This window comes from Erinaceus europaeus, chromosome 13 (genome assembly GCF_950295315.1).
Source record: "Erinaceus europaeus chromosome 13, mEriEur2.1, whole genome shotgun sequence".
Taxonomy (NCBI): Eukaryota; Metazoa; Chordata; class Mammalia; order Eulipotyphla; family Erinaceidae; genus Erinaceus; species Erinaceus europaeus.
In genome coordinates this window covers 53260019-53402171 of record NC_080174.1, presented here as the reverse complement: position 1 = coordinate 53402171, position 142153 = coordinate 53260019, and the positions used below count along the sequence as shown (strand labels likewise).

Here is a 142153-nt window from a genome sequence, read left to right as displayed (position 1 = left end):
TGGGGATTGAACTCAGGACCTCATGCTTGAGAGTCCAATGCTTTATCCACTGCACCATTTCCCAGACCACTCATTTTCCTTTTTAAAAAAAAATATTTTATTTATTTATTATTGGATAGAGACAGAGAGAAATTGAGAAGGGAGGAAGAGATAGAGGGAGAGAGACAGAGAGTCACCTACAGCCCTGCTTTACCACTTGTGAAACTTTCCTCCTGCAGGTGGGGTCCAGGGGCTTGAACCTGGGTCCTTGTGCACTATAATGTGTGTGCTCAATCAACCAGGTGCACCGCCACCTGCCCCCCCCCCTTTTTTTTTTTTTTTTTTTTTACCAGAGCACTACTTAGCTCTGGCATATGGTGGTGCAGGGGCTTGAACCTGGGACTCTGGAGCCTCAGGCATGAGAGTCTCTTCTCATAACCATTATGCTTTTTCCCCCTACCCTCTCCTTTTCTATTAAAAAGAAAGTCAGGGGGTCGGGCGGTGGCGCAGTGGGTTAAGCGCATGTGGCGCAAAGTGCAGGGACCGGAGTAAGGATCCTGGTTTGAGCCCCCGGCTCCCCACCTGCAGGGGAGTCGCTTCACAGGCGGTGAAGCAGGTCTGCAGGTGTCTATCTTTCTCTCCCCTTCTCTGTCTTCCCCTCCTCTCTCCATTTCTCTCTGTCCTATCCAACAACGAATTGCATCAACAAGGGCAATAATAATAACCACAATGAAGTTACAACAAGGGCAACAAAAAGGGAAAAAAAAAAATGGCCTCCAGGAGCGGTGGATTCTTGGTGCAGGCACCCGAGCCCAGCAATAACCCTGGAGGAGGAAAAAAAAAAAAAAAAAGAAAGTCAGCCTGGAGCAATAAAGCCTCAGTGGCAACCAAAAAATAATTTTTAATTAATTAATTAATTAATGAGAAAGATAGGAGAGAGAAAATGAACCAGACATCATTCTGGTACATGAGCTGCCCAGGATTGAGCTCAGGACCCCATGCTTGAGAGTTCACTGCTTTATCCACTGCACCACCTCCTTGACCAATATTTACATATTTGTTATTTATTTTTATTTGTTTATTATATATATATTACCAGAGCACTGCTCAGCTCTGGTTTATGGTGGTGTAGGGGACTGAACCTGGGACTATAAAGCCTCAGGCATGAGAGTCCCTTTGCATAATCATTATGCTATACCCCCTCCCCTTTATTTACTTTGTACATATTTTTTTATGAGAGAAAAACAGAATGAGACCAATGTACCACTTAGTTCTGGCTTATGGTGATGTAGGTGTTGTTTGAACTTGAGACCTCTAGCACCTCAGGCACACCAAGACCTGTACTCCAGCACACTGAGCTACCTACCTGGTTATGTGCCTTTGGACACGTGACGCCCTTTAAAAAAATTTTTTTTAAAAAACCTTTTTATTATCTTTACTTATTGGATAGAATGTCAGAAATGGAGAGAGTAGGGGAGGCAGAGAGGCAGAGAGACAGAAAGACACCTGTAACACTGCTTCACCACTTGCAAAGCTTTCCCCCTGCAGGAGGGGATGTGGGAGGGCTCCAACCTGGGTCCTTGCACACTAGGTGAGGATGGCGGTGGTGGTAGTGGGGCTAGAACCAGACATTGCTCTGGTACATGTGCTGCCAGGGATTGAACTCAGGACTTCATGCTTGAGAGTCCAATACTTTATCCACTACACCATCTCCCGGACCACAGTGATAGTCTTTCTGAACCTCAGGTTTCTCAACTGTGAAACAGCTCCTACCTTCTAAAGTCCAGGTCCTGAGCTATTAACATGACTTCATCCTGAGGAGGGAGGGAGCCATCAGGAAAGTGGTACAAGGTTGGGGAAGGCTTGTGGTGCTTGGGCAGCCTAGAGGTCTTGCCCCAGTGTTTGTGTTTAGTTCCCTGGAGGCAAGTCTCCTGGTCTTCTTAGAAGTCTAGAAGTCTCTCCTTCCCTAATCCAAATTCTTCCTTTTGTTGAGTTCAGAGCCTCAGCAGGTGGCTGTGACCCAGGTGGTCTGACAACCTACAGAGAAACTTATTGTGATTGTACTTCGCATTTAGGTCTCCTGGCAGTGCTTAGGTTTTCTTCTCTTTCGCCTGGAGAGGAGTCTGGCTGGTCGGGTTGCCTGGTCAAAAACAGAGGTTGCCAGGCACCACAAGAAAGCCCAGCCAGCTAGGGCTTTTGTTTACCCTGCAGCAGCTAGGAGACATGGAGCCGGTAATTCCACAGTCCAGGCATCCCAGGCTCACGAGGGCGGAGGTGAGCCCATCAGTCAGTCTCAAGAGCTTTTCCAAGCCTGGGAAAGTGTGCAAGATTGCAGTTGCTGTCTCTCCGAGACTAACAATGCCTTTGGCCAACTCTTCCTCAACTATCCCAGGACCTCCGCTGGACTTGCAGAGCAGCCATTTTTGGGGCAAGTGGAGGGCAGGGACCTAGGAGAGAGTTCAGGGGTCCTGTGGGAGTCACAACAAAAGACCAATTGTGTGACTGAGGCAAGCAGACCCAGGAGAACATATCTGACTTGACTGAAGTTCTTTGAACATCCTAGGTTAGATAAACATTCAAGATTATAGACAGTGCTTCAGAGCACTGCTCACCTCTAATTTATGGTGGTGTGGGGAGATTTAACATGGGACCTCAGAGCCTCAGGCACAAGAGTGTGTTTGCATAACATTTATGCTATCTTGCCCACTTCAGTGACATTAACTGGTTAATTTGGAATTGACCATGACTGGAATATATCTGATCCTTGAACAATTCAGGTTTGTACTGCATGGATATATATATAATTTTATTTTATTTTATTTTATTTTATTTTATTTTACCAGAGCACTGATCAGCTCTGGTTTATGGTGTTGTGGGGGATTGAACCTGGGACTTCGGAGCCTCAGGCATGAGAGTCTCTCTACGAAAACCTTATGCTATCTATCTGTGCTCTGGATATATTAGAGAGACAGTGAAAGAGACCATAGCACCAAAGTTTCTTTCAATGTAGTACGGGCTGGGCTCCAACCTGGATTGCATACATGGCAAAGCAGCACACTGTATAAATGAGCTATTTCATTGGTCTAATATTTCAATTTTTATTTATTATTATTATTTTTTAACCATAGCACTGTTGAGCTCTGGCATATGTTAGTATGTGGGGGGTGTTGAACCTGAGCCTTTGAGCCTCAGTCATAAAAATCTTTTCAATTAGCCATTATGCTATCTCCCCCACCCTGCAGATATATTTTTTAATATTTTATTTATTTTTCATAGTGACAGAAAGAAATTGAGAAGGAAGGGAGAGGAAGAGAGAGAGAGAGAGAGAGAAAGAGAGATACCTGCAGTTGTGCTTCAGCACTCATGAAGCTTCCTCCTTGCAGGTGGGGACAGTGGGCATGGGGAGGGTGGGCTTGAATCAGGGTCCTTGAGCATTGTAATATGTGTACTCAACTTGGTGTACTACCACTTAGCTTCCTGCAGATATTTTTTAAAATACTTTATTGATTTTATCTTAATGAAAGAGAGAGAGATACAGAGAGAAAAGGACTGAAGCACTACTCAGCTATGGTTTATGGTGGTGCTGGGGATTGAACCTGGGGTCTCAGAGCCTCAGGCATGAAAGTCCTTTGCATAACCATTATGTTGTCTCCTCAGCCCTTGTAGGTACTTTTAAAGACGTATTTGCTTATTACGTATGAGATGAAGATTTTTTTTTTTTCCTTCAGGGTTATCACTGGGGTTTGGTGTCTGCACTATAAGTCCACTGCTCCTGGTGGTCATCTTTTTTTCATTGTTGCTTATCATTGTTGTTATTGCTGTCATTGTTGGATAGGAAAGAGAGAAATCAAGAGAGGAATGGAAGACAGAGAGGGGGAGGGAAAGATAGACACTTGCTTCACTGCTTGTGAAGTAACCCCCCTGCAGGTGGGGAACCAGGAGCTCAAACCGGGATCCTTGCATTTCGTACTGTGTGTGTTTAACCCAGTGTGTTACTGCCCAGCTGCTGAGATGAAGATTTTAAAAAACATTTATTTATTTATTTATAGAGTTGGGGAGGGGGAGAGAACTAGGGCACCAGTTTTGCACATGTGATATTGGGGATTGAACTTAGGATTTTGTGCAGGAAGATCCAGTATTCTTTTTTATTTTATTTTACTTATTCCCTTTTGTTGCCCTGGTTTTATTGTTGTAGTTATTATTGTTGTTGTTATTAATGTTGTTGTTGGATAGGACAGAGAGAAATGAAGAGAGGAGGGGAAGACAGAGAGGGGGAGAGAGAGGTAGACACCTGCAGACCTGCTTCACCACTTGTGAAGTGACTCCCCTACAGGTGGGGAGCCGGGGGCTCGAACGGGGATCCTTCCGCTGGTCTTTGCTTAACCCACTGCAATACCGCCCGACTCCCAGGATCCAGTATTCTTTTTTTTTTTTAGTATTTATTTATTTATTCCCTTTTGTTGCCCTTGTTGTTTTATTGTTGTAGTTATTATTGTTGTTGTTATTGATGCTGTTGTTGGATAGGACAGAGAGAAGTGGAGAGAGGAGGAGAAGACAGAGTGGGAGAGAAAGATAGACACACCTGCAGCCCTGCTTCACAGGCAGTGAAGCTACTCCCCTACAAGTGGGGAGCCGGGGGGCTTGAACCAGGATCCTTAGGCGAGTCCTTGATCTTTGCACCATGTGCGCTTAACCCGCTGCACTACTACCTGACTCCCAGGATCCAGTATTCTATCTACTGTGCCTCTTCCCAGGACATATGAGAAAGATTTATTTTACTTTCTTCCTGCATTCAGGTACAATTTCACTGCTCCTAGATGACCTTTTCATTCTTCTTATTTCAGATATGTATAGTGGATATCACAACACCAGAGCTTTCCCAGATGTGATGATACTGCCATGTGGTGCTAGGGTTCATGCCCAAGCCATTCACATGACCAGGCAGGTGCCTTAATAGGTGCACTATCTCCTAGACCTTGAAGACATCTGATGGGAAGAGGTCAGGGATGCTGCTCAACATCTTGCAATGCAGAACACAATCCCCTTGGCAGAATGATCCTGTGGGGGCCAAGTGGTGGTGCACCTGGTTGAGCGCACATGTTACAATGCACAAGGACCCAGGTTCCAGCCTCCAGTGTCCACCTGTAGGGGGAAAAGCTATGCAACTGGTGAAGCAGTGTTGCAGGTATCATCCCCCCCGCCACCTGCTGCCCTCTCAATTTCTGGCTGTCTCTATCCAATAAATATAATTTAGGGCGAGGGGTAGATAGCATAATGATTATGCCAAGAGACTTTCATGCCTGAGGCTCTAAAGTCTCAGGTTCAGTCCCTCATACCAGCATCAGCCAGAGCTGAGCAGTGCTCTGGTTAAAAAAAAATAAATTAAAAAAAAAGTTTAAAGATAATTTTTTAAAATCTGAGAGAGGAGGTGGGGAACAATCCTGTGCAGAATATCAGGAGACCTTGGGACCGGGGACTCAAACCCTCCAGTGGCATCTATGAAAAGAGAAAGCAAAGGTCTGCCGCCTGTAGCTATGAGCCCTCCTTTCCCCAGAAGGCCCATTTCTCTGGGTGGACCCTCTATCTCTGATCCAGAGTCTCACCCAGCTTCTCCCAGATGGCCTCTGGTGCTGTTCCCATTTATCTGTTTATCTCTTGGACTATTTTTCTCCTTCTCAGTCCTGCCATCTGCTCTGGCTGTATCCCTGTGCTCTGAGACATGAGACATGAGACGAGACTTTGGCATCCGGACTCCCTAGGCCCACGCTAATCACTCCAGCTGCCCAGGTCTAGGCACTGGGCCAGGGAGTTGACAAAAGGGGAGGTGGCAAAGGAAGAAAGCTTAAAGGCCCCCACTATTCCTGCCACTCCTCCTGCTGCCAGCTTGTGAGAGGTTTGCTCTCATTCCTAGGGCGAGTTAGTCTGCCTACTGACCCCTCCTTCCTGCCCCACCCATAGCTGCTGAAATTACTCCTCTAGTCTGCTCCAGCAGCTATTGCGAAACAACAGGAGGCCTGACTGTTTCTCATCCCAGCCCCACCCTGGGCAATAAGTGATACCACACTCTGACTGTCCTTGCACCCTGTAGCCTCTACCCAGAGACCAGGAACTTGTGGCTTCTGCCCCTTGTGCTGGTTCTCAGGACTCTTGAGTCCTGCTCTCAGAGTGAGAACATGGTTCCTTGTGTCTGGAACCCAGTGCTCAGTGCCCAACCTTTGTCCAGTTCCTGTCAACAGGACTCAGTCCTCAGTACTTGTTGCCAGAGCTGCCCAGCTGCCCTCTTATCCATTTCTCTTAGTCAGCCCTGGCAATAGAGGTGACCATGTGCTGGACTAGTGGGTTGGCTACTGGGCAAGGCCAGGAATACTGCAGAAAGGTCTGGCAGTGATTTTGAAAACAAATGGAGTGGGCAGGGGAGACAGCATAATGGATATGCATATAAAGACTGTCATGCCTGAAGACCCAGGTTCAGTCCACCGACCAAAAGCCTTAACTGGGCAGTGCTCAGGTAAACAAAGAAACAAACAAAAACAAACCACAAATGGAGGGAGAGAGCATGATGTTATGCAGAAGATTTTCATGCCTGAGACTCTGAGGTCCCAGGTTCAATTCTCAGCACCTCTGGTGATAGGTCAGAGCTGAGCAGTGCTGTTGTCTCTCTCTCATTAAAAAATAAAACATGGGAGTCAGGCGGTAGCACAGAGGGTTAAGCACAGGTGGCGCAAAGCTCAAGGACTGGTGTAAGGATCCCTATTGTTTTATTATTGTAGTTATTGTTGTTGACATTGTCGTTGGATAGGACAGAGAGAAATGGAAAGAGAAGGGGAAGACAGAGAGGGGGAGAGAAGGATAGACACCTGCAGACCTGCTTCACCACTTGTGAAGTGACCCCCTTGCAGGTGGGGAGCTGGGGGCTTGAACCGGGATCCTTATGCCTATCCTTGCACTTTGTGCCATGTGTGCTTAACCCACTGCGCTACTGCCCAGCCCCCATGCTTTTTAAAGTTTAAGTCAGTCTGATTTATTAAAATAAGAAGATACATTATTTTTCTTTAAGACTGGAAATGCTCTGTTCCAGAAGAATGAAATATGAGAGGCAAGGAGGTGACAGAAAGGGAGAGAGACAGAGAAACATCTGCAATACTGCTTCACTCCTCCTAAAGTTTTCCCCCTGCAGGTGGGTACTAGGGGGTTGAACCTGGGTCCTTGCACAATGTAACATGTGTGCTCAACCAGGTGCACCACCACCCACTCCTGAACCAAAATTCTTTAAAAACATTTTTTTATTATTTTTATTTAGTTATTGGATAGAGACAGCCAGAAATTGAGAACGAATAGGGTAATAGAGAGGAAGAGAAACAGAGAGACACCTGTAGCACTGCTTCATCACATTTGAAGCTTCCCTCCTGCAGGTGGGGACTGGGGGCTTGAACCCGGGTCCTTGAACACAGTAGCATGAGCACTTAATCAGGTGCGCCACCACCCAGATCCCTTTTTTAAAATTTTTTAATTGTTATTTTGGATAGAGACAGTCAGAAATTGAGAGGGAATAGGGATATAGAGAGGAAGAGGAACAGAAAGATACCTACACCACTCACAAACCTTTCCCCCTGCAGGTGGAGACCAGGGGCTTGAACCTGAGTTGTTGCGCATTATAACAGGTGTGCTCAATTAGGTGTACAAACCATCTGGCCCCTGGCCCAAAATTCTTTATGAGGTGCAGAACAAGGGAGTTTTGGCTTCTGTAATTGCTTCTCCACTGGACATGGATGTTGGCAGGTCGATTCATATACACAGCTTGTTTCAATCTCTCTTTTAAAATTTTTTAAAAAAATATTTTCTTTCTTTTTTCTTTATTCATAAGAAAGAGAAGAAGAGAAAGAACCAGACATCACTCTGGTACATGTACTGCCAGGGATTGAGCTCAGGACCTCACTCCTGAGAGTCCAGTGCTTTATCCACTGCGCCACCTCCCAGATCACTAAATTTTTAAAAAATTATATTTATTTATTATTTATTGAATAAAGACAGCCAGAAATGGAGAGGGAAGAGGGTGATAGAGAGGGAGAGAGACAGAGAGGCACCCGCAGCACTGCTTCACCACTTGCAAAGCTTTCCCACGGCAGATGAGGTAAAGTGTGTTTTTTTAAAAAATTTATTTTCCCTTTTATTGCCCTTGTTTTTCATTGTTGTTATAGTTATTATTATTGTTGTTGTTACTGTACAGGACAGAGAGAAATGTAGAGAGGAGGGGAAGACAGAGAGGGGGAGGGAAAGATAGATACCTGCAGACCTGCTTCATCACCTGTGAAGGGACTCCCCTGCAGGTGGGGAGCCAGGGTCTCGAACGGGGATCTTTACACCGTTCTTCACGCTTGGCGCCATGTGTGCTTAACCTGCTGAGCTACCGCCCAACTCTCATGTTTTATTTATTTATTTATTTTTTAACCAGAGCACTGCTCAGCTCTGGTTTATGATGGTGTGGGGGATTAAACCTGGGACTTCAGAGTCTCAGGCATGAGAGTCTCTGTATAAATCTATCTCTCTCTCTCTCTCTGTCTCTCTCTGTCTGTTTCTGTCTCTCTGTCTTTCTCTCTCTCTTATACCAGAGCAAAGTCTGGTGGGACTGGGGTCAGTCTTTCTCTAGTCAGGTAAGGCTCTGAAGAGTTGAGGCTTTGGGACACATTGGTGAGGCCATCTGCATGGGAATTTATTTATTTATTTATTTTTTCTACTATTTCTCCTTTTGTGTGTCTTCCCATTTTCACTGTAAGTCAGCATTAGTTTACCACTAAAAAAAAAAAAAAAAAAGTTAGACCAGTGAAATAGCTCACTTGATAGTATGTTGCTTTGTCATGTGTACAATCCAGGTGGGAGCCTGGCCCCTACCACACTGAAGGAAGCTTCAGTACTCTGTTCTCTTCTTTCTCTGTCTCTATATGCTTCTTAGTTAAATAAATAAATAAAATGTTATAGACATTATGTTTTGATGCTTTGCCTAGAATACTGCAATGTACCCTTTTAAATTCTCTCTTAATTTGAAAATATTTCAGTTTGTGGGGCCAGGCAGTGGTGCACTTGGTTAAGCACACACAGCGCCGTGTGCAAGGACCCAGGTTCAGGCCTCTGGTCCCTAATTGCAAGAGGAAAGCTTCACAAGTGTTGCAGCAGGGCTGCAGGTGTCTCTTTTCCTCTCTACGTTCTCCTCCTCTCTCAATTTCTCTGTTTCTATGCAAAAATAAATAAATAAAATATAATAAAAATTTTTTAAAAAAGAAAAAAACTGTGTTTCCTAATGCAGTGTCAGGGATTAGTTCAGGGCTTTGCTCATGCTGAACATTACTGAATGGCTGTCCAGGCTCAACATTTTCATTTTGGTGTTGTGGTCTCTTTTACTCTCTGTGACTCTATCGAAAAACACAAAGAGCCCCAGTAGGTTAAAATAATTAATAAAGGCTTAAAAATTAATCTGGGGGGTAAGAAGATAACTCACCCGAATGTTCAAGTACCTGGGTTCAAATCCCTTCCTGGTCACTACACAGGAGCCTCCCATAAGGGGAAAGCTTCAAGAACAGTGGAATAGTGCTGTGATATCTCTCCTTTCTTTCTCTTCTTTTTAAAAATTTTTTTAAATAATTTTTATTTATTTACTTATTCCCCTTTTGTTGCCCTTGTTGTTTTGTTGTTGTAGTTATTATTGTTATTGTTATTAATGTCCTTTTTGGATAGACAGAGAGAAATGGAGAGAGGAGGAGAAGACAGAGAGGGGGAGAGAAAGAGAGACACCTGCAGACCTGCTTCACTGCCTGTAGGTAGGGAGCTGGGGGCTCAAACCGGGATCCTTACACCGGTCCTTGTGCTTTGCTCCACCTGCGCTTAACTTGCTGCACTACCGCTCGACTCCCCTTTCTTTCTCTTCTATCTCTCACACTCTACCTAAAGAAAGAAAGAGAGAGAGAAAGGGGGAAAAAAGAGAGAAAGAAAGAAGTTTAAAACGTCTTCTATAGGATTTGGTGGAATCAGAGCTCCAGCAATAGCCCCAGCAATATTCAGGTGGCATTTTTTTTCTTTTTAAACTAGATAATGCAATCATATGATTCTAAATTTCATAGGCACAAGAGTATATACAATAAAACATCACTTATGCCCCTGCCCCTTAGCCACCCAGCTCCCTTCCCCTCTGTGCTTGCTTTCAAAGACATTTTATTGCCTCAGTTTCCTGGCTGTCTTTCTGTCTTTAGTCTTTTTTTAAAAAATATTTATTTATTCCCTTTTGTTGCCCTTGTTTTATTGTTGTAGTTATTATTGTTGTTGTTGTTGGATAGGACAGAGAGAAATGGAGAGAGGAGGGGAAGACGGAGAGGGGGAGAGAAAGATAGACACCTGCTCCCCACCTGATTCACCGCTTGTGAAGCAACCTCCCTGCAAGTAGGGAGCCAGGGGCTTGAACTGGGATCCTTAGCCGGTCCTTGCACTTTGTGCCACTTGTGCTTAACCCGCAGCGCTACCGCCTGACTCCCTCTGTCTCTAGTCTTATCCGTGCTGTTATTTCACCTCCAATTATGTTCACTGCTAACTTAATCTCTTCAGATCTTACTTAAGACACTTCTGTAGTTCTTCCATACCGTGGGAGAAAGAACCAACTCCCCAGCTACTCAGCACGCAAGGTGCTCAGTGCCTGATTCCTGTCCAGTTTCAGGGAAAGTTGGTAGCACCGCTGCTTGCCTCACACAGCACCACAGAAACACAACCCACTTCATGTCCCAGCTTCCACACTCTTGCTCCTCTTTCTGTCTGTCAGAAGTGCACTGCATATTACTACTACTATTGTGTGCCAGGTGCTGGGGGCCAGGAAGGGCACAGTGGGGGGGCCAAGCTGAACTCTTTCTGCTCTGGGACTCAGGCTCTGGTGGAGGACATTTAGTGGATAAGGCGTTACAATAACACCTTTGTTGTGCCAGGGTTGGTACAGAGCTCTGGAGGGCCAAAGGATATTTCCTGAGAGAAGTGAGATGGAAGGTCTAGACAGTCCTAAATCATAGGACAGTGTCCCAGGCCTAGGAAAATAGTGACTATAAAGGCCCAGAGACACAGAGAAGAGTCACAAATCTAAGATGGTGGGCACATAGAGAAATGTGAAACAGGGTGGGAAGTACCTTGGAAACCACTCTGTAGAGTACCTTTCCTCTTTCTTCTCCTCTCCTCTCCTCTCCTCTCCTCTCCTCTCCTCTCCTCTCCTCTCCTCTCCTCTCCTCTCCTCTCTCTTATCCTCTCCTCTCTTCTCTCTTCTCTCCTCTCCTCTCCTCTCCTTTCCTCTCTTTCCCTTCCCTTCTCTCCCTTCTCCCCTCTCCCGTCTCCTCCCCTCTTTCCTCTTTTTTTGTCTTTATTGTCACCAGGGTTATCACTGGGGCTTGGTGCTGGCATAACGAATCCACTGTTTCCAGTGGTCATTTTTTACTTTTCTCTCTATCTTATTGGATAAGACAGACAGAAATTGAGAGAGGAGAGGAAGATAGAGAGAGAGGGGATAGGTGGTGGTACACCTGGATGAGCACATGTTACAATGCGCAAGGACTGAGGTTCAGAGCCCCTGGTCCTCACCTGTGGGGGGAAAGCTGTTTGAGTGGTGAAGCAGTGTTGCTTTTTTTAAAAATTTATTTCTTTATTGGGGAATTAATGTTTTACATTCAACAGTAAATACAATAGTTTGTACATGCATAACATTCCCCAGTTTCCCATTTAACAATACAACCCCCACTATGTCATTTATCATCCTTCATGGACCTGTATTCTCCCCACCCACCCACCCCAGAGTCTTTTACTTGGGGGCAATACGCCAATTCCATTTCAGGTTCTACTTGTGTTTTCTTTTCTGATCTTGCAGTGTTGCTTTTTTTATTTTAATTTATTTATTCACTTTTGTTGCCCTTGTTGTTTTATTGTTGTAGTTATTGATGTCATTGTTGTTGGATAGGACAGAAATGGAGAGAGAAGGGGAATACAGAGAGGGGGAGAGAAAGATAGACACCTGCAGACCTGCTTCACCGCCTGTGAAGCGACTCCCCTGCAGGTGGGGAATCAGAGGCTCGAACCGGGAGCAGTGTTGCTTTAAAGTACATTAAACACTTTTTTTTTTTTTTTTTTAAACCAGAGGACTGCTTAGTTCTGGCTTATGGTGGTGCGGAGGATTGAACCTGGGACTTCGAAACTTCAGGCATAAGACTCGGTTTGTATAACCATTATGCTATCTCTCCCACTCCACTGAAAAAAAATCTCAATATCCTGTGCCTGGTGCAGCCAGGGACCTCTTACATTGGTTGAATACTGGTCCCAAGGATCAGTTAGTGCTCAGTGTCTGGCCATGTCTTATGTGGCTGTGCACTGTGAAATGAGTTGAAGAGGCTAGTAAAATAGAGGAAGTGTTATTGAGCTGCCCCAGATGGCAAGGTCTCTCCAGGTGGGGAAGAGATTCTTACAAGTAACAAAGCTTCTTTATTCCTTTGTGTGAACTCAGGGAAATTTTTGCCCATATGGAAAGAATGCCTCACTCATATCAACAGTCCTAATTTGCAACTGAGGAAATTGAGGTTCACAGAGGTCAGGGGTCTGTTCACAGTTATAGAGTGAGTCACTGGCCAAGCCTGAACACACACTTCCGGACATACCAACCAGGACCCCCACCATAGTCCTGTTTCTAGTCCCGGCAGCTCCCATCACCTCCTACCAATTTGCTATCTCAGTCACGAGGGGGCGCTAAATCCCCGTTCACAGGAAAGCAGAGCTCAGCCTTAGGGGTGGAGCAAGATTCTTCCTGACCGGATCTGTGAATCTGAGGAGTCCTGGTAGAGAAAGGGTGCATAGTTGGGGAAGTGGTGAACAGTAGTTCTGAGCGTTGGTGGCTGAGATGCAGAGAAGAGGAGGGGAGGGCATTTCTGGCCTTTTTCTGGTTCCGCTGGGAGAGGGCAGAGTGGGAGAAAGGAAGGCCTGCGCAGAGGCCAGAGCCCAGCTTCCGCCTCCACTCTGTCTAGCTCAGAAATAGACCGGACATTCCTCAGTCTCCCATGGGAAACCAGGAAATCGACCAGGAGGACTGCCTCCCAGAAGCCTGGGCCAGTTCTTCCAACTTCGGCAGGGCCCCAGGATTTTCTGCAATAGCCCTGCTGCTCCAAAGCTACCTAGTGGTTCCTCAACACTGTTCCCCTCCTGGGACCCTCCTGCTTGTCCCCGGTTCAGGCTGTGGGGTCAGACCCATTTCCTGAGCACCAGAGCGCTGCAAGAAAATGTTATCCTCGGACAGATGGTTTTATTTATTTATTTATTTATTTATTTATTTTAATTTTAATGAGAAAGAGAGAGAGAGAGAGGAAGATTCACAGAGAGAGAGGAGACTACAGCACTGTTCAGTTCTGGCTTATTATTATTATTATTTTATATTTATTTTTATTTATTTATTCCCTTTTGTTGCCCTTGTTGTTTTATTGTTGTACTTATTATTGTTGTCATTGTTGTTGGATAGGACAGAGAGAAATGGAGAGGGGAGGAGGAAGACAGAGAGAGGGAGAGAAAGATAGACACCTGCAGACCTGCTTCACCGCCTGTGAAGTGACCACCCTGCAGGTGGGGAGCCAGGGATTGAACCAGGATCCTTATGCGGGTCCTTGTGCTTAGCTGGCTTATTATTAATAGTGCTGGGAATTGAATCTGGGACCTCAATCTCAGGCATGAAAGTCATTTGCATAACTATTATGCTGTCTCCCCAGCCCTATGATCTGTTCCTCTAAACCTGGTTTTCTTCCAGAAGCCCTTCTCAGCGAATGCCTCCAAGATCCATCCAGTTATTAATTCAGAGAGTTTGAGATTGGGTGGGAGTAAAGAGCATAATGGTTAAGCAAAAATACTCTCATACCTTAGACTTCAAAGTCTCGGGTTCAGTGGCCCCGCACCACCATAAGCCAGAGCTAAGCATCGCTCTGGTAGAAAAAAAAAAGGGGGGTTCGAGCGGTAGCGCACGGGTTAAGCGCACGTGGCTCAAAGCGCAAGGACCGGCCTGTAAGGATCCGGGTTCGAGCACCCGGCTCCCCACCTGCAGGGGCGTCGCTTCACAGGTCGTGAAGCAGGTCTGCAGGTGTCCATCTTTCTCTCCCCCTCTCTGTCTTCCCCTCCTCTCTCCATTTCTCTCTGTCCTATCCAACAACGAGCGATATCAACAACAACAACAATAACCACAAAAAGGCTATAACAAGGGCAACAAAAGGGAAAAAAAAAAAAAAAAAAGGCCTCCAGGAGCAGTGGATTCATGGTGCAGGCACTGAGTCCCAGCAATAACCCTGGAGGCAAAAAAAAAAAAAGTTTGAGATCATCCCTGACACATATTTTTTTACTCTTCATGTCCAACCCTGGTGGTTTCCTTTCCCTGTCTGTTCTGTCTACATCTGGGTTTGCACTATGCATTGTACCACATTTCTACCATCTCTTGTCTGGAACCCCCAACTATCATTTTAATCACCCCCCACCCATCCCCAGCTACTCTCCAGGTTAGTCCCAATAATTTTTCTCAAATCGTCTATCTTATCATGACAGTCACCTGCCGATTTTCTTTTCCCTTTTTAGATAGAGGTAGAGGTAGAGAAAGTGAAAAGATTACAGCACCCAAGCTTCCTGCAATGCAGTGGGGCCTAGGCTTAAACCTGAGTCTCTCACATGGCCTAGGCAGCACACTATCCAAATAAGCCATTTCCCTTGTTCCTGCTGAATTTTGGGGCCTGGTGATGGTGCATCTGGTAGAACATTCTAGGAATTGGGTTCAAGTCCCTAGTTCCTACTTGCAGGGGGTAAGCTTCATGAGTCAACAGTAGAGTAGTGCTGTAAGTAGCTTCTCTCTGTCTCTACTTGAAAGAAAAAAAAAAGTGGCTGAAATGGCCACTGTAGTAGGAACAGTGGAGTAATAGTGCAGGCATCAAGCCCCCCAGTCATACATAACCCTAGTGGCAAGAAAAATAAAACAAAAAACCAGGCAGGGGTAGATAGCACAATGGCTATGCAAACAGACTGTCATGCCTGAGGCTTCTAAGTCTCAGGTTCAATCCCCTGCACCACCATAAACCAGAGCTGATCAGTGCTCTGGTAAAAAATAAAAAACAAACAACAACAACAACAAAAAAAAAAACACAATAAAACAAAAAAACAAACTCAGCATGAGCCACAAGGCCCTGCGTGGTTCTGGTCCTTCTTACCTCTACCGCTCTTCCTCCATCTCACTATGTCCCAACCACATGTTCTGGCTGGTGTGATCACCGGACCTTTGCACAGTTTCCTTTGCTTGGAATCCCACCTGTCTACTGTTTCAGATCTCAGCCTTGCTTTCTGAGGGGTACCCTTACTTGCCTGGCACTGGGTAGTTCATATTTGTCACGGTTACAATTGTGCTTTTGCCTGTAACATTATATAATGAATTGGTCTCCCAGTAGACTATAAATTCTTAAAGGGAAGAACTCTGTCAATTTTTGCTCATTTAAGAACCCTCAGCATGGGTGGGGATAGATAGCATAACGGTTATGCAAAGAAACTCTCGTTCCTGAGGCTCCAAAGTCCCAGGTTCAATCCCCTGCACCACCATAAACCAGAGCTGAACAGTGCTCTGGTAAAAAGTAAATAAAAAAATAAAAATACCTCCAGCATCTACCTACAGTAAGTGTTCAATGCTTCTTGAATACCTAAGCCAATTAATAGTGTACATTTTTTCTCCATCTCTGTCTCCTGACCCTCTGTATGTCTTCTCCTTGGATCCAAGCACCTTCTAGTTTACAGTCAAGTACTTCAAGTACTCCTGCTTTCCCACACAACAGCCAGAGTGGCTTAATGAATACAAAGACCTGGCCATGTCATCCCCCCGCACCCCCTACCACCCACCCCAAAGGGCTTCCTACAGCCCTTTCAAGAAAATCCAAGGTCCTGCCCAGTCTTACAAGGCCTTATGTGGTTTGGCTCACTTCATGCAAACTCCACCTCCATAAAAGACTTTCCTTAATTCAAGAAATATTGAGGGCCTGCTGTACCAGGCCCTGAGGATACAGTGGTGAGCAAAACCAGGTTTGTTTGGATCCGTTTACGGTCTAGCCAGGCACTCAAGGCTTTCCAAGCAGGTCCTTTGCACATGTTTTTTCCCCCTTATCTGGACAGTGTTCCTCTCTCCTTTGTGCTCCTGACTTAGTCAATACCTACTTATCTATCAGATCTTGGACTAAACACTATTTATTTGGAGGAACCTTATCTGACCCCAAACCTACATCCTTGCTAAATACTATTAACTGCTCCTTACATGTCATCTTCATGCCATTCATATTTTTTGTCATTTCCCCCTGTGTTTGCATGGTTATTTGGGGAGTACCCATCTTCTCTACCAAGAAGCTCCAGGAGTCTCTGTGTCCAGTATTTACTTACTATTATATCATTCTGATGGCTAGTGGTGCCCCAGGATGTATAGACCAGATACATAAAAACAACAACAACAACAACAACAAAAACCCAACTATTCTGGAGCAGAAGTATTCAGAAGTGGCTGCCTTCAGGGAATTGTTGGAATCTCTGCCTCAGTCTGAACATGAGCTGCAGGCTCAGTTGAGCTTTGGAAGGGGTAACAAAGGCTCTCACCAAAAGCCTAGAAGCTGTACCCCTTCCCTGCCCCTTCTCATGCTAAGACTGCACCCCCACCCACCTCTGTCTATCTCTCTCTCTTTTTAATTGCCACCAGGGTTATTGCTGCTTACACAATGAACACACCACTCCCAGAAGCCATTTTTCCACTTATTTCTTTCTCTTATTAAATATTTTATTTTTATTGGACAGAGACAAAGAGAAATCAAGAGGGAAAGAGATGACAAACTACTAAATCAATGCTACCAGTTCTGCCATGCCACTTTATGCCACTACTGACTTGTTACTGTGGATTGTTGGTAGAGACACCAAGCCTGAGACATCGACCTTGTAAATCCTCTAATCTGGTGAGATCTTTCCAAACACATGGGAATACCTAATTCCATTTATATGGCACATTATCTAACAAAGTTACAGATACTAAATACAAGCTAGGGTCTAGGATAATGGGGACCTGTGTACATATACCCATAAGCAAGGGGGCAACCATATACCTCAAAGCAAAAATATATAATAGCCCTCTGTGATTAGATTTAGACCTAATAATAAGCCTGGGATTCTAGTAGAATGGCCTAAAGAAAGCATCATTAATTCTCTAACCAATTAAACTTAGACCTAATAAGCTTGGCAATTTAGTAGAAAGGCCCAAAGAAGCAGACCCCATAAACCTAATACTGATTTGAATACAACAAATGACACTCAAGGCTTGTCAGATAAAGAAAAATAAAGAACTACAAAAGCTGGATAAGAGCAAGAGACTGGCTCACTCAGTGATAGCCTTTTTGGTCAATACCAGATCATCCCATCATGTGGGGCCCTAGTCGGGGAATCCTAGACTTGTAATAGATCCCTGTCTTCACCACCACAGGTCACTTCTACCAGGAACATCATCCTAAGCTCTCTTCTGGGCCTCTCCAGAAACTCATCCTCATTATAAAGTAGCAATGGTAGGGATTCTCTGAAGGGAGGCTGGGTCATCCTATCCTGCCACTAGAGAAAGACTGGTCCTGAAATAAGAGCACATAGAATGTTCCCAGTTGTGACCATGAACTTTGAGTGCAGAAGTTACACAGGCTCCTCTACTCCTGCACTACAAATCCACTGCTCTTGGAGGCCATTTTTTCCCCCATTTAGTTGTCCTTGTTATTGTTGTTGGACAGGACAGAGAGAAATGGAGAGAGGAGGGGAAGACAGAGGGGGGTAGAGAAAGATAGACATCTGCAGACCTGTTTCACCACTTGTGAAGCGACCTCCCTGCAGGTGGGGACTGGGGTCTTGAACTGGGATCTTGAACCAGGATCCTTATGCTGATCCTTGCACATCACACCATGTATGCTTAACCCACTGTGCTACCACACGGGCCCCGTAAACTTCATCAAGTTTGGGAGCTACTCTCTGCCCTAATCCAAATTTCTAGCCCTATTCTCAACTCTGACACCATCTTCCCAGACACTATTTTTTTTTAAATATTTATTTTATTTATTTATTCCCTTTTGTTGCCCTTGTTTTTTTTTTTATTGTTGTAGTTATTATTGTTGTTGTCGTTGTTGGATAGGACAGAGAGAAATGGAGAGAGGAGGGGAAGACAGAGAGGAGGAGAGAAAGATAGACACCTGCAGACCTACTTCACCGCCTGTGAAGCGACTCCCCTGCAGGTGGGGAGCCGGGGTTTGAACCAGGATCCTTATGCCAGTCCTTGTGCTTTGCGCCACCTGTGCTTAACCCGCTGCGCTACAGCCCGACTCCCCCCCAGACACTATTTTTAGCCCACCTCCATGTTAGCTATTAAACTAAAGCAAAAACTAATAAAGCCATGGGCCCCTAGGAACAGATCTAATATTGATTTCCTAAATTATTTTATTTTTAAAACATTTATTTATTCCCTTTTGTTGTCCTTGTTGTTGTTGGATAGGACAGAGAGAAATGGAGAGGGGAGGGGAAGACAGAGAGGGGGAGAGAAAGATAGACACCTGCAGACCTGCTTCACTGTGAAGTGACTCCCTTGCAGGTGGGGAGCCAGGGGCTTGAACCAGGACCCTTACGCCAGTCCTTGCGCTTTGTACCACATGCGCTTAGCCCAATGCTCTACCGCCCGACTCCCAGATTTCCTAAATTCTTTCCACCCCTATGTCCCTATCCTCATCTGCTATATTCCTGTTTTTTGATTCCTGTTTATTAATCATTTTGTACTGCCTTATATCTTACTGCCTTTCAGCCACCAAGTTGCAGATGCTATCTTGATTCCATCCTGACTTCTCTGGGCAGATGACTTCACCAATGTGCCCTGAAGTCTTACCTCTCCAGAGTCCTACCCTACTAGGGGAAGACAGAAATCGACTGGGAGTATGGATCAACCTGCCAACATCCATGTCTAGTGGAGAAGCAATTACAGAAGTCAGGACTCCCACCTTCTGCACTCCATAAAGAATTTTGGTCCACACTCCCAGATGGGATCAATGTTAGGGGAAGATGACCAGAGGGCTCTGAGCTCCAATTCCATCAGGACTCAGGAAGAGGAAAAAAGGAAGGACATTCAGAAGTAATAATAGCTGTAGGTGTGATTTAGAAAGGGAAGACAGGATCATAGAAAAAGTGGGCAAATACATAAAAATATAGCTACAGAAATAATACTAAACCCATATCTATGACCTTGAGAGAACCATTACTTTTTTTTTGCCTGCAGGGTTATTGCTGGGGCTCGGTGCCTGCACCATGAATCCACTGCTCCTGGAGACTATTTTTTCCCCTTTTGTTGCCCTTGTTTTATTGTTGTGGTTATTATTATTATTGTTGTTGGATAGGACAGAGAGAAATGGAGAGAGGAGGGGAAGACAGAGAGGGGGAGAGAAAGACAGACACTTGCAGACCTGGCCCCTTCCCTGCAGGTGGGGAGCCAGGTGCTTGAACTGGGATCCTTATGCCAGTCCTTGCGCTTTGCACCTTGTGCGCTTAACCTGCTGCGAGACTGCCCAACCCCCCATTACAATTTTTCAATGGAGGGAATAGGGATACAGAACTCTGGTTGTGGGAATGGTGCAGAATTTTACTCGTTATCTCATAATTCTGTAAATCAATATTAAGTCACTAATAAAATTTAAAAATATTTTATAAATGTATACATAAGAAAGGGGAGATAAAGGAAGAGAGACACCTCCAGCACTACTTCACTGTAGGTAGGGACGAGGGGCTTGAACCCAGGTTCTTGAGCATGTGTGTTCAACCAGATGTGCCACTGCCTGACACCATTTTGTTCTCTTTTTAAATTTTTATATGACAGAGAGAAACTGAGAGGGGTGGAGGAGATAGAGATTCCTATAGCATTGTTTCACTGCTTGGTGAAGCTTCTTCCCTGCACGTGGGGACTGAGGACTTGAGCCAGGATCCTTGAGCATAGTAATGTGTACACTTAACCCAGTGTGCCACCACCCAATCCTTCCACTTGCCTTTCTTTCTTTTTAAAGTTTTTTTAATTATCTTTATTTATTGGATAGAGATAGCCAGAAATCAAGAGACAGGGGGCTGGTAGAGAGGGTGAGAGACAGAGAGACACCTGCAACCCTGCTTCACCACTCATAAAGCTTTCCCCCTGCAGGTGGGGACCGGGGGCTCAAACCTGGGTCCTTCCACATTGTAATACGTGCACTCAACCAGGTGCGCCACCACCCCGCCCCTCCACTCGCCTTTCTTACCCTACCTGGCTCTTCCCATTCTCCATGATGTCCCAACAATGCTGGGCCTGCTCCTGCTTCTGCTCCTTTAGGGTTTCCTGTTCAGTAACCCCTCTACCTGTTACACTCCTCCTAGCAATTTCCCTCTTAGTTGGCTCTTCCTCATCCTTCAGATTAAGAGTAGGTGCTGGGGCAGCTGGGGAGATGGCTCAATGGGTAGAGCATTGAACTTGCGTGCCTGAGGTTCCTGATGTAGTTCTGGGCACAGCACATGCTTGAATGATGTTTAGGCTTTCTTATTTCTCTCACTCCCTGCCCCCCTCCCTTTGTTATACAGAGTAGTAATATAAAACTTAAAAAAAAAGGGGGGAAGTCAGGTGGTAGCACAGCGGGTTAAGCACACGTGGTGCCAAGTACAAGGACGGGAGTAAGGATCCCGGTTCAAGCCCCTGGCTCCCCACCTGCAGGGGTGTCTCTTCACAGGTGGTGAAGTAGGTCTGCAGGTGTCTATCTTTCTCTCCCCCTCTGTCTTCTCCTCCTCTCTCCATTTCTCTCTGTCCTATCTAATAACGACGACATCAACAACAACAATAGTAACTACAATGAAAAAAAGATAACAAAAGGGAAAATAAATAAATATAAAAACTTAAAAAGAAGAAAAAATGCTGGGATGTGAAGATATCATGATGGTTATACAAAAGACATTCATGTTTCAGGCTCAGAGGTCCCAGGTCCAGTCCTTAACACTGCTATAAAGTAGAGCTAAGCAGTGCTCCACTTTTTAACAAATTAAGCAGTGGTGGCATAGTACATAGTGTTGGACTTTCTTTTTTTTTAATATTGATTTTTGTTTATTTATTCTTTTTTGTTGTTCTTGTTGTTTTATTATTGTAGTTATTATTGTTGTCGTTGTTGGATAGGACAGAGAGAAATGGAGAGAGAAAGGGAAGACAGAGAGGGGGAAAGTTGCTTCACCACTTGTAAAGCAACTCTCCTGCAGGTGGGGAGCCAGGGCTCGAACCGGGATCCTTTCACCGGTCCTTGTGCTTTGCGCCACCTGCGCTTGACCCCGCTGCGTTACAGCCCAACTCCCAGTGTTGAACTTTCAAACAGAGATCCTGAGTTTGGTCCCCTATCTGGTGACAGGACAACCTTGAGGGTTGGTTAATTCAGTGATGCTCTCTCAAGGACCTAGGTTCTCTGCCTTGTGTTCTGCCACCTTGATGCTAGTTCTATTTTTATTATCTTTATTTATTTGATAGAGACAGCCAGAAATTGAGAGGGGTGAGGGGAGTAGAGAGGAAGAGAGACAAAGAGACACCTGAAGACCTGCTTTACCATGTGCAGAACTTTCCCCTCGCAGGTGGGGACCGGGGGCTTGAACCCAGGTCCTTGTGCACCATAATGTGTGCACTCAGCCAGGTGCACCACGACTCAGCCCCCGATGTTAGTTCTGTTTTTAAGCTGGCTAGCAGCAGGGATGTAGCAATTCCATCCATCACATTTGAGCTGCATCCTTATCATAAAGCAGGGTTTCCTCTTCATTACATCTTAGTTAAGTGATCACAGAACTTTTTTCTAAATAGTATTTTTTAAATATTTGTTTATTTATTGGGTGGAGGGTAGATAGCATAGTGGTTATGCAAACAGACTCTCATGCCTGAGGCTCCAAAGTCCCAGGTTCAATCGCCTGCACCACCATATGCCAGAGTTGAAGGTGCTCTGGTTAAAAATAATAATAATAATAAATAATAATAATAATAATATATTTGTTTATTTATTTATTCCCTTTGGTTGCCCTTGTTGTTTTATTGTTGTAGTTATTATTATTATTGTCGTCATTGTTGGATAGGACAGAGAGAAATGGAGAGAGGAGAGGAAGACAGAGAGGGGGACAGAAAGACACCTGTAGACCTGCTTCACCACCTGTGAAGCGACCCCCCTGCAGGTGGGGAGCCAGGTGCTCGAACTGGGATCCTTAAGCCGGTCCTTGTGCTTGGTGCCATGTGCGCTTAACCTGCTGCGCTACCGCTCATCTTCCCAGGGCTGATGTCCTTCGAAGGCTTCTAAAGGGCTGGAGGGTCTGCTTCCAAGGCACCTGGATCACTTCACAAAACTGCAGTGTCACAGCTGTCTTCTCTCAAAGGGGGTGGTCCAAAAGCAAGAGAGGATAGAAGCTGCAGTGTTCTTTCTACTCACCAACACCTCTGCTCTCATCTATTGGTCACTCTACCCAGCCCAGGTGTACATGAAAAGGGACTACACCGGGTGTGAACACTTAGGGGGTTGGGACATTAAGAAGTTCAAAGTCTGGCTCCCATATAGCATCTCCCCCCACCCCCAAGAGTGAAGAAGTCTCCCCTAGAAGCCCCAGGGGGCTTTTATGCTTTTAAAAATTATTTTACTTACTATTTATTTTTATTGTCACCAGGTTATCTCTGGCCTTGGTGCCTGCACCATGAAGCCATCACTCCCAGTGGCAATTTTTTTTTTCTTTTCACTTGATAGGACAGAGAGAAATTGGGAGGAAATGGAGAGATAGAGAGGAGAAAAAGAGACACCTGCAGTCCTGCTTCACCCTGCAGGTGGGGACTGGGGGCTTGAATTTTTTAATTTTAATTTTTTTTATTTTTGTTGTATTTATTTAGTCTCTTTTGTTGCCCTTATTGTTTCGTTGTTGTAGTTATTATTTTTGTTGTTACCGATGTCGTTGTTGTTGGATAGGACAGAGAGAAATGGAGAGAGGAGGGGAAGACTGAGAGGGGGAGAGAAAGACAGACACCTGCAGACCCGCTTCACCGCCTGTGAAGTGACTCCCCTGCAGGTGGGGAGCCGGGGGCTCGAACCGGGATCCTTACGCTGGTCCTTGCGCTTTGCGCCACGTGCGCTTAATGGGGGCTTGAATTTAAGGGCTTTTCTTGACATCCATTGACTGGAATTGTGTCAGTGACTACACTGAAACCAGTCACTCACAAAGAGTTTGGGACCATCTTTTTTGGCTCATAAAAACCATGACCAGCCCCTGGGGAAGAGCATCTATATGATGGGAGACAGAGGGGAGACAGTCACCTGAGCCAAATTAGGGTTTAGTTTAGGACGAGGAAAGGGAGAGGGGAATGCGTGTTGAGCAGGCAACTCACAGTGTCTATGATGCTCACCCACTAGACCTTCAAGTCTACCAAGATAGAGGCTACACCCTTTCCTCCTACTGCGTTCCTAGAATGTAGCCACTGCCTGGTACAGAGTGGATGCAACTATATTTGTGAGGTGAATAAATGATTCGTGACAGAATAGAAGACTATAGCAGGAGGGGTATCTAGGACTAGTACTTGATAGACAAAGACAGACCCAGGTCTTCTTACATCCTTCTCTTTTTTTTTGTTTCCAGGGTTATTGCTGGGGCTTGGTGCTGGCACTATGAATCCACCACTCCTGGTGGTCATCTCCCCCCCACCACACACACACACTTTATTTGATAGGACAGAAAGAAATTGAGAGAGATGGGGAAGATAGAGAGGAAGACAGACACCTGAAGACTCGCTTCACCACTTGTGAAGCATCCCTGCTGCAGGTGGGGAAAGTGGGAGCTCAAACCCGGGTCCTTGCATAGATCCTTGCACATAGTACTATGTATACTTAACCGGGTGTGCCACTGCCCAGCCCCCTTACATTCTTCTTTAAACCCAGAGGCCCACATGCTCCCATCCCCCATAGTTACCCCAAGAATCGACAGAACTGGCAGAATTATTTTCACTTTATTTCTGGACAAATTTGATCAGATGCAATAACACTGATTCCAGGTGAGGGCAAGAGGCACAGTTACCCTTAAAGCAACTGGTATCCTGTGGCCCAAGGTGCCCCCCAGCCCCAGCCCCCCTTGGTTACAGTTAAATAGAGAGGAAGATGACCCTGAGGAGTCTTGGGAGCATCTGCCTCTGGCACCCACCCACTCCATGCAGAGGAGTCTGAGCGTAAGCTATTTACAGTATTCACATCCACTGTATCCCACCAAACCAAGGCAAATACTACAGATGGCTCTCCCTGAGGGAGGAGGCCAGAGAGGCTGTGAGTGTATGTGTGTGTGGGAGTGGGGAAGGGGGGCGTCCTCAAATGTGAGCACACGAATGCACTGAGGGGTAGGATCTGGCTCTGGCCAAAGAGACATCAGTCTATAAGGTGCAGGTTAAAAACAACAGAGAGGACCCACCCCAGGGGTCCAGGCCACTTCCGGCTTTGTTCTGTCTCTTTTTCTTCCAGACATCATGGTAGATGCTGCAGAGGAGCCCTCATAGCTCTGCCTGGATCCAAGGCAACACTTTAAAGGACTTCTGGAGGGAAAAAATAAGATCAGGACAAATCATGCCTGCTGGTTGGGGGTATCTAGGGTTGAGTGTGAAAGGAGCAGTGGGGGAGTAGGAGGAGACAGGACTGGGCTGGGAAGTCTGGGCTGGGCTCCTGGGAGAGAAGGCCCTACCTGTGACCTGTGGAGGCTGCACCACGGCTTTCTTGAGGAAGGCTTCTGCCTCTGCAAAGGGCAGGAGTGTCTCTGGTGTTCGGCCCAGACTCTTGTCCCCAGCAGGCCCCTTAGGGGAGAAGCCGTTTTCCTGGTGTGCTGGGAGAGGCTGCAGGCCATTCACTAGTGACCCTGGTGACTCCTTGCTTGGCAGGCTGTGAATGCAAAGGCTGGGGCTCAGGACCCTTCCATGTCAGGACAGCTTAGCCACCACGCAGCTCCAGCCTGACCCTTCCTTCCTGCTTAGGGGCCCCAAGGGAACTTGTACCTCCACTGAGGCTCCTGGGCAGCCAGCTCCTCCTTCTGTGCAACTTCCTTCTGCAGTTCCAAAGGCTGGATCTCCCCAGCCTTTTCGGGGTCTATTATGGGGAAGGCAGGGCCATAAGTTAGGGGCTGATGAGGGGCAGGTATTTTGAGGGTGGGTGGCACATGAGGAACTGGACCTTTACCTTGATTGGAATTGTTGTCTTTTATCTCTGTTCTGTCCTGTTTCTGCGTTAAAGAGGAAGAACAGTTAGACACAAAGACTCTCTGCCCCACCCATCTGAAGTGCCTAAATCTCTCCCCAGCCCAGACTGCAAATGGCTACCCCACAACCTCTTTCCTATAAGCCTTCCTTCCTATAAGCCTTACACACACACACACACACACACACACACACACACACACACACTCCCAGTAGTGTCCATCTATGTAGCCTGACCTTGGTTTCAGCAGCTTCTGACTTCCGAGTCCTCTTCATTATCTCCTCCAGACGCTGTTTGGAAGTCCCGTATCAGTTAGTCCCATATCAGTTAAGCCCCTTCTTCATTTAAAAAAACTTTATGGGGAGTCGGGCTGTAGCGCAGCAGGTTAAGCGCAGGTGGCACTAAGCACAAGGACCCGCATAAGAATCCTGGTTCAAGCCCTGGCTCCCCACCTGCAGGGGTGTCGCGGTGAAGCAGGTCTGCAGGTGTCTATCTTTCTCTCCCTCTCTCTGTCTTCCCCCTCCCCTCTCCATTTCTCTCTGTCCTATCCAACAACAATGACAACAATAATAACTACAACAATAAAACAACAAGGGCAACAAAAGGGAATAAATAAATAAAAATAAATATTAAAAAAACTTTATTTATTTATTTATTTTCCCTTTTGTTGCCCTTGTTGTTTTTTGTTGTTGTTATTATTTCTGTTCTTATTGATGTCGTCGTTGTTGGATAGGACAGAGAGAAATGAAGAGAGGAGGAGAAGACAGAGAGGAGGAGAGAAAGACACCTGCAGACCTGCTTCACTGCCTGTGAAGCGACTCCCCTGCAGGTGGGGAGCCGGAGTCTGGAATAGTGATCCTTACACCGGTTCTTGCACTTTGCACCACCTGCGCTTAACCCGCTGCGCTACCGCCCAACTCCCCTTCTTCATTTTAAAACCCCCCCTCCCACATACACCTGTCTGCTTGGGTCCTTCCAGCTCATACCAGTCTTCTGGACCAGGAACCAGAACTCTCCCAAAGTCTTTCTTGCCCTGTCCTCTACACGCCTAGGCTGAGCTCAGCCTCCAGTCCCACTCCAATTCATTGAAGCCTAGCCCCAGCCCCAGGCGGCCCCGCCCACCCCGCATGGCCCCGCCCACCCCAGGACACACCTTTCTGCGCTCTTGCCGCTCCTGCTCCTCTCGCTGGAAGTGCTTTTCTCGCTCCAGACGCTGCCGCTCCGCTTCTTCCCGAGACCGAGCTTCAACCTCCTCTTTCTGCCAGAGACCCTCGTGAGCTCGATTTAGGCAGGTGGGTGCCAGCCTTTCCTCCCACCATCCCGGCCAGCCACCAGGAGGCACCCTTGGCTAGCCCGACAACGCCCGCCCACACCTGCTTCTGCAGCCGCTCCTGCTCCTCCTGCTCCGCCTGCGCCTTCTCTCGGGCCTCTTGCTCCTCCCGCCTCCGAGCTTCGGCCTCCCGCTCCGCCCGGGCCTCGGTCTCTCGGGCCAGTTGTTCCTCTCGCATTCGTCTGGAAGATGGAGGAAGTTCTTGGTCACTCCCAGCTGCTGTTCCCACATCAGGGGTCCCCTCCATCCCCTCAGGTACACTCACTTGTCCCTTTCAGCCTGCATCTTCCGCTCCTGTTCCTCCCGCTCCCGCTGCTCCCGGGCCTGGCGCCTCTTCTCAGCTAGGAGGCGAGTTGCCTCTTCTCTGTCTGTGGTGCCAGCCATCGGCTTGCTTGGGGTTGCCGGAGGTGCGGGCGCCGGAGGTGAGGTAAGGGCAGCAGTATCTGGAATAGGATTCAGGCATGGTGGTCAGTATACACACTCTCAGGCACCTTGGTACCTCCAACACTTTGCATAGCCATGCTTCCTGGGCCTAGGGGCCACCAGTCCCACCCCATCCTACTCCTGCCACCAGCTCAGCTCAGGGTGGTAAATTCTTCTCTTGCATGTGTTCTGGATCTGTCTCTGCAGAGGGTGGGAGCCTTTTGTTCTTGTGTCCCCAAACTCAGTCCCCAGATATCTCTGGCTGGCTTCTTTTGCCCTCCTGCCCTCTTTTCAACATTTTTTTTCTTTGCCACCAGGGATTACCACTGGGGGCTCAGTGCTGACAATACGAATTCACTGTTTCTAGTGGCCATTTTTTCCTATTGTATTTAACAGGATAGAGAGAAATTGAGAGGGGAGAGTAGATAGAGAGGGAGACAGAGAGAGAGACCTGCAAATCTGCTGCTTCACTGCTTTTAAAGCAAACCCTTGCAGGTAGATCAGCTTCCTCTTTTTATTATTTTTTTTACTTTTTAAAATATTTATTTATTCCCTTTTGTTGCCCTTGTTGTTTTATTGTTGTTGTTATTGCTGTTGTCATTGTTGGATAGGACAGAGAGAAATGGAGAGAGGAGGGGAAGACAGAGAGGGGGAGAGAAAGATAGACACCTGCAGACCTGCTTCACCGCCTGTGAAGTGATTCCCCTGCAGGTGGGGAGCCGGGGGCTTGAACCGGGATCCCTTCACCAGTCCTTGCACTTCGCGCCATGTGCGCTTAATCCGCTGTGCTACTTGCCTGACTCCCAGCCTCCTCTTTTTGTGCCCACCTGCAGGTATCTCCACTGGGGGCTGCTCCTTCTGGTGCATGGCTGGGGGGGGTGAGGGTACAGGCGAGGGTGGTGGTGAGGCTGGGGCCGCTGGCTCCTTCCTGTCACTGGTCTTGCTCTTGTTCTGGTTCTTGTCCTCAGGCCCAGCAGTACTTGGACTCTCCTTTGCCTCGTCCTTCCTTTGAACTTGCCCTTTGGGTGATGCAGTGGTGCCTCGGGGGGATGGTGGCTTAGGGGGCAGAACATGGCCAAGTCCTTGTCTGGAGCAGGGAGAGGCAGGTCTGTGGCAGGATGTGGAAGGAGAGGATGGTTGGGTCCTGGATTTGGGACTGCGAGAAAAGAGAAAGGATAGTCCTTGAGGATGCAGTGTATCCACACACACACCCCCCCCCCACACACACACACACACTTTGAGTATGTCCCTTCCAGTCTGGGTCAACAGCCACCATGCTAAATGCCCCACAGGACCGTATTATCCCAGTCTGTAATTACATACACATTTGTGATTCTGAGTCTCCCTAAAAGCTGGTAAGATTAAGAGCAAGGTGAGGACTGGTTTGGCTTACCAAAGTGTCCTCAAAGTGCCCATAACAGTACCTGGTTGGTCTAGTCATTTATTCATAAAACATTTGTTGAGTGCTTACTAGATGCCAGATACTGTGTTCAGTGCTAATGTACTTCAGTGATCAAAACATAAACAATAAAAAATAATAACAATCTGTCCTTAAGGAGCTTTTGTTCTTATGAGACCCAACACTTATTACTATTTGTGTGTGTGTGCGTGAGTGTGAGCACTACAGGGGTGCTGCTGAGGCTCTGAACCTGCACTGTTCCACTACTCCTGGTGGACAATTCCAAACCCCCTCCCCACCTTTTTTTTTTTTTTTAGAGAGAAGATGAAAGAAAGGAGAAATACCACAGCACTGTTCCATCACTCATAAAGCTTCCACTATGCAAGTGTCCCCATGGGGGTGGGTGGGGGTTTCAAATGCAGACCTTCACACCTAGTAAAGTGTGTGTTCTACCAAGTAAGCCATCCACCCCACTCCCAGCACCCCTTTGTTATTATTGTTTTTTAGATTTCTTTCTTAGCATGACTTGGGAGCATTGAACCCTAAAATATGAAGCTCTCAGTTTGATTCCCAGCATCACATGTGCCAGAGTAATGCTCTGATCCCCCCCTTTAATATTTTATTTATTTATTTATGAGAAAGATAGGAGGAGAAAGAGAAAGAACCAGACATCATCACTCTGGTACATGTGCTGCCGGGAACTGAACTTGGGTCTTCATGCTTGAGAGTCCAGTACTTTATCCACTGTGCCACCTCCCGGACCACATCTCTCCCTTCTTTCTCTTTCTCTCTCTCTCTCTCCCTCTCCTCTCTCTCTCTCTCCCTCTCTCTATCCCTCTCCTCTCTCTCTCTCTCCCTCTCTCTATCCCTCTCCTCTCTCTCTCTCTCTCCCTCTCTCTATCCCTCTGCCTCTCCCTCTCCCTCTCTCTGCCTCCAGAGTTATTGCTTGCTTTGAAGGTAGTGATTATATTTCCTCATTGCCTTCAGGGTTATTGCTGGGGCTCAGTGCCTGCATTACGAATCCACTGCTCCTAGAGATTGTTTTTTCCCTTACCCGTGTTGTTGTTATTATTGCTGTCATTGTTCGATAGGACAGAGAGAAATTAAGAGAGGAGGGCAAGACAGAGAGGGGAACAGAAAGATAAGACACCTGTAGACCTGCTTAACAGCTTGTGAAGTGACCTCCCTGCAAGTGGGGAGCCAGGGGCTGGAACTGGGATCCTTATGCCGGTCCTTGCGCTTTGCGCCATGTATGCTTAACCTGCTGCACCACTGCCTGGTGCTCCCTTCTCTCTCTTTAATAAATAAATCTTTATAAAAATTTTAAAAATTGTGGTTCAGGAGGTGGTATAGTGGATAAAGTATTAGGCTCTCAAGCATGAGGTCCTGAGTTTGATCCCCGACAGCTCATGTGTCAGAGTAATGTCTGGTTCTTTCTCTCTCTCCTCCTATTGTTCTCAAAAATAAAGAAATAAATAAAATATTTAAAAAAGTAAAAAGAGGGTGAAGGAGATAACATAATGATTATGCAAAGAGACCCTCGTGCCTGAGACTCCAACCCCAACTGAGCCACCACAAGCCAGAGCTGAGTAGTGCTCTGGAAAAACAAAAACAAACAACAGAAAAAAAAACTATATTAAAAAAATACTCCCCCCATATTAATAAAGAATAAAATAAATTTTTAAAAAGATTTACTGGGTGGGGCTGGGTGGTAGTGCACCTGGTTGAGCACAAATGTTATAATGTGCAAGGAACGGATTCAAGCCCCCAGTCCCCATTTGCAGGAGGAAAGCTTCATGAATGGTGAAGCAGGGCTGCAGGTGTCGCTCTGTCTCTCTCCCTCTCTATCTCTCTCTCTCCTCTTGATTTCTGGCTGTCTCTATCCAATAAATAAATAAAGATAATAAAACATTAAAAAAAGATATTTTAAAAAAGATTTACTGGGGGAGTTGGGTGGTAGCGCAGTGGGTTAAGTGCAAGGACCGGCATGAGGATCCCGGTTCGGGACCCCAGCTCACCACCTGCAGGGGAGTCACTTCATAGGCAGTGAAGCAGGTCTGCAGGTGTCTATCTTTCTCTCCTCCTCTCTGTCTTCCCTTCCTCTCTCCATTTCTCTCTGTCCTATCCAACAATGACATCAATAACAACAATAAAAAGGAAATAAATAAATAAATATTTAAAAAAGATTTACTGGGTTGGGGAGATGCATAATGGTTATGCAAAAAGACCTTCATATCTGAGACACCAAAGATCTCAGTTTTAATCCCTATAACCACTATAATCCAGAGATGAACAGTGTTCTGGTAAATAATAATAACACAGAGAGAGATAATTGAAGTGTCACTTGCATATTTGGTATCAGAGATCTAAGTCAGAACTGCATGCTTGCAAGTCCATTGCTTTAGCTGCTGCGTCACCTTCTTGATGACACAATACATTGTGAGTGAGTGAATGAATGACTGGGAATGTGTAGGCCCCACCCACTGCAGCGCCCACCTGAGCTCAGAGGCTGTGCCTGCAGAGAGGCGCACGCGGGGAGAGGCAGGTAGAGACTGGCGCTTCTTGAGGTTGCGCTCCCGGGCCAGGGCACTCTTCTCTTTCTCGTTTTCCCGCTCCTTGTCCTTCTTCTCCTTCTTCTGCACCTGACCAAAACGGGCAGTGGAGTTGAGCGCCACGCTCCTGAGCCGAGATCTTTGTCCCCACCTGCGTGGCAACAGCTAAAAGGCCACTTACTGGGGTGGCATCGGGCCTGCGTCTAGGGAGAGCAGGGCTGCCCCTGGCTGCGCTGGGCTTGGCGCTGGGCTTGCGGCGCTCCCCAGAGGGGGCGCAGCGGTGCACGCTTCTGGGGACGCTGCAGGGTGGCGTCAGGGGGCTGGCAGAGGCTGAGCGTGGACACAGGGGCACGGCTGCAGAGGGATGAGTGCGGTCGGGGTGCGGCCCACAGGTGAGGCGGGCCCCTGCCCGGCCCCTCGAGGGGGCTCTCCCAGAGCCGCTGCCCCTACCCTGGTCGCGGCCATTGTGGGGCAGTGTGACTGCACTGCGACTCCGTGCAAGGAAGGAGAGGGTGGGAGTCATCAGACGGTCCACGATGCTGCTCTCCCACGCGCTCAGCTGCAGGCTACGATCTAGGGGAGAATGCCGGGAGAAACCCTGTCAGGGACTGGGGGTTCCGGAGCACGGCAGACAGAGGCATAGCAGGAAGGCCGGGTAGCATCCCATACCAAGTCCAAGGAGTCTCCCCTTGGAAAATTCACCCCCACCCCAGTCACATGGGACCACACTTGTCTGTCTGGGGTCTGACCTCCACTGCAGAACCACACAATAAGATACTAGGGCAACTTTCTGCATGGCTTAGGGTCACTGCCCACCCTGGACCCCAATTTTCCCAGGTGATAAGGCTCCAAGTCGTGCCTGTGAGTATGAAAAGGAACCACCCAGGGTTGGAAGAAGTATACGTGGTTTCTACTGCTGCATTCCTCAGTGGGTTGGCTTGGGGGAGGCATGACCCCACGTGTTTGGGACAGTGAGGGTCTTTGTGCTTCTCTCACTCAGGACATCCAGTGGCTGGGACAGGCTGCAAGGGGGCCTGGCTGCCTTGGGCCACCCTGCTCTGTCCCCTCAGCTGCCAGGTTATTTTTAAGCCTTAGTCAGGTGGGGTTGGTACAGCAGCTGATTTAGTTGCTAGGCAACAGAGCAACCAAATAAAAGCTGGGGAAACTTATAAATAACTCCTGCCACTGAGCTCACTGTGAGCACTAGGGCATGGTGGGAATGCAGGGGCAGTGTTACCCTGCTTGGCCAGGACTCTGAAGACAGGGGAGGCAGGGTTACATGGGCCCTCCAGGGTGGGGCCGGAGTCAGGGACCCTTCCGCACACACAACACACAAGCTAATCTGTACTCAGTGGCAAGGCCACCTGCTTAAGGTTGGCTTTGGCCAGCTGGCTGTGGCTGGAGTTGAGGTTGCCACCCTGCTCCCTCCCCCACCTGCACTGGAGGCCCCTGCCAGGCTTCCTGACTGCGGGAACACTGCCCTTTGTCTCTGTCCTGCTGAGTACACCTCTGTCCTCAGGGTCCAGACCCAAACGCCGGCTCCCCCAAGGGGCACAGAGCCCCGAGTGGGGTAGAATGGGATAGAGACCTGAAGTATGTGAGGACTCTGGGGACCTGGGGTTCTTGCAGAGCTCTGGTGGGGGACACAATGGGGGCTCTGGAGGGAGGAGGGCTGGGCCTTCTCTTACTTCTACTGGGGGAGTTCCAGAGCGTGGCAGAGGACTTTGAGAGCCGCTTGTTGATTATAGAGTCCACGTGTTTGGGCAGGTTTACTGCCGACACGGAGCACCTGCTCCCACCTGGAGGGAAAAGACACGGCATTAGGGCCGGGCCGGATGGGAGCCAGTGGGGGCACTGAGGCCTTCCATGCAGGATGCTCCAAGGGCAGGGTGGGAGAGGGAGGAGTGGGCAGGCTAGGAAGGGGGAGGGAGGTAGACTTGGCTCTGGGAAGAAGGGGCTGGTAGGTGACCAGAGACAACCTGGACTGGGGGAGCCGGATGGAGAAGGAACAGAGGGAAGAGATGGAATAAAACTAAAGACACTATAGCCTTCCTGGCCAGAAAGCTATTCCCTAGGGCTAGGTGCTGTGCCTCTACCCCCCACCCTAAATTGGCTCTCGCTGACTGCTCAGCCAAGGCACTATGGCTATAACACCCACTGACTGGGATGGAAGCAAAGACATCCCTAAATGGGAGAACCATGGTCATTCACACAAATTCACAGGGGATCGATCATATGGATGGACAAAGACATGCAGGTAGGAGCACAGAGAGTGACGACGGGGCTTCCTGCATGCACACGTGTGCAGACATGCACAGGTATGGAAACACAAACACACTAGCAGGTAGTGTGTCATATGCAGATGTACACAGGCACAACAAACACGTGGAGCAACTGAATCCTCTCTGTAAGAGCGTGAATTTGTTGGGTTCTTGCTTACCATGGACTGGGCACCGTTCTGGCGCCACAGACTTGTTACCTCACTTGATCCTCCCAAACATCTACCTACAACCTCGGAGGCAAGTAGTAGTGTTATCCCCATTTCACAGTTGAAGAAACTGAGACATCCAGAAGTCAGAGGTCATACCATGAAGGCCAGAGTTGGGATCCCCACCCAATTCTGTCTGACTTGGGAGCCTTCTCTGAGGGACACAAAGTCACGAAAACAACAAAGTGAAACACACTTTAAGAAACAAGGCACAGATCTGTGAGCACACATGCCACAAGACACAGTTAGATATTCTGAATCTCGCCACTACAGGAAGACATCCAAACACAGGGGAATGGACATGCCAGGAAAGAACCAGACCAAAATCCAAAATGGCAGTACATGAAGAAAATTCAGTAAGAGCTACATTTTAAGACAGACACACAAGAGGATAATAATACTCTTCAAATAGCTAATGTATTAAAAAGTATTAAAGTTGTCTGTTTGTTTTAATGTATTGTCAACTAATAATAGTTGACAGGGACAAAGGAGGCTAATGAGGTTCAAAGAACAAATCAAATGCAGAAAATCCACTTCTAACTTGAGAGTGGAAGTCCTTAGGAAAGGACTATTTGGCTTGAGCACTGCAGAAGACATGAAAACAAGGCATTTCTGCTACAGGGAACTGCTAACTTCTTGCACTGAAGCTGTTCCCCTTCCCCAACTTCCAGCCTCCACCCTGCCCACTGGCCCACCAGCCCCTGAGGCCACTCACTGGTTTTGTGTCCTGGGGAGCTGTGGTGCAGAGCCCCTGCCCAAGACCAGCGCTGCTGCCGGATCTCAGCCCATGTCTTCTTCACTGACCTCTGAATGGCTGCTTCATAGCGCTCCTAATGGGGGGGGGGGGGAGAGGTCAGGCCTCAGCATCATTTTATCAAATCTGGAAGAAAAATCTGTCTTGTGACAATACCACCCCAGTCACCAGAAGTCTTTCTGACTGGTGACAGGTAACCAAGGTTATAGAAGCCTGGCTGTGACTAAAGATCATTCACAACAGATCTCTCTCTCTCTCTTTTTCTCATTTATTTATTATTGGATAGAGATAGAAATTGGGGGGGGAGATAGAGATAGAGACAGAGAGACACCTGTAGCCCTGCTTCACCACTTGTGAAGCATTCCCCCTGTATGTGGGGACCAGGGGCTTGAACCTGGTTCCTTGTGCACTGTAATGTATGTACTTAACCAGGTGCACCACTGCCTGGCCCCTCAACAGATCTCTTTCCATTGGTTCCCAGGGAGCTTCACCCTGTTCTTGAGTCACTTCCTGGGAGTATGAACTGTTGCTCTGAGGATGGGCTGGGATTTTCCCAGTCTGAGAATCCCAGGTAGGGCCATAGCCTCCTGGCACTGAGAGACTTGATTTGTGACCTTGGGGCCATATTTTGCTTTCAGCTATAGGGTCCAGGGCAGAGCCAGGCCACCTTTTCCCTCCCTCCCTTCCTTCTTTTTTTTTTTTCTTTCTTTTTTAAAGACTTATTTTACAAGTGATAGGTAGATTGAGAGTGGGAGATGGGGGTGCATTCTAGTATATGTGGTATCAGGGACAAAACTTAGTCCAACAGTTTATCCACTGCACCACCTCCTAGGCCATTCTTTCACTTTGTTACTGATGCTCAAGCCAGGACTTTCTTCATAATGCTGAACCCAGCACAAATCCATCTCTGCAGATATACAGACATGGGCACCCATGCACATATGCATACTGACGGGGGTCAAGGTTCCAGATGCCCACCCAGCACAGAACGGAACCAAATATGTCTCCCCAGAGAGTGTACACAGGGGACACCACTATAGATGTGAACTCGGATATGACTATATCTATGCATGTGATGCAGAGGCACCACCACAGCTATGTGTTCACACTGAGCCAGGTCTGGAATGGTTTGCAGGCACACGTGGACACCTTCCCACATAGGCCCAGTCAGAGATCAGCATAAACACACCTTGTTCTTTTCCAGCTTCTGCCGCTGACGCTCTTCCAGGGCCGCTCGGCGCTGCTCAGCTTTAAGCCGTTGTTCCTCCAGCCGCCGTCGGCGCTCTTGGAGCTGCTTCTCCCGCAGCACCTTGGCCTTCTCCTCCTTCTCCAGCCACACAGCCTTTTTGGCCGCTGTGTAAGGGAAAGACCATAAGGTGTGAGGGGCTCAACTGTGTGTTGCCTCTAAGTGGCCCTCCCAGTTACTTTGGCCCTGGATGGGTCTTTCTCCTCTGTTCTCTCTATTATTAATGTATTGGATCAAGATGGCCAGAAATTGAGAAGGAAGGGGAAGACAGAGAGGGAGAGAGAAAGAGAGACACATGCAGAACTGCTTCACCACTTGCAAAGCTTTCCCCCTGTGGGTGGGGACCAGCATGTGAGCTCAACCAGGTGCGCCACCAGCTGGCCCCGTCTTCTCTTCCCCAAGACTTCCCTTCTCAAACTGAAGGGCCCCTCAAGACAGGGTCCAGTCTCAGAATGAGGGCTTCCTTAGAGGGGAGTCTAGTGCTTCCATTAGCCTCATAAACTCTTGGAGTTAAGGGAAAAATGAGTTCTTCAGTGCCCAGTCCCAGCCTGACTTTGGGGCCCACTGGACAGATGCCCACATTATGATGAGGATGGGGGATGAGGTGAGCTTCTAGGCCTATGCCTTGGCTGCTACACTATCTGTGTGGGCTTAGGATGATTCTCATCTTTCTGAGCCCCTGTTTTCTCATCTTCAAACAAGGTCAAGAGGACTGGCTGGGTTATCTTCTGTACTGCTCTTAGAGTAGTGCACTGTAACCCAGAGCACTGGGAGGGTTAAGTGTTACAAGTCAGATGTTGCTAGAGCAAAAGATGACTGTGTTTCCCACTCACCCAGGTACTTGGCCCGCTCTTCTCGCCGCTCCTTAGCCAGTTTGTGGCGCTCCCCTGCCTTCTTTACATCTAAGGGGAGGGAACAAAAATAGATGAGGGCTCCCCATAGAGGCAGCCAACCCTGCCCCAGCCTCCTAGCTCACTCTCAAGCTCCTCTTCTCTGCTCCTGTGGTGGCATCATCCAGAAGGGGATGATGAGTTAAGGGTCAGTGCCCAGAGTGGGGGGCATGACACACACCTTGCTTGGTAGGAGGGCTGTCGGAGGCTGGCACTGCTGTTGGGGATGATTGGCTGCTCCTTCGAGGTCTGGCATCCCGCGAGCTGGTGGCTGGTGGGGTGGGTCCCCTGACATTTGCTTCTGAGAAGGACTCTTCCTGGCTGGAAGGCCTGGGCCCAACCAATCCTGGGGGTGTCTCAGCACCCAGTGGGAGCTGCTTAGGGCTAGAGGCATTCTTCATGGCAGGAGGGGTGTCTGGGGGAGTGTCTGGGATCAGGGCCGACATTGGTGGTGGTGGTGGTGGTGGGGAGGGGTCTCCTTCTGGAGAAGGTCTTGGCTCTTGGGGTATCCTGGCTGCCACAGCTGAAAGATGAATACAAGAGAAAGGAGAGAATCAAACAGAACATCTGCGCTATCTGTTCAATGTGTAGCTCTCTCCCTTGTCCAAACAACTTATTCATTCATTTGTTCATGTAAGTGACATGCTTATTGAATTCTTTCTGTGTGCCAGGCCCTGTTTCACACACTAATAGTATGATTATGAGAAAGCAACTTCGATACCTCCCCTGGTGGCACTCACTCAAGAAAGGCAGACAAACAGCAAGACAATTAATAGTTTGGAGTAAGTAAGTCCAGGGAAACACAGGAGAGATAGTTAACTTACATTGTGTGTGTGTGTGTGTGTGTGTGTGTGTGTGTGTGTGTGTGCAGAAGAACAACCAGTCTGAAATCCAAAGGATGAGCTGGAGTTGGCAAAGCAAGACAATACTCTGGTAAAAAGTATTTGTGGGAGTCGGGTGGTAGTGCAACAGGTTAAGGACGTGGCCCAAGGTGCACAGACTGACATAGGGATCCCGGTTTGAGCCCCCGGCTCCCCACCTGCAGAAGGGTCGCTTCACGAGTGGTGAAGTAGATCTGCAGGTGTCTATCTTTATCTCCCCTGCTCTGTCTTCCCCTCTTCTCTCCATTTCTTTCTGTCCTGTCCAACAACAAGGACATCAATAACAATAATAACCACAACAATGATAGAAAGAAACAAGGGCAACAAAAGGGGAAAAAAAATGGCCTCCAGGAGCAGAGGATTCATAGTGCAGGCATTGAGCCCCAGCGATAACCCTGGTAACATTAAAAAAAAAAGTATTTGCAAAAGGGCAGGTGGGAGAGTTGGGTGGTAGCATAGCAGGTTAAGCGCAGGTGGCACAAAGTGCACGACCTGCATAAGGATCCTGGTTCGAGACCCCAGCTCCCCACCTGCAGGGGAGTCACTTCATAAGCGGTTAAGCAGTGAAGCAGGTCTGCAGGTGTCTATCTTTCTCTCCCCTCTCTGTCTTCCCCTCCTCTCTCCATTTCTGTCTTCTCCAACAACGACTACAACAATAAAACAAGGGCAACAAAAGGGAATAAATAAATAAATATATTTTTTAAAAAGGGCAGATAGGAACAGGTTACTGGAAAGAAAAACCAAAAACCACTCTGCAGTACTTCATGCATGAGGTGGTAGTGACTGGTTTCCAGGTTTGCTTGCTCACCTTTCTACTCTGCCTTGGGGTCACTGTGCCCAACCAAGGGCTTGGTGATCATGGAGTACCAGCTGCTTGGCACATAGAACTGGTCAAAACAAAGGACATGAACATGGGCACAAGGAGAGATGTCCATGCTGTGGAAATACTCAATAAGATAGGCGACCAGCCACGCTCATTTTGTAGTCTTGTTTCCTTTTCAATTACTCTTGCAGGATTTTTCTTTTTATTTAACTTCATTTATATACTTTAGTTGTCATCTGGGCTTCACTGCTCTGGACCAATCTTTTCAGAGATTATGTCACCAAAACTTCCTTCACTGCTGTAGTACTCCTATGTGGTGTATTAGGGAGAGAAAGAGTCAGAGTATCACTCTGGCACATGTGATGCCTGGAATCAAACTCAAGACCTTATGCTTGAGAGTCCAATGCTTTATCCACTGTACCACTTCCTGAACCATGAAGTTTCTTCTTTTTTATGTCATGTCACATCACATCACATCACATTGTATCTATTTTGAATAAATACAAAGAGAAATTGAGAGGGAAGGGGGAGTTAGAGAGGGAGGGAGAGAGAGAGAGAGACACATGCCTGCAGCACTGCTTCACTGCTTGCTAAGCTTCCCCCCTGCAGGTGGGGGCCAGAGGCTTGAACACTTGCTCACTGTAATGTGTGTGTTCTACCAGATAAACCACTGCTTGTCTATGAATTTCTTATTTATTTATTTTTAAAAAGGATTTTATTTATTTATGAGAAACATAGGAGGAGAGAGAAAAAGCCAGACATCACTCTGGTATATGTGCTGCCGGGATTGAACTCAGGACCTCATGTCTGAGAGTCCTATGCTTTATCTACTGCGTCACCTCCCGGACCTCTTTTTTAAAACACCAATATTTGAGAGATCTTGTACAGTAGCAAGTAAAGATGTCACATGATTTGTTACATGTATATGTGAGCACATATGTGCAATATGGGGCAGTTGAAAGATAGGCTTCAGAATCATTCAGATGAGGATTCAAGTAGAATTGACCACACCCAGAATGGAAGGGAGGGCCTGCTTCTCTGAAGGGTAACACTGGCCAAACCAGGTGACCTCTCCAAGCTTCAATGTTTTTTTTTTTTTCTTTGTTTTGTTTTTGCCACCAGGGCTTTGCTGGAGCTTCATGCCTCCATGGCACCAAATGAACTCCTTTTTTCTTCCCCAAAGAGTGAGACAGAGAGGGGAAATGAGAGAGAGAAAGAGGCACCAGAGTACTGCTCTGTTGCCTGTGAAACTTCCCCTTTGCATGGTGCTCCCATGTAGTTTGCCAGGGGCGTACACAGGGTAAAGTAAGTCCTCTGTTGGTTGAGCTATCTCCTGGTGGGGGGGGTTGTTTTATTGTTTGTTTTGTTTTTTACCAGAGCACTCACTGCTCAGCTCTGGCTTATGGCATGAAAGTCTCTTTGCATAACCATTATGCTATACCTCCACCCTTGTTTTTGTTTTTTTAAAGATCTATTTTATTTCACTCAATAGTGAGGTCGGAGCATCAGTCTGGCATATACAGTGTGCCAGGAGTTGAACTCAGGAACTCATGCTTCCACGTCCAAAGTACTACTGTTGTACCACCTCCCAGGCCATTAGCCACTTAAAAAATTATTTATTTATCCTTTGATAGAGACAGAGAGAAATTGAGAGGAAAGAGAGAGATAAAGAGGGAGAGGAATAAGAGATAAAGAAAGGGGAGGGGAGTGGGGGAGAGACTTGCAGCATTGCTTCACCTCTCAAGAAGTTCCTCCCTGAAGTTGGGGACCAGGGGCTTGAATCCTGCATCCTTGTATGCTATCATGCATGTTCTTGAGAAGGTGTGCTACCACCCGGTCCTGAAGCCACAGTGGTTTTTTTTTTTTTTTTTTTTTTTTTTACCAGAGCACTGCTCAGCTCTGGCTTATGGTGGTGCAGGCGATTGAACCTGGGACATCAGAGCCTCAGGCATGAGAGTCTCTTTGCATAACCATTATGCTATCTCCCCAACCCAAGTCACAGTTTTTATGTCTGTTAAATGGGGAATGAACCTAAATCACTAGGGATATAAGCAAAGCACCTGTTTAAGTCACGTGCCAGCAAACTCCTCCACTGCCTTCCTTTACCTTGAAGGTCTAGTGAAGCTATCAAAGAAAATCCTCTGCATATTAGGTCCTGGTGGCATCTGCTTTGACCCTCTGGACTGAGGGGGCCAACAGTGGAGCAAGGACAGGTCCAGGGGAAAGTGAATCTAAGAAAGCATTTCTTGCTCTTTCTGGGTACTTTGTTAGGTCCTCTGCTCTGGGAATACTGTCATCTTAGGAAGTGGCAAACTGCATCCCTGTGATAGGGGATGAGGGGACATTACCAAGGAGCAGCAATAGGGACACTAGACAACTTTTATTATCCTTGTTGTTGTTGTTATAGCCGTTGTTGTTGGATAGGACAGAGAGAAATTGAGAGGAGCGGAATACAGAGGGGCAGAGAGAAAGATAGACACCTGCAGACTTGCTTCACTGTTTGTGAAGCAACCCACCCCTACCCCCTGCAGGTAGGGAACTGGGGGATTGAACCAGGACGCTTGCACAGGTCCTTGCACTTCGAGCCATATGTGCTTAACCCCCTGCGTTACTGCCTGGCCCTCTTCTTCTTCTTCTTTTTTAAATTTTATTTATTTATTCCCTTTCGTTGTCCTTGTTTTATTGTTGTAGTTATTATTGATGTCGTTGTCGTTGGAAAGAACAGAGAGAAATGGAGAGAGGAGGGGAAGACAGAGAGGGGGAGAGAAAGATAAGACACCTGCAGACCTGCTTCACCACTTGTGAAGCGACTCTCCTGTAGGTAGAGAGCTGGGGGCTCGAACCGGGATCCTTACGCCGATCCTTGTGCTTTGCACTACCTGGACTTAACCTGCTGCACTACCGCCTGACTCCCCCTTCTTTCTTTTTTTTTTTTTAAACAGTGTCAGGCTCTTGTGTATGCACAATGCCATCCATCACCCATTGGTGGTTGTTGTCATTGTTTTTACTCTTTTTATGTAAGATATAGAGAGATAATAAGAGAGGGAAAGACAGAGAGGGAGAGAGGAAGACACTATAGCACTGTTCTACTATCCCCAGAGCTTCCTTTAGCACTGTGGTGCTTCAAGTGATGATGGGACTCAAACCCAGGGTTATGTGCATGGTGACACACACACCCTACTGGGTAAGCTAGTCCTAGACTTATCAGAGCATTGTTTTCCCAATTTCATTTTATTTTTTTAAAAGTCTATATCATCTTTATTTAGTTGATAGAGACAGCCAGCCATCTAAAGGGAAGGGAGTGATAGAGAGGGAGAGAGACAGAGAGACACCTGTGGCCCTGCTTCACCACTTGTGAAACTTCCCCCCTGCAGGTGGGGACTGGGGTTTGAACTGGGTCCTTGCACATTGTGACATGTGCGATTAACCAGGAGTACCACCACCCAGCCCCCCTGCTCCAATTTTATTTTATTTTTAAAATAAAAGCTCTGGCTTATGGTTGTTCTAGGGATTGAACCTAGAACCTTTAGGGCCTCAGGCATAAAGACTTTTCCCATAACCACTATGTTATCTCCCCAGTCCACATTTTTTATCTTATTTATTTATTACCATAGCACTGTTCAGCTCTGGTTTATGGTGGTATGGGGGACTGAGTCTGGGACCTTGGAGCCTCAGGCATCAGTTTGTTTTTTTTAATTTATTCCCTTTTGTTGCCCTCGCTTTATTGTTGTAGTTATTATTGTTGTTGTTATTGATGTCATCATTGTTGGATAGGACAGAGAGAAGTGGAGAGAGGAGAAGACAGAGGGGAGAGAGAAAGACAGACACCTGCAGACCTGCTTCACTGCCTGTGAAGTGACCCCCCTGCAGGTGGGGAGCCAGGGGCTCAAACTGGAATCCTTACGCAGGTCCTTGCGCTTTGCACCATGTGTGCTTAACCCACTGTGCTACCTCCTGACTCTCGTATGAGAGTATTTTTCATAACCATTATGCTATTTCCCCAGTCCATTTTTTTTTTTTAACCAGAATACTCTCAGCTCTGGTTTATAAGTGGTGCCAGGGGTTGAACCTGGGACTTGAGTTTCAGGCACTGAAGTCTTTTGCATAAACCGTTGTGTAATTTACTCTAGTCCTCAAAGAATTGTATACATACTAGTTTTAATTCTCACTGATGTTACTTATGAAGGAATCAAAATAAATATTTATTTATTTTACCAGATCGCTGCTCAGCTCTGGTTTATAGTGGTGTGGGGCATTGAACCTGGGACTTTAGAGCCTCAGGCATGAGAGTCTCTTTGTATAATCATTATGCTGTCTACCCCTGCCCAATAAATATCTTTTAACATACAGATCCTGGAAGGTGGCACAGTAAGTAGTATACTGTATTTGAATGTATGAGGTCCTAAGTGCCAGAGTAAAGTTCTGGTTGTCTCTCTTATGTTCTATCTTGTATTAATAAATATATAAGATCAATAAAGCATCTCTTAAATACAGGTGAGAAAAGTAAAGCAAAAGATGTTAAGTAAAGTAACTTGAGGTCATTTAGCTGCTAAGTGAAGGAGCCTGGACTTGATCCTGTATCTGTCACCAGAATACATATGCTTACTCATTCTACCATCCTGCCTCTGTTTGAGGCACTATGATGTAATGCATGTTATGCAATGAAAATATCTAAAGCTCATGCTATTTTCTCCTTATTCCTTCCTTTCCAGCTTCCTGGGATTCAGGTAAGAATCCTAGTTGAGGCCCTATCTCCCCAGTGGCCTTCCCTACTCTGCCAGCCCCTATAGTTCACCTAGTTCTCCCCAATGCCAGCTCAAGATGGCTGCTGGGTCACTGAAAGTCTATTTCCCAGTCCCTTGCAAACCTCCTTCATTTCTTTCTTATTTACGTATTTGTATAAACTTAATGAGAGACAGACAGACTGACTGACAGAGCTCAGCTCTGGCTTATGGTGGTACAGGGGGAATGAGCCTAGGACTTTGAAGCCTTAGGCATAAATGTCTTCTGCACAGCCATTATGCTGTCTCCCCAGTCCTTCTATCTTTCTTTCTTTACACTTATTTATTTATTGCTTATTTGTTTGTTTATTAGGTAGAAACCGAAAAGCTTCCCCCTAGCAGGTGGGGACTAAGGGCTAGGACCTGGGTCCTTGTGCACTGTAGCATGAGCACTCAACTGGATATGCCACTACCTGGCCCTTTTACTTTATTTACTTATTTTTAAAGCTTTATTTACTGTTGAGAGGGTAGTAAGATAAAGAACCAGAGTATTACTTAAGTGGAATATGTGATACCAGGGATTGAACTCAGGACCTCCTGCTTTAAAGTCCAATGCTTTATCCATTGCACCACCTCCAGGATTGCTGAAAATTCCTATCTAACTCCAGTAATAAACCACTGAGTGAGCACTTACTACATATCAACAGCTGCCCTAGGTCTTTTGGGCCCCCATCTTTGAACCTCATTTGAACCCTGAAAGGCAGAGATAGTCAATCTCTGTCTCTCAGATTTATTTACTTATGAGAGAGAGAGGAAAGAGACAGAGAACCAGAATATCACTCTGGTAGAGAGTGAGAGATATAATAGTTATACAGAGAGACTCATGCGGGGCCAGGTGGTGGTGTACCTGGTTGAGCACACATGTTACAATACAATGTGTAAGGACCCAGGTTCGAGCCACCTGCAGGGGGAAAGCTTTGCAAGTGGTGAAGTAGTGTTGCAGGTCTTTCTAGCTAATAAATAAAGATAATTTAAAAAATGTTAATAATAAAAAAAAAAGAGGCCGGGGGGGTAGTGCAGCAGGTTAAGCCATAGTACAATGTGCAAAGCGCAAGGACCGGCTAAGGATCCCAGTTTGAGCCCCCAGCTCCCCACCTGTAGGGGGGTTGCTTCACAAGCAGTGAAGCAGTTCTGCAGGTATCTATCTTTATCTCCCCCTCTCCGTCTTCCTCCTCTCTCAATATCTCTGTCCTATCCAACAACAAGAACAGCAATAACAATAAACAACATGGGCAACAAAAGGGGAAAAATTGCCTCCAGGAGCAGTGGATTCATAAGGCAGGCACTAACCTCAGAGGCAACAAACAAACAAACAACAACAAAAACAGACTCTCATGCCTGAGGCTCTAAAGCCCCAGGTCCATTCCCCTGCATCACCACAAGCCAGAGCTGAGCATTGCTCTAGAAAAAGAGGGAGAATGGAAGACAGAAAAGGAGAGAGAGAGAAAAAGAGAGAACAGATACCACTTGTAAAACTTCCTTGTGCAGGTGCTCCCATGTGATGACCAGGGGTTAAAATGCAGGTCCCTGTGTATGATAAAATGTACTCTACTGGGTGAGCTATCCCAACCCTAGACTTACTGTCTCTGTCCCTTTCTCTCTTTTTCAGCTTCATTTACTTCTCAATGGAGATGGGAGAACCAGAGCATCATTCCTTTGTGGAGAGTTGGATCTTTCCATAGGTCCTTGTGTTTTGTATTATATGTGCTTATCCCAGTGTGCTACCACCCAGACCCTGCAAAATATATTTTGAATCCAGTCACTTCCCACTACCTCCATTTCTTTTTTTGAAAAAAAAAGAAATGGAGGTAGTGATGCTGGGAATCCAACTCATGTATGAGAATCTAAGGCTCTATCAACTGTGTCACCTCCCAGGCCACCCCTCAGAAGTTCTCATCATTATACCGATGAGAATCAAAGCTTACCCCAATGATTCTTTGCCCAGAGTCATGGAACTAGAATATGACAGAGACAAGATTTGAATCCAGGAGTCTGGAGTCAAAAGGCCAACATGTGCAAGTGCTAAGCTTGAGGACTGAGGGTGAGGCCCATTTACTGCCATTCTCCTAGCAGCTGTATATGCTGCAGGTGTTGCAAGGAAAACTGTAGGCAGCTGTCTGTTTACACCCAGGCAAGTCACACCTAGCAGACAAGATGGTGAGTCTCCAACTGGGTCCTGAACTACCAAGAGAAGTAAGCCCAGGAAGGGGCACAGGGGTGAAGTCTGGAAGGACCTGCACCTGGTTGCCTGATGCAGTGGTATACAAAGATCTTGGGCTTCAGTGTCAGACAGGCCTGAGTGGGTAATCAGAGAGCTATGTGCCATGACCTTGGGCAAGTCCTGTACCTGTCTGAAACTCAACCACCCCCACACAAACACACACACACATTGCTGGGACCAATGGTGAGAAAGTACCATCTCTCCAGTGCCCAATAGACTTAGTAAGCAGTACCTACCTAGGAGAATCTGTCCCCTTCATCCCATCTCTGCCCCAAGAGACCACTTGTGTAAATTTTCACCACGTGCGCTTAAGCCGCTGCGCTATCACCCAACTCCCCCAAGAGAACACTTGTATCAGGCCTTCACTTCCACTGCTCTGAGACACTGCTCTTCTCAACGTCACAGGTGACCTCCAGGCCACTAAGTCTAGCAGCTATTTCTTGGTCCTTGTTTTGCCAGACTATCAACCACATGAGACACAGTCACCCTCTTGGCGCTCCTTGGGCACTTTCTTCACTTGGCTTAAAAAATGACAGTCTTCTTCTGGTTTTCCTTTTGTCTCACGAGTGATGACTTCCTCTTTTCTATGCTCACCCCTCCTTAGCTTCCTAATCTTTTAGTGCTGGGGTGCCCCGGGGCTCAGTGGAGGACCTCAGCTCTTTTCTGTCTACACTCACTCCCTTGGTGACCTCATCCAGACTCATGGCTTTAAATACTATGGCTCAGCTGATGACAACCAAAAGTCTCCAGCCCAGGCCTCTCCCTTGAATTCCAGTTTCACTCATGCAACTCCCTACATTCTTACAGACACCCTAAATTTAACACATCCCAAAATGAGTTCCTTATCTCCTCACTCCACCCCCCAACCTGAATCTTCCCAACTTGCCCCACCCCCACCCCGGCCACCTCACTCAGTGGCAACCCTGTCCTTCCAGTTTCTCAGGACAAATACTTCTTTAGAATATTTTCTTATCTCACACTCTACAAAGAGAAATTGAGAGGGGAGGGAAGACAGAGAGGGAGAGAGAAAGATAGACACCTGCAGACCTGCTTCACAGCTTGTGAAGTGACCCTTCTGCTGGTGGAGAGTTGGATCTTTCCATAGGTCCCTGTGTTTTGTATTATATGTGATTATCTCAGTGTGCTACCACCCAGACCCTGCAAAATATATTTTGAATCCAGTCACTTCCCACTACCTCCATTTCTTTTTTTAAAAAAAATGGAGCATTGCCTTGAGGCTACTTTTTCTTTTGTTGCCCTTGTTGTTTATCATTGTTGTTGGATAGGACAGAGAGAAATAGAAAGCGGAGGGGAAGACAGAGAGGGGAAGAGAAAGATAGACACCTGCAGACCTGCTTCACCGATTGTGAAGTTGCCCCCATCCCCACAGGTGGGGAGCTGGGGCTTGAACCGGGATCTTAAGCCAGTCCTTGAGCTTTGTGCCATGTGCGCTTAACCTACTGAGCTACCACCCGGCGCCCCCACTACCTCCATTTCTACCATTTTCTTGGTTCAGCCAGTCTTGTGCATTAAAAAGTCTCCTTAGGGAGTTGGGTGGTAGCGTAGCGGGTTAAGCGCATGTGGTGCAAAGCACAAGGACTGGCATGAGGATATCGGTTCAAGTCCCTGGCTCCCCACCTGCAGGAGAGTTGCTTCAAAGGCTTCGTGAAACAAGTCTGTAGATGTCTCTCTTTCTCTCCCTCTCTGTATTCCCCCTCCTCTCTCAATTTCTCTCTGTCCTATCCAACAATGACATCAATAACGACAATAATAATAACTACAATAAAACAAAGACAACAAAAGAGAATAAATTAGTATTTTTAAAAAAGTCTCCCTGTAGTCAGGCAGTAGCGCAGCAGGTTAAGCACAGGTGGCACAAAGTGCAAGGACTGGCATAAGGATCCCGGTTCGAGCTCCCGGCTCCCCACCTGCAGAGGAGTCACTTCACAAGTGGTCAAGCAGGTCTGCCGGTATCTTTCTCTCCCCCTCTCTGTCTTTCCCTCCTCTCTCCATTTCTTTCTGTCCTATCCAACAATGATAACAACAATAATAAATACAACAATAAAACAACAAGGACAACAAAAGGGAATAAATAAATATTAAGGAAAAATCTCCCTGTGGCCTTATTTGTTGTTACTGTTCCTATCTGATCTTTTTTTAAATATTTTATTTATTTATTAATGAGAGGGATAGGAGGAGAGAGAAAGAAGCAGACATCACTCTGGTATATGTGCTGCTAGGGATTGAACTCAGGACCTCATGCTTGAGAATCCAACACTTTATTCATTGTGCCACCTCCCAAACCATTGATCTTTCTCAATACAGCAGAAGAATGACTCTGTCTTTAAAATCAGTCAACTCTGTAGCCTGGAAGGTGGTGCAGCGGATGGATAAAGCACTGGACTCTCAAGCATGAGGTGCCAAGTTTGATCCTTGGCATTGAATGTGCTAGGGTGATGCTCTGCTTCCATTTGTTCTTATATTTTTTTAAAGTCACTCCTCTGACAAAATCTCCAAAGATACCCCATCTTATGGAGAAAGAAAAAAACCAAAGACTTCTGTGGCCAAAGAGGTGGTGTAATGAAAGTCTGGAGTTTGATCCTGGGCATTGTATGTGCCAGAGTGATGGTCTGGTTCTCTTTCTCCCATAAATACATACATACACACATACTTTTTGAAAAGAAAAACCCAAGATCTCAGAATGGCCTCCAAGGCTCTTCAGGATCTTCTCTCCCTAGCCTCTTACCTCTTGGTCTGCATTTCTTCCCCTCTCAAATCCCCTGCTCAGCCTCTTCCAGTTACTGTTTCTCAAATGTACTGGGCCTGCTCCTGCCTCAGAGTTTTGCACTTGCACTGTCTCCCATTCTCACCTTCTGAGGGGCAAATTCCAATATCACTCCTCAGTTAAACCTTTCAAATCACCTGTTTAAAACTAGAAACTGGCACTGGGGAGACAACATCATGGTTCTACAAAAGACTTCCATGTGATGGCCAGGTGGAGGCACACCTGGTTAGACACACACACTACAGTGAGTACTGGGTTCAAGCCCCTGGTCCCCACCTGCAGGGGGAGAACTTTGCAAGTGGAGAAGCAGGGCTGCAGGTGTCTCTCTGTCTCTCTCTCCCTCTCTATCACCCCTTCCCTCTTGATATTTGGCTGTCTCTATCTAATAATAAATAAAGACAATAAAAAATTAAAAATAAGTAAGACTTTCTTTTAAAAAATAATTTTTATTTACTTATTTATTACATAGAGGCAAACAGGAATGGAGAGAGAAGGGGGAGATAGAGAGAGGGGGAGAGACAGAGAGACACCTGCAGCCCTGCTTCACCACTTGTGAAGCTTCCCCCTGCAGGTGGGGACCAGGGGCTTGAACCTGGGTCCTCGCACACCGTGAATGTGAGCAATTAACCAGGTGCACCACCACCTGGCCCCCAATAAAAGACTTTCATGCCTGAGGCTCTGAGGTCCCAGATTCAATCTCCAGCACCATCATAAGCCAGAGCTAAGCAGTACTCTGATCTTCCTCTCTCTGAATCTCTCCCTCATTAAAATAAAATAAATTTTAAAAAAAACCTCTACAAAGTGTCTCCCTTGCCTTTTCAACTGTATTTTCTTCTCAACTCTATTTTTCTCCATAAGCATCTACATCATTTTAATATTGTTTTCCACTCCAAGAAGATAATCTCCATGAGGTCACCTGCTTTTTTGGTCTATTTTGTGAGCTGTTCTATCTCTAAGGGCAACATAGGTGCTCCCTATTATCTACTGAATGAAGAAATCATTGAACTCCACCTGGCAGATACCATCAGCATCTCTTGTTGACTGTAAAGTCTCCCACTGCTCTTCCCCACCCATTACCACTGCTCTGGGGGCGGGGGGGGGGGCAGTCAGAAGAAATGTTTCCAAGTGTGAGTCTGATTTCTGGTACTTTTCTCCTCTTGCTACTTCCCAGTGACTGATACAGACTAATACTAGTCTAAAGATACAGACAACATTCTTGAACCCAAGCAATGACTCCAGCAGAATCTGAAATTCTGACTCCACATCTCTGGAATCTCTTTTTTATGCTTCCCACTTGCACTCTGTACTCCAGTTACACTGACTTTCTTTTAATTTTGATAACCAGTCATGTTCCCTCCAGCCACAGGGCCTTTCCATATGTTCTTTCCTCCTTTAAGATTGGCTTTAAAATTTTATGAGATAAGAGTTCTCACTGGAAGAGAAAGAAACCAGAGCATCACTTCAGGACATGCACTGTATTGAGGATCAAACCAGGAATGCAAGTCCAGCACACCACCAGCTTGAGCCATTTCCCCAGCCTACCCTCAACCTCCCCCCCCCCATAATTAACTCCCATTTGTCATTCAGATCTGAGCCTAGTCATCATTTCTTCAGGGAAGCCATCCCTGGCTTCTCTGATGAGAATGAATTCCTTTAATATACACAGTCATGGCTTCATATGATTCTTCTCTGGCACTGCGACTGTTAGAATTTTAAGCTTCTTCCTGTGATTCTTTTGTTGTTGTCAGCCTCCTCCTAGTCTGTCAGGAGGCCCTACCAGGGCTGGGCCATGTCTGTTTTGCTTGCTGCTGCATCACCAGTGGTTACCAGGGTGTCAAGTACATGAAGACAGTCACGAAATACTGTTTAATGAGAATACAGTGACACCCTGGGAAACCACCCTCGCCTAAAGCAGATGCATAGAGAAGGCAATTTTTACTGTAATAAAGAGTAGATCTTTAAGTGCACGGTGCAAAGCGCAAGGACAGGACCGGCATAAGGATCCCAGTTCAAGGCCCCGGCCCCCCACCTGCAGGGGAGTCGCTTCACAAGCGGTGAAGCAGGTCTGCAGGTGTCTCTTTCTCTCCCCCTATCTTCCTCTCCCCTCTCCATTTCTCTCTGTCCTATCCAACAACGATGACATCAATAACAACAACAATAATAGCTACAACAATAAAAACAAGGGCAACAAAAGGGAATAAATAAATATTTAAAAAAAAAGAAAAAGATTTAAAAAAAAGTAGCTCTGGGACAGAGGTGGGGGGGGAGATAGTATAATGGTTATGCAAAGACACTCTCATGTCTGAAGCTTCAAAGTCCTAGGTTCAATTCCCACACCACCATACACCAGAGCTGAGCAGTGCTCTGATGTTTGTTCCTGTTTCTCTGTTTCTCTCTCTCTCTCTTTCTGTTTTCTTTCTGTGCAACTCTCTCAAAAATAAAATATTTAAAAAAATAACTTTAACAAAAGAGTAGATCTACATGCAGTCTATTGCAAAGGGATAAATGTTTGGAGAGAAGCAAAACAAGTCCATCCCAGCTGAGTTTGGGCAGCTTCCTGCACCAAAGCACTCAGGTAGAAGTTATAAAAATAATGAGTGTTTACTCCAGTAGTTTAACAGGAAAAACTTCTCTAGAGGCAAACAGGACATTCAGAACCCTTCTTTTGGCCTGATGGACTATTGACCCTAAATACAAACATTTTGCTCAGAATTATGCCAATGCTGATGAAATGTCATCGGGACAGTGCTATCTGAAACCAACTGTATGAAGACAAATTAATCTCTTGGTTAATTATCAATATGGTATCAAACCAAAATCACTTCTGGTTATTCTACTGTCAATCACAGAATACGATCCTTCAGCTACTTCATTTTATTTTTGGTCCATGTCAAATTGTATAGTTTTGGTTGGTTTATTTACTTATGTATTTTATTTTATTTATTTATTCATGAGAAATGATAGGAGAGAGAAAAAACCAGACATCACTCTGATACATGTGCTGCCGGGGACTGAACTTGGGACCTCATGCTTGAGAGGCCAAAAACCTTATCCACTGTGCCACCTCTCAGACCACAATTTACTTATCTATTTAAAAAAATTCTGAGTGTAGTGGTTCAGGATGTGGCTCATTGGATAAAACACTGGACACTCAAGCATGAAATCCTGAATTTGACCCCTAGCATCACATATTTCAGAGTGATGCTCTAGTTCTCTCTCTTATTAATAAATACTACAATAAAAATTTTGAGAGAGACAGACAGACAGACACACACACACACACACACACACACACACACAGAGAATGAGCAGATCATGGTGTGTGTCCTACTGCTGAGCCACCTCCCTGGCCTTAGTTTTATTTTGCTAAGTTGATATCAGCCAGAAGTATTTGGCTAAGTACTGGATAAGAAGCTGCTAGTTTGTATTTATTTCTTGGCACAAAGCACATTAGCTGGGTAGAGGTGCAGGAGCTGGTTGGAGGATCACCAAGTCTTGTCTTCCTGAGAACCCCAAGAGGGACTACACCTGAGGTCTATAGAAAGCCCAGGGCCCAGTTTCCCAGCAGGCCTCTCACATGTCTCAGGGGGGTTAGCCCAGCCTCCACCCTCTGGGAGCTGGCAGTCCTTTCCTCTTGTCCCTCCCTGCTCCCACCGTGTCTTGGGCCAAATATGCCTCTCACAACACTGATAACGCAGTCTGGCTTTTCTGTCTGCCTGCCACCCCTGTCCCCAGGCAGGGTGTGGGTTCATCAAGAGCAGGGACTGGATCTTAATACTTCTTGTAGCCTCCAAGCCTTATATGGTATCTGTTAGCACAGAGTTCTGGGCCTGTGTAATGAATACCTGGAGGATCTGTGGGTGGATGGGTACTGTGGAAAGCTACCTAGTCAGCACAGGTAAACCCCAAGCTGCTCCTAAGTCTGGCCTCTCTAACCCCAAATGTCTGGATCACATCAGAGTCTGGTACATGCCCTGCCAGCTCCTAAGCCCAGGGAAGGAAACAATTTACCAAAGTCATACCATCTGCCAGGCACTTTGCCTCACCTCGTTTAATTCTTCTGACAGCCCTGAAGGGAAAGAAGTACTGTGGATGAACCCCATTTCACAGGTAAGGAAACTCAGACAGGCTGAGGGAATTGCTCATATCAGAGTCAGAGTTAGGCTCTGAACACAGGGCTAGCTAATGACAAGACCCTTACATCACATCATCCCTGCCCAAGGCTGTTGCCTGAAGAAGGAAGTGACTGGGTGGCTCCCCCCAGGGAGATTTCCCCCATGCTGGTGAAGGGTGCAGGTAGGGCGGGCAGGCCCTGAGCTCAGAACACAGGAATGCAGGGAAGTCAGGCTCCTGCCTGAGCCAGCTACCAAGAGGCAGGAAATGAGGCACCTGAGCAAGGGGTGGGTGGAGAGAGTGGTCCACCTCCAGAGGGCAGAGGGAGAGCACAGGCAGCAAGTCCGTGTGAGGAGCAAGGGAAGGAAAGACAGGAAGCTGAGAAAAAGAACAGGGCAGAGATCAACACCCATAGCCAGAGATGCCCCTCACCCCTCTGTAGTGTGTCCTCGGGTGGCAATACTGGAGCAGACAAATGAAGATGAGGGGCAGGTAGAAGAGACAAGACACACTGAGAGACAGACAGTACACACCAGAGAGAGGGAGAGACACCAGACAATGTGGGCAGATATAGCTTACACAGTGGTAGGAGATGAGACATTGTTTTCTCTTTCCTACACACATGGAACAGATTTACTGTGCTTCAGAATTCTACACACACACACACACACACACACACACACACACACACACACACACACACACACGGTGAAATAGCTCACTTGGATAACGCACTATTTTACCATATGTGTGACACAGGTTTGGGCCCAGCCCCACTAAATTGAAGGAAGCTTTGGTGCTGTGATTACTTTTACTTTTACTTTCTCTCTGCCTCTTTAGAAGATAGAGATCCACCAACACACACACACACACACACACACACACACACACACACACACACACACACACTCCCAGAACAGGCACCCCTTTGGAAGCAGAGATGAAGCCTGAGAAACACAGAGCGCATAGACACAGTGTCCTCAGAATGTTTATACAGCCTCATCCAGGCCACTGGTCACTCGGCCCTATCCCTCTGAGCTTACGACCTGCACCCAGAGAAAGTCCAGTTAACAGCAGCAACAGCAAGCATTGTGTCCGACACAGCTTGACACTTTACCCACACACCAGTCCATCCCATCTTCAGTGATGTGCTGTGGGGCAGATATCACTACCCTAGTTACAAATGAGGAAATAGATTCAGAGAGATTAAGACGCTTGCTTAAGTTACATGGCTGGTGAGGAGCAAAGCTGAGGTTTAGACCCAAGTGATCATGACCATCTATATATACCTACACCTGCTCCTCTACCCAGCCTTCTGGGTGTCCTCTCCTGGAGAGATATGGGTTGGGAGGATTGGGGGGGTGGGGAGAAAGGACAAGTCTAGGGGCTGCCTAATTGTGGAGCTGGGACAGTGGTAGCCTTTAAGCCATTAGTCCCTGGACATGATGGGGCTGAGCTCTTTGAGACCATGAAGTAGGAATGATGAACCCTGCTCCAGGGGCACTGAAAAGCTGGGTCATAGGCCCCAGTGAGTGTGAAAGCAGGGAACCCACTTAAAACTGCAGATCTGAAGGCTCTCTGGCCCAGTAGGCGGTTATTGTTCCCAGCCTCCAATCAGGAGCACCCACTTCCTGTTATTTTAGGCGGCAGGAAATGACCCCATCCCACAGCCCAGCCCCACTGTGGCCCTGCCTCAGCTCCAGCAAGGCTCCCCACACTGGGCCTCACTGTTGAGGGCAAAGGCCCAGCAGATGGCCCACTGGCTGAACTGTCAGCACTGCCTGGGTGTAAACCTTAGACCCCAAGCTGCCAGGGTACATGGGGTCCCAAGGATCTGCCAGCTCTGCTTCTGCCTGCTGTGGTCAGTCAGCAGAGAGGTTTGGTACACAGGCTTTAGATGGACCCGAGTTCAAATCTTACCACTGTCAATTCCTAACTGCATGATGAGGCAAATCACTTCCTTCTCTGAGCCTCATCTGTAAAATGGGTACAACTAGTCCCTTTTCATGATATTGTTTTGAGGATCAAATGAGACAGTGCTCTCATGAAATGCTAAGCGTTGTGTTTGGCACAAGAACACCTATATTAACTAGAGTAGAAAATAAGTGGGATCATCAAGAAGTCTATTCCTGATACAGTCTTTTTTTATTTTTACTTTTGTTAATATTTATTTATGAGGCAGGGTGGTGGTGCACCCAGTTAAGGGCACATAGTACTATGTGTAAGGACCTGGGTTTGAGCCCCTACTTCCCCACCTGCAGCTGGGACACTTTGCAAGCAGTGAAACCAGTCTGCTTCTCTCCCTCTCTCTCTCTTCCATCTATCTATCTATCTATCTATCTATCTATCTATCTATCTATCTATCTATCTATCTACCTATCTACCTACCTACCTACCTATCTATCCATCCATCTATCTATCTCACCTCACCTCAATTTCTGTCTTACTGAATAAAATAGAAAAAATAAAATAAAAATGACTGCCAGGAGTGGTGGATTCAGGAGTGGTGGATTCATAGTGTTGGCACCAGACCCAGAGATAACCCTGAAGGCAAAAAAAATTTTTTTAAATATATTAACATGAGGAAAAGGGGAGAACCAGCAAATCATTCTGGCACATGCAAAGCTGGCTATTGAACTCTGGACCTCATGCTTTTAAGTCCAACGGTCTATCCACTGTGCTACCTCCCAGGCTGCCACACATCATCTCTTATAACTAGTAAGGAGTATTGGTAGGGGGTAGTAACACTATACTTTCTGGCCTCCTCAGGGCAGACCTGCAGCTGGGGGGAGGGTGGTGATGAGGAGAAACTGAAGTCTGTGTCCTGGGGTGCCAGGCAGAGCTACCAGGGCCGACAAAGCCATATTATTTGAGTCTGACTCCTCCGCTATTCACTGGCCCCACAGTCCAGTAAGGATGCAAGGACATGATTACCAGCTGCTTGAGGTCTAGGTTCAGGTCCCAGTCAGAGCTGAGAACTGCCTTGACTGCCCTAACTCTAGTCTGGGTCCTGCAGTCAAGTCTTTTGCCCTTCCTTGGGCTCTAAGAACAGCCCCAGGAACAGCTGATGCCCATGCTGAGAGGGAAGGGAGGGAACTGGCCTAGTGCCCCTTTCTCCTCATTTGCACACACATGACTGCACATTGGGGACTCATTAGAGGCCTCATTATAAGGTCCACTAGCCCAGGGAGGGTCAGAAGCTATTGGTGGGTGGTGCCAACCAGGCTGACTGTGGAGACATGGCTCATTGTGACAGTTTCACCAGTTTTCTTGTCTTTTTGGGTTCAGCTACAATGCCCCCTCCTCTAAGAAGTCTTCTACGAGCAGAGCCCACCATGCACTGCTCCCTGCAACAGACTGAGCCAGGCGCTCCCTGAAGGTGGCAACTATGATTCACATCCATGCCTTTTGCTGAGCAGCGTGAGATGGCACATGGGGGCATCAGCAGGGGTGTGCTGGCCAGCTGACTGCACCCATCTCCTGGGCCCCTCTCCTATGTCCACTGCTCTCACTTCACATAAGGAACCCCTCAAATCCCGATACACCCCTGCTTACACCTGTCTAGGGCTTCCCAGCATGCTGTCCCACGTTTACCTCATCAAGTTCTAATTAATAACACCTCCTCCTCAGGCTGCCAAGGTGGTTAAAATAACAAACAGCTGGCATTTATTGAGCACCAGCTACATGCTAGCACCTAAGGTAAGTGTTTTCTAGGTTCATCTGACTTAACAATCCCATGTCTTCAAGATGATTTTCAACTTTATTATTATTTTATAGATGGGAAAACTTAAGACTCAGGTTAAGTAACTTCACCTAAGAAGTTTACACAGGGGCAGGGGTGGATAGCATAATAGTTATGCAAAGAGATTCTCATGCCTCAGGCACTGAGATCCCAGGTTCAACCCGCACACCACCATAAGTCAGAGCTGAGCAGTGCTCTGGTTTAAAGAAGAAAAAAAAAAGTTTACACAGTAGTAAGGTATGAAGTGGAGATTTAAGTGTCATGATTCCAGAGTCTACACTCTTCCTTTTTTGTAATATGAGCCAGAGCTTCATACATGGGTGATTTCACCACTCCTATGCCAATTTTTCATTCATATATAGAGAGAGCTATCCCTGGTTCCCTGCTGTGACACCTCCCTTATGGTGTTGGGATTCAAAACAGGGCTGAACATGGCAAGGCAGGAGCCCTACCAGAGAACTATTCTTCTGACCCCAGGGTCTATACTCATACACTGATTCCCAGTTCCTGTCCCCAGCCCTCCCTGCTAGTACCAATTCCCATGAGCAGAGCCACTATGATGGTGATGACACTGGATTGTTGAATCCTAGGTTCCTTTATGTCTATCACCTTCAGCCCTCATGTTAACCCCACAGGGTCTGTAACACTACTTCCACTTCCCCGGGCATAAACTGTGGCTGGAGGAACTAAGTCACTAAGTCGGGTCCCATTTGTCCCCTCCTCCACATGTTAACACTTAGCATATGAGAGGAACTCACATCATGTGCAGCTAGTGTCTCAGACTCAAGAGTCAGACTCTCACAGGGCACAGAGAATGGGTACTGTTTCCCAGCTTCAGAAGCCCTTGGCTCATAAGACCTCAGGTCACTTCAGTGTCCCTCTGTGTGGCCTAGTCACAACCATCTAGGACCCTGTGTCTAGATGAGTCTTCTCAGTCCTGGGTGCTGTGTGCACTCAGCCTCTCCACCTCCACCCCCCCCCACACACACACCAGTACAGCCAAGACTTCCCCTCCAAGCCCTCACATTCATCCAGGCACCCACTCAAGTGGCCTAATTATAAACTAGCTATCCACACAGACCTTCAATTATGGTCCAGCCATCAGCCCCCCACTCAGGTCCTGATGTACACATCAGTCAAGGATCCTCAGATGCAGGGGACCGGAAAGGCTTCCCTGGGTGACCTCTTCCAGGCTCTGCAGCATTATGACAGACCTATTGTGTTATTGTTCCCAAACAATTTACAAACCTGTAGAGGACCCCTCCCCCTTTAATCTGACGTCCTCCCCTCTGAGTCCTCTAGTTCCCACACCTACAGGTCCCTGGGAAGTGCCCACAAAGGAGCCCACCCACAGATAAGCGGCCCCACCTTGCCCTAGCCTCTCCACACCCACAGACACCACTTCATCCTGGGCCTGCACCCCAAGAGGCAGGGAGGAGACTGGGATTAGGCTCAAGGACTCCATGGAGGTGTGGGGATGGGGCCACCACCCCCTTGAGTCAGTAGATCTGACTTGGGTCTCAGTATTCAGGCTCTTCCCTCCCCTTCCAGGAAGAAAAAAGAAAGAGAAACCCCTCCCTCTGACACCAGGCCCAACCAGAAGCCTGTCCCCACCCCCTCATCAGCTGCTTGCAGACCCAAATGGGATTGCAGAAGTCCGGAGGCACTGGCTGTTGGTGGGGTGAGGGGAGGGAATGGGAGCTTTGATGGTCTGGGGCCTGGAAGGAGGGTGGGGGTGAGGGTGAGACAGACTGACAGACAAGTAAAGGGGAGGCACAGAAAGCCTCAGACTGAGCAATGATGTGGAAGGTCCTGGGAGTGCGGGCTTTGAGCCTTCATTTCCTTCAGAGAGAGAAAGACTCAGGCTCAGAGAAGCTGAGGATGATAAGCAGATTTACTTCGGTCCTTTTCCCCCCCCAAATCTGGCTGGGTGGGCTGCGGAGTGGGCTCCGCTGCAGGGAAGGCAGCCCACTCCCCAGCTCCCGCCCTCGCCCCAGACAATGCGGCCTCTCCCTCCCCCTCGCCTTTATCCCGCGGGTTACTTGGCAGCCGCCGCTAGAGACCTCCTCTTCCCTCCCCCTTCTCCGCCCGCCCGCAGCAGCAACAGGCCCTTTGCGCGGCAGCTGGAGGGATGCGGTGGGGGCGAGGTCTGGGCCAGGCCCTGGGTGTGGGGAGACACCAGGGCCTCCGCTTCGGCAAGCAGGGCTCCAAGCCCGAGAATCTGGGTCCCCTAGACACACACACACACAGAGACACGCTGGGGTCACACGTGTCCGCAGGAGGACAGGCACCCCACTTCTGTAGGCGAGGATCTTCAGTAGATCAGGAAGGGGATGGGTGCGGAAAACCCGGGGGACACTGCCGCTGCGACGTCAGGGTCACCCCAACAACTCCGGAACTGGGTCCCCGTGGATCCCGCCGCCCTGCGCGCCCAGCGCCCGGGTGGGGGAGGGGCAGCTGTCAGAAGATGTGTCGGTGGCCCCGGGCCGCCGCCGCCTTTATTTTTAAACTTCCAAGTGATTAGAGAGGACGGCGGGGTAAGGGTCCCCGGGCCAGCGACTCGGCCTCACCCTCGGTCTCCCCGAGGCCCCTCGACCTCCCCCCACCTCTACCCCATCTCGGTTGTGCGAGCCTCCCCCCCCCCCCGCATACCTGGGGCGGCGCCGGCACCCAGCTCCGCATGCGGGCTACTGTCCATGGCTGCGGCGTCAATGGGGGGTCGTGGGGGTCTCAGCGGCGGCGGCGGCGGCGGCCGGCGGCCAGGACTGGGGTCCCGTGGTGCATCCCGCCCAGCCCGGCCCTCCGGGCAGCCACTCGGAAACGAGGCCGCACCGGGGAAAGTGGCGGCCGATTCGGCTGACGGCCCTCGAAGCAGCGGGTCGCCGGCCACTCAAAGTGTGCGGGTCGGGCCGCGATCCTGCAATCCTGTGATCCTGCTCCCTAACCGGCGCCGGCCCGGTCCCGGCCGCGGCCCAACCCTATTGTACCGTCCGGGCTGGGCCAGGCCTCTCGGCTGGCGCGTACCAAGTGCCTCGAGGGGAGGGCCTCCCCCGCAGCAGCCCGGGACTCCGCAGCAGCCACGCGCCCACCCTGAGCGCCCCGCCCTGGCCTCCGAGACAGGGGTCTCCAGCTCGCAGGCCCCTCCTCTGCCGCCGAGAAGGAGGGGGCGCCACAGCCCCCGAGAGCACCCGTCGGGCTGCCTCCCCCTGCGGCCGCGCCTTGGTACGCGCCACCGCGCGAGGCGACTGTGCTGCGAGCGCTCTGGTGACTCACCAGCCGCTGGGATTGGGGGGCAGTCGCGAGGAGCAAGACTGGGAGCCCCCAATCTCACTTGAGCTTGAAACTCCAGCCCTGGTGTTTCGGCGGCAGCTTGAAGTCTAGATTCTCTCCTAATCTACCTCAAATAAAATCTGCCCGGGGACTGTGGGGAGACATGGAGGGTCTCTAAGCACCCCCTCCCCCGTAGCTCCTATAGGGGCTGGGCTTTCTCTCCCGGCTGATGGCTGGGGCGGGGAGCCTGGCAGCTGCCTCCTCCAACATCTAGGGCTGGTGTCTTCTCTGCTCCTCGGGGGTAATTACAGGCCTGCACCGCTGCGTTCCCCAGGTCTCTAATCTGCCGAGTCCCTCCCAGCTCCAAAGTAGGTGGTCTGGGCCCATAGCCTACCCCCCCTTCTATCAGCGAACCCCTGCAGTCTCCCCAGAACCATCTTTCACCCTAACCGAAAATGAATGTGAACTCCTTTTGACACTTCTCCTCCAAGTAGCCCCACGCTTCAGCCCTCCAAAGTGGAACCCCCAATCCTTTACTAGTGCCAGCGGAGGTGCGGCCTGCCGCCAAGTCAGGCCCAGTCTGGGGCAGAGTCGGGGGAGCTTTCTGGGAAAGGGGATCGATGATGGTGCTGCAGGGAGTGACAGAGGAGAGGAAGGAGGAGGTGCAGCTGGTTCCTCCCTGCCCACCCCACCCCACCCCGGCCCTTTGTCCTGACCTCCAGAAGGTCAGTTCTCTAGTTCTCCATTGTACAGATATTAGACCCAGTGAGATACTGCCCTTCCTTGCCCCTATTTCCCGCCAGCGTCCCCTTCTTTTGAGCAGTTCCAGAGAGAGCGAGAGCAGCCATTTCAAAGAGGGTGGGGGACAATAAAGGGGTCTGGGGCTAAGGCAACCTGGAAGCAGCCAGTCCTGGGGGGAAGGTAGTAGTTAGGGGGGCCTGAACTCCCCTGGGAGGGCATGTGAGGTGGGGACTGAGCCCCCTTCAGAAGGCCTGGAACTGGAGTTGGTAACCTTAAGCCAGTGTCTTTAACTTTTCTGAAACCTGGTTAGCTCACTTGGAAAATCAAGAAAATCGTATCGTGGGTTTGTTATAAAAAATTAAATAAGGCAGTTCAGATGAAGTGCTTGGCACAGAGCCTGGCAGATAGGAAGTGCTTAATAAATCACCATAACAGTGAACCTCCAAACTTAAAATGAGGTCAGATGGTCCTTCTCTCACAGTCTGTAGGGTGATGAGACTATATGGATAATGGGCCCAGGAATGTTTTTATGAGGTCAGAAGATCTCAGGGTCTGCATGTTCAGAGGTGAACAGGTTTCCCCCACCACCCAGCCACAGAGTGAATAGACTGTGCAAGTTCACAAACAGAATTCAAAGGGGGAGAATCCTCTGGGATGGTTCCCCCATTTCACCCCAACCCTGACCTTGAGGTTACTGACAATAGGTGGGAATAATGCCATGCCCTTATTGGGTAGAGCACAAGAATAGTGGAGGGAAAAATGGCATTTTAATATTGATTGGTTGGACAGGGGTAGCTAGCATAATAGTTATGCAAGCAGACTGTCATGCCTGAGGTTCCAAAGTCCCAGATTCAATCCCCTGCACCACCATACACCAAATAAGTAAATATTGGTCAGGAATAGCCAAGATGTAAATACCAAGTTAAGATCATAATCTATATGGTGTAGTTCTTGGAGTGTTGTTGAAGGGTCTTCAGAAAGGGTGGGTGAGCAGTATAGAAGATCTGGAAATCCTCAAGTCATCTTTAAGCTCCTGGAATAGACACCATGAGCAAAACTCACCCTCCTGAGTTGGGAAAAAAAAAAAAATGGACAAGAAGTTGTCATTGAAATTAAATGGTGGCAGGCATGTCTAAGGAATACTAAGGAGCTTTGATTCCTTTATGAGTCTTGTGATACTGATAGATGAATGTGTGGCAACTAGTGGGAAACAACAATATTGGAATGGTGGTAATAGGAGGAAATAGTATCATCGTGTTAGAAGCCTTGGAATGGGTATAAACAATAGCTGTGCTCAACAGAGAAGTCAGATGCTTCTGTATGTCCCATCCTCCACTGCATCTTTTTATTATGGAGATAAAACATGGGGTTGTGTACATTTTCTTTTCTTTTTAACTATTTATTTTATTTTTTAACCAGAGGATTGTTGAGCTCTGGCTTATGGTGGTACAGGGGATTGAACCTGGGACTTTGGAGCCTCAGGCATGAGAGTCTGCTTGCATAAACATTATGCTATCTACCCTCCATCCTGTGTACATTTTCTTATTGGACTTATTAAATAATTCTTTACAATAGTAAAAAGATAAAGATTTGGGCCAGGCAGAAGAGCACCTGTATTAAGCATACATATACCATGCGCAAGGACGCAGGTTCAAGCCACCGATCCCAACCTACAGAGGGACACTTAATGATCAGTGAAGTAGGTCTGCAGGTGTCTATCACTCTCTCTCCCTCTTTTTTAAAAAATTATTTTATTTATTTATTGGATAGAGACAGCCAGAAATTGAGAGGAAAGGGGGTAATACAGAGGGAGGGAGAGACAGAGAGCTACTTGCAACACTGCTTCACCATTTGAAAATCTTTCCCCCTACAGGTAGAACTGAGGGGCTCAAACCTAGATCCTTATGCATCCTAACATGTGTTCTAGCCAGGTGCATCACCACCTACCCCCTCTCACCCTTTCTCCTCTCCCCTCACAATTTCTCTCAGTCCTATCAAGTATAATAGATGGCTGCCAGGAGCGGTATATTTGCAATGTTGGCACTGACCCCCAGCAGCAATGATTTATTTAAAAATAAATAAGGTCGGGCAGTAGCGCAGTGGGGTAAGTAAACATAGTGCAAAGCCCAAGGACCAGCGCAAGGATGGGTGCAAGGATCTTCATTGGAGGATGACCTGCAATGGAGGTTGCTTCACTAGCAGTGAAGCAGGTCTGCAGGTGTTTATCTTTCTCTCCCCCTTTTTGTTTTCCCCTCCTTTCTCCATTTCTCTTTGTCCTATCCAACAACAACATCAATAACAACAATAATAACAACCACAACAAAGATAAAACAACAAGGGCAACAAAAGGGGAAAAAATAGCCTCCAGGAGCAATGGGTTCGTGGTGCAGGCACCGAACCCCAGCAACGACCCTGGAGGCAAAAAAAAAATAGGGAGTCAGGTGGTAGCACAGTGGGTTAAGCACAGGTGGTGCAAAGCGCAAGGACCAGCCCTGGCTCCCCATCCGCAGGGGAGTTGCTGCTTGGCGATGAAGCAGGTCTGCAGGTGTCTATCTTTCTCTCCCCCCTCTGTCTTCCCCTCCTCTCTCCATTTCTCTCTGTCCTGTCCAACGACAACAATAATAACTACAACAATAAAAAAAAAGGGCAGCAAAAGGGAATAAATAAATAAATATTTTAAAAAGTTTTAGTGGTCCAGGAGGTGACACAGTGGGTAAAGCATTGGATTCTCAACCATGAGGTCCTGAGTTCTATCCCTGGCAGCACATGTACTGCCGAGATTGAGGATTGAGGGCTGAGGTACTTGCATATACCGTACCTTTTTTACTTTCACCCCCTTCTAAGATGGCCAGTGAGAGAATCAGTGTCCAATGTTTGATGCAGCAGGTGGAGTGGGGGGCTGGCTAACTAGGAGCATGGCTGAATCCCAGGCTTCTGTATCTTAGAGGGTTTATAGTGGATGTCCTTCTCTGGGTCTGGGGCTGCATAACAGTGCCAGGGGACTCCACGTGGCTCCTTAAATACTAGATGTCTCAGAGAAGGAGTAGGCAGGGCACTTGCAACCTCAGGGCCTGAAACTGTATCTGGATGCCCTACCCTCTACATCAAAGAACAGGATAGGGAGCTCTATCCTTTCTCTAGCACCTCCTCTACAGCCCTGGGGTCCTCTCCCCCTCTTTGGAAATAGACAAGAATGAAACATGAATGAACCAACCCAACCCTTAGTCTCACTAGGGTGTTGGACTGGGGCAGAAAACTGAATGGAGATCAGACTTGTCATCTCCATCATGGTCCTTTTAGGGGAAAGAAGAGTATCTGCAGCCTCTAGGTTTGGTGGGGCAGGGTCCAGGATGAACCTGCTGGAAAGGGTGAAGGAAATCAGTGGGAGATTGTACAGATATGAATCAGGACCAAGGCCCTGGAGGCGGCCTCCACACCCACAAAATAGGAAGTAGGAGGGGCCTCACAGCCAGGGCAGCTAATACCAGGAGAACTGACACCAGATTCTCACTTCCACCCCACCCCCAAGGCACAATAGCATATTGGGAGTCTCTGTCTCCAAATGACTGCCTTGCTAGCCTATTTTCCCTGAGGGTGTGAGACGGGGCAGAGGTATACCGTCCCCCACACACCCTTTCTGCTTCTTGGAGAGGTAGAAGAACTCAGATCCAGTACTAAATAGGCTCAACTATTTGTTTCTGGGAGGTGGTCCTAGTCTCTGAGCCCCACTAGGGATGGAAGGCTGCTCCCCTATTTCAGTCTTCTCTAGGGAGAAACAGGTGAGGGTGAAATTGGGGTGCTTCATGTTCCTAGTTGTCCTGGCTCCAAGGGGTGGTGGAAAGGAACTGGAATTTGGTAGTGAGGGGAGCAGTACTGGAGTAGTTCTCTAGGGATGACCTTTTCAGACAGACAGAGAGACTGAGGGAAAAACACTGGGGTACTGAAGCTCCCCTCAGTGCGGTGGAGGCCAGATTTGAACCTGGGTTGTGCAATGGCAGACTAGGCATCTTCCCAGGTGGTCTATCTTGCAGCCTCTCTCTAGGATCTTTTAAGATGTTATAAAAATTTTAAATTAATTTTTAAAAGAAATTTATTTTATTTGTTATTAGATAGAGACAGAAAGAATTTGAAAGGGGAGGTGGAGATAGAGAGGGAGAGAGGAAGAGAGACACCTGCAACTCTACTTCACCACTTGTGAAGCTTTCCCCCTGCAGGTGGAGACCAGGGGCTTGAACCTAGGTCCTTGTGCACAGAAGTGTGTGCGCTTAACCAGGTGTGCCACCACCTGTCCCCTTCATAAAAATTTCTATTTTATTTTTTTTAAATATTTATTTTATTTATTTATTCCCTTTTGTTGCCCTTGTTGTTTTATTGTTGTAGTTATTATTGTTGTTGTCATTGTTGGATAGGACAGAGAGAAATGGAGAGAGGAGGGGAAGACAGAGAGGGGGAGAGAAAGATAGACACCTGCAGACCTGCTTCACCTCCTGTGAAGCGACTCCCCTGCAGGTGGGGAGCCGGGGTTCGAACCAGGATCCTTATGCCGGTCGGTCCTTGTGCTTTGCGCCACCTGCGCTTAACCTGCTGCGCTACAGCCCGACTCCCTCTATTTTATTTTAATGGGAGAGATACAGAAAGACCCGAGCTCTGCTCAGCTCTGGTTGATGGTGGTGCTGGAGAGTGAACCTGGTACATAAGGGCCTCAGGCATGAAAGTCTTTTGCATAACCATTAGGCCCTTTCCCCAGCCCTTAAGCTCTAATTTGAGCCAGGGGGGGGACCCTTTAGAAGGGCCAGAGATGGACCCTGATCCGGTCCTCAATTCAGGAATGTCTACAACACAGAGCTTGGAGAAGTTGAGAGGGGAAATCCTCAGGCTGAAGGGGGAAACCTCAGAGATGGGCAGAAGAGGCTCCACCTCTTGTCTCTCCAGAACTACCCTCCTGACAGCAGGCTGGGTGGGGTCGGTTGGTCGTGGCTGGCTGTGACTGTGACTCAGGTTTCTGTGGGCAGCCAAAGGCAGCCGGCAGGGAGGAGCCTAGGCCCACAGAAGAGCCAGCCAATTGCAGCTTTCACCTCAGCTGTCCTCTCTCCTGGGAATGCTGGCAGTGCTGGCCTTTGGAGGCTAGGGGCTAGCCAACTTCTACTCCCCTTCCCCCAACCCACCCTGCCCTCATGCTCCAACCCAGAACCTTCAGCCAAGGCACTGACACAGAAGGGAGAGTCAAAGGTCACACTGCCGTTAGGGAGGTCTTAGGACATCTGTGTCACAGGCAGATGGGTATAATAATGCTTGGTCCTGGGCAGGGGAGAGGGCACAATGGTTATGCAAAAGACTTTCATTCCTGAGGCACCAATCTAGAGGTTCCAGGTTCAACTACACCATAAGCCAGAGCTGGGCAGTGCTCTGGTAAAAAAATAAAATAAAATAAAATATTGATCCTTCATCTTGAGGCATAGTCTGGGGGGAATCCTGGGCACTGGTGTACAGTCTGGGGTCACTCTGGCTGGCTCAGAGCTGGGCAGGCTGGTTGTTATGGTGAGGCCTGGAAGCTAGACTGTAGCTGCTGCAGAATCAGGCTACTAGACCTAAGAAAAGTGAGGGGGATTGAGGGGACTCCCAGGCCAGCTTCTTCTGAATTGGCCATACAGGGAAGCATGGCTGGAGCTAAAACTCAAGAGCTATGGTCAGGGACTGTGCACTATTCCCTTAGACGGATGAGGGTGTGATCGCACATTCCCATGGTGTTTCTCAAGCCTGTTTGTTGGGCTGTGTTTTGAAAGTGGCCAGAAGAGGAATGCACATTGACTTCGTACCCAAGTGCTCTGCATACATGGCTCACTTTTTCTCCCCCCCCCAACCAGCATTATCACTAGGACTAGGTGCCTGTACCATGAATCTACTGCTCCTCACAGCTTTCCTTCCTTTCATCCACCCAGCCTTCCTTTCTTTCATTCTTTATTTCTCTTCTCTCTCTCTTTCAAATATTTTATTTACTTATTTATTCATGAGAAAGATAGGAGGAGAGAGTGAAAGAAACAGACATCACTCTGGTATATGTGCCGCTGGGGATTGAACTTGGGACCTCATGCTTGACAGTCCAATGCCTTATCCAGTGTGCCACCTCCTGGACCACACCTTTATTTCTCTTCTCTTTCTTTTTTTTAAAATTTTTTAAAATATTTACTTATTTTCCCTTTTGTTGCCCTTGCTTTTTGTTGTTGTTGTTACTGTTGTCCTCGTTGTTAGATAGGACAGAGAGAAATGGAGAGAGGAGGGGAAGACAGAGAGGGGGAGAGAAAGACAGACACCTGCAGACCTGCTTCACCACTTGTGAAACGACTCCCCTGCAGGTGGGGAGCTGGGGGCTCGAACCGGGATCCTTAGGGTGGTCCTTGCGCTTGGCGCCACAGGCGCTTAACCCGCTGCGCTACCACCTGACTCCCTTCTCTTCTCTTTCGACAGAGATAAACGGGGGTGGGAAGGGGCAGAAAGAGAGACATCTGCAATTCCACCCACTCCAGCGCCTGTGACTCTTCCCCCCTGCAGCTGGAAACCGGGGACTTGAACCAGGGGCCTCACGTGGGTGGGTGCTCTACAGGGCGCAACACTGTCTGGCCTCTCACTAATCTTATCACTGAGATCCAGTAACTTGCCTAAAATGGTAATGCTGGAATTAAAACTCAGGACAGGCTGCCATCAACACTGGTGAACTTTATTTCTGGGAGCCAGGCAGGATATTGGGGGAGGGTAGAAAAAAAAGTGGTCTGAACTTTATCTAAGAAATATCCCACCCATCAGGAGCCTACAGAGGTGCTGAGTTTGGGCACTGGGGACAGATGTCTGATTGAAGCGCCATTAGTGAAATGTTTGGCACATAGTAGAAGCCATTAAACTTTTTTGTAATAAAGACGCCAGGCGTATGTATGAGCCATTACTCGTTTTCTGGGACATCCTGGGTGCCTCTAGTTCTGAACTGCAGCAACAGCGGAAAAAGTTCCAGAGAGGGACTTTCCATAACCAACCCGGTGACTGAGGAATTCAGAGCGTCTCTGAGCGCCGAGTGCGGGGGTGGGGAAAGACCGGCGGGTAATGAAGGATTCTCGCAAGATGCGGACGCCACCCAGTGGCCAGGATGTAGGTCGAGGGGAACCCGACCGTTCCAAGTTAGCTGCGCGCGGAGTACCACGGGAATTGTAGTTAGACGGCAGTTTAAAGGGCGGTGGTGCCTAAGGGACCGTTGGGTATTGTAGTCCCACGTTTACGAGGCGGGAATTATCCTCGTCGTGAGGACCACGAGTCCCGAGGTGCCTCTCGGCAGACCGCGCAGGCGCGGTGAGTCAGTGCCGGTCAATCTTGAAGGCGGAGGGGCCGCTGTCGGTACCCGAGGTGTCAAAAGGGGTCACCGAGTGGGCCTGTGGCGAGGTGGGCTGGGGCGACCCGCACCATGTCGAGGCAAGCGAGCCGTGGCACCGAAAGCAAGAAAATGGTAACTCGAAGCGAGTGAGCTGGGTGGGCGGGGTGGGGGCCGGGCCGGCGCGGAGGCGCTGTGGGGTGAGCCGTGGGCGGGGGCGGCCCCGCGGGGAGGGGAGAGGCTGCTGGGTGGTCGCGGGGGCCGTGGTTCCGGGGGTCTCTGGGGCCTGGGGCAGGTTGGCGGGTGTGTGCACAGGGGAGCGCAGAGACCCTCGCCCGAGGCCTGAGCTCAGTTCTGTGCTGGGCTAGCAGCAGAGCCTCCCCTGGGCGCGCATTAGCTCATCGGGTCGCTAAGTAGCTTGCTGGGAGGGGGCGGTAATGCCAGCACCTCCTTGCAGCCCGGCGCGGTTACATAACTTGCCCCTTGAACAGCTGGAACAGTTCGAATTCGAGCCCGCTTTGGAGTCTCTAACTCCAAAGCGAATGCTTCCGACGACTAGGCCAAACTGGTTCCCACACAATGCTGTGGCATGGCAGGAGGTCTTACAGAAAGAAACTGTGTGCGGTGGGGTGAGAGGTGGGCCGCGTAGGCCCCAAGTGGTGCCCTGCTGGTGAGGTGGAGGCCCCCTTCTTGTCCTGGAAACAAAGGGACACCATGTAGTCCCTTCAAGTCTGGCTGCAGGTGGCAACCCGGCCTGGGGAGTAAGAGGGATGGCATTTACCTTCAAACTAAAGGAATTTCTTGGTAGGCGTTCTTGATCTTTGCGGATGTGCTTCTGTCCAGAATTGCCCACGCTACCTCTGTTTTCTGATTAAAAGCCGAGAGTTCAAGGTAACATGCAGCACAGATCAGGGGAATGTTGTTGACATTCAGTTTCAGAGAGGAATATTCACACTTCCTTCACACTTTTGCATTTTACACCAGGAGCAGCCAGAAAGGGACCTGTTACTTAACTTTTGCTTCCCTTTCAGACTCATTTTAAGAAGCTGATGATAATGACCAGGAGATAGCTACCAGGTAGAGCACACACTTTGCTACACAGGAGCATCTGGGTTGAGCACATGCGGACCATGTACAGCACCAGGGGTAGCTTCGCAAGTGGGTGGAGCAGTGATGTGTTATCTCCCCTCTCTCTGTCTCAGCCTCTGGAAAAAGTGGGAAAAATAGTCTGCTGTGACCAGTTGAATCAAACGGGGTATAACCCTTTTGGAGAAAAAAAAGAAAAGAAAGAAACTGATGCTAGGTCTGACTCATTTTCCTAGAACTATCACATAGACAGGCCTACAAAACATTTACTTAATGTTTGGGGGAGCTTTGTGGTCACCTTGAAGACATTTTACAGGTCACAGGGTAAGAATTCCTTTCTCATGTTGCTGGAGAGCAGGTAGAGTATAAGCTTACCAAACCCAGGTACCAGGGGCTTGAACCTAGGTCCTTGTGCACTGTAATGTGTGCACTTAACCACTTAGCCATCGCCTAGCCCCCCCTTTTCATTTTTTAAATTTATTCCCTTTTTGTTGCCCTTGTTTTATTGTTGTAGTTATTATTGTCCGTCTTCATTGTTGGATAGGACAGAGAGAAATGGAGAGAGATGGGGAAGACAGAGGGGGGAGAGAAAGACACCTGCAGACCTGCTCCACCGCCTGTGAAGCGACTCCCCTGCAGGTGGGGAGCCGCATTGGCGAACCGGGATCCTCACAGCAGTCTTTGCTTTGTGCCACGTGTGCTTAACCCGCTGTGCTACCGCCCGACTCCCCCTTTTTCATTTTTTAAAAATATTTATTTATTCGTTTTTGTTGCCCTTTTTGTTTTATTGTTGTAGTTATTATTGTTGTTGGATACGACAGAGAGAAATGGAGAGAGGAGGGGAAGACAGAGAGGGGAGAGAAAGATAGACACCTGCAGACCTGCTTCACCGCCTGTGAAGCGACCCCTGCAGGTGGGGAGCCGGGGCTTGAATTGGGGTCCTTCTTTCATTTTTTTAAAAATGTATTCACTTGTTTAATGAGAGAAAAACCAGAGCACTGTTCATATGTGGTACCTGGGTTTATTACGCTTGTATGGTTCAACTGGAATTCCTGTTTTGGAGGGATCACCAAGAGTTTTTTAAGAAAGGTGATTGGGCCAGTGAACTAGCTCCTTTGGATAGTGTACTATTTTGCAATGTACACGACCCAGGTTCAAGCCTGATCCTTACCATACTGAAGGGAGCTTCAGAGCTAGGGACTTTTCCCACTTTCTCTGCTCATTCTTTACCTCTCTATCCCTATCTTAAAAATAAATAAATAAATAAAGTATTGCTAGAAAAGAGAGAGAAAAAAAACAGCATGGTCATTGACTGGCATTCTGTCTTAATTAGTTCTCAACTTGCTTATTTATAAAGTAGGGCTCATAATGCCTACCCAGGACTAAATGAAGTAGCTATAAAATAACTAGGCACAGTGAGTGTTTCTTTCTTCCTCCTTCCTTCCTTTTTTTAAAAAAATTTTTAAATATTTATTTATTCCCTTTTGTTGCCCTTGTTTTATTGTTGTAGTTATTGTTGTTATTGATATTATCATTGTTGGATAGGACAGAGAGAAATGGAGAGTGGAGGGGAAGACAGAGAGGGGGAGAGAAAGACAGACACCTGCAGACCTGCTTCACCGCCTGTGAAGCGACTGCCCTGCAGGTGGGGAGCCGGGGGTTCAAACCGGGATCCTTACGCCGGTCCTTGTGCTTTGCACCATATGCGCTTAACCCACTACGCTACCGCCCGACTCTCCCTCCTTTTCTTAAAGTATGAGCACATATGAGAAGTCTTTCTGTTTAGTGTTCTCATCTTGATTTTGCTTTTGAACTTTTTTTTTTCACCTGAAATCAATATTAAAATCTTTAATACCACTTTAGCAGGAGCCTCCAGCCTCCACTCTACTCTCTCAGCTTTAGTGAAGTTGGGAGATAGGGTGGCCGGGCACTCCTACACCAAGGCGTTTGTTCTCTGCCTATGACTTCCTTCCCTTAGAGAGTCATCTAACTACTTATCACTTCCTTCAGTTATTCAGAGTGGCTTTTTCTGAGCGCCTGATAAGCTGTCCTCAATATGTTCCTCCTCCTCCTCTTCTGCCTCTTCTCTAATTCTTCCTGCTCCTTCTCTCTTTTTTTTTTTTTATCAGAGCACTACTCAGATCTTACTTATGGTGGTGTGGGAGAATTGAACTTGGGACCTTGGAACTGCAGGCATGAAAGTTCTTTTTTTTTTTTTTATATTTATTCCCTTTTTTGTTGCATTGCTGTAGTTATTATTGTTGTTGTTATTGATGTTGTCATATAGGACAGAGAGAAATGGAGAGAGGAGGGGAAGATGGGGAGAGAAAGATAGGCACCTGCAGACCTGCTTCATCGCCTGTGAAGCGACCCCCCTGCAGGTGGGAAGCCAGGAGCTTGAACTGGGATCCTTAATCCGGTCCTTGAGCTTTGTGCCATGGCGCTTAACCCGATGCGCTACCACTCGACTCCCAACTTTTTTTTTTTTTAAAGTATCCATATGACAAAGAAAAGGTATCCATATGAAGTTAGCATTATTTATTTATTGTCATTAGGGCTTCACAGCTCTGGGCTGACTTTTTCAGATAGAAACGAAGAGAGACTGAGGGAAAGAGTGAAAAACACCTTGGCAGCAAAGCTTATTCCTGTGTGGTGGGGGCTGAGCTGAACCTGGTGTGCACATATGACAGAACAGGTCCGTTATCCAGGTCAACTATCTTGCTGGTCCAGCACTACTTTATTACTATTTGAAATTATGTATGAGAGAGAGTGTGTGTGTGAACTAGAGAGAATGACCAGAACATCCCTCTGGGACATGTGATACCAGGGGTCCAACACGTTATGCACTTGCACACTTCCTGAGCTACAGCACTATTTATTTTTTAAAATATTTTAAAAAATATTTATTCCCTTTTTGTTGCCCTTGTTTTATTGTTGTTGTTATTGATGTCGTAGTTGTTGGATAGGACAGAGAGAAATGGAGAGAGGAGGGGAGACAGAGAGGGGGAGAGAAAGACAGACACCTGCAGACCTGCTTCACCACCTGTGAAGTGACTCCCCTGCAGGTGGGGAGCCGGGGGCTCAAACTGGGATCCTTACACTGGTCCTTGCGCTTTGTGCATGTGCGCTTACCACTGCACTACTGCCCGATTCCCAGCACTATTTTTTTTTTCCAAATGTTTGTTTATTTACTAACAGAAGATATGGCCACCAAGGAGATGGCGTAGTGGTTGGAGTGCTAGACTTGCAGGCATGAGGTCTCAAGTTTCATCTTTATTTATTTATTTTTTTTTAAATTATTATTATCTTCATTTGTTGGAAAGAGACAGCCAGAAGTCAAGAGGGAGGGGGTGATAGAGAAGGGAGAGAGACAGAGAGACACCTGCAACACTGCTTCACCACTCACGTCAGATATGAGAATAGCTGTTCCTGCCCTTTTTTGTGGGCCATTGGCTTGAATGATAGTTTTCCATCCTTTCACTTTAAGTCTGTGTTTGTCTTGTTGAGTTAGGTGAGTTTCCTGTAGACAACATATTGTTGGGTTGTGTTTTCTGATCCATCTTCCTACTCTGTGTCTTTTAATAGGTGAATTCAGGCCATTCACATTTATTGATATCAAAGATTGAAGATATTTTAACGCCATTCTTGTAGAGTTTTAGAGTGTTTTGATATATGTTCTATTTGTGGTGGTCTGGTTGTTTATAGGAGACCTTTCAGAACTTCTTTCAAGGCAGGCTTGGTGATGGTTGCTTCCTTCAACTGTTGCTTGTCTGAGAAGGTTTTGATGCTTCCATCTAGTCTGAATGACAATCTAGCAGGATATAGTATTCTTGGCTGAAAGCCTTTCTCATTGAGCACTCGATAGATATCTTGCCATTCTCTTCTGGCCTGTAGTGTTTGTATGGAGAAGTCTGCTGCTAATCTTATGGGTTTTCCTTTGTAGGTGACTCTTTGTTTTTCTCTTGCAGCCTTGAGGATCCTTTCTTTATCCTTATTCCTTTCCAATCTAAATATGACATGTCTTGGTGTCTTTAGGTCTGGGTTAATTCTGTTTGGGACCCTCTGGGCTTCTTGAATCTTTATGTCTTTGGTGTTGTCTAGACTAGAGAAATTTTCAGCTATTATGGCCTGGAGAACGCTTTCTTCCTCCCCTTCTCTTTCTTCCTCTGGTAAGCCAATAATGCGTATATTGTTTCTTTTGAAGTCATCCCATAGGACTCTGTTGTTGTTTTCAGCATCTCTTAATCTCTTTTTGAGATCTCTTACTTCTTCTTTAGTTGTCTCTAATTCATCCTCAATCTTGCTAATTCTGTCTTCAGCCTCATTGATTCTATTCTCTCTGCCCACTACTGCTTTCTGGAGTTCATCTATTTTGTTGCCCTGCTCTGATACTGTTTTAGCTTGTTCAGCTAGTTGCCTTCTTAGCTCAGCAATTTCAGCTTTCAGCTCTCTAATAACCATGAGATTATTAGAATTTTCTTCCATATTCTCATTTGTTGTTCCTGCAGTTCTGATTACAATTTTTTCAAATTCTTTACTCACTCCTGTTATTATTTCCTTAGCTAATGTTTGGATGTTGAACTCGTTGTTTTGTGCTTCGCCCTCTGGAGGACTTTTAGCTGGATTCTTGTCCTGGTTCGAGTCTCCATTATTTTTTCTTGTTGTTTTAACCATTTTATATAGGTTAACAGTTTTTTCAATCCTGAGTTGGAGTTCAGTGGTGTAAAAGCCTTTTTTTTTTTTTCCCCTGTAGGCTATGGTAGCCTGAGGGCTTTTAAACTATCAATAGGCTTCTTGGCTTAATCAATGACTCCGGACCAAGAGATAAAGCAGGGTGTGGCAGAGATAATCCAGTGGTTATGCAAAGAGACTTTCACAGCCCTTCAGCTATGCCACCGAGGTATAGGTCTTCTCCTGAGTTTCCCGGTTAGATCTCTGTGCCCTGGTGTCCCTCCCTGTTGCTGCTCCAGATTCTGAGGGTAGTAGCAATGGAGACTCAGAGTTGCACTTGGTGAGTCTCTGGGGAGTCCTTTCCTCCCTTCAGCTGTCCCCTTGTTGGTGGAGCAGACTGGAGGTGGTGTCTCCACTGACAGACTGTCGAACTGTTAGCAGTCACTTAATCTCTCCTTAGGCTCCTCTCTCCTCTCTGTCACCAGCCACGCGTGTTTGTACTCACGGGTGATTTATTGGGTTTCTGTGGTCATTCTAGTCCTGTCTTGTTTCGGTCCGGGTGGTCTCCTTTGGTATTCCTAGTTGATCCGGGAGAGGAGAGGAGAGGAGAGAAAGCGATCTGCTCTCAAGTTTCATCTTTAATAGTGCATGTGCCAGACTTGCCCTGGTTCTATATCTTTTTCTCTCCTCTCTCCCTTTCTCTCTACCATTAAAAAAAAGGGGGGGGATGACGACAGTTGGCAGCACACTTAGTCGAGTACACATGTTAGCATACACAAGGACCCAAGTTCAAGCCCTTGATCCCCACTTGCAGAGGAGAAGCTTCACGAGTGATGAAGCAGTGTTATAGGTGTCTCTCCCCCCCTTTTTTTAAATTTATTTTTCTTTATTTATTCGATAGAGACAAAGAAATAGAGATGGGTGGGGGAGTTAGAGAGAGAGCTAAAGACCTGCTTCACTGCTCATGAAGCTTCCCCCTTGAAAGTGGGGAGCAGGGCCTCAAGCTTGGGTCCTTGTACATGGTAACATGTGCACTCAACCAGGTATGCCACTGCCCAGCTCCTCGCTCCCCCTTACTATCTCCCCATTGCAAATCAGTTTCTGTCTTTCTCTGGTAAATGAATTAAAGAGAGAACTGGACTATCGCTCTTGTATGCATAGTGCTAGGGGTCAAACTAGGTTCTCATTCATCCAAGTCCCTTTCTCTTCCTTTTTTTTTTTTTTTTTCCTTTCTTAGAGATAGGCAATAAGAGAGAGAATGAAAGAAAGAAACCACAGCACTGAAGCTTCCTTCAGTGTGGTGGGGCCAGGCTTGAATCTGGGCTATGCACATGGCAAAGCAAATCACTATTTCACTGACCCAAATCCGTTTCTCTATCACGGAGCCACCCCCAGGCCACAGCACTGTCATTTGTTTTAAATATTTCATTGTAGACTACATATTGTTTAGGAAGCTGGGAGACAGCCCATCTGGTAGAGCACACACTTTGCCATGCATGAGGACCTGGGTTCAAGCTCCCAGCCATCATATGGGGGCACCTTCCCCCCAGGAAGCTTCACTAGTGGTAGAATGGTGTGGTGTCTCTCCTCTTTCTGTGTCTCTCTCCATGTCTCTTCCCCCCCCATATATATATATATATATATATATATATATATATATATATATACACACACACACACACACACACACACAGTATAGAGTCAGATGGAACGGGGAGATAGGGACATACACACACACACACACACATACACCTGAAGCAGGTCTGCAGGTGTCTATATTTCTCCCCCCCACCCCCGTCTTCCTCTCCTCTCTCCATTTCTCTCTGTCCTATCCAACAACAACCACATCATCAACAACAACTATAATAAAACAAGGACAACAATAAAGAATAAATAAATAAAATAAATATTAAAAAAAAGAAAACAAACAAAAAAGACTTCTAAGACTTAAATGATTAGTTTGGCCAAACCATTAGATCTCTGCTTTTAGTAATAGTTTGTACAAACAGAAGTACCCTTTTTGTTTACTGGACTTTTTTTTTTAAAAAAAAATTTATTCATTCCCATTTGTCAGTCCTTGCACTTATGCCAGTCCTTGCACCTTGCACCATATGTACTGTTTACTGGACTTTTACTGTACCCCAACAATATGCACATTTCTGTACTAAGAGCCATGGGAAGTGCAAAGATAAAATTATTCATAACCTTGAGAAGCATATACTCTACAAGAGAGGAATATACACAATGCAGGTGCATAGTAATATCTGGGCTTGAGTCCTGGCTTCACTGCTTACTTGCTGTGTGACCTTGGGCAGGTTTCTTCGGTGTAGTAAGAGGCATCATTTTCCCCATCTTTTTTACTTCGCTGGGTTATCGCTGAGGCTCTGTGCCTCCACTACAAATCTGCTGCACCTGGCAGCCATCTTTTTTTCCCGTTGTTGCTGTTATTGTTGGTTAGGACAGAGAGAAATTGAGAGGGGTGGGGAAGATAAAAAGGGTGAGAGAAAGACAGACACCTGCAGACCTGCTTTACCACTTGTGAAGAGACCCCCCCTGTAGGTGGGGAGCATGGGCCTTGAACTGGGATCCTTGCACAGGTCCTTGTGCTTCACATTATACTGCCTGGCTCCCCCCCCCTTTTTTTTTAAAGCTATATTTTATTTTGCAAGTGACAGATAGATAGATTGGGAATGGAAGAGGCCAGAATAGGCATATGCAGTAGAGGGAATTGAACTCAGGGCTTCATACTTAGGAGTCAACACTTTATCCCCTTGCATTACCTCCCAGACCACACAGTTTCACCACCTTTAAGAAATTAGGGGCCAGGTGGTGGCGCACCTAGTTGAGTGCACGTTATAGTGCACAAGGACCCAGGTTCAAGCCCCCAGCCCCCACCTGCAAGAGGAAAACTTCACAAGTGGTAAAGCAGGGCTGCAGGTGTCTCTCTGACTTACCCTCTCTGTCTTCATCTTCCTTCTAGATTTCTGGCTGTCTCTATCCAATAAATAAAGATAATAAAAAAATTTTTAAAAAGAAAGAAATTAGGTGAGTGGGGGATAGCATAATGGTTACGCCAAAATACTTTGATGCCTGAGTCTCTGAAGTCCCAGTTTTAATCCCTAGCACCACCATAAACCAAGCTGAGCATTGCTTTTGGGGTATCTCTCCCTCTCCCTCTCCCTCTCCCTCTCCCTCTCCCTCTCCCTCTCCCTCTCCCTCTCCCTCTCCCTCTCCCTCCTTCTCCCTCTCCCTCTCCCTCTCCCTCTCCCTCTCCCTCTCCCTCTCCCATTCCCTCTCCCTCTCCCTCTCCCTCTCCCTCTCCCTTTCCCTCTCCCTCTCCCTCCTTCTCCTTCTCCCTCTCCCTCTCCCTCTCCCTCTCCCTCCTTCTCCCTCTCCCTCTCCCTCTCCCTCTCCCTCTCCCTCTCCCTCTCCCTCTCCCATTCCCTCTCCCTCTCCCTCTCCCTCTCCCTCTCCCTCCTGCTCCCTCTCCCTCTCCCTCTCCCATTCCCTCTCCCTCTCCCTCTCCCTCTCCCTCTCCCTCTCCCTCTCCCTCTCCCTCTCCCTCTCCCATTCCCTCTCCCTCTCCCTCTCCCTCCTGCTCCCTCTCCCTCTCCCATTCCCTCTCCCTCTCCCTCTCCCTCTCCCTCTCCCTCTCCCTCTCCCTCTCCCATTCCCTCTCCCTCTCCCTCTCCCTCTCCCTCTCCCTCCTGCTCCCTCTCCCTCTCCCTCTCCCTCTCCCTCTCCCTCTCCCATTCCCTCTCCCTCTCCCTCTCCCTCTCCCTCTCCCATTCCCTCTCCCTCTCCCTCTCCCTCTCCCTCTCCCTCTCCCTCTCCCTCTCCCATTCCCTCTCCCTCTCCCTCTCCCTCTCCCTCTCCCTCTCCCTCTCCCTCTCCCTCTCCCTCTCCCTCTCCCAAGATGGTTCAGCAGGTAAAGTTCATACCTTCCTCTGTGTGAGATTCTGAGTTTTTTTCTTGCCTCAAGGGTTATTGCTGGGGCTACGAATCCACTGCCTCTGGAGGCTATTTTTCTCATTTTGTTGACCTTATTGTTGATGTTATTGTTATTGTTGCCACAGCTGTTGTTGTTTCTGGATAGGACAGAGAGAAATCAAGAGAGGAGGGGAGACAGGGAGAAAGATAGATACCTGAAGACCTACTTCACTGCTTGTGAAGCGACCTCCCTGCAGGTGGGGAGTTGGGGGCTCAAACCAGGATCCTTAGGCTGGTCCTTGCACTTCACGCCATGTGCGCTTAACCCGCTGTTAACTGCCCGGCCCCTGAGATTCTGAGTTTGCTCTCCAGCACCACATAGGAGCACCAAGGGAATCCATAGACCAAGTGGTAGAGTGGCGCTTTGGCGTTTCTTACCCACTGTGTTCTTGCTTTCTTCTTTCACTTTTATTTATTTTATCATCTTTAAAAGTATTTTTTAATTTCTTCTTATTTATTTACTCCAGAGCACTGTTCAACTCTGGCTTATAGTGGTGTGGGGGAATTGAACCTGGAATTTTGGAGCTTCAGGCATGAGAGTCTGTTTGCATAACCATTATGCTATTTACCCTCTCTTTTCTTTTTCCTTTTTCTTTTTTTTACCTGCCCTTTTCTTTCTCTTTTATTTGATTTATTTAAGAAAGGAGACATTAACAAAACTGTAGGATAGGAGGGGTACAACTCCACACAATTTCTGCCACCCCTTCTTTCTCTTTTAAAGGATATAGTGTAAAATGGGGCCAGAGAGGCTGCTCAGCAGTATTGCCCATGCCCAGGGCTGCAGGTTTATTCTATGGCACCACTTAAAAAAATAAAACAAAAAAATTTTTTTAAAAATTTTAATAGGTATATATCGTAGAGCTGTTCTGAGGATAAATTGAGGTCAAACATATAAAGCTAGCACACAGTGTGGCAGTGCATCTAAGAACACAGCTGAAACTAGTAAATGTCAGCTAGCATCCTTCTTTTTTTTTTAATTTTTTATTTAGGAAAGGATTAATGAACAAAACCATAAGGTAGGAGGGGTACAACTCCACACAATTCCCACCACCCAATCTCCATAACCCACCCCCTCCCATGATAGCTTTCCCATCCTCTAGCCCTCTGGGAGCATGGACCCAGGTTCATTGAGGGTTGCAGAAGGTAGAAGGTCTGGCTTCTGTAATTGCTTCCCCAGCATCCTTCTTAATAAGGTTTTAACCTTTATTATCTATATAGTGTTTGATTCTTGAAATATTTAGACAGTCAGGCCTGCGATTCTTTTGTGTTGTGTTACTAGTGATCTAAGCCCAGTGACTCAATTCTCCAGAACACTAGGTGAACACTACTTAAGTAGTAGTACTCAGTCTCCATCACAGGAAGCTAGAAGGTAAAAGAGAGGACAAGACTCAGTCTTATTACTGAACTTTCTTCCTCAGCTGCTGGGAGGCCGTCACACTGGACAACTTATGTTGACCAGAGTAGTGAGACTCTTAGAGTTGGCTCCAAACACCATCCTCCTTAAGGAGATCTGATGTATTGTTTGAGGCACTAACTGGAAAGTCGGAATTATCAGGTGTAGTAGCTCAGCTGAGTGTTGGACTTGTCTTAACTAATTCAGCTCAGCTTGTTTCTAGAATACTTGGAGATCATATTGGCTATGCCAGTTATCCAGTGGTTTCTTGGTCTGCAAAACAACTTCAGATTCATTATGTTGTTAGGTCCTCCCAACAACCCTGTGTAAAGAAATTGTACAGCTGAATTAGCAGGCCTCTAAGGTCTGGTGGAGCTTTTTATTAAAAGGATCACAACTGAAAACCCAGCTTTTCAAGCTCTGTAACTTCCTGTTACTTCTTTTTTTTTCTATACCACAGTCTCACTTCTATTTCTGAAGCAAAGGGACTTTAAATTATTTACTTATGTTGCATTCTGTTCCAGATAGGCTTGGTTCATACTTTGAGATTAAGTCAGACTTGTAAATTGGGAGTTGTGGAATCTGCAGAGACAAAAAAAGAATTGGGGAGCTTGATTCTGGAAGCCCACTTCCAGGTCCCAGGCTTATTGATCTTGTGACTGTCAACACAGCTCAGACCTTCTTCCTGGTAGTTTGGGGTTACTATAAGTAGAAGACTTTATAACATCGTGATATATTGTTGCTTGGCATTATGGTGGGCTAAAGTTCTTGCAGTCTCCGTCCAGGGGCTCATTAATAATGGAAGGAAGGAAAGCTCTCCTGATTTAATGCAGTTGTGCCACTTCTACAGGCTGGTAACTGCTGGATTGTCTCCATCCATTCATGCCCAAGCCACTCTAGTGCCAACCCTTAACTTGACTAAAAAAGCATTCTCCTTAATAGCTTTCCCTTAATTGCTGTATTTGGTAAATGGTCTCTTGGAGACACCTGATCTGACTGTTTTAGTTGAGTTCAAAGAGCTTCCCAATTCAAAAACTGATTCTCTTGGACTTCCTAATACAGTTTTTTCTTTTCTTTTTTCTTTTTTTTAACCAGAGCACTACTCAGCTCTGGCTTGCAGTGGTGCAGGGGATTGAACCTGGGACTTTGGAGGCTCAGGCATGACAGCCTGTTTGCATACCATTATGCTATCTACCCCTGCCCAAGTTTTTTGTTTTTTTTTTTAATACCTGCTTTAGGGGGACTTAGTAATTATTGCAATTGCTGGTAACAGTGGAAATATTGACCACTGACTTAGAAACTTTTGACTCCTGTCCCTCCCTCACTCCCCCAAATTAGCTTTGCCTTTTGGCAAATCGAATAACCATCCTGAGTCTCAGTTTCCTTATCTCTAAACTGGGATTAATTCCTGCTCTCTACTTTACAGTCTTTTTATGGGATAGAAGATGACATGATGCAAACTAGAACATGATACATAGTCAAAAGGCATTCAGATTTTTATTGGGCTGATTGCAGCCAGGCGTGAAGAGCATTGAGTCCTGAGAGCCAGGGCCTTAATATCATTTATACTTTGTTGCCTAGAAGACTTGAACACAGAAGGGTGGTCTGTTCCATATTTGGTAAGCCTTCATTCAGAGGGAGAAGCTGGGAAGTTGGGTGGCAATTTTTATTTTTCTGCCTCCCTTTGGTGTGAATTTATTTGACTAAATGTATTGTTGATGTGTTTCTTGATTTGTTTGACTCTAATAATGCCTTTCTCCCCCCTGCTGTGTTCATTGGCAGTCCTGGTATCTGTTAAGCCTTTTACCTTCCACATCCCTCTGTTTTTGTGGTTAGATGGGTGGCAAGCATCCTTTTATTATTTAGTTATTTCCTTTTTCTCTTTTGTGGTATTCTTTGTGATTTGACTGTTCCTAGGACAACTTAAAAAAAAATTTTTTTTGCATTTATTTATTTTCCCTTTTGTTGCCCTTGTTTTTTATTGTTGTTATAGTTATTACTGTTGTTATCGATGTCATAGTTGTTGGATAGGACAGAGAGAAATGGAGAGAGAAGGGGAAGACGGGGAGAGAAAGATAGACACCTGTAGACCTGTCACTCACTGCCTATGAAGTGATGCCCCTGCAGGTGGGGAACTGGGGGCTCGAACCAGAATCCTTATGTGCTTCGTGCCACATGCACTTAACTGGTTGCGCTACCGCCCGACTCCCACCTAGGCCAACTTTTAAAAAATTATTGTTAAAGATAGCTATTTATTTTGCCACCAGGGTTATCACTGGGGCTTGGTGCCTGCAGTATAAATCCATGGTTCCTGGTGGCTATTCCCCCCCCCCCCCCCGTTTTCTTTCTTCCTTCCCTTCCCTCCTCTCCCCTTTCCTTTCCTTTCCTTCCTCTCCTTCCCTTCCTTCCTTCCTTCCATTTTATTTATTTATTTTAAAGATTCTACTTATTTATTCATGAGAAATAACTGGACTTCACTTGGGTTACATGTGCTGCCAGGGATTGAACTTGGAACCTCACTCTTGAGAGTCCAATGCTTTATCCACTAAGCCACCTTCTAGACCACCCTTCTATTTAAAAAAAATGTTTTTAAATATTTATTTATTCCCTTTTGTTGCCCTTGTTTTATTGTTGTAGTTATTATTGTTGATGTTGTCGTTGTTGGGTAGGACAGAGAGAAATGGAGACAGGAGAGGAAGACAGACGGGGAGGGAAAGACAGACACTTGCAGACCTGCTTCACCGCTTGTGAAGCGATTCCCCTACAGGTGGGAAGCCGGTGGCTCGAACTGGGATCCTTACGCCCGTCGTTGCATTTGGCGCCACGTGCACTTAACCCACTGCGCTACCGCCCGACTCCCGTCCTTGTTTTTTATTGTTGTAGTTATTGTTGTTGATGTCGTCATTGCTAGATAGGACAGAGAGGGGAAGAGGAAGATAGACATCTGCAGACCTGCTTCACCGCCTGTGAAACTGGGGGCTCGAATTGGGATCCTTATGCCAGTCCTTGTGCTTTGTGCCACATGCGCTTAACCCACTGGGCTACCGCTTGACTCCCAAAAAATATATTTACAGCTTTTATTTATTAAATGTATATGCATATATATATTAATTTTTATTTAGTTTTTGCCTCCAGGGTTATCGGTAGGGCTCGGAGCTGGCACTATAAACTACTGCTCCTAGAGGCTGTTTTTGTCCCATTTTATTGGGTAGGGCAGAGAGAAATCGAGAGAGGAGGGGTAGAGAAGAGAAAGACACCTGTAGACCTGCTTCATTGCTTGTGAAGCGACCCCCCTGCAGGTGGGGAAATGGGGCCAAGAACCTGGATTCTTGCACAGGTCCTTGTACTTTGTACTATGAGCACTTAACCTGATGCACCACCGCCTGGCCCCTGTATTTATATATTTTTATTTACTTGTAACTGGATAGAGACAGAAATTGAGAGGGGAGGGGAGATAGGGATGCATAGAGACAGAGACACCTGCAGCCCTGTTTTACCACTTGCGAAGCTTTCCCCATGCAGGTGGGGCACCGGAGGCTTGAACCTGGGTTCTTGCACACTGTAGTGTGTACGCTTAATCAGGTGCACCACTGCCTGGTTCCATATATAATATAATGTAAGCATATATGAAATCAGCTTAATCCACTATTGTGTTACAGATATATAAAAGGTTATGTTTCATTCAGAGCTACCCTCTTTCCTGGAAATATTTTACGTATGTGTAGAGAAAAACATTATTTCTCCCTAATCTTGTGATGCAGGGTTATCAGTGCAATGGACTTCTTCCCCAGGGACTGGCTGGGGGCCATGCTTTGTGGTCTCTGGGTGGAGCATTGGGAATACACTTTTAATCTGTGTCAGGATACCCCACACATTGTAAGGCAGGGACAGCCACAAGTCACACTTGCTAACTCACAGCTAACTGGTAAATGCTGCTTGGAGTCTTTCACGGTTTCTGGTGAATCACTACTGCTTTCTCATCAGATTCTGTGACCTGAGCTCTGGCTTGGTGTGACTCTCTGCTGATAGATGCTCACCTTAGTGTGTTGGCAGAGTGACTACTCACCAGGTACCTTTCACAGATCTAGTTTTCAAATGGGATTGGCTGCAGCCCTGCCATGTTGGTCGTAAGGAATGGTATCCCTTGTCCACTCCACAGATAGTAGTGTTCTTGTCCATCAGGCACAAGTGACCTTTCTTTGAATCCTGACAGTTGCGTTGAAGTTGATCCAGACTCTCACCATACTTATTGTGTGTGTGTGTGTGTGTGTGTGTGTGTGTGTGTGTGTGTGTGTGTGTGTGGTTTGGTCATGCCTGCCTTTTGAATCTCTTCTAGAGCTCTGAGCTCTTCACTTTGACCTATGGGGCTCTGGTCACCCAGCTGTGCAAAGACTATGAAAATGATGAAGATGTGAATAAACAGCTGGACAAAATGTGAGTGAGTCTCTCTGTAGGAGAGACAAAAAGGGGGCTTCCCAGCACACTGAGTCTACATGGTTCTTTAGTGCCCAGAACAGGGTCTTCTCTTGTAGCCAATATTTTGGATATAGTTTTCACTGAGCTAATTTATTAGCATATTTTGAGATTACTCCTGTCTCCCTTTTACCACCAACAGCTTTATTTTCAGATATGAACATTCAGACCCCATTGTATAGACTGTTCTTTCCCTCCCAGGGGCTATAACATCGGAGTCCGACTGATTGAAGATTTCTTGGCACGGTCAAATGTTGGGAGGTGCCATGACTTTCGGGAAACTGCAGATGTCATCGCCAAGGTCATTATTGTGGGCCCCTGGCCATGCTGAAGGATTGTCATTAAGAGTCACTGTTCACCACTTTCCATCTTCTTTAGAGAGGCCCTTTAATATTCCAAAAGATTAGTTTGACAGTTCTGCCAAGAACAAAACAAAACAAAAACCTTCCTGGTAGTTTGGAAAGTACAAATTGTGAAAAAAAGGAAGAAAGAAAGGGTGGTTGGAGTTATCCTTGTGGATTAAGTTTTCACTGAAATCTGAGCCAGATCCCTGCCACTATGAAGATAAAGCACACTAGTTTCTTTTTTCTTTTTTTAAAAATTATTGTTGTGGTTATTATTGTTGTTGTTATTGATGTCGTTGTTAGATAGGACAGAGAGAAATGGAGAGAGGAGGGGAAGACAGGGGGAGAGGAAGATAGACACCTACAGACCTGCTTCACCGCCTGTGAAGCGACTCCCCTGCAGGTGGGGAGCTGGGAGCTTGAACCGGGATCCTTATGCTGGTCCTTGCGCTCTGCACCATGTGCGCTTAACCCGCTGCGCTACCGCCCGACTCCCAGTTTCTTTTTTTTTTTTTTCCTCCAGGGTTATTGCTGGGCTCGGTGCCTGCACCATGAATCCACCGCTCCTGGAGGCCATTTTTTTCCCCTTTTTGTTGCCCTAGTTGTTGCAGCCTCGTTGCGGTTATTATTGCCATTGTTGACATTGCTTTGTTGTTGGATAGGACGGAGAGAAATGGAGAGAGGAGGGGAAGACACAGAGGGGAGAGAAAGATAGATACCTGCAGACCTACTTCACCACCTGTGAAGTGACTCCCCTGCAGGTGGGGAGCCAGGGACTCAAACCAGGATCCTACGCCGGTCCTTGTGCTTTGCGCCACGTGCGCTTAACCCATCTGCCCGACTCCCACAGAGTAGTTTCTTAAGAGTACAGGAACTCAGACACACCTGGCTTTAAATTCTGGCTCTAATATTTGCTAGTTCTTAGGTAAGTTATTTTTAACTTTTTAATTAAAGTTACCTAATCTTTAAAAAGAAGAAAATTAGAGCTATCTTACATGATTGTTGTAAGGAATAAATAAAATAATCAGCATTCAGGTAAAATCAATGCATTTAAATTTTTTAAAATATTTATTTATTTTCCCTGTTGTTGCCCTTGTTGTTTTTCATTGTTGTTGTAGTTATTATCGTTGTTATTGATGTCATTGTTGTTAGATAGGACAGAGAAATGGAGAGAGGAGCGGAAGACAGAGAGGGGGAGAGAAAGACAGACACCTGCAGACCTGCTTCACCGCCTGTGAAGTGACTCCCCTGCAGGTGGGGAGCTGGGGGCTCGAGCCAGGGTCCTTACGCTTGTCCTTGCTCTTTTCGCCACATGCGCTTAACCCGTTGGGCTGTCGCCCGACTCCCAAAATCAGTGCATTTAAGTAGCATGTATCTGGTACCTATTTGCTGTTAATATTATGTTACATTTTAGAGTATTCATTAAAAATATGGTAAAGACATCTATAATTTCGTGGAGTCAGTTACATGAAGGTTGGTGTTTTGCTGTAGAGCCTGCAGGCCATGCCCAAAACCTAGAGAGGACTGATAGATGATGCTTTCAAATAATCCAGCCCCAGTGACCTGTATTTGATTTTAAGAAGGGTTCAGGGGCCAGGAAGATAGCATAATGGTTATGTAAAAGATTTTTCATGCCTGAGGCTCAGGTGTCAGGTTCAGTCCTTAGTGCCATCATAAACTAGAGCTGAGAAAACTGAGAAATATTATACATGTACAAACTGTTGTATTTACTGTCAAATATAAGACATTAATCCCCCAATAAAGAAATTAAAAATAAATAAATAAACTAAAGCTGAGCAATGCTTTGGTTAAAATTTTTATTTTTTTTCTTTTTATTTTTTTTTCTCACCCATCCCATCTCCTCACCTCATCCCATCTCCTCACCTCATTCCATCTCCTCACCTCATCCCATCTCCTCACCCATCCCATCTCCTCACCCATCCCATCTCCTCACCTCATCCCATCTCCTCACCCATCCCATCTCCTCACCTCATTCCATCTCCTCAAACATCCCATCTCCTCACCCATCCCATCTCCTCACCTCATCCCATCTCCTCACCTTATCCCATCTCCTCACCCATCCTATCTCCTCACCCATCCCATCTCCTCACCTCATGCCATCTCCTCACCTCATGCCATCTCCTCACCTCATGCCATCTCCTCACCTCATCCCATCTCCTCACCCATCCCATCTCCTCACCCATCCCATCTCCTCACCTCATCCCATCTCCTCACCTCATTCCATCTCCTCACCCATCCCATCTCCTCACCCATCCCATCTCCTCACCTCATCCCATCTCCTCACCCATCCCATCTCCTCACCCATCCCATCTCCTCACCTCATCCCATCTCCTCACCTCATCCCGTCTCCTCACCTCATCCCGTCTCCTCACCCATCCCGCCTCCTCACCCATCCCATCTCCTCACCTTATCCCATCTCCTCACCCATCCCATCTCCTCACCTCATCCCATCTCCTCACCTCATTCCATCTCCTCACCCATCCCATCTCCTCACCTCATCCCATCTCCTCACCCATCCCATCTCCTCACCTCATGCCATGTCCTCACCTCATGCCATCTCCTCACCCATCCCATCTCCTCACCTCATGCCATCTCCTCACCCAACCCATCTCCTCACCTCATCCCATCTCCTCACCCATCCCATCTCCTCACCTCATTCCATCTCCTCACCTCATTCCATCTCCTCACCTCATCCCATCTCCTCACCTCATCCCATCTCCTCACCCATCCCATCTCCTCACCTCATCCCATCTCCTCACCCATCCCATCTCCTCACCCATCCCATCTCCGCTTTGGTTAAAATTTAAAAAATGATATTAACAGTGATGGATTCAGATAGCACAGGAAGGACAAGGAAATAGGATGGGACCACTGTTCACTCAGATGCTGGTTCAGGGCAGCCACATCTGTCAAAAGATGAATGCCCCTTTCTGCTGAGATGTGCAGAGGGACAGCAAATCACTGCTCAATTGTTTGATGCCTTGAAGGAGTAGGGTCCACATTGTGCACAGTTGCTTTTCAGAACCTTTTTACCTTTAGTATCTCAAACTCCAATGTTTTGTTTCCAAATACTTATATTTCACCATCTCCCCTCTCATGTAGACACTATTACTCTTCCACATAGTGCTATTGTGTGTCCTCTGACAGGTGGCGTTCAAGATGTACTTGGGCATCACTCCAAGCATCACGAATTGGAGCCCAGCTGGTGACGAGTTCTCCCTCATTTTAGAAAATAACCCCTTGGTGGACTTTGTGGAACTTCCTGATAACCACTCATCCCTTATTTATTCCAATCTCTTGTGTGGGGTGTTGCGGGGAGCCTTGGAGATGGTGAGTGCAGCTCTTTCTGGGACACCTAAGTAAAGTGCAGGTTTGCTCCATAAGTGAATGAGGGGAAAAGGAAGGCCTTTGACTCACCCTTGCACTTTGCTGCTGAGGTGGTAATGTTGCTAAACATAGCATACAAGCTATCTCTACACAGTGACCATGAACCCTGCCAATATGGGGGTGATGTTGTCAGCCTTCAAAGCCCAGGAACATCTATTCCCAGACTGGTTTATTAGTGACATTCACATCTGTGGGGTTCTTTGCTAAGTTTGTACTTCTGAGTTGGGGCCATGACTTTCTCTAAGAGAACATTGGAACTGGCAGTCTTGTCCTTAGGAGTGGGAGGGAACCAGTTCCCCTTTCTTGGACTGCTACAGATGATTTCAGTATAACTCCATGCTTAGTGGTTCCCTAGAGGCTGTCTCTGGGCAGCTACCCCTTTATTTTCCCACTGTCTCCCAGGTCCAGATGGCTGTGGAGGCCAGGTTTGTCCAGGACACCCTGAAAGGCGACGGTGTGACAGAAATCCGGATGAGGTTCATCAGGCGAATTGAGGACAATCTCCCAGCTGGAGAGGAATAACCATCCCCAGGACTTGAGGGTAGTCAGCAGAAGTACTTGTTGGAATCAGAATGCCTCAATGCATCTCCTACCCTCTAGAACTCAGTGACTCTTTAACACGGATGTTATATATTCTTCTAACCTTGTTTCCATTCTACATGCTAATAAAGAGCAGACTGTGATAGAGTCCATTTGCCCCACAAGTGTGCACATTCAGGAGGGAAAGCCTTTGCTCCCTTTTCCTTCTTCATTTTCGGTTGGACTGGGTAGAGCTCAAACTGTTATACATTCCTGTTTGAATTTTCCAAAGCAAAGCCCACTTTGATCCCCCCCACTAAGAGGCAAGACCAGCATGTCTATTCCTGGGTCTTCAGAAAGCCATTGGAAAATGGCTGTAGGGGACCCCGGGTGGTTGGGGTGGGTGAGGGGAGGCTGGGAGGGCTGGATGGATAGGAGTTGCTAGCTATAGTGTGACATGCTCTGGTGCTTGCTAGGAAGGGGGAGCCAGCTGTACAGGAAACACTTCTGGGAAGCCACCCAGGTTTCATTCCTCCCTGCTGTTTGGAGGCAATATCTCTTCTTTTTACAGAGGGTCCATCCCTTTTTTCTTACAGATTCTTCAATAAAGATACATTCTTGAGTGAAATCCCAATTATATCCTGTTTTTTTTTTTGTTGTTGTTGGTTTTTTTTTTTTTTTGCTCAGCCCAGGGAATTTTGTTACAGTGGAGTGAGGAGATCAGCTGAGTTCCTGGGCCCTGCCTCAACTTTATCTGGTTTGCGAATGGTCTCTCCCCACAGATTAGAGAGTCTTGGGAAACTGTGATACACTGAATTCCCCTGTGGCCACTTCTGGGTTTATATTGGATTTTGGTAGAAAATCTCAAAGGTAGAACATTACCCCAGATATACTCTGCTGGGCTCTTGGCCACCAAAAATGTCTAGAGAGACAATGTAAGCCTTGATTCACAATTTAGTGCTTATCACATGTCAGAACCTACAGTGAGCACTTTGTAGGATTAGCTAATACACTGTAATTTCATTTTAGAGGGGACGCCACAAATTGTCCAGGATTATATAGCTAGTAAGAGTAAAAAAAAAAAGGGAGGGGATTGAGCGGTAGTACAGTGGGTTAAGCGCACATGGTGCAAAGTGCAAGGACTGGTAAGGATCCCGGTTTGAGTCTCAGGCTCCCCACCTGTAGGGGGGTCGCTTCACGAGCAGTGAAGCAGGTTTGCAGGTGTCTATCTTTCTCTGCCCTCTCTCCTATTTCTCTCTGTCCTATCCAACAGCAATGACAGCAGTAACAACGACGATAATAACAGCAACGATAAACAACAAGGGCAACAAAAGGGAAAAAATGGCCTCCAGGAGCAGTGGATTCATAGTGCAGGCACCAAGTCCCATCGATAACCTTGGAGGTAAAAAAAAAAAAAAATGAAAAAAAGAAGATGCTAGTTGAAAGCCCCAGCCAAACTGCAGTGCTTTGTGTGGTGTCCTTGGACCCTGCCAAAGAAAGTGAGCTGCACCACCCTGTCCCTTCTCCAGGGAGCCCTCCCTTCTCTCTTCCCACTACCACAACTGACTTTCTAGCAGCCATTTGTATGGCATAAGGTTTTGGAGATTTTCTTTCCCAGATTTAAACTTGGGCAGCATTACAGGGTCAGCAAGCTGTGGAAACAAAGCTCCCTTAGAGGCTTTTCCTAGTTACAACCCCACAATTGTGTGAAGTGCATCCAGAGACTGAGGAGAGAGAAGAAAGGGCTGAGGAATACAGAGCTTTGTGGGACGTCACCCCGTCATCTCTTCCAAGTGAAGCAGATGTACAAGTCCCAGCAGTTGGGGCCGGGTGGTGGTGCACTTGGTTGAGCACACGTTACAAGTCCCAGCAACCCAACTCCTGGTCCCCCACCTGCACCTGTCCCCTCCGATTTCCTCAGTCAATCCCCCAGCTACGCTTTGTCCTTTTCCTTGATTTACTGACACATCTCCCAGTGAGATGCTGGCTATATAGGATGGGCTGGTTAATGAGGAATATTCCCGAAGATCCTGGGGGATGGGAGTTCTGGGTTTGGCGCTACAGAGCTCTGATGTTAAGGTTGTGCTTTGCAGTCTTTGGCCACCAGGGGTCTCCAGATCACTACTGTACTGTCCTGGAGAGTCACTACTGCACCCTTGGTTTTCAGAATTTGCTGGAAGATGCACCTGATGAAGCTAACACCAGAGGCTGGTCAGAGCCTAGAAGTGTCCCCTCCCTCCAGTTGCCCCGTGGGACCTGGAAGTTCCCAGGGTCTGCCTGTTGAACTCGGGGACAATGGACAGAGCACACTGACTTAGAAATGTGTGCCCTCCAAACTCATGCAGACCTCCAGAGTTGTACAAGCAAATTCTGATCCCTCCTCAACCTTCCCCCCAACTCTTGCTTCATGAGTGAAGGAAGACCAGAGCACCGCCCTCCTTCCATGCAGCTGGGGAGGTAGCCGTAAGGCACAGGGCTTGTTTGCATACGTGAGATTCTTGAGTCTGATCTTGTGTACTGCATATGCTAGAGTGATATGCTGTTCTCTCTCTCTGTCTTAATAGAGAAATAAATCTAAAAAAAACCCAAAAAGCACCAGAGTCCTATTCCTGCCCAGACCCCCTCACATACCAGTGACATTTCCTTATTTAGGCTATCCCTTCTCTTTGTGGATTCCTTCTCTTGGTGGATTGGCCTTCCCTCCATTTCTCTGTACTGGACATCCAAATCTGAAATAAGTAGCAACTAAGATCCAGGAGTAGAAATCAAATTTAGTCAAATTAAAATAGTCTAACAAGTAGTTCATTGTGGATGGTGGAGGGGTGGTGGTGCAGGGAAAGCATCTTCCAGTCCTCCCAGAGCTTAAGTGCTACCATGTGCTGTTCCCTGGAAGCCAAAGGGCTGGTGGGAGGGGAGGGGAGATGGCTGCAGGAGAGGAGCTGTGTGCTGTTACTGATCCCCAGCCTTTGATGTGGGGCCAGGCCTGACCCCAGGACTGCTGCTGGCCACTGCCAGGGGAACTGTGGGGTGCAGTGCATTCCTGGGGGCAATTTACGTTACTGGCAGGAGGAAAGGAAAATTTCTCCTGTGGGGAAGTGGGTGGGGAGGGCACTGCAGGAGGCTGGGGGTGGGTGTTACAAGGAACAGTGGCTGGAGGTGGTACAAGGCACAGGGCAGCACCCTCCTGCCTATAACGGACATGGTTGGAAGTCTCCAGGAAGTCTCTGAGAGACTTTGAGCTGGGGAGGAGCAGCCCCCTCACCCCATCACACACACACAGGCTGCTCAGGTATGCAGCTGCTCCTCTCTCAACTGGGGGAGGGGGTCTGAAGTGTCAGCCACAAGGGCAACAAGGACTGAACCAGGCTGTGAGGCTCAGCAATACAAGCCTTTACTGTGCCAGTGCTCCTCTAAGCACTTCATGTATATTTCTCATTTAATAGTTACAGTGAACCTATTCTGCAGATGAGAAAACTGAGATACGCAACTAACACCTGGTAGCCGCAGGACTTGAGCCCAAATCGTGCATTACTGGGCACCAAGAGCTTGTCCAGTGTGTCGTGTGTGTACGTGTATGTGTTCATGATTCTCTCTGTGTGTGATCCCTCAGTTCCTTTGGGGAATGCATCTGGATGCGAATTCTTTAATTGAGCAAGAATCACCAGGCATAGCAGCCTGGTGATGTTGCCCTTGCTTGAAAGCTCATGTTACCACACACAGGGACCCAGTTCAAGACCCTGGCCCTCACCTGCAGGGGGGAGCTTCACAAGTGATGAAGCAGGGCTGCAGGTAGGTGCCTCTCTATCTCCCCCTTCCCTCTCAGTTTCTCTCTGTCCCTATCCAATAAGTGAGTAAATTAAAAAAAATTTTTTTTAAATTTTAAATTAAAAAAATTTTTTTTTAATTTTAAATTAAAAAAATTTTTTTTAAATTTTAAATTAAAAAAATTTTTTTAAATTTTAAATTAAAAAAATTTTTTTTTAATTTTAAATTTAAAAAATTTTTTTTTAATTTTAAATTAAAAAAATTTTTTTTTAATTTAGGGCCAAGGAGACTGCTAACCCAGTAAAGTGTGGGTGGTGGAGTGATACTATTGTCTCTCTTCTCTGTCTTTCTAGAAAAATAAGGAACAGTGGGGTCAGGAAATAGTGCATGCTTTACCATACACTATTTGGATGTGGGTTTAAGTCCCTAGTCACCACCATAAGGGAGCCCCATGCACAGGTGGAGTTTCATATGCAGTGGACCAGTGTGGTGATGTCTCTCCTCTCCTCTCTCTCTCTTTTTTTAAATTTTTAATTATTTTCCTTTTGTTGCCCTTGTTTTATTGTTGTAGTTATTATTGATGCCATCATTGTTGGATAGGACAGAGTGAAATGGAGAGAGGAGGGGAAGACAGAGAGAGAGAAAGACAGACACCTGCAGACCTGCTTCACCGCCTGTGAAGCGACTCCCCTGCAGGTAGGGAGCCGGGGACTTGAACCGGGATTCTTACACTAGTCCTTGTGCTTTGCGCCACCTGAGCTTAACCCACTGCGCCACCACCCAGCTCCCTTGTTGTCTTTTTTATTGTTGTTGTAGTTATTATTGTTGTTGTTATTGATGTCATCGTCATTGTTGTTAGATAGGACAGAGAGAAATGGAGAGATGAGGGGAAGACAAAGAGGGGGAGAGAAAGATAGATACCTATAGACCTGCTTCACTGCCTGTGAAGAGACTCCCCTGCAGGTGGGGAGCTGGGGGCTCCAACCAGTATCCTTACGCTGGTCCTTGCGCTTTGCCTCACATGCGCTTAACCCGCTGCACTACTGCCCGATTCCCTATCTCTCTCTTTTAAAAATATTTTTTTAATTTATTTAAAAATTTTTAATATTATTTATTTATTTTCCCCTTTGTTGCCCTTATTGTTTAACACTGTTGTGGTTATTGATGTCATCGTTGTTGGATAGGACAGAGAGAAATGGAGAGAGGAGGGGAAGACAGAGAGGGGGAGAGAAAGACACCTCAGACCTGCTTCACCGCCTGTGAAGCAGCTCCCCTGCAGGTAGGGAGCCGGGGACTTGAACCGGTTTCCTTATGCCGGTCCTTGCACTTTGTGCCAAGTGCACTTAACCCACTGCGCTACCTCCTGACTCCCGATTTTATTTATTTATTAGTGAGATAGGAGGAAAGAGAGAAAGAATCAGACATGACTCTGGTACATATGCTGCTGGGGATTGAACTCAGGACTTCATGCTTGAGGGTCCAGTGCTTTATCCACTATGCCACCTCTGGATCACCCTCCCTCTCTCTTTATTTCTCACTCTCTCTCTCTCTGGAATAAAACAAAAAAGAAAACAGAAGGCCAGTAGGAGTGGTGGAATTCTGCAATCATGAAGATGCAGCTAAGTTCTGGTGAGGAAAAAAGAATGACAAAGAAAAATGAAGGGACTCTGGTAGGTGGCTCAGCCAACAGAGTGTACACACTAACACATGCAAAGACCTGGGTTTGAGCCCTGGGCCACCACATGGGAATACTGCAGGCAGGGAGGCTTCATGATTGGTTGAGTAGTGCAATGTTTCTCTCTCTCCTTGCCCTCCTTCCCTCTCTCCCTTCTCTCTTCTCTCCTTTCTTCGCTCTCTCCCTCTCCTTGTCTCTTTCACTTTTTTTTTTTTGCCTCCAGGGTTACTGCTGGGGCTTAGTGCCCACACCGCGAATCCACTGATCCTGGAGGCCATGTCTTCCCACTTTGTTGCTCTTGTTGTTACCCTTGTTGTTGTTAATGTTATTGTTGCCATTGCAGCTGTTGTTGGGTAGGCTAGAGAGAAATTGAAAGAGATGGGAAAGACAGAGAAGGAGAGAGAAAGATAGACACTTGCAGACCTGCTTCACCACCTGTGAAGCGACCCCCCTGCAGGTGGGGAGCCAGGAGCCTGAACCAGGATCTTGCACTTTGTGCCGTGTGCATTTGGCCCGTTGCCCAACCACCTGTCCCCCAGTCTCTTTCACCTTCTAAGGAAAAAAAAAAAAAAAAAACAACAGCTGCAGATAGTAGTGAAATCATACAGCCCCAGCTCCCAGCAATAACCCTGGTGGGAAAAATAGAGACAGAGGAAAAATGAGGAATAGCACTGGGAGATAGCTCACCCCATAGAATACACACTTACACACTATTTACCATATGTGAGAGCCAGGTTTGAGCACCCCAACACCACATGAGAGTACTGTGTATATAGCATAAGGGGAACTCCAATGAATGGTGTACGGCCATTGTCCACCTCCCTCTCTGAAGTTGAATTGAAAAAATAATCTTTTTTTTTAAATCTCTGGTCTAATATCCGTACCGTTGGTCCATTTTGATTTGATTTTGGTGCATGGTATTAGGTGGTGGTCTAGTTCCACTTTTCTATGTGTGGTTGTCTAATTTTCCCTCTACCATTTGTTGAGGAGACCTTCTTTACTTCCCTAAACCAGTTTTGTCCCATTTGCTATATGTTGTACATGTGTGGGCTCATTCTGTTTTTTTTTTTTTTCTTCTTTTTTAAAAATCTTTATTAGATAGAGACTGCCAGAAATGGAGAGGAAAGGGGGTGACAGGGAGAGAGACAGAGAGACACCTGCAGCCCTGCTTCACCACTTGTGAAGCTGTCCCCCTACAGATGGGGACTGGGGGCTCGAACCTGGGTCCTTGTGCACTGTAACATGTGCGCTCAACCAGGTGCGCCACCACCTGGCCCGGAAAAAATAATCTTAGGAGAACCATGGAATCATGTAGGTGTGAGGTCCTGGTAGGCAAAACAAACAAACACATGAAAGACTGTGCTGGAGAGGCCACTCAGCAGTATTGTGCACTGCCCTGGTTTCATTCACCAGGAACGCATAAAAATGATTAAGAATTTTATAAACCATTATCAGTCATAAATAAAAATGAATTGCAAAAACTAAATAATATATGTATAAGATTAACAAAATAGCTCACTTGGATATTGCACTGCTTTGCCATGTGTATGATCAAAGTGGATCATGCTTTGTGTGTGTGTGTGTTTAATTTTTAATTAATTTATTTTTTGCCTCCAGAGTTATCGCTGGGGCTCAGTGCCAGCACTAGGAATCCACTGTTCCTGCAGCCATTTTGTCTATTTATTATTATTATTATTTTTGGATAGGTTAGAGAAATTGAGAGGAGGGGGGAAGATAGCAAGGGAGGGAGAGGGAGTCGGGCAGTAGTGCAGTGGGTTAAGCGCACATGGCGCGAAGCGCAAGGACCAGCATAAGGATCCTGGTTCAAGCCCCTGGCTCCCCACCTGTAGGGGAATCATTTCAAAAGCGGTAAGGCAGGTCTGCAGGTATCTATCTTTCCCCCCCTCTGTCTTCCCCTTCTCTTTCCATTTCCCTCTGTCCTATCTAGCTGATGACATCATCAACAACAACAATAATAACTACAACAATAAAAAACAAGGGCAACAAAAAATGGAATAAAGAAAGAAAAAAAGAAAGGGAGGAAGAAAGATAGACACCTGCAGACTTGCTTCACCACTTCTGAAGTGACCCTCCTGCAGTTGGGGAGCCAGGGGCTTGAACCAGGATCCTTGCATGGGTCCTTGTGCTTTGTATTATGTATGCTTAACTTGGTGTACCACTGCTGGACCCCTGTGTGTTTAATTTAATGTTGGATAGAAACAGAAATTGAGAGGGAAGGAGGAGATAGAGAGGGGAAGAGAAAGATACCTGCAGCAATGCTGCACTGCTTCTAAAGCTTCTCCCTGCAGGGAGGGGCTGGGGGCTTGAACCCAGTCCTTTGTGCATTATAACGTGTGCACTCAATGGGATGTACCACCACCCAGCCTTGTGCATGCACGTTTGTGTGTGCATCTGTAAAGTTTTATCGATAGAGACAGAGTGAAAGAAACCACAGCACTGAAGCTTCCTTCAATACAGTGGGGACCAGGCTGGAACCAGGGTCACACATTTGGCAAAGCAGCGCACTATCCAAATGTCTACCTTGCCGACTGTTTAGAAGCTAACACAAGATGAAGTATGTAAACTTCTAGCACATGCTGATTATTCCATAATTGGCCATTACAACTGACATGATGGTTGTTAGGGAACTTGTCAGGCAAAACTATCAAGTGGGAATGTATTTGTGAATGAGTATGTGCAAAAGGTTATTTTGTGAAATCAGGCTGTGTCTGTGTTGATCACTGCTAGCTCTCCAAACAGTTAGCAGAGTAAGTGCCCAATAAATGTTCGAACCTGACCCCCACTATACTGAAGAAAACTTCTGTGCTCTGCAGTTTATCTATCTATCTGTCTATCTATCTATCTATCTATCTGTCTATCATCAAATCCGATAGTGTGTTTTTTGTTCGGTTTTACCAGACCACTGCTCTGCTCTGGCTTATGGTAGTGTGGGGGGATTGAACGTGGGACTTCAGAGCCTCAGGTATCTTTTTTATTTAATTGAAATTTTTTTCCAGGAATTTTAAACTTTACTCAGGAAAATTGAGAACATTCATATTAGGCTGAAAAAGAGAGAATGAGAAAGGCAGAAAGAAAAAGCCTGAAAGACAGATTGCTCATATGGTGATTTAAGCAGTGAGAGACTCACATGGTGATCTAGAGAGATCATGAGAGAGAGAGAGGCCCCCTATTCACATCTTGTCGGGAGGCCCAAATAGGTAGGGAAAGAAAGAGAGAAGGGAGAGAAGCCTTTGAGAGCTACTACTCACATGTTGACCTGCGCAGACAGAGCTAATTGAAACTTTAAAAAAATATTTATTGGATAGAGAGAGTCAGAAATTGAGAGGGGAGATAGAGAGACAGAGAGATACCTGCAACACTGCTTCACTAGTTATAAAGCTTTCGCCCTGCAGGTGGGTACCAGGGGCTTGAACCTGGGTTCTTGTGCATTGTGACATGTGTGTTCAACCAGGTGCGCCACCACTTGGCCCTAAGCCTTGGGCTAGCCGGAGCTGAGCTGAGCACTGTTTAAAAAAAAAAAAAAAAAAAGTAGGGGTAGATAGCATAATGGTTATGCAAAGAGACTCTCATGCCAGAGGCTTTGAGGTCCTTGGTTCAGTCTTGCACACCACCATAAGCCAGAGCTGAACAGTGCTCTGGTAAAAATAAATAAATAAATAAGTAATATATATGGGAGTCAGGCGGTAGCGCAGTGGGTTAAGCGCAGGTGGTGCAAAGCGCAAGGACCGGCGTAAGGATCCTGGTTCGAGCCCCAGCTCCCCACCTGCAGGGGAGTCACTTCACAAGTGGTGAAGCAGGTCTGCAGGTGTCTGTCTTTTCTCTCTCTCTGTCTTCTCCTCCTCTCTCCACTTCTTTCTGTCCTATCCAACAAGGACAACATCAACAACAACAATAACTACAACAATAAAACAAGGGCAACAAAAGGGAATAAATAAATAATTATATATATGTACATATACCTATAAATTGCAATGTCAGGACCCTGCACATGTGCAGTACCACTGCCCTGGGCCAATATTTTCATTATTTTCAATAGAGGGAGAGAGAGGGAGAGCTCCCTGGATGCTTTCTGTGATGCCAGGGCTCTAATGCAAGATCTCATGCAAGGCAGAAAATGCACTCTATCAGATGACCTGGCTCCAGGCCCCTTAAAACAACCTTAACAAGAATATTGCCCTGGGGGGGAGATGGTGCTGTACCCCCTTGAGAGTCCTCTATGCACAAGGACCCTAGTTCAAGCCCCTGCTTCCCACCTGCTGGGGGAAGCTTACAGTGGTGAAGCAGGGCTACAGGTGTCCCTCTCCTCCTCACTATCTTCCCCCTCCCCTCTCAAATTCTTTCTGTCCTGTCAAATGAAAGAAAGAAAGAGGAAGGGAGGAAGGAAAGAAGGGTGGCCACTGAGAGCAGAGAATTCATCTTGTAGGCACGGAGCTCCAGAGAGAGCCCTGCTAGAAAAAAAAATGTTGCCTGCCTGGGGCCTGGACACAGAGGTGTTGTCAATAGGGAAGCAGCTGAACGCAGTGTGTATGGGATGGGAGTGGGAAGAGAAGAAACTGCAAATGAAAGACAAGGGCAAGTCCTGGCTCTACTACTTGTTGGGATATATGATGCTAGATAGAAGATTTGAGTTCTGAAAATGGGACTAATAATGTCTACCGTGTTAACTGTTTAGAGGCTGAAACAAGAAGAATTATATAACTTTCCAATATGGGGCCAGGTGGTGGTACACCTGGTTAAGTGAACACATTATAGTACGCTAGGACCCAGGTTCAAGCCCCTGGCCCCCACCTGTAGGGAGAAAGCTTCACAAGTGGTGAAGCAGGGCTGCAGGTGTCTGTTTCTTTCCTTCTCTACCTGCTCCTTCTCTCTCAATTTCTTTCTGTCTCTGTCCAATAGTAAATTAATTTAAAAAACAAAATAAAATGGGGCCGGGTGGTAGCACACCAGGTTAAGTGCACATAGTGTGAAGTGCAAGGACCGGCACAAGGGTCTGGGTTTGAGCCCCTGGCTCCCCACCTGCAGGGGGGTCACTTCACAAGCAGTGAAGCAGGTCTGCAGGTATCTTTCTTTCTTTCTCCCTCTCTATCTCCCCCTCCTCTCTCAATTTCTCTCTGTCCTATCCAATAACAACAGCAACAACAACAGCAATGGAAAAAAAGATGGCCTCCAGGAGCAGTGGATTCATAGTGCAGGCACTGAGACCCAGTGATAACCCTGGAGGCAAAATAAATCAATCAATTAATTAAAATAAATTTTCAGCACATGCTGAATGTTCCCTAATTGGTGATTACAACTGACATGATGGCTGTTAGGAACTATCAGGCAAAACTACCGAGTGGGGATGTACTTGTGATATCTGAGCGTGTGCAGAAAGTCTCCTTGTGAAGTCAGGGCTGTGTCTGTGCCATTGCCAGATTCCTAACCAACCAGCACCACTTTTCAGCACACGGTAAGTGCTCGATGAATGCTTATAAGTGGGCATTGACTGGGACTGAGTGAGGAGAACACATGGAGAGAGAGGTGTGGGCTGTGTGGGTCTCTTAACAGGACAGCCACATGACTCATGGGCTGAGTGCAAAAACAAAGTGCAGAATCCCCAGTTCAAAATGATCATGAATTTCAAAATCAATCGATCCATCTGTCCAAGCCCTTTTGAGTGGGAGTGGGAAGCTCTGTGTGACTGCCCAGGCTGCATGCCCATGAAGTCAGACTTGACCTCTACATGCCTAAGGAATGTCATCCATCCCTCACACAGGCCAGCTGGTCAGGTGTATGAACCTTCAACCTTGGTCTACCTTACTTTCCAGGTTGCCTGAGGGAAGGTGAGAGGAGGAAGGATTGGCCAGTGTGGGCCCACAAGGAGACAAGGAGAAAACAGAGGGAGAGACCACTGACCTATGCAGACACCTCCCCCAGGATACAACCAGGCCCAGGAGAGCAGCCCTCTGCCCTCCATCCATCCTCCTAGGAGCTCATCCTCCAAACCACCAGCCAGGTTGCTGGGTGGTCTGAGCACATGTGGTCACACTTAGATGTTGATTGAAACAAAATTGTTTTGAGATTAGAATATTTAAGGTAACTTTAATCTCCACCACATTACTGGAATTTTTGAGGATGGAACTAAGAGATCCCCTGGGGTGGAAGTGAGGACAATGGAGGGTCTTCATTTTGCTAGTTTTGTTGGAGGGGCTTCTGGTGAGTGAAAAGAAGGTAGGAGGACAGAGGAATTTACATCCAGGGGTCCAGTCCTCCAGCAGATGGGGAAAGCAAAGGGTGGGGATAGGCTGCTCTGGCACTGGTGGAGCAGGAATTCACCAGCACCACACCCCCTCCCAGACTATTTGCACACCCCAGGCCACACATCTGTGCAAACATCCCTCCCTCCCATCAGCCTGCCAGATGATGGGGCGACCAGAGAAAGGTTCCATGCAGGACCTCCCCAGGCTTCAACCTGGGGCGGTTGGAGCCCAGAGATTTTTCCTATTGGCAGACTTCAGATAGACGTTTAAAAGGCACGGGAGAGCTTAATGACAGAAATAATGATTACTTTGAGCCACTGCTAGGCACCTATCTTTTGCTATTGATTTATTTATTTTACTGCCAGGGTTTTTGTGCCACTTATGGTGGATCCTTTTATTTTATTTTCTTTCCTCTCCTTTTCTTTTTGTCACCAGAATGATCTCTTGGGCTAGGTGCTGCAAAAAAAAAAAAAAACTACTAATCCAGGAATTGGGCAGTAGTGCAGTGGGTTAAGCACAGGTGGCACAAAGCACAAAGACCAGCTTAAGCATCCCAGTTTGAGCCCCTGGCTCCCCACCTACAGGGGAGTCACTTCACAGGTAGTGAAGCAGGTCTGCAGGTGTCTGTCTTTCTCTCCTCCTCTCTCCATTTCTCTCTGTACTATCCAACAATGATATCAATAACAACTACAATAATAACTATAACAACAGTGAAAAACAACAAGGGCAACAAAAGGGAAAATAAATAAATATTTAAAAAATCTACTAATCCTTAGTCTTAATTCCACCCCCCTTCTTTTCTTCTTTCATTCTTTCTTGTTTTTTCTTAACTTTTTTTTTTCTTCCACCAGGCTTATTTATCATTGGGGCATGGTGTTGGCTCTACAAACCCACCACTCCTGATGGCCATTTTTTCTTCTAATTTTTTTTAGATAGGGCAGAGAAATTGAGTGAGGAGGGGGAGATAGAGAAGGGGAAAGACAGACACCTGCAAATCTGCTTCACTGCTCATGAAGCATCCCCTCTACAGGTGGGGAGCAGGAGCTCAAACCCCAGTCCTTGCACTTGGTAATATGTGCACCCAACTAGATACAACACCATCTGGTCCCTATTTACCTCTCTTTCTTCCTCTTGCTTTTTATTTCTTTATTATTATTATTTTTTAATTAAAAATTTATTAATATTTATTTATTCCCTTTTTTTTGCCCTTGTTATTTTTATTGTTGTTGTTGTTGTTATTGATGTATTTGTTGATATATAGGACAGAGAGAAATGGAGAGAGGAGGCGAAGACGGGGAGAGAAATATAGACATCTGCAGACCTGCTTCACCACCTGTGAAGCGACTCCTCTGCAGGTGGGGAGCTGGGGACTTGAACCGGGATCCTTAAGCCGGTCCTTGCACTTCACGCCACATGCACTTAACCCGCTGCACTACTGCCCGACTCCCCTCTTCTTCTTTTAAAAAATATTACTTATTTATTTGAAAGATAGGAGGATAGAGAGAAAGAACCAGACATCACTCTGGTACATGTGCGGCCAGGGATTGAACTCAGGACCTCATGCTTGAGAGTCCAGTGCCTTATCCACTGTGCCACCTCCCAGATCACTCTTTCTCTCTTTCTTTCTCTCACAGAGAGAAATAGGGAGAAGGGAGGGAGAGAGAGAAAGAAAGACACCAGAGCATTGCTCCACTGCTTATGAAGCTTCCTCCCTGCAAATGAGGACTGTGGTGTTTAAACCTGGATCCTTGAGCATGTTAATATGTGCACTCAAATGGGTGTGCCATTGCCTGCTCCCCTCTTTAGATAGAAGGTGAAAGGAGACAGAGAGACAGAAGAAGCAAGAAACACTGTAAGAACACTCGATTGCTTGGGATGCTTTTCATTTGCTTGGTATTCCCATGTGGTAACCAAGGGCTTGAATCCTGGGCCTTATTAAGCTAAAGTGTTAGCTCTCCCAGGTGAGCTATCTCCTAGAGGATCCTTTAAGTTCATTACCTCTTTAAAAATTTTTTGGTATTATCTTTATTTATTGGATAGAGACAGCAAGAACTTGAGAGGGAAGAGGGTAGTAGAGAGGAAGAGAGACAGACCTGCAGCACTGCTTTACCATTCACAAAGTTTTTCCCCTGCAGATAGGGACTGGGGGCTTGAACCTGGGTCCTTGCACATTGCAACATGAGTGGTCAACTAGGTGTGCCAACACCCGGCTCCTCCATTACCTCTTTTAAGAGACCCTAGGCATATCATGGTGGGGAAAAGGAAAACTGGGGAGCGAGCCTGCATGGAGTCAGTTCACAGCTTACCCATTTCCTAGCTGTATGACCCTAGCTAAGTCTGTTAGCTCTTTTCAGTGCTTCAGGTTTTCTATCTAAAAGTGGAGACAATAATTACATATCAATTTCAAAGGATTGTTCACCACACTTTTTGTTTGTCTTCACAAGAGCTTCATGCTTAAATTCTTGAAGGATTTTTTTTCCTTCTCTTTTAATTTCAAACAGAGGGACACATACTACACTCCATCTTTCATGAAGTTGCCGTGTGTGATGCCAGAGACAGAACAAAGGCAGAGGTGCCTGGCAGGGGAACTGGAGAGCTTGACTGGGTGTCTGGCCTGGCCTAGCCCAGTGGTGAGCCTTGGAGGTAGAGTCTGTGACTTTTGGCTCCAGGATACTAATTTCCTGCCTTGAAGTTTGCTGCATGAAGGGCTGGAGGACAAGGAGGCAGCTCAGGGGACATGGCAAAGCTGTCTCAGCTTTTGTTGGGGGATAAGCCTCTGAGGCTAACCTGGAGGGTGCAGTACACACCCAGGGCTATGGGCCAACAGGACAGGGCTCAGACTTGGCCTTCATGGAATTGCTAAAAGGAGAAGGAACTGGACCCATTTCAAAGAATAGCTCACACTCAGAGCAAAGTGCTCTGCATGGATCACCAGACCTAAACCTCACATTAAGCCCTGGAGAGTCTTACAGAGGAGGAAACTGAGGCACTAGAGGTTATATGATTTGCTTCAGGACACACAACTGGTGAGTAGTGGTTTCTGATCTTAAAGCTCCTAGCTCTGGAGGTCTAACTCCAGAGTCCAGCTGCCAATCTTCAGTCTACACTGTCTGTCAATCTTCAGCCACTATTGCTTAGCTGATGCTCCTCCCTGCACCCTGAACAGTCAAGCCCCTTCCTATCCCCACGAAAGACCTGTTTTTCACACCAGCCCTCCACCCTAGCTGTGTCCTCTCAGGCATTCCACCAGCCCCACCCCTCTTCCCTTCCTCAGGCACCCCAGCCTGGCTCCCCTGTATTTCCTGTGCATTGTGGTTCTAGCCAGGAGGCCAGATCCAAAGACCCCTTGCAATACCCCTAATCTGAGGGCTAAAACAGGGGTGGGCCCAGTCTATGGAGGTGGGCAAGAGTGAGAGGCCCCATCAAGTAGTGGCGGAGCTGGTGTGTACCTTGGCAGGGGGACAGCAAAGTGGGAGGCCCTCGGAGGGCAGGCAGTCTGAGTGGGAATGGGCGGTGGAGGTGGGCCCAGATGCAGAAAGGCAGCCTTGGTCCTCCCTGCTCCTTTTCTGGACCTGTCAAAGATTCAGCTTTCTCACTTTCACACACATCATGCTCACCACAACCCTCCTTTTCTCCTGGCCTGAGTTTAGCTAAACTCCCACTCTGCATTTATTGACTGCTCCTCTGGCCTCTTATAGCATGGCTCCAGCCCCTAGCCCTGCACTTCCCCACCCCCATCCCAGCCACCAGTCTCTAATTGCTGTCTGAAAGGACACTCTTCTGTGACACCTGACCCTAGGGACTTCCATTCAGCCTGCTAGAAACACCCCATCTTTGCCTCCTGAGACCCAGCTTTCCTGGTTCACCCCAATGCCTACCTTTTAAGTGGCCGCAGCTAAGTCATTTCTTTGCCGTCTCCTTTTCCTCTGCAAGCCCTTTGAATGCATGCTTTTTGTTTTTCAACTAGGATTGTTGATGGAGCTTAATGCCTGCATCACCTCACCGCTCCCAGTGGCCATTTATCTTTCCTTTCCTTTTGCTTTCTTTGTTTTTGATAGAGGATGAGGGACACAGAGAGAAAGGAGATGAGAAAGACAGAGAAAAGGGGGGATACATACAGTACTTAAAGCTCCCTCCCTGGCAGGTGGGGACTGGGGCTTGAACTTGGTTGGGTCCTTGCATGTGGTGATGTATGCTCTACTGGGCGAGCCACCACCTAGCCCTTAAATTTATTTTTTTTTAACTTTTTATTTATTCCCTTTTGTCGCCCTTGTTGTTTTATTGTTGTAGTTATTATTGTCATTGGTGGCTAGGACAGAGAGAAATGGAGAGAGGAGGGGAAGACAGGGGGAGAGAAAGATAGACACCTGCAGACCTGCTTCACCGCTTGTGAAGTGACTCCCCTGCAGGTGGGGAGCCGGGGGCTCAAATCGGGATCCTTACGCAGGTCCTTGCACTTTGCGCCACATGCGCTTAACCCACTGTGGTACCACCTGACTCCCCTGGCCCCTAATATTTTTTAAAGATATTATTATTATTTTGCCTCCAGGTTTACCACTGGGGCTCAGTGCCAGCACTATGAATCCACTGTTCCTGGAGGCCTTTTTTTTTTTTTCCCCCATTTCATTGGATAGGACAGAGAAATGGAAAGAGGAGGGGGAAGACAGAGGGGGAGAGAAAGACACCTGTAGACCTCTTCACCGCTTGTGAATTGATCTCCCTGCAGGTGGGGAGCAGGGGGCTTGAACCGGGATCTTTGAGCAGGAACTTGTCCTTCATACTATGTGTGTTTAACCCAGTATGCCACCACCGACTCCCTTATTGCTATTATTACTATTTGCAGATTCTGGGCCTCATGAGTGTATGATTTCATCGCTTCTGGTCACTTCTTCCTTTAGAGACAGTACTAGAACTCATTAACTGGGTAACCATAGCACCTCCCATGGTGGTGGTGCTAGAATTCGAACCTCAGCTAAGCACAAGGCAGAGCAAGCCCCCTTTGGATGTGACTGTTCCTCCACATCCTGTCCTGTCTCCTTCTTCTCTCTTTGTCTTTTCCCTGGGCATTGCCCACTCATAGCAACATCTGTACAACCGGACTCTCAACCTTTATTTATTCATCTCTAATATTTATTTATTTTTTGAGAGAGGAAGCCCAAAGCCTCAGAAAGCTCTGGCATACATGGTACTAGTGACTGAACCTATAGCTTCACAAAGGCAAGTCCTGTGTTCTACCACTGAACCATCATTTCTTCTGAAAAGTTCCTAATGTTTAGTCCAGAACTCTCACTATCTTCTAGATCCACTCCCAACTCCATGCATCCCACCACCCTCATTCTCTGGGGATCACCATCTCCCCACACTAACCAGAGACGTTGGTGCTGTCCTTGATATCTTTGTTACCTTTCTATTTCCCATCCCCTCCCTCCTACCTCTGTCCAAATCCTACCTCTTACACCTCTGTAACTCCCCTCACACTCTATCCTTCCCTCCAGCCCTCATTGTCCACTTTAGTAGACCAGCCAGGTGGATTCCAGCAGACTTCCCACTAGTGTCCCTGTTGCTCTTTCAGAAGCACGATTCTGGTCACATCATGGCGATGCTCCAGAGGCTTTTGTGCTCCTCCTTTCCCTCCAAGTGAAGTCCAAGCAGCTTTGGTATGGCCCACAAGATGCGGCCTGGGGGGCCCTGCCTGCCTCTGAGCACACGGGCTTACTAAAGGCAAATAAAGGGCTCTGTTTGTGACTTGTCTCCCCCACCCCCATTCCTTCCCACCCCCACTTTTCCCTCAACCTAGGAAAGCCTTCTGTGGACGCCTGGTGTAGGAACCACAACCCCTGTGTGCTGTCCCTCATGCTCAGGACTTGGTCTGCGTCCCTTTAGACCAGGACCCCCAGAGGAGGAATGGAGACCCCCCCCAATATGTATGGGTGCAGGAGTGTCTCCTAGGACACCCCTCTTTGGGTCCAGGCTAGCGAGGTAACTGTCCGCTGGAGCTCCCTGTGCTCAGGCGGGGCGCGGGTGTTGGCGGCTGCTGTGGAAAGAGGGTGGAGCCCCTCCCGCCCTTCCCGCCCCTTCCCCGTCGCCCGCCCACTCGGGCCGCTGCAAGGGGCGCGGGCAGAGCGACTGGGAGCCCCGCTGGCGCGGACCCCTCGACGCCGCCGGAGACGCGACGCCCCCCCCTCCGCCTGCCCACCGCAGGGGCGCCCTCCAGGGCCGGCGGCGCCTGCAGGTAAAGGCGGGAGGGGAGGAGGGTGCGAACCGGGGTTCCAAGGGCAGCACCCCATCTCCGCTTCCCGGGCAGCACCCACAGCAGGGCGGCCTGGGACCCGGGGTGGGGTTGGGTGGCGCTTGACGGGGCCCAGTGCGCTCCGCTCCGCTGCCCGGCTCTCTCCCTCACACAGCCCCTAGCCTGTCCTCTCCCGAGGACACCCCACAGTCGCCTGCCCATGCGGCTCTGAGCTTGTCACTTCTCAGAAGCAGTCTCCCTTCCTACCTGTAAAATGGGAAATGGGACGCTTTCAGGGCGGTGGTGGTGGTGGTGGTGGTGGTGGTGGTGGTGGTGGTGGTGGTGGTGATGGTGTGAAGGGCTTTATACCCCTTCGGGCTCCAGGTTGGGGGCACCTCCTCTGTTTTCACCACAACCCCCCAAAAACAAACAAAAAACCCAACCAATCCCTCTCCTATGGTCATGAACTCTTCTACTGGTCTTCCAGTTCTCTCTCTTTTTTTCTCTCTGCTTCTGTCTCCTGCTTCCCCACAAGTCCCGCCTATTTTGGGGGTCCTGGCAACACTACCCCCCAAACTGGAGAGAGATTCCAAGGAATGTTCCTGCCAGAGAAGCTCACTCTTCTCTCCAGCTCTGGAGCAGGCTTGGGGGGCTGAAGGAACTGTTACCTGGGCCAGAAGGACTCTGGTTTGAAGGTCCCAGGTGAGCCTCAGACCTGAGACTGGGGACACAGTGCCTCCAGGAGTCCTCTCTGGGGAAAAACACTGGTTAGCTGATGGAACCCAGGGGCCGCACACCAGGGAAGGGCAGGACCCCAGGGTTTGATTGCTATGTGTATACACCTTCCTGTGCCAGCATGTCAGCATGTGCATTTATCAGGTACATGGGGGCACAGACATCTTCTGGTGTGTGTGTCTTCTGGTGTGTGGGAGAGCATACTAGGCTCCTGTAAGTATACAAGTCCTGCTTCTGGTCTGCCTTCAGAGCCTCTTGCTGGGATCTGTGCCATTATCCAATGGCCCAGGCATCCTCCCAGGAGCTGCCAAGGACATTTCGAAGGTACAGGATCTGTGGGGCTGGGATGGTGGAAGGGTCTCACAGCTGAGGGTCCCACTTTGGGGGCTGGCCTTTATTGTTCTGAGAAGATTGAGGGTCCTCAGGGAGCCTGTATTAGAGTCCAGGGAGGAGACAGGGATCTGGGGAGGCATCACAGAGGTGGTCTCAGTCAGGGCATTAGAAGTCCTCACGGCAGTCTGTTGGGCTGGTAAATACAGAAATACAGACAAACACTTGGACACACAATTACTCCCAAGTGATGATGCATACATGCCATTGACAGACCCATACAGTCACAGCTGCACCCACTCCCCTGACAGCCACAGTCAGGCGTATGAAACAGTCACCACTACAGATGCTGAAGCAATGACAGCACACACATAAATGCTCACACCTCAAACTCCTAACAGACACAGATGTCCTCAACTAGGATAGTACACGTCCTCTCTCATCAGTCTCTCTCCAGTTTTACTTTGTTCACCACAGTGAAAATGAGTGTTTTCTGCTCTTTCACTGAGAGAATAAGTGGGAAGTAGATGAGTCTGCTAGTAAGAGGGAAGGGAAAGCTACCAAAGGAGGCTGTCAGCCTGAGTGCTCCCACTTTCTCTCCTCCTCCAGGTCTGAGCCAAACCAAAAGTTGGCATAACTATAACTTCTCTACCCTGACAGCCCCAGTCCAGGCTCCCCCCCAGTGGCAAGTCCGAGGCTCCCCTTATAGAAAAGTGGAGCATCAGATGGGCTGCTCTCCTAAGTGACTTGAAGTGTTTAGAGTGTTGGGGCATAGCTGCCTCTCGAATGGTGTGCAGCTGTGTCTCAGGGTGCTATGAAGGTACACAGGGTGGGGGGAGCACCATGCACATCAAAGTATAGTGTTGAGGAGCTGGGTGAGCAGAGGAGACAACCACCCAAGAGATGCCTCTGAATAGGGGTTGGGGAAGTGTGGACTTTGACAGGAGGTGGGAGGGTGAATGGGACGGCAGTGCAATCAGAGGGCCCAGCCCCTGCAAAATTGGGGAGGTGGGAAGCTGCTGCATTCTTGGAGAACAGTGCTGACCTCTGGCACTCACAGTGGGGGGGTGGATAGGATACACAGCTAAGGTGAGGCGAGTCCCCAGAACCTTGTCCACAGAGGGTGAGATTGCGGAATGTTTTAGACTCACAATCTCCCCGAGTGTCTGGGGAAAGGGATGGGGAACTGAAGACATAGAGACTACTGAAGAGGATGGGCAAGGCTGGAGGAGGAAGGTGATGGGTGGTGATTGCCAGGTGGGTGAGAGAAAGAGAGAGGGGAAAAGGGTGAGGCTAAGGCTAGACAGACCTTGATGACTGGAGGCCAGGAGAGGACCGGCCAGAAGCCCTGCACTGCCTGACTGTGGTCTGTCCCCAGGGAAAGCTGGTGATAGGGACAGAGGCTTTACCATGCTGAGTTGTCAGGGAGGCTGAGAGTTGAGTATGACCATGAGTTGGAGGGGAGTTGGTAAGTGAGGTGTGTACAGAAGTCCCAATAGGTGTGTGAGGACAGATGTGTGCACATATTCTTTTAGACATCAGCCAGAAATGTCACCGTCCCAGAAAAGGGAGCCCAGATTTGCTTAGTTCTGTGGACAGGTACTGTGTGGTGATGCAGTGAAGGGAAGAGGGGAAGGCCTGGGTATAGCTTTACTTCCTGTCCCATTCAGATGCCTGCAAGTTTTCAGCTGAAAAATGACAACCTAGAACTTGGCTCAGTGGCTAAAGCACAGGACTGGCAAGCCTGAATTTGGAGGCGATTGTCCTCATGCTGGATCGGCTGAGATTTCTGGCTCTTGGAAGTCAGAAGATGGGACTGGCATCTAGTGTCTCCTGGGGAAAGCCATGCCAGCATCACTGACTCACCTCACAGATGGGATTAAAAAGACTCAGAGGAGCTTGCTGAAGTCACTTAGCTGCCAGCGACAGAACTGAGACCAGAGGCTACAACACTGAGCTCTGGCCTCTCTTCTTCCCAAAGGCTACCCTTCCCATTGGGGACTTCAGGTGGAGGGAACTTTGTCACCTGGGGTTCTCTAATTGCAATTCCCTTTTTCCCTTTGGGGGAAGGGTGCCAGTAAGAGCTGTTGGGCACCTATGGTGTGTCAGGTTCAATGTTCATGTTTCATGTCATCCTTTCAACAATCTGGAGAGAGAGAGAGACTATAACCCATTTAGCGGAAGTGGAAAGAAAGGCTGACAACCGGGCACATGTCACTTTGCTGGCTGCCAAGCTGAGATGTCCCTCCAGGTCAGTGAGGATGGTGCTTCCCCATTGGCCTCCCTCCTCACTGCCATCTCCAGGATTTGGTTTGGTGAGGAATGGAATAGAAATTTCACTGTTGATCATCCATAGTGTATGCATTTTTTTTTTTTAAGTACAGGGTGCAGTTTTGTTGGGTGGGGAACATGAGGAGTAGCAGGTCTGAGAAGAGGGAGTTCAGAACAGTGAGGAAGGGCCAGTGTGGTGTTTCTAGTCTCTAAGAACCTGCTGTGGTCTCCATGAGCCCCATGACAGAAGGCACTGGTGGGGGTGGGAAGAGGAGCTATGCTGAAAGTTCTGGTCTCCATCTCAATTCTGCCATAGCTACTGTGGAACCACAGGGAAATTATTTTCTTGGTCCCCATCTTTCCAGTCATGAGATGTGACAGGGTCTCCAGGGTAGAGGATTTTCTCCTGTAAGATCCCCAGGGGCTGGTGGCCTAGGAAGTGGCACAGTGGGTAAAGCATTGAACCCTTAAGCCTGAGCTCCCAAGTTTAATTGCTGGTGCCTTAGTGATGTTTTGGTATTCTCTCTCTCTCTCTCTCCATCCTTTCTTTCACAATATATTAAAAAATTAATTTCAGTAGGTTGGTTCTTTGGTGTCCACCCCCAGCTTGTGTCTCTGGACCTTACCACCCGGAACTTCTCCCACCTATATCGCCTCTGCCCTCCTGCTTTGCCGGCTACTCTGCTGCTCTGCTGCTCTGCTGCTCTGCTGCTCTGCATAGGCCCTCCAGGCCATGTTCTCTCTGACAGGCAACCACGGCTCAGCTCGTGGCAAACATTCTTTTCATAGTTCCTGGAGCACAGAAAATCCGGCTGCTTAGCCTGGAATGCAGAGCCCCCTCCTGCAGTGGCAGCAGGGGCTTGGGTGGGGAACAACTGGGGTGAGGCAGAAAGGGCCAGACGGGGTGTGGACCCCTCCTACAAACACATGTGCTGTGCCTCCAGGAAATTGGGGTGGGGGCTTCATCATCTAGGGACTCACTCATCTTGAGTACAAATTCTGGGCCTCTAGCCCTTAATAGTTGGATGAACTTGGGCACATGACTTCTCTGAGCCTCAGTTTATTCATCTGTCAAATGGGGTTTATGATACTAACCTCAGAGGACTTTTGAGTGTTGTCATGGTGATGTCAGCTATAATAATAGAGATCAATTATTAGCTTTTGACAGATGCCAAGCATCAGTTGAAGGTTTTTTTTTTTTTTTTCCAGAGCACTGTTGGCTTATAATGGTGCAGGGGATTGAATCTGGGACTTTGGAACCTCAGGCATGAGAATCTGTCCCCCCCACCCCTCCACTGGGGCTCAGTGAACCCATTGCTCCTGCGGCCATTATTATTATTTTTTGGGGATATGACAGAAATCGAGAGGGCAGGGGGAGATAGAGAGGGGGAGAGAAAGATAGACACCTGCAGACCTGCTTCACCTCTTAGGAACTGAACCTCCTATAGGTGGGGAGCCAGGGGGCTCGAACTGGGATCCTTGTGCTGGTCTTTGTGCTTCCTAGTGTGTATGCTTAACCCAGTGAGCTACTTCCTGGCCCCCATGAGTCTGTTTACATAATCATTATACTCTCTAGGCTCCACCTCATCAATTGAAGTTTAATCCTCACATTGATTCTCTGAAGTAGCTGTTCCCATTTTATTGTTGGAGCAGCAGTGGCAGATGCTAGTAAAGATTTGTGCTGGGCAGCTCAGAAGGTATTACAGTGGATAAGGCATTGTACTTCCAAGCATGAGGTCCTGAGTTCAAAAACTAGCATCACTTGTGCCAGAGTCATGCTCTGGCTCTCTCTCTCTCTCTCTCTCTCTCTCTCAAGTATTTATTTATTTATTTATGAGAGGGATAGGAGAAAGGACCAGACATCACTCTGGTACATGTGCTGCGGGGCATGGGACTCAGGACCTCATACTTGAATCTAACCCTTTACTACAGCGCCACCTCCTGGACCACCTCTGGTTTGTTATCTCTCTCTCTCTCTCTCCCTCTCCCTCTCCCTCTCCCTCTCCCTCTCCCTCTCCCTCTCCCTCTCCCTCTCCCTCTCCCTCTCCCTCTCTCTCTCCTCTCTCTCATAGATGCGTAAGTATTTTTTTAAAAATATTTATTTAAAAATATTTGGGGAGACTGGGTGGTAATACAGCAAGTTAAGCACACATGGCGCAAAGCACAAGGCTAGGTGAAAGGATCCCGATTTGAGCCCCTGGCTCCCCACCTGCTGGGGGTCACTTTACAGGTGGTGAAGCAGGTCTGCAGGTGTGTATTTTTCTCTCCCCTTCTCTGTCTTCCCCTCCTCTCTTGATTTCTCTCTGCCTATTCAACACAGCAGTGGCAACAACAAGGGCAACAAAATGGGGGGAAATGGCCTCTAGGAGCAGTGGATTCATAGTGCAGGCACTGAGCCCCAGTGATAACCCTGGAGGCAAAAAATTATTAATGAGAGAGACAGGAGGAGGAGGAAGTGGAGGAGGCGGAAGAGAGAAAGAGAGAGAGAGAAAGAGAGAGAGAAGAAAGAGAGAGCCAGATATCACAGTGGTACATGCTTTGATGGGGATTGAATTTGGGACCTCATGCTTGAGAGTTCAGCACATGATTTACCATTCTACCTCCTGGATCATTAATAAATAAATCTTACCAAAAGTTTAGGGGAGTCGGGCGGTAGTGTAGCGGGTTAAGCGCACTTGGCACAAAGTGCAAGGACCAGACTAAGGATCCCGGTTCCAGTCCCTGGCTCCCCACCTGCAGGGGAGTCGCTTCACATGCAGTGAAGCAGGTCTGCAGGTGTCTATCTTTCTCTCCCCCTCTCTGTCTATCTTTCTCTCCCCCTCTCTGTCTCCCTTCCTCTTTCCATTTCTCTCTGTCCTATCCAACAATGATGGCAACAATAATAACTATGACAGTAAAACAACAAGGGCAACAAAAGGGAATAAATAAATATTTTTAAAAATTATAAAAAAAGTTTAGGCTGGGAGACCAGATGATCGCACACTTGGTTGAGTGCACATGTTACAATGTTCAGGGAGCCAAGTTCGAGCCCCTCCAATCCCTACAGTGGGAAATCTTTGCAAGTGGTGAAGCAGTGCTGCAAGTGTCTTTCTGTCTCTTTTCCTCTCATTTTTTTTAAAGATTTTATTTTATTTATTCATGAGAAAGATAGGAGGAGAGAAAGAACCAGACATCGCTCTGGTACATGTGCAGCCAGGGACTGAACTCAGGACCTCATGCTCGAGAGTCCGATGCTTTATCCACTGAGCCAACTCCCGGGCCACTTTTAATTTAAAATAATTTTATTTATAAAAAGGAAACACTGACAAAACAATAGGGTAAGAGGGGTACAACTCCACACAATTCCCAGTTCCCACCATTAGAACTTTGTATCCCATCCCCTCCTTTGAAAGCTTTCCTATTCTTTACCCCTCTGGGAGTATGGACCCAGAGTCATGGGGAGCAGAAGGTGGAAGGTCTGACTTCTGTAATTGCTTCCCCACTGAACATGGGTCTTGACAGGTTGATCCATACTCCCAGCCTGCCTCTCTCTTTCCCTAGTGGGGTGGGGTTCAGGGGAGGTGGAGCTCCAGGACACATTGGTGAGGTTGTCTGTCCAGGGAAGTCTGGTCTGCATCATGCTGGCATCTGGAACCTGGTGGCTGAAAAGAGAGTTAACATACAAAGCCAAGCAAATTGTTGACTAATCATGAACCTAAAGGCTGGAATAGTGCAGATGAAGAGTTGGGGTGTCCTCCATTTTGTAGATAGCTACTAGGCATATTTTATTTATAATCCAAAGGGCCTGTGGCTATACTAGTTTTTTCCTTTTTGTGTTTTTTTTAATTAATTAATTTTTTATTGGGGAATTAATGTTTTACATTCAACAGTAAATACAATAGTTTGTACATGCATAACATTCCCCAGTTTCCCATATAACAATACAACCCCCACTAGGTCCTCTGTCATCCTTCTTGGATCTGTATTCTCCCCACACACCCACCCCAGAGTCTTTTACTTTGGTGCAATATGCCAATTCCAGTTCAGGTTCTACTTGTGTTTTCTCTTCTGATCTTGTTTTCAACTTCTGCCTGAGAGTGAGATCATCCCATATTCATCCTTCTGTTTCTGACTTCTTTCACTCAACATGATTTTTTCAAGGTCCATCCAAGATCGGCTGAAAATGGTGAAGTAACCATTTTTTGCAGCTGAGTAGTATTTCATTGTGTATATATACCACAGCTTGCTCAGCCACTTATCAGTTGTTGGACACCTGGGTTGCTTCCAGGTTTTGGCTATTACAAATTGTGCTGCTAAGAACATATTTGAACACAGATCTTTCTGGTTGGGTGTGATGGGTTCCTTAGGATATATCCCTAGGAAAGGAATTGCAGGATCATAGGGTAGGTCCATTTCTAGCCTTCTGAGAATTCTCCAGACTGTTCTCCACAGAGGTTGGACCAATTGACATTCCCACCAGCAGTGCAGGAGGGTTCCTTTGACCCCACACGCTCTCCAGCATTTGCTGCTGTTACCTTTTCTGATGTATGACATTCTCACAGGAGTGAAGTGGTATCTCATTGTTGTCTTGATTTGCATTTCTCTAACAATCAGAGACTTGGAGCATTTTTTCATATGTTTCTCAGCCTTTTAGATCTCTTCTGTGGTGAATATTCTGTCCAAGTCCTCCCCCCATTTTTGGATGGGGTTATTTGTTGTCTTGTTGTTGAGTTTGGCAAGCTCTTTATATATGTTGGTTATTAAACTCTTGTCTGATGTATGGCATGTAAAGATCTTCTCCCATTGTGTGAGGGGTCTCTTGGTTTGGGTAGTGGTTTCTTTTGCTGTGAAGAAGCTTTTTAATTTGATGTAGTCCCATAGGTTTATACTTGCCTTAGTCCCTCGTAATTGGATTCGTTTCATTGAAAATGTCTTTAAAATGTATGCAGAAAAGAGTTCTGCCAATATTTTCCTCTAAGTATTTGATAGTTTCTGGTCTAACATCCAAGTCCTTGATCCACTTGGAATTTACTTTTGTATTTGGTGAAATACAGTGGTTCAGTTTCATTCTTCTGCATGTGTCCACCCATTTTTTTCCAACACCATTTGTTGAAGAGACTCTGCTTTCCCTATGTAATAGTCTGAGCCCCTTTGTCAAAGATTAGATGTCCATAGGTGTGGGGGCTCACTTCTGGGCTCTCAATTCTATTCCACTGGTCAGTAGGTCTATTCATGTTCCAGTACCAAGCAGTTTTGATGACAATGGCCCTATAATACAGTTTGAGATCTGGGAGTGTGATGCCTCCAGTTCTGTTCTTTTTTCTCAAGATTGTTTTGGCAATTCTAGGTCTTTTCTGGTTCCAGACACTTTTTTTTTAAAAAAGATTTTATTTATTAATGAGAAATATAGGAGGATAGAGAGAAAGAGCCAGACATCACTCTGGTACATGTGCTGCCGGGAACTGAACTCAGAACCTCATGTTTGAGAGTCTAGTGTGTTAGCCACTGTGCCACCTCCCAGACCACTCTCTCTTCCTATCTTCCCCTTTCCTCCCAATTTCTGACTGTTTTTATCCCATAAATAAAGAAAATAATAATAATTTTAAAAGTTTGGGCTGGAAAATCCTAACCTGTCAGGATTAAAAATATTTTTATTATCTTTATTTATTGGCTAGAGACAGCCCAAAATCAATAGGGAAGAGGATGATAGAAAGGGAGATAGACAGAGAGACACCTGCAGCCCTGCTTCACCACCCGAAAGCTTTCCCCCTGCAGATGGGGACTAGGGGTTTGAACCCAGGTCCTTTTGCATTGTAACACATGTGCTCAACCAGGTGTGCCACCACCCGGCCCCTAGAATTTTTAAAAAATTTATTTATTTATTTTAATGGATAGAGACAGAGAAAAATTGAGAGGGGAGAGTGAGACAGAGAGGAAGAGAGACAGAAAGACACCTGCAGCCCTGCTTTGCCACTCATGAAGCTTTCCCCCTGCAGGTGGGAACCTGGGACCTTGTGCAGTGTAATATGAGTGCTTAACAAAGTGTGCCACCGCCTGGCCCCAGGATTTTTTTTTTTTTTTTTTTTGGTCTCCATGGTTATTGCTGGGGCTCGGTGCCTGTACTACAAATCCACTGCTCCTGGAGGCTATTTTACCCCTTTTGTTGCCCTTGTTATTACTGTTACTGCTGTGGTTGTTGTTGGATAGGACAGAGAGAAATCGAGAGAGGAGGGGAAGACAGAGGGGGGAGAGAAAGATAGACACCTGCAGACCTGCTTCACTGATTGTGAAGTGGCCCCTATCCCCGCAGGTGGGGAGCTGGGGGCTCAAACTGGGATCCTTACATGGCTCCTTGCATTTCACAGCATGTGTGTTTAACCTGCTGTGCTACCACCCGGTCCCCAGAATTTTTTTTAATGTGGTGCCAACATCACACTTAGGAGTTGGTGTATGGAAGGCACGTATTAGACCTGTTGAGCTACCTCTTCGAAAAACTCCTTCCAGGATTTTTATAAAAAATTAAATTTGGGGGAGTCAGGCGATAGCGCAGTGGACCTATCCTCCTCCTATCCTTCTCATTAATAAGTAAATAAAGTATTTTTTAAAAAGTGGTCCTGGGAGTTGGGCGGTAGTGCAGTGGGTTAAGCGCACGTAGGGCAAAGCACAAGGACCAGTTAGGATCCTGGTTCAAGCCTTGGCTCCCCACCTGCAGGGGAGTCGCTAAGGATCCTAAGGATCCCATCCTAAGGATCCCGGTTCTAGCCCCCAGCTCCCCACCTTAGGGTGGTCGCTTCACAGGCGGTGAAGCAGGTCTGCAGGTGTCTATCTTTCTCTCCCCCCTGTCTTCCCCTCCTCTCTTGATTTCTCTCTGTCCTATCCAACAACAACAACAGCAGTAACAGAAGCGACTCCCCTGCAGGTGGGGAGCCAAGGCTTGAACCAGGACCCTAACTGGTCCTTGTGCTTTGCCCTACGTGCGCTTAACCCACTGCACTACCGCCCAACTCCCAGGACCACTTTTTAAAAAATACTTTATTTACTTATTAATTAGAAAAATAGGAGTAGATTAAGAGAAAGAACCAGACATCACTCTGGTACATGTGCTGCTTGGAGTTGAACTTGGAACCTCATGCTTGAGAATCCAATGCTCTACCCATTGTGCCACCTCCCAGACCACCTTGGGACCTCTTTTTCATTGTTGTCCTGGGGTTTCATTATGCCAGGCTAACATTTGTCAGAAAAAGAAAGACAGAAAGAGAAAAGAAAATACATCACAACACTGAAGCTTTTTTCCAGTCCAGTGGAGTGAAGACAAGGTTTGAATCTGGGTTGTGTACATGACAAAGCAATCATGCTAAGCGAACTATTTTGCCAGCCGAGGACCTCATACTTTTTTAAAGCAGTGATTGTTCTAGGCACTGCATCACTCCCTGCTCCCCAGGATTTTATTTAAATGCTACTGGGAACTACATCCAGGGCCTTGTACACCCACATATCTCCAAGCAGCCTCCTTGACCCAACTCTCTCTCCCTTCCTATTTTTTTTTTTTCCGCAAGGTTATTGCTTGGGGCTTGGTGCTGGCACTATAATTCCACCATTCCTGGTGGCCATTTTTCCTTTTTCTTTCTATTTTATTGGATAGAACAGAGAGAAATTGAGAGGGGAGGGAGAACGATAGACACCTAAACACCTGTTTCACTGCTCATAAAGTATCCCCCCTACAGGTGCGGAGTGGGGGGGGAAGCTTGAACCCAGGTTCTTGCACATGGTGGCATGTACACTTAACTGGGTATGCCACCACCTGGTTTGACCCAATTTTCTATTTGTTTCTTTTTTTGAGAAAGAAGAGCATGAGAAATAATTGGCTGTTGGAAAAGTCATGGCGTATTTTTCTGTTTTTATATGCAAAAAATGCACCCTAACTTTTCCAAAAGCCCAATAGATAGAGGGGGAGAGACACCACAGGCCCACTCCTCCATCCACCACAGAGCTCGCTTGGTGCCTGCTATGATGCTCCCATGTGGTGCCAGGGCTTGATCCCAGGGCCTCATTTATGGTAAGACACAATCTGTTCCTCCCAATCAGGATTTTTTTTTTTTTTAAAGCAAGATGCTTAGCCCACTGCCTGCTTGTGGTTTGGGATTTAGGAAGTGAGTTTGCCCATGAGTCCACCTGAGAAGAGCCTATTGTTCACTTGTTGGCCATCAGCACCTCATTTTTTTGTTTGGTTCTTGGTGCTGGGGATTGAATCCAGGACAGCATACGTGCTGGGGCATATGCTCTGCTTCTGAGCTTCATCCCTCAACTCAGCACCTCAGCTTGGAAAGTTGGGATACAGCAGTGGGCCCGGTGCCTTGGCCAAATTCTCTGGGAGCCCTGCAGCTCTCAGAAGCTGGTGAGGGCCAGGGGTTGCAGGCAATTTCACCCACATCTGGCCTGGGATTTGGCTGGCAGCAGGCTCTGTGCAAGGAGGTGATGTCGCCAGAGGAGGAGCTCTAGGAGGGGATTAGGGAAGGCAGTTGGGGATGAGGGCTAAGAACAGAGTCCCATTGAAAGCTGGCTCAGGCACTGCCCAGTCACACCCACTGCCCTTGCTTCCTGCTTTGCAGGACTGAGGGAGTTAGAATCTCTGGAGTGGGTTTCCCATGCCCTTGAGGGGATCTGTCCATTCTACCCCTAGCCTCACCTGCCTTTATTGTTATCTGGATAGAGGCGGCACAGGGAGAGGTTAGGGAGAAAGGACTCAGACCTCCGGAAAGACCAAAAATACAAAAGTTTAGCTACTTGCAAGCTGGTCAGACCTCAAGGTTCAGGCCTGGCTCCTGTGCTTCCTTGCCTGGAATCTTAAGAAATGGACCCTCCCTCTCTGAGCTTCAGATAAATGGGATAGCTTGTGACAGAGCCTGTCACCATGACTGAGTGACACAGAGTGAAGACCTGGCCATCCAGGGCTCTGATCGTGTCTTCTCCCCACTCAGCAACCTGTCATGGTTCCCGATTGCTTTCTAGAGAAAGGCAGCGTAGCATTCAACTCCCACCTTAAAGGGTAATGGGATAGTTTGATAAAATAACACCTGGAGTGGGGGTCAGGCACAGTGGGTTAACGGCACTAAGCACAAGGATCCCAGTTCAAGTCCCCGGCTCCCTACCTGCAGGGGGATTGCTTCACAAACGGGGAAGCAGGTCTGCAGGTGTTTATCTTTCTCTCCCTCTCTATCTTCCCCTCCTCTCTCCATTTCTCTATCCAACAACAATGACATCAGTAACAACAATAATAATAACAACAACAACGATAAAACAATAAGAGCAACAAAAGGGAAAAAAATAGCCTCCAGATTCATGATGCAGGCACTGAGCCCCAGCAATAACCCTGGAGGAAAAATAAATAAATAAATAAATAAATAAATAAATAAATAAATAACACCTGGAGCATGTCTAGTGCTATCTCTGGTGCATAAAACGTTCTTGGCACTTAGAGACCATTATATTAAGAGCTAACATGGGTGCAGGAGATGGAAAATCAGGTCTCTTTAGGTGAGTCCCCTCTGTGTTCTTGATGAATTCCTCCTTCCTTCCTTCCTTCCTTTCTTTCTCCCTTCCTTTCTTTTCTTTCTTTCTTTCTTTCTTTCTTTCTTTCTTTCTTCCTTTCTCTCTTTCTTTGTTTATTCCTTTCTTCCTTTCTCTCTGACACCAAGGTTATCATGGGGCTTGGTATCTGCAATTTGAGTCCACCACTGCCAGCAGCCATCTTTCCCTTGTTTCTTTTCTCTTCCTTTCTTTTCTTTTCTCTTGATGGAAACAGAGAAATTGAGAGAGAAGGGAGAGACAGAGAGGGAGAGAGAAAAAGAGACACATGCAGCACTGCTTCAATGCTTATGAATCTTCCCCCCTGCAGGTGGGGACTGGGGGCTTGAACTAGTGTCCTTGTGCATGATGTTGTATGTGCTCACCTGGTATGCCACTTTTTGGCTTTCCTATCTCTCCCTCATCATAATCACCTATTCCTTCCTCCTCTTCTTCCATCTCCCCCTCTCCTCTTTCCCTACTTTTTCTTTTTCTTCATCTTCCTCCTCTTTGCCCTCCTCCTTCTCCTTCTTCTTTTGAGCCATAGTAGTGTTCACTTTTGGGTTGTGGTGGTGCCCGGCACATGAATTTGGGACATTGCTCCCCTGCCTTGAAGTAATTTGAATAGTGCAGAGATTTAAATATGTTCTTGAATCAGCTCCTTGACTTCTCTATCTATGTCTCCTTCTATAAAAGGAGAAGGAGAAGGAGAAGGAGAAGGAGAAGGAGAAGGAGAAGGAGAAGGAGAAGGAGAAGGAGAAGGACTTACCTTATTGGGCTTTCACAAATAAGTGAGGTCATCATTGAGAAAGCTCAGAACAGTACCTGGCACATAGTAGATGTGCAATACATGTTAACTGTGATTAGTTAGCTCATTTGCTTGCTTATTTCTTCTGTTTATTTTTATTCCTTGAATACACCCAAGGCTTTCATACCTCCCTGCCCTCATTCGTGCTTCCCCTCTAGCCTGGGATGATCGCCTCTCTCTGGCACTATTCAGTTAAATTCGTGTTGATCCTTCAAAGCCCACATCCAACATAAGTCACCCCTCCCCCATCCCATGAGCCTCACAGTGAAAGTGGGGGCTGGCACCAGAGGAGCTGGGGTTGGGTGAGTAGTGAGACCCTCCCCTCCAAGCTTCATCAGCCAAAGAGGGCCCTCAGTAGCCTCATGACCCACTCTGGGGTCATGGGGTTCAGAGTGGAAGGAAGGGAGGCAGGTCTCTGATGAGTTGGGGAGAAGATCCTGGAGTCGCTAGTTTCAACAGCTGGCTGCTTGTGCAGCAGGAGAGTAGGCTGGGATGTCAGAGTTTCCATGGGAGCAGGCAGAGGCCAGCAAGCAGCTGGGGGAGAGAGTGACGCGGCCACAGGCCTCCCTGCCAGGTAGAATGGCCGTGTGCCCCCTCCCCATCTACCAGGAGTTATGTCTGGGCCTGGACCACAGTACCAGCTCCCTTGTGTACAACTGTGTGACCTGGACTGTGATTTGTGACCACTGAGCCTGGCATCATGATTGATTGAGGCAGAAATGGGGAACATGACTAGTCAGGGCTCTTACCATAGCACCTCAACAACCTTCCATCACTCCCTAGTGCCTTCCAGAGAAATGGTAGTCTTCTCACTATGCTGCCCCAGCCTTTTCAGCAGCTCCTGCTTGGATCTGCCTTGTGTCTGCCAAGAAACTTCCTTTTTTTCTTTTTCTTTTTCTGGCTTATGGTGGTGCAGGTGCAGAGGATTGAACCTGGGACTTCAGAGCCTCAGGCATGAGAGCATGAGAGTCTCTTTGCATAACCATTATGCTATCTTGCCCCGTCCCACCTCCCAAGCATCTTCTTATGGCCAGAAGATTTTTTTTTTGTCTGCCTCTCAGATTCTTAGTCACCCTTCCGGACTCAGCACCAGTGTCCCTTCCTGCACTAAGCTATCTGGGGGAAGCCCACTGGGAAAGTAGTATTCCCTTCTCTGTGCTTTCACGGCCCAGAGAGCTCAGCTGATTGTGTGATGACCTAATTTTTTCAGTGCTACCTCGAATTCAGAGCAGCACAGGGGGCTGGGGCAAGCCATTTCGAGTTCTGAGACCAGCCATTTCCAGGTCCTCAGACCCATTCTGGGGTCCATCACTTAGTAAGACCTTCTCCACAGGAATGCTCATCTATAGAAGTGGCCACTCCAGCCCATGGCTGACACAGAGTGGGAACGTCTCCATTACGGAGCCTGGCACGGTCAGTACCTGAGCACAGAAGGATCTGTCAGCTCAGGCCCAGCCACGCTGGGAGCATCAGTAACTGTGCATGGAATGAATGAAGGGTGTCTGCAAGTATAGGGTACACAGCATGGCTCCCTGAGAAGAGACTGAGGTCAGGGCCGGTGTCCAATCTGGAGTTTCTGGTGGAAAAGCCAGAGGCAGCCACTGGGTGACTGAGTTATGGCAGGAAGCACTGTAAACTTCTGGCAGCTTCTTCACTGTTTCTCTCTCATCCTCAGGCCTCACCTTTCCTGGGACCTTCAGAGGCCCCTGTGACCTGAAAGGGAAGTTAGATCTGGGGGCTTGGGTTGGAAGCAATCTGTGCTTATGCTGTCTACCCTCACTCCCTCCTGCTCTAGCAGGGTCCTCCACCCACTCTCTCAGGCTCAGGGAGGTCCTTGCAGGCAGCCCCTCTTGCAGGTGACTTCAGCTCCCTATGGTCTGGGTTTCCAAACCCTGGCCCAACTCGGAAGCAGCTTTTTCTCATTTGTGAACTATTTCGCCCTGGCGTCTTGGCACAGCCGGTGTTTGCTTGGCCTGCTCTGAGTGCAGTGGCCTGGCCGCACTCCCTCCTGGCCCCTTCCCTGCCCAGCCAGCCCCTCCTGCCTCTGCTGCTGCCGCCACCACGCGGGGAAGCCGCGAAGGCCCAGGAATCTTGGCAGGCGCTCGAGAGCAGCGGGCGGCGGGTGGCGCTCAGGAAAAGGCTGCAAATGTGAACCAGAAGGCAAGGGATGGGCTCTTAGAGAGGCCCCGCCTGGCCTGGTTTGGGGGTGGGGCTTGGAGGGGGGAACTTGGGGGAGACTCGGGAGGGGGGCATAGGTCTCTTGGGTCCTCTGGGGTCCAGTTCCCCAGTCCTTGTCAGAAGCTCAAGTCTTCTGCTGGGAATCCAGGGACAGCTGGAATGGAAGGGCTGGTCCCCTAGCCACCTGTCTGAGGATGCAGTGTACCCTGGGTCCTATATACTGCTGGGCCTCTTCTGGTTCATCTGCTCCCATCTGGCTGGTCCTACATCTCCGGATATCTTGTTTGCGATGCTTCTTCCTGGAGGAGCAGAGGGGTGTCTGACGTTAGAAAAGGGCAGAGGCTGGGGACCTGGGAGCTGAATCTGGTTTCCTAGGGTCATCCAGCTCAGCCCCCTTTCCGTTTAGAAGAGCCAAAAGAAAATGGCAGTTTCATGAGAAGCCACCCTGTGGGCTGAGCTGGAGGTGGGAGGTGGGGTTGTCAGAAGTTAGAGCTGGAACACACACAGCTACAGACAGTACCAAGTACTCTCTGTGCCTATGGTGTGCCAAGTCAGGGATAAGGTAGGGGACTTGGAAGAGGGAGCCAGAAGGAGTTGTTCTGTTTGAGGGAAGCAGGGAAGGCTGCTCAGAGGAAGAAGTATTTGATCTGGATTGTGTGTGTGTGTGTGTGTGTGTGTGTGTCTGTGTCTGTGTGCGCGCGCGTGCACGCGCATGATTTCATTATTCTGGGCCAGCATTTTCATTCAGATAGAAACAGACAGACAGAAGTACTGGAGCTCCTCCCCTACACACACACACACACAGTCATAGAACTCCCATGTTCTTATGCAAGGCAGACAACCTACCCAGTGAGCTCTCTCTGACTCTTGAGCAGGATCTTAAATGGAATAGCATGTTTGCCTGGAGGAGAAAGGAAGAGCAGCCTGGACAGAGGGAATCATGCATGCAAAGGCCTGCAGTGGGTTCAGAGAAGAAAGGTTTGTGGTGTCTGGGTCTGGAGTTTCAGTGGGCTGTTCTCACTGCCTAAATGTGGATGTTTCCCCTAAGGGTGCGAGTCCATGGGCCTCTGCCAACCTGCAACAACCTTGCCAGCAAAGTCCTATTTTTATCTCCAGCCTGTCTCTCTCTTTTGAGTTCCAGACCCAAAGGTTTTCTGCTTCTTGGATATCCCCCAGCCCAGAAGTCCCCCCTGATGTTTTCTCTGCTTTCGCTTTGGAATGTTCCATCATGACCCACCCCTCAGGGTCTGTTGAACTCTGGCCTGTCCTTCAAATCTCTTTCCAATGCTGCTTCTTTAATTGAGCTCCCCTGTGGTCTGGGAGCTTCACCTGCAGGGATGAGGGATGTTGGGACTCTGGGCAAAGCTGAACTCTGGTGGGGCAGGCGAGGGGGGCAGCCTTCCTGTCCTACCAGCAGCCTAGAGGATGAGGTTTCAGGCCAGTCCTTAGATCTGCATGTTAGATTAGAAGTGTTCTCATAGTGACCTTGCAGAACAGGGATCTGAGCTCAAGGGGCACTGGATCCCCAAGTCCTCACCTGGACCTTGTGGTGACTGTCAAGGAATCTTCCAGAGGCCAACACAGATCTGACATTAACATGAGCACCAAGAAAAGAAATAATGAGGCTGCAGAGATAACTCACTGGGTAGGGCACCTGCATTGCTATGCATGAGACCTAAGTTGGAGCCCCAGCACCACATGGGAGGCACTATGGCAATAGAAGTGTTTTGACTACTTTCTCTCTTACTGAAATAATAGCAGCCCAGAGCAGTGAAATTCTGCATCATGTGTGACTCCCAGCTGCAAAAAAAGAAAAGAAAAGAAAGAAATAGGGGCCAGGCAGTGGCACACCTGGCTAAGTGCACACAAGATGCTGGGTTCAAGACCCTGGTCCTCACCTGCGGAAGAAAAACTTCACAAGTGGTGAAGCAGGGCTGCAGGTGTCTATCTTTCTCTCTTCCTTCCTCCCTCCCTTTCCCCATTCAATTTCTCTCTGTCTCTATCCAATAATAAATAAATAAAAATATTTAAAAAAAAGAAAGAGGGGGCTGGGCGGTAGCACAGCAGGTTAAGCGCACATGGCACAAAGCGCAAGGACTGGCATAAGGATCCCAGTTCAAGTCCCCAGCTCCCCACCTGCAGAGGAAACCCTTCACAAGCAGTGAAGCAGATCTGCAGGTATCTTATCTTTCTCTCCCCCCCTCTGTCTTCCCCTCCTCCCTCGATTTCTCTCTGTCCTATCCAACAACAACAGCAATGGCAACAATAACAATAACAACAACAAGGACAACAAAAATGGGGAAAAATGGCCTCCAGGAGCAGTGGATTCCTAGTGCAGGCACCAAACATCAGCGATAACCCTGGAGGCAAAAACAAAAGAAAAGAAAGAAATAGAAATACTGAGACTATGAAATAGCTCATCTGGTAGAGGACATGCTTTATCACATATGAAGCCCTGGGTTTGAGCCCTAATACCATATAGTAGCAACACAGACAACACAGGACAGCTCCCTTGATGGTGAAGCTAGGTATTGAGGTGTCTCTTCTCCTTCCCACTCTCTCTCCTTAAAATAGTCTGAGAGGCCACTGAATGGCATCTTGCATGTTTGAGGCCCTGAGTTCATTCCCTTGCACCACATTAAAATAAAATAAAAATAAGGGGCTGGATGCTAGCACAGCAGGTTAAGTGCACATGGGGTGAAGAGCAAGGACTGGCATAAGGATCACAGTTCGAGCCCCTGGCTCCCCATCTGCAGGGGGAGCCCTTCACAAGCAGTGAAGTGGGTCTGCAGGTGTATCTTTCTCTCTCCCTCTCTGTCTTCCCTTCCTATCTCCATTTCTATCCAACAACAACAAGGGCAACAAAATGGGAAAAAATGGTCTCCAGGAACAGCAGACTCATAGTGCAGGCACCAAGCCCCAGCAATAACCCTGGAGGCAATAAATAAATAAAATAATTAAAAGAACAGAGTCAGAGAAATAGCTCACTGGGTAGGCACATGCTTTACCATCAATCAGGTTTAGGCCTGAAACCCCACTGCTGTAGTGTCTCTCCCTCTGTTTTTTTTTTATTTCTCTAACTGAATGAAAAAGTCAAACTGGGAGCAATAAAACTATTATGAGGAAGGTACCAGCTCAGCAAAAATAAACAAACAAGACTATATGTGCTGGCCTTTAAGGGCCTCATTGAGCCACAGACAGCCAGAGATTCACACTCTGAAAGTCAGATAGGTGGATCTAGATACAAGGACACAGGAGAGGACAGAGAAAGACAATAGGGTTACAGAGCTGAGACAACAAGGAGTTGGTGACACAGAGATGGGAGGGCAATGCATGAAGAGGTGCTTTGGGGACATGGAAGACTTTTATGCCTGAGGCTCTGAAGTCCCAGGTTCAGTCCCTTACACCACCATAAGCCTGAGCAGTGCTCCAGGGGTGGGAGGCAGTGCTGGAGGTGCACAGGCAGGTGAGGATCTGAAGTTAGTGACACAGAGGAAAGGACAGTGGCAGGCATGGCACACACCCGTAGGATCCCTGTAGTACAGACTTCCAGCCTTCCCCTTTTTAAAAAAATTGATTTATTTATTCCCTTTTGTTGCCCTTGTTGTTGTATTCTTGTATTATTGTTGTTGATGTCGTTCACTGTTGGATAGGACAGAGAGAAATGGAGAGAGGAGGGGAAGACAGAGAGGGGGAGAGAAAGATAGACACCTGCAGACCTGCTTCACCGCCTGTGAAGTGACTCCCTTGCAGGTGGGGAGCCGGGGGTTCGAACCGAGATCCTTATGCTGGTCCTTGCATTTTGTGCCACGTGCGCTTAACCTGCTGCACTACGACCCAACTCCCCAGCCTTCCCCTTTTATGTGAAAGTCTTAGGTGTGGAGTGTCTCTCTCCTTTCTGGAACTCACCACCAACTTCTCCACCTTCTCTACCTGTACCATCCAAAATGTGCCATGCCTTGCTCAACTAAAATACTATTCTTCCTTTGGGGCGGGGGCATGTGAATTGCAGGATAACGTGTAATTATTATGTCAGGAATAGGAAGCCACTGGCGAATTCAGAGCAGGGGAGGGCCATTGGCAGAGCTGTGCTAACATCATGATCCACAGACTGGCAGTAGCAGCTTCACCTGGAAGCTTGCTTTTTGGAGATGTGGGTCTTGAGCCCCAACTGCACTGATTGATAAGGAGCCCTGGGTGGGGATCAGGAGCCTGTAATTTAACTGTCTAGTGTGAACCCAACACTAAAGTTTAAGAAGCTCTGTTAAGGGAGTCGAGCGGTAGTGCAGTGGGTTAAGCACATGTTGTGCAAAGCACGAGGACTGGCCTAAGGATCCCAGTTCAAGCCCCTGGCTCCCTACCTGCAGGTAAGTCGCTTAACAGGTGGTGAAGCAGGTCTGTAGGTGTCTATCTTTCTCTCCCCCTCTCTGTTTTTCCCCTCTTCTCTCCATTTCTCTCTGTCCTATCCAACAACGACGACATCAGTAACAACAACAATAATAACTACAACAATAAAACAACAAGGGCAACAAAAGGGAAAACAAAGTAAATAAATATTAAAAATATTAAAAAATAATAAGAAGAAGAAGCTCTGTTAGGGAGGCCAGGCAGTGGTGTAGCACTTAGAGCACATGTATTACAATGTGCAAGGACTCAGTTTCAAGCTCCCACTTACAGGAAGACACTTCATGAGCAGCAATATGGTATTGCAAGTCTCTCTCTCAGTGTCCAGGTGGCCATTTTTTTCCTTTTTTTTTTTCTTCCTTTATTTGATAATACAGATAGAAATTGAGAGGGAGGGAGCAATAGAAAGGGAGACAGAAAGAGACAGAGAACCTACAGTACTTGCTTCACCATTCGTGAAGGTTTCCCCTGCAGGTGGGGAGCAGGGACTTGACCACAGGTTCTTGTGCTCAGTAATGTGTGCACGTAACCAGGTATGCCAAGCACCAATCTCTCTTTCTCTCTCCCACTCTATCTCCCCCTTCCCTCTCAATTTCTTTCTGACTCTAGCCAACAAATAAATAAATAAATAAATAAATAAATAAAAAGCTCAGTTAGAATATCTATATCTATAGGATGGGGAGTTGGGTAATGACTCACCCTGTAGAATGCACATATTACCATGCTCAAGGATCTAGGTTCAAACCCCTGGTCCCCACTTGCAGACGGGAAGGTTTTCTTTTTAAATAAAGATTGACAAGTTCATAGGATAACAGGGGTAGAATTCCACACAATTCCCACCACAAGAGTTCCTAATCCCCTCCCCTCCATTGGAAGCTTTCCTATTCTTTATCCCTCGGGGAGCATGAACCCAGGATCATTATGGGATGCAGAAAGTGGGAGGTCTGGCTTCTGTAATTGCTTCTCCATTGGACATGGACATTGGCAGGTTGATCCATACTTCCAGCCTGTGGAGTAGGCCTCTGGACAGGTGGGGTTCAGGGTATATTGGTGAGGTCATCTGTCCAGTGAAGTCAGGTTAGCATCATGGTAGCATCTGCAACTTGGTGGCTGAAAAAGCATTAAGATATAAAGCAAGGGAGTCAGGCTGTAGCACAGCAGGTTAAGTTCATGTGGTGTGAAGTGCAAGGACCTGCATAAGGATCTCAGTTCGAGCCCCCGGCTCCTCACCTGCAGGGGAGCCATTTCACAGGCAATGAAGCAGGTCTGCAGGTGTCTAGCTTTCTCTCTCCTTCTCTGTCTTCCCCTCCTCTCTCCATTTCTTTCTGTCCTATCTAACAACAACGACATTGATAACAACAACAATAATAACTACAACAACAATAAAAAACAAGGGCAACAAAAGGGAAATAAATGAATATAAAAAAGATATAAAGCAGAACAAATTGTTTAATAATCAGGAATCTAAAGGTAAGACTACAGCAGATGAGATTTGGGAGTCTCCATTTTGTAAAAGACTAGTAGGTCTACTTCAGGTATATTCCAAGGGGCCCATGACTTTACCAACTTTTGCCTGAGCCTGACAGCTAATGTGCAGGTGGGCTAAATATATTGTCTGGGGAGATGTGTCAGAGGTGGGAATAGGACTAGAAAGCTGGATCAGGGAAGAGAGTAGCTCTTCCTCCTCCTTCTCTTCCTTCTTCTCCTTCTCCTTCTCCTTCACCTTCTCCTTTAGATTTTATTTATTTATTAATGAGAAAGATAGGAGAAGAGAGAGAAAGAACTAGACATCACTCTGGTACATGTGCTGCCGGGGATTGAACTCAGGACCTCGTGCTTGAGAGTTTGATGCTTTATTCACTGCGCCACCTCCTGGACCACCTCTTTCCTCTTATATTGAGGATTCACACCAGTGCAATGTCACTCTTTCCTGTAGACTCTTTTTTCCCTCTTTTAATATTGGATAGGGATAGAGAGGGAGAGAGAAACAGAGAGGAAGAAAGACAGGGAGTAGAGACACCACAACACTGCTCCACCATTCAAGAAGTTTCCCCTGGTGCTGTGTGTAGTGCTGTGATGTGATGCTTGTGGCTCCAACCCAGGTCCCCTTGCTTGGGAAAGTGTGCACTCTACCAGATTATCTATCTCCTGGCCTGAGAATGTCCTTTTCTAATTGTGCTAAGGCATGGTATAAGCTAGAAAAATTCCTCACTGTTCCATAGTAGTGATAATTGACATGGTTTTTTTTTTTTTTTTTTTTTTTTTACTGAGAGAAAGCAGAAGAGTGGTACTCTGGCATATGTGATGCTGGGGATTGAACTCAGGATTTCACACAATCAAGTGCTTTGCACCATCTGTTGCACCACCTCTGGGGCCAGTAGCAGTCAACATTGCCAGGGACAATGTCCAGCTTCCTGGTCTGAGCATTTGGGGGCGTGTGAGAAAGAAGTAGTAGGGTGGAAAGTGATGGTAACAGTTTGACTGGAGGTGTCTGAGGGAGAGCCAGGTGGAAATGCTCAGCTCATAGCTCATAGTTGAACAGATTCTGGGGTTGGAGGTCGGGGGGAGCCTTCAGAACTAGAGACAGACCTGCAAGTCTTCATTGTTGGAACTGGAACTTTAGGAGTTGCTGAGAGCTAGAAGCTGCAGGAGAAACATACAGAGAAAAGAGGTAGGGCCTGAGCGTGATTCTTGGGGAAAGTCTGGGCCTGCAGACCAGGCAGAGAACAGGAGCACAGTGGGGCCAGGTGGTATTGCACCTGATTAAGCACACATATTACCAGTTATAAGGACCTGGGTTCGATTTCCCCCCCAACTGCGCCCCACCTGCAGGGTGTCCACTTCACAAGCTGTGAAACAGCTCTGCAGGTATCTGTTTGTCTATCTATCTATCTATCTATCTCCCCATCCTCTCTCAATTTCTTTGTCTTAGCTAATTAAAAAAAAATAGAAAGGGGGGTGTCAGGCAGTGGTGCAGTGAGTTAAGCGCACATGGCACCAAGTGCAAGGACCGGTGTAAGGATTGTGGTTCAAGCCCGTGGCTCCCCACCTGCAGTGGGGGTGGGGTGTCAGTTCACAAGCAGTGAAGCAGGTCTGCAGGTGCCTATCTTTCTCTCCTCCCATCTTTCCCTCCTCTCTCGACTTCTCTATCCTATCCAGCAACAACGACAGCAAGAACAACAACAATAACCACAACAACAATAAAACAACAAAGGCAAACAAAGGAAAAAAAAAAAGCATCCAGGAGCAGTGGATTCATAGCACAGGCACAGAGCCCCAGCAATAACCCTGTGGCAATAAAATTAATTAATCAATTAAAAAGAGAGAAAAGGAGCACAGAAGAATTTGAAGATCATTTCAAAACAATTCATTCATTCATTCATTCATTGAAAAAGAGAAAGAGAACCAGACCAAGCCAGAGCATCCCTCTGGCATATGTAAAGCAGGGGCTCAAACCTGGGACCTCATACTTGAGAGTCCAACACTATATCCACTCCCAGGCTGTGAATATGGGGATTCTTTCTAGGAATGGAACATTAAGTGAGGGGGTAGGGAAGTACCAGGCTGGGGGAAGAATAGACAGTTCTTTCAGAGAGCTGGGAAGGGGTGCAGGTGGCCAGGGGAGAGTCAACCCTGTGTGGACACCAGATGGAGACTAGAGGTGCAGGTGGGGGCAAGGCAGTCAGTGAGCTGCTTCTGATGGAGAAGCTTTAGGGGCCTGCATATATAGTGGGAGGTGGACTCCCCTTGTTGAAACCCAAGAAAGGAGAATGGCAAAGAGATTCCAGTTTCTCTAGGCTGAGGTGAGTGGAAAGGGACTGAGGACACTGAATAAGTTGGGGCTGCCTCACTGACCAGCTGGTGGTGGGCAGCAGGCCCAGCGGGCAAGATTGCAACTCCATCCTGGGTCTGAGCAGAAGTTGGCAGGGGACTGTAGCTTGACAGAAAATTGGCTTTAGAGGATATTTGTTAGGTCTTGCCTTTATAGCAAGTCAGCCACCTGAGCTTGTTGAGGGCTGAGGATGTTAGTCTGCAGTAGGAGACAAGGTTAAACCCAAGGAGGATTTTATCTTTCAGATATATTTATTACATCTGAGAGGGAGTTTCATGGGAGGGATGGAGGGAGGGAGGGAGGGAGGGAGGGAAGGAGAGAGAGAGAGAGAGAGAGAGAGAGAGAGAACCTATAACACCACTCTGGTGCGTGCAGTGCTGGGGACTGAACCAGGAGCTTCAGGTATGAAGGACCAGTGCTCTACCCATTGAGCCATCCCTCTGCCTCTTGAAGAATTATCCTTTTCTTTCTTTCTTTTTTTAAAATTATATTTATCAGATAGTGACAGAGAAATCGAGGGGGGAAGGGGAAAGGTAGGGAGGAGAGAGAGAGAGAGAGAGAGACCTACAGCACTGCTTCACTGCTCATGAAATTTTCTCCCTGCAGGTGGGGACTGGGGTCTTGAACCTGAGTCCCTGTACATGGTGATGTGTGTGCTCTACCGGATGTGCCACCACCTGGCCCCTGATTTTTTGTTTGTTTATTTTTTTAACCAGAGCACTACTCAGCTCTAGCTTGTAGTGGTGGTGGGGACTGAACATGGCAGTTTGGAACCTCAGGCATGTAAGTGTTTTACGTCACTACTATGCAATCTCTCTGGCTCTTCCAAGGGAAAAAAAATTTAAAGCCATCAAGATAGAAGGGCAGTAGCCCAGCGGGTTAAGCGCATGTGGCGCGAAGAGCAAGGACCAGCGTAAGGACCCTGGTTCGAGCCCCCGGCTATCCACTTGCAGGGGAGTCGCTTCACAGGCGGTGAAGCAGATTTGCAGGTGTCTTTCTCTCCCCCTGTCTTCCCCTCCTCTCTACATTTCTCTCTGTCCTATCTAACAACAATGACATCAATAACAACGATAATAACTACAACAACAATGAAAAATAACAAGGGCAACAAAAGGGAAAATAAATAAATATAAAAAAATAATTAAAAAAATTTTTTTAAAAGGACAGAGCAGTCCCCCTGGGAGGGGCTGGTATCCAGGTCATCTCAGTGAATATTTTCACAGGTGAGGACCCTGAGGATTCAGAAAGGTTAAGTCACTTTGCCCAAGATGACCCAGTTGGTAAGCATGTATTGGAATAAATAGCCCAGGGACTGCCTAGGAGGATCCCCCAAGGTTGGACACCTGAGAGCAAGAGCCTAAGTAAGAAAGCTCACCTGTTGAGGCAACAGAAACAGCACTGGAAAGAAAAACAGAGGAAGGAGCCAGAGCCCCAGGGAGAGAGCTGAAGCCAGACTGGGTGAGAGGGGAGACAAGAGACACTGGGGAGCAAGAGCAGCAGCCGATCCACAGAAATGTCTCCACAACAGGAAGTGTCTCATAACATACCTGTGGTTTGGCCAAGCCGGGGGCTGCCTGCTACCCACTGCTCTGCTCCTCAGCTGTCTGGGGTGGGGGGGGAGACTGGGGGCGGGGGCGGGGGTGGGGGGTGGAAAAGCAGGAGCTAGCATTTGGTGGATTCCATCTACCCTCTCCCAAGGGGGGTCTTTACACCAGACACACACACCCCTTGCACCATTCCCTCTCTTGTGCTCCCCCCCCTTTTAGCTGGACCCCACAGAGCTCATCCTTGAAATGGGATGGGGGAGATGGCTGGTCTTTGAGTTCCATGGGATGCCCTGGTCTCCCTCTGCTGGTCACTCTGGGACAAGAGGGGGCTGGCTGTTGGGGTTACAATTATCCAATGCCTCTGTCCCTCCTGCACCCACATGCAGCAAGGACCCATAGTCCTGCCTCTGCTTCCTCCTGTCTGGCCCGCTCCTCCCTTGCACTGGTCTGAAAGGACCCTGGAGTACTCCCCACTCCCAGCCAGCCTCCTTGGCCGCCCGGGAGGAGGCCCAGGCTGCCACAAAACGCTGACTTGGACAAAATGCTGTTTTACGGGGATTTGTTGAAAAGGGGGGAAATCCCCGTTAAGGACTTGCAGCTGTCCAAACACCCGAGTCTCCCCCGCTGCCGCCACTGCTCAATCCCCTGAATCAGCGTCTCCTTGAGCACCCCACCTCGTGCCCCTGCCCACTGAGCCCCTTCCCAGCCTCCCTGGCTCCTGTCTGCCTTCCTGAGAGGTCACTAAGAAGGAGATAGTCCCCCAAGGTGACATGGCAGAGTGGGAGACAACAAGGTAAGGCTCGGCCACCCATCCCCAGGGGAGAATGGGAACAGAGCTGTCCCTTTGTTCCTCTGCTCTCAGCACTTGGCTGAAGGTCTTTGAGAGAAGCCATGTCACTGTCCCTAGACACAAGCCACTCTGGTCTGGGAAGAGCCGTCCTCTGGATGCTGTGAAACATATCTGAGCAGTTCCATGTGTGACCTTTAAGTCTGATAGTGAACAGGGCTTTGCGTTTCTTGAGCATCTCCGTGTTGCCAGCCAACACTTGTGCCCGCAGATGGTGGGAGGAATGTGACAGGTTGGGGGAATCAGATCGGTGACAGCATCCACTGGTGTCAGTGGGGCACAGGGGAGGCATCTGATAGACTTCCTAGACATCCAAGAATAAGGAAGAATTAAAAGTAGAGGGCAGAAGAGGGAACAGAATGTGTGAGGCTGGGGAGTCTCAGGGAGCCTAGGTGTGTGTGTGGGGGGGGGCAATGAAGAGGAGACAGTGGTGCCCAACAACCTTTGGCTCTGATGGTGACTGGGCTTGTGGGGTGGCAGAGTGTGTCCCTGTGTACGGAGGGGTGTGGAGCCAAGAAACACCATTCCAGGGTTTATCCTGTCTCTTTGCAGCCATTTGCTTGCTTCCTTGTCCCTCCCAACACCCATCTAACTAGGCATGTGCCTGCTACTGCTCTAAGGGCAGGAGTAATTCCCCTCCCCCCAACCCACAGGGGGCCTGGGAGAGATGCCGTAGTCTGCTTTCTGTCTGTCTAGCTTTTGCTCTGTGGTGCTCCCTCACCCCACCCCCTTGGCAATCTGTGCCAGTGGTTAAGAGCTCAGGTTCTGACTTAAGTGTAATTCATTCTAGTGACTGTTCCGTAGATTTCATAGGATTTTTCCACCACCCTTGTCATCAGCTGCAAATAAAGACAATTAAAATGAAACCGCATGGAGCCAAGAAGGTAGCTCTCCTGGATAGTGTGCCTGTCTGCTCTGTCATGCTCATAAACCAGGTGGGGGCCCAGCCCCCACTACACTGGGGCAAGTTTTGGTGCTGTGGTATCTTTCCCTCTGTCTCTGTCTGTCTATCTGAGAAAATCTTCTTGGAGTGGTGAAGCCCCAGTGACAACAAAAGATAAAACAAAACTTTGAAAGTGCTCAGAGACTAGAGAGATAATCCTGGTGGGTAGAACATAGGACTTATATGCATGAGACCCTGATATTAAATATGCTGGTGCCTTTCACTCACAAAATAAATATTTTCTTTGTCAATTTAGTTTTAAGTTTTTATTAGTGATTTAATAATGGCTTATAAGAGTATAAGATTATAGGGGTGGAACTCCACACCACACCCACCACCAAAGTCCTGTTGCTCACTTCCCCGAATAACTACCATAGTTCTTCAAAGTCTTAGAGACAGTTTGACTATCCTCCACTTTCATTTTTTTCCACAGGAGCTTGGTGTCTACACAGTTCCATTGCTTCTGGAGGATTTATTTATCTATTTGTTTGTTTATTCATTTCTTCTAGATCAGGGATAAGAGCTTTTTTTCTGCCAAGGGCCATTTGAGTATTTGTTTATTTTTATATTATTATTACTTTACCAGAACACTGCTCATCTCAGGTGTGTGGTGGTATGGGGAATTGTACCTGGGACTTTGGAGCCTCAGGCATAAGAGTCTCTTTGCATAACCATTATGCTATCTACCCCTGTCCGGACCATTTGGATATTTATAGCATCATTCACAGGCCACTTAGTGTTACTATGAAAAAAAGCTCCTGGATTTATTGAATTTTGAGTTCTGCCTGAGGTTGCCTTGGCAGGGCCAGACCAAATGATTTTGCAAGCCTCTGTGGGTTGGGTGTCTCCCATCTCTGTTCTAGATACAGAACGAGACAGAGAAAGGGACAGAGGGGAGAGACATTGCAGCACTGCTCTACTACTTGTGAAGCTCCCCCATGCGGTGAATCACTGCTAGCTCCATCCCCCTTTTATCTTTTTTCTTTTCTTTCTTTTTCTTTTCTTTAGTCTTTCTTTTTTTCTTTTTTTTTTTTTTTTCAAATTTGTGTGTTTCAGTCTCCCTCAGTGTTGGCACATAGGAATCTACTGTTCCCAGTCACCATTTTTCCTTTTTTTTTTTTTTTTTTCCTATTTTATTCAATAGGACAGAGAGAAATAGGGGAGGGCAAGACAGAGAGGGAGAGAGAAAGATAGGCACCTGCAGACCTGCTTCACCACCTGTGAAACATCCCTTCTGCAGGTAGGGAGCAGGGGCTCAAACCTGGGTCTTTTTTTTTTTTAAAGATTTTATGTATTTATTAATGAGAAACATACATAGGAGGAGAGAGAAAGAACCAGGCATCACCCTGGTACATGTGCTGCCAGGGACTGACCTCATGCTCGAGAGTCCGATGCCCTATCAACTGCGGCACCTCCCGGACCACTGTGCAGTGGGTCTTTACACATAATGCTGTGTGTGCTTAACCAAGTGTGACACTGCCTGGCCCTCTGTTTCAATTCTCTATATTCTACATATGAATGAAACCATTCAGTAGTTATCTTTCATCACTTATGTTGCTAAGCACAATCACTTTTCCTTCCAGTTTGTCCTGGAGGACACAATATCATCTTTTTATTTATTTATTTATTTATTTTTTATCTCTTTATTGGGGGATTAATGGTTTACAGTCAACAGTAAAACACAATATATTTATTTGTTTATTATTGCCACCAGGGTTATCGCCGGGGCTCAGAGCCAGTACTACAAATCTACCACTCCCGATGGCCATTTTTGCATTTCGTTTTCTTCCTGTTTTATTTGATAGGACAGAGAAAAATTGTAAAGGGAGTGAAGATACAGAGGGAGAGAAAAAATGAAGTGTCTCCCCTACAGGTGGGGAACTGGGGCACGAACACAGCCCTTACATGTGGTAACATGTGTGCTTAACCAGGTGCGTCACCACCCAGCTCCAATATCATCTTTTAAAATTGCAAAGTAGTATTAACTCTTTTATTCAGTCATCTATGGGTGGCCATTTAGGGTTGTGTTGCTTTTTGGCAATTGTGTAATAATGCAGCTGTGAACACAGAGGTGCATATGTCCTTCTGAATTAGTGTGTGTGTGTGTGTGTGTGTGTGTGTACGAGCACATGTGCTGGAGGATGAACTTAGGGCCTCATGCATGATGCTGCTAAGCAGCCTCTCAGTCCTTTATTTTACTTATTAAAATGTTTTTAACTTTATTTCTTCAATTTGAGAGGACAGAGAGAAGTTGAGAGAGAAAGGAGATAAGAGAGGGAGAAGGAAACACAGAGAGACGCCTGCAGCACTGCTTCACTTGCAAAGCTTTCCCCTTACAGGTGAGGACTAGGGGCTTGAACCTGCATCCTTCTGCATGGTAACATGTGCACTTAACCGAGTGTACCACTGCTTGGTCTCTCTTTATTTTTTGAAAGATAGGGAGGTATTTTGTGTGTTTGTTTATTTGCTCCAGGGTTATCAATGGGGCCCGGTGCCGGCACTATGAATCCACTGCTCCTGGCAGCGGCTGTTTTTGTTTTTGTTTTTCCATTTTATTGAAGAGGACAGAGAGAAATGGAGAGAGGAGGGGAGATAGAGAGGGAGAGAGAAAGACAGACACCTGCAGACCTGCTTCACTGCTTGTGAAGGGTTCCCCCTGCAGGTGGGGAGCAGGGGACTGGAACCTGTATCCTTGTGCTGATCCTTGCGCTTAGTAGTATGTGCAATTAACCAGGTGTGCCACCTCCAGGCCCCCTAAAGATAGAGTTATATACAGTTATATATATATACATAGAGAGAGTTATATACAGTTGTCCCTCATTTATCTCATTTAGTTCCAGACTCTACCACGATAAGTAAATTTCCCTGAAGTAGGATTATTTATTTATAAATCGAATATTGTCATAGAAAACATTCTAGAAAACCTGTTTATGACTTGATAAATACAGCTTTTTTTCCCTTTCCTTTTCTTTTCTTTTTCTTTTTTTTAACCAGAGCACTGTTCATCTCTGGCTTATGGTGGTGCAGGGGATTGAACCTGGGACTTTGGAGTCTCAGGCATGAGAGTCTGTTTGCATAACCATTATGCTATTTACCCCTGCAAATACAGCTTTTAACATTAAAGCCCTCTAGACAAGAAATAACACCACTTTAGTTTTGTTTCCTTGTTGAGACAGTAGCCATTGCACGGATGTCCTCTTCATATTTATGAATGGAGTGAACAGTAGACTCATTCAAATCGTAGACTCATTCAACTTCCACCATTTTCTTGCCATCTTTGATCATATCCAAGAGTTTCACCGCCTGGTGGTAAGCAACTTCCTCCAGCGCTTAGTTTCATTGTCAGAAGGCTTAGAAGAAGCAGTATGTTTAGGAGCCATTGTATGGCTTAGATAATGGTTCTCAGAAATCGCAGACACATACAAGAGCAAAGTGATGTAGAAGTGTGTATGAGAAAAGAAGAAGAAGGAGAAGAGGAGGGAAAAGAGGAAGAAGAAGAAGGGGAAGAAGGGGAGTCGGGCTGTAGCGCAGCGGGTTAAGCGCAGGTGGCGCAAAGCACAAGGATCGGCATAAGGATCCCGGTTCGAACCCCGGCTCCCCACCTGCAGGGGAGTCGCTTCACAGGCGGTGAAGCAGGTCTGCAGGTGTCTATCTTTCTCTCCCCCTCTCTGTCTTCCCCTCCTCTCTCCATTTCTCTCTGTCCTATCCAACAACGATGACAACAACAATAATAACTACAACAATAAAACAACAAGGGCAACAAAAGGGAATAAATAAATAAAATAAATATTAAAAAAAAGAAGGGGAAGAAGAAAAAGAAAAGAAGGAGGAGGAGGAGAAAGAAGAACTCAAAGAAGGGGAGGAAAAAGAAGAGCATATGAGAGAAACCTGCTCTGATTGGCTTGGTTTTGCCACACCCAATTTCAAACACACACACAAGGAGTAGTCGAGGGGGCTGCACCTAGTGTGGAAGGATTTGTGGGGTTGCTCGAATACGTAGGCCTACAGTCCACACGTACAGTCATTTTAATTTTAATTGTAATACAAGGGTGTATAATTGACTTAGACAGCCAAGTGCATGCTGTTTCATTTTCACTGTCTCAATCAACTTTTTAATGAATGTATTTGAAAAAACCGCAATAGAGTGAAGCTTCGAAAGTTGAAGTGTGAAGTAGCAAGGACAACTAGAAAGAAAGAGAAGAGAGACACCACAGCATTGCTCCTCCACTCATGAACTCTCTGGGTGCTGGCTATGGGTGTTCCCATGTAGTTCTGGGGCTGAACTCAAGGTCTTATGCATGGTTTAGTGCGCCCTCTACTGGTTAGTTATCTCTAGACCTTAAATATTTATATTATCATTTTGGTTTTCAAGACATTCTCTTTATTCAGATTAGTTCCACTTTGCAAAATACCCTAACCATAGGTTATGTTATTTTATTATTATTGTCTTTATTTATTGGATAGAGACAGCCAGAAATCGAGAGGGAAGGGGGTTATAGAAAGGGAGAGAGACAGAGAGACATCTGCAGCACTGCTTCACCATTCATGAAGCTTTCCCTTTTCAGGGTGGTCCGGGAGGTGGCACAGTGGATAAAGCATTGGGATCTCAAGCATGAGCTCCTGAGTTCAGTTCCTGGCAGCACATGTACCAGAGTAATGTCTGGTTCTTTCTCTCCTCCTATCTTTCTAATAAGTATAATCTTAAAAAAAAAAAAAACAACAAGGGCAACAAAAGGGAATGAATAAACAAATAATAATAAAATTGGTTTGGTAGTAGGGGAGATAACATAGCAGTTTACACAATGCACTTCTGTGCCTTGGGGCTTGGCAGTCCCAGGTTCAGTTCCCAGTACCACTTTAAGACAAAGTTGAATAGTTCTCTAGTTTAAAAAAAAAAAAATCAGACCAGGGCAGCAACTCAGCGATATTACACTTGTGTGTGTGGGGGGGGGACATGGTGCCCTGAGTATAACCCCTTGAATGCCACAGTAGGCACCATGGACTGAATCCTGAAGTGGAGAGCCCTAGACAAGAATCAACACAACATGTAGTCAGATCTAAGCCAAATCCCTGTTCTGCTTCATAGGGACCTCTGCTTAGTTTTGTCACCTGGGCAGTAACTGTTAACAACTGTTGGGAGGGTTCCTGTCTCTACAGCAGTGATTCCTGTGTCTGGTGGAGAGCCATCTCAGTCAATGGTAGTGGACATTATCAAAGGGGCTTGGACAGGAGCGTGCTGTGGTCTGCAAGGACATCTGGCTACAGGGTGACCAGTCTGGGAAAGGCTCTCAGCCACGGAAGGGAGCCTACCGGAGGGGGGTGGGTATCAGTGGAAAAAGAGAACCATGGGCAAGGTTGGGAGAAGTAATGTCTGCTGTCTCTGAAGTGATAATCAATACTATCTAAATTCTAGGTGACAGGGAGATAGCTCACCCAGTAGAGTTTATTTATTTACAAAGGTCTGGTTTTGAGCCCCTGGCTACCACATGGGAACACCACGCACAGGGGGCTTCATGAGCACCAGAGCAGTAGTACTATGGTGTCTCTTTCTGTTTCTCTCTCCCTCTCTGTCTCTCATTCTCTATCTCTTAAAGAAAAGAAAGTCTGCTGGGAGTGGTGGAATCCTGCAGGTGAGAAGCCCCAGGGAAATCCTGACAGGGAGAAGGAAGAAGAAGTATAAATTTACTTTTAATTAATTTTTTTAATTTGGCCTGCATTTTTTTCTTTATTGGGGTATTAATGGTTTACACTCAACAGTGGAATACAATAGTTTGTACCATGTGTAACATTTCCCAGTTTTCCACATAACAATTCCCACCAACTCCAGAGTCATTTACTTTGGTGCAATACACCAACTCCAGTCCAAGTTCTGTTTTGTGTTTTCTTATTTTTCAAGTTTCTCTTCCACCCTCTTTATTGGGGGATTAATGTTTTACATTTGATAGTAAATACAATAGTTTGTACATGCATAACATTTCTCAGTTTTTCACATAACAATACACCCCCACTAGGTCCTCTGTCATCCTTTCCCAGGACCTGTATTCTCCCCCACACATCCCAGAGACTTTTATTTTGGTGCAATACACCAACTCCAGTCCAAGTTCTGCTTTGTGTATTCTTATTTTTCAAGTTTCTCTTTTTTATTATTATTATTAGTGGTTTGATACTCATATACAAGATTGTGGGAGAAGAGGGGCACAATTTATACAACTCCCACCACTCTGTATGCTATATCCCATCCCTTCCACTGGAAGCTTCCTCACTCTTTATCCCTCTGGGAGTATGGACCAAAGATCTCTATGGGGTGCAGAAGGTTGGAGATCTGGCTTCTGTAATTGCTTCTCCACTGGACATGGGCATTGACAGGTTGATCCATGCCCCCAGTCTATCTCTACCTTTCCCTAGTGGGATAGAGCTCCAGGGAGGTGGGATTCCAGGACACAGTGCTGAAGTCAGGGAAGGCAGGTTGGCATCATGATAGTATTTTTCAACTTCTGTCTAAGAGATCATCCCATATTCATCCTTCTCTTTCTGACTTATCTCACTTAATATGATTTCTTCAAGCTCCATCCAATATGGAAGTGAAATCACCATTTCTAACAGCTGAGTAGTATTCCATTGTGTATATATATATATATATACCACAACTTTCTCAGCCACTCATCAGTTTTGGGACACCAGGGTTGCTTCCAGGTCTTGGCTATTAGAAATTGTGCTGCTATGAACATAGGTGTACACAAATCTTTTTGGATGGGAGTGTTTGATTCTTTAGGATATATCCCAAGGAGAGGAGTTGGAGGGTCACAGGGTATGTCCACATCTAGCCTTCTTTTTTTTTTTTTTTTTTTTATCTTTATTTTATTTTTAAAAATATTTATTTATTCCCTTTTGTTGTTTTTATTGTTGTAGTCATTGATGTTGTCATTGTTGGATAAGATAGAGAGAAATGGAGAGAGGAGGGGAAGACAGAGAGGAGGAAACCTCCTTTAACACTGCTTTAACACTTGTGAAGCGACTCCCCTGCAGGTGGGGAGCTGGGGCTTGAACCATGATCCTTATGCCAGTTCTTGAGCTTTGCACCACGTGCGCTACCACCCGACTCCCTATTATTATCTTTATTTATTTTTGGATAAAGACAGTAAGAAATTGAGAGTGGAGGGGGAGATAGAGAGGGAGAGAGACATAGATACACCTGCAACCCTGCTTCACCACTCGTGAAGCTTTCCTTCCTGCATGTCGGGCTGTGCTGTGTTGGGGAGAGAGGAGATTGGAGCGGAGAGGGAACACAAATCTTTATTTACACAGGCACCTCAGAGTTGGGTGGGCACCTCAGAGTTGGGTGAGAGCACAGCGGTTCGGGCCACGTGGAGCTAGCAAAATGGCAGCCTTCCACTGTGCACAACAACCCTTCCCTGCTTCAGGTCACCGAGGTGAAAATCGGGCCTCTAGCCTTCTTTTTAAAAAAATTTTTTAAAAAGTATTTATTTATTTATTCCCTTTTGTTGCCCTTGTTTTATCGTTGTAGTTATTATTGCTGTTGTTATTGATGTCATCGTTGTTGGATAGGACAGAGAGAAATGGAAAGAGGAGGAGAAGACAGAGAGAGAAAGATAGACACCAGCAGACCTGCTTCACGGCTTGTGAAGCGACTCCCCTGCAGGTGAGGATCCAGGGGCTTAAACCGGGATCCTTGCACTTTGTACTGTGTGCGTTTAACCCAGTGTCCGCCTCCTGAGATGAAGATTTTTAAAAGACATTTATTTATTTATTTATTTGTTTATTTATTTATAGAGTTGGGGAGGAGGAGAGAACTAGGGCACCAGTCTTGCACATGTGATATTGGGGATTGAATTTAGGACTTTGTGTAGGAGGATCCAGTATTCTTTTTTGGTTTTTATTTTATTTTATTTATTCCCTTTTGTTGCCCTTGTTGTTTTATTGTTGTACCACCTGCACTTAACCCACTGAGCTACTGCCCAACTCCCTACCTCTAGGCTTGTGAGAGTTCTCCGGACTGCTCTCCACAGGGGTTGGATGAAGTTACATTCCCACCAGCAATATAGGAAGGTTCCTTTGTCCCCACACCCTCTCCAGCATTTGCTGCTGCTACCTTTTCTGATGTGTGCCATTCTCCCAGGAGTGAAGTGGTATCTCATTGTTGTTATTTTTTAATTTCGCAGACTCACATCCTGCTCGCTTTCCCTTTCTCCCTTTACCTAAATACATTTTTCTACTCCAATGGAGTTGGGAGTAAAGCTATTTCTTACTTCTTGAGATCAAGCCCCTCCACTCCGACTTTAGGTGTGATTTCTTCTAAATCTATTACTTGTTGCCAAATAAGTCTATATTCTCCCCCCCCCAAAAAAAAAATCTAAATCCTGATCCATTCTTGAGCCCTTGGGCCAGGTGCCAAACCACGCAGGGGCTGGTCTGATGAACCCTCTCCCTGCTTCTTCCGCAGCATGCCCTCAGTCGCCATGCGGGGGGCTCTGACACCCCTGTCTTTGCTGCCACTGCCACCTCTTCTGCTGCTGCTGCTGGGCTGTGGGCCTTGGACAGTCGCCGGCGGAGGGGCCGCCGGGCCAGCGGGCTACGCACCTGTCAAGTACGTGCAGCCCATGCACAAAGGACCCGTGGGGCCACCCTTCCGCGAGGGCAAGGGCCAGTACCTGGGTGAGCACCTCCCACTGCTACAGTGCCCCACGCAGCTCCTGAGCCCCACCTTCAACCTCCCCAGCCTGTCAGCTCCTCTCAGCCCCACCCACTCCAACACAGCCACACGGCCCTTCAGTTCCCACCAAAGACCTGTTCATCTCTACTTCTCTTCCTGATGCTGGTCCAGGGCTTCCCACCCAACAGGCCCAAAAGTAGGAGCAGAGGTGTTCTTCAGGTGGGGAGGGGCTTGTGGGAAGGGGCCTGCTCTATTGACTCTAAGGAGGGTGACTGGTTCCATCTGGTGGTCATTTCACCTTCAGGCCTTGCAGGGAGCAGTGTTGCTCCAAGTTCTCCAGGAGGCCCACCGTGGATGGGTAGGGTGCTAAGAGGCCCCTGCCCCCAACACACACAGGATAGCTGCTGATCCTCTCCTAAACTACATGCGGCATAAAAGCAGGGGGGGCTGGTCTTCTTGAGAAGATGCAGAGCCTTGTCTTCTCAGCACTGAGCCCTGGGCTGAAACTGGGAGTGAAGGGCCCCTGGTCCACACTGTCCAGGCCCCCGACTGACCCCTCCTCTCTTTCCCTCTTTCTCTTTCTCTCTTAGAAATACCTCTACCACTGCTGCCGATGGACCTGAAAGGAGAGCCTGGCCCTCCTGGGAAGCCTGGACCTCGGGGGCCTCCTGGCCCTCCTGGCTTCCCAGGAAAACCTGGCACTGGCAAGCCTGGGCTCCATGGGCAGCCAGGCCCCGCTGGACCTCCTGGATTCTCTCGGGTGGGAAAATCTGGCCCCCCAGGACTCCCAGGCAAGGTTGGACCCCCAGGGCAGCCAGGGCTTCGGGGGGAACCTGGGATACGAGGGGACCAGGGCCTTCGTGGGCCCCCAGGAACCCCTGGCATCCCTGGACCCTCAGGCATTGCTGTCCCTGGAAAACCAGGCCCCCAGGGGGTGCCAGGGCCCCCCGGATTTGGTGGGGAGCCAGGGCCACAGGGAGAGCCTGGGCCCCCTGGTGATCGAGGCCTCAAGGGAGATAACGGAGTAGGCCAGCCAGGCATACCGGGTGCCCCAGGGCGGGGGGGTGCCCCTGGGCCCCCTGGTCTTCCTGGTCCAGTTGGCTTGGGAAAACCAGGTTTAGATGGGCCTCCTGGGGTCCCTGGACATAAGGGTGACTC

The 142153-nt window shown here is 47.4% G+C and overlaps 3 protein-coding genes and 1 pseudogene across 6 annotated transcripts in view; 3 read left to right on the top strand and 1 right to left on the bottom strand.

Moving 5' to 3' along the window:
• Positions 1-24036: 24036 nt before the first annotated feature.
• Positions 24037-58843, bottom strand: MAP7D1 (MAP7 domain containing 1). 4 transcript variants are annotated; one of them, XM_007533103.3, is made up of 18 exons: positions 58361-58839; positions 36544-36885; positions 36306-36374; positions 35416-35579; positions 34188-34302; positions 32673-32783; positions 31435-31557; positions 31166-31338; positions 30929-31074; positions 27861-28189; positions 26876-27053; positions 26654-26792; positions 26434-26538; positions 25517-25570; positions 25263-25305; positions 25082-25172; positions 24775-24968; positions 24037-24628 (listed from the first exon to the last, which is right to left on the bottom strand). In XM_007533103.3, the coding sequence occupies exons 1-18, from the start codon at positions 58404-58406 to the stop codon at positions 24618-24620; spliced, it is 2433 nt and encodes an 810-aa protein (XP_007533165.2). In that variant the 5' UTR covers positions 58407-58839; the 3' UTR covers positions 24037-24617. The 4 variants fall into 4 exon arrangements, with proteins under 4 accessions (XP_007533165.2, XP_016048053.1, XP_016048055.1 ...); XM_016192567.2 differs by having other exon boundaries at positions 31166-31557; positions 58361-58843; XM_016192569.2 differs by lacking the exon at positions 32673-32783 and having other exon boundaries at positions 58361-58835.
• A 1923-nt stretch (positions 58844-60766) lies between these two features.
• LOC132542823 (small nuclear ribonucleoprotein G-like) lies at positions 60767-61247 on the top strand (annotated as a pseudogene).
• Positions 61248-67032: 5785 nt separating this feature from the next.
• TRAPPC3 (trafficking protein particle complex subunit 3) lies at positions 67033-87591 on the top strand. Its single transcript, XM_007533082.3, has 5 exons — positions 67033-67208; positions 82550-82647; positions 82888-82987; positions 86199-86381; positions 86841-87591. Exons 1-5 carry the CDS (start codon positions 67167-67169, stop codon positions 86958-86960), a joined length of 543 nt encoding a protein of 180 aa, XP_007533144.1. The 5' UTR covers positions 67033-67166; the 3' UTR covers positions 86961-87591.
• Positions 87592-139854: 52263 nt separating this feature from the next.
• The window catches only part of COL8A2 (collagen type VIII alpha 2 chain), a 5746-nt gene continuing 3447 nt past the window's right edge, over positions 139855-142153 (top strand). The window contains exons 1-3 of the mRNA XM_007533087.3: positions 139855-139984; positions 140786-140997; positions 141586-142153. The exon at positions 141586-142153 is cut by the window's right edge and continues 3447 nt beyond it. Coding sequence (XP_007533149.2) covers positions 139902-139984; positions 140786-140997; positions 141586-142153 — 863 coding nt within the window. The 5' untranslated portion in view covers positions 139855-139901. The remainder of the gene's footprint in view (positions 139985-140785; positions 140998-141585) is intronic.

What these genes read in the sequence shown, in the direction of transcription:
- MAP7D1 (XM_016192567.2), bottom strand. Translation starts at nt 58,406, where the DNA reads ATGGACAGTAGCCCGCATGCGGAGCTGGGTGCCGGCGCCGCCCCAG. An exon ending in AGAAGCTGGAAAAGAACAAG is followed by an intron (nt 34,303 to 35,415) that starts GTGTGTTTATGC and finishes CCCCCCCATTAG; the next exon opens with GAGCGCTATGAAGCAGCCAT. An exon ending in CAGAAGCTGCTGAAACCAAG is followed by an intron (nt 25,306 to 25,516) that starts GTCAGGCTACAT and finishes TCTTTAACGCAG; the next exon opens with AAACAGGACAGAACAGAGAT.
- TRAPPC3 (XM_007533082.3), top strand. Translation starts at nt 67,167, where the DNA reads ATGTCGAGGCAAGCGAGCCGTGGCACCGAAAGCAAGAAAATG. An exon ending in AATAAACAGCTGGACAAAAT is followed by an intron (nt 82,648 to 82,887) that starts GTGAGTGAGTCT and finishes TTTCCCTCCCAG; the next exon opens with GGGCTATAACATCGGAGTCC. An exon ending in TGCGGGGAGCCTTGGAGATG is followed by an intron (nt 86,382 to 86,840) that starts GTGAGTGCAGCT and finishes ACTGTCTCCCAG; the next exon opens with GTCCAGATGGCTGTGGAGGC.